Source organism: Bubalus kerabau, chromosome 7, assembly GCF_029407905.1.
Source record: "Bubalus kerabau isolate K-KA32 ecotype Philippines breed swamp buffalo chromosome 7, PCC_UOA_SB_1v2, whole genome shotgun sequence".
Taxonomy (NCBI): domain Eukaryota; kingdom Metazoa; phylum Chordata; class Mammalia; order Artiodactyla; family Bovidae; genus Bubalus; species Bubalus kerabau.
In genome coordinates this window covers 106289488-106433666 of record NC_073630.1, presented here as the reverse complement: position 1 = coordinate 106433666, position 144179 = coordinate 106289488, and the positions used below count along the sequence as shown (strand labels likewise).

The 144179-nt window shown below is 39.3% G+C and overlaps 2 protein-coding genes, 1 long non-coding RNA gene and 2 other non-coding genes across 11 annotated transcripts in view; 4 read left to right on the top strand and 1 right to left on the bottom strand.

Annotated features, from left to right (window-relative positions):
- Window positions 1-4727, top strand: part of HSD17B13 (hydroxysteroid 17-beta dehydrogenase 13) — an 18219-nt gene extending 13492 nt beyond the window's left edge. For both annotated transcript variants that reach the window (XM_055587516.1, XM_055587515.1), the window contains 2 exons: window positions 2829-2945; window positions 4637-4727. In XM_055587516.1, coding sequence (XP_055443491.1) covers window positions 2829-2945; window positions 4637-4727 — 208 coding nt within the window. The remainder of the gene's footprint in view (window positions 1-2828; window positions 2946-4636) is intronic.
- A 28874-nt stretch (window positions 4728-33601) lies between these two features.
- On the top strand, window positions 33602-33708 carry LOC129658244 (U6 spliceosomal RNA). The gene has a single exon (XR_008717337.1). It is a non-coding gene; the product is annotated as a U6 spliceosomal RNA (small nuclear RNA).
- A 4156-nt stretch (window positions 33709-37864) lies between these two features.
- On the top strand, window positions 37865-37968 carry LOC129658253 (U6 spliceosomal RNA). Its single transcript, XR_008717346.1, has one exon. It is a non-coding gene; the product is annotated as a U6 spliceosomal RNA (small nuclear RNA).
- A 30538-nt stretch (window positions 37969-68506) lies between these two features.
- Window positions 68507-69685, bottom strand: LOC129658086 (uncharacterized). Its single transcript, XR_008717260.1, has 2 exons — window positions 68974-69685; window positions 68507-68819 (listed from the first exon to the last, which is right to left on the bottom strand). It is a non-coding gene; the product is annotated as an uncharacterized LOC129658086 (long non-coding RNA).
- A 132-nt stretch (window positions 69686-69817) lies between these two features.
- KLHL8 (kelch like family member 8) lies at window positions 69818-143774 on the top strand. 6 transcript variants are annotated; one of them, XR_008717259.1, is made up of 11 exons: window positions 76940-77079; window positions 110333-110685; window positions 117580-118128; window positions 119292-119478; window positions 125502-125645; window positions 126547-126658; window positions 131902-132070; window positions 132290-132449; window positions 134906-135107; window positions 139013-140997; window positions 141913-143774. XR_008717259.1 is itself a non-coding variant. In XM_055589063.1 (11 exons), the coding sequence occupies exons 2-11, from the start codon at window positions 110479-110481 to the stop codon at window positions 139134-139136; spliced, it is 1773 nt and encodes a 590-aa protein (XP_055445038.1). In that variant the 5' UTR covers window positions 76940-77079; window positions 110333-110478; the 3' UTR covers window positions 139137-143774. The 6 variants fall into 6 exon arrangements, 5 of the variants coding, with proteins under 5 accessions (XP_055445037.1, XP_055445038.1, XP_055445034.1 ...); XM_055589063.1 differs by having other exon boundaries at window positions 117580-117726; window positions 117808-118128; window positions 139013-143774; XM_055589062.1 differs by lacking the exon at window positions 76940-77079 and adding an exon at window positions 69818-69943 and having other exon boundaries at window positions 139013-143774.
- Window positions 143775-144179: the final 405 nt, after the last annotated feature.

The window sequence follows — 144179 nt, the reverse complement described above, 5'->3', positions numbered from 1 at the left end:
TAGAACAGCAATACACTGAGTCTCTAATCCCTTGAAAGTGATAGTGTTATTTGCTCAGTCATGTCTGACTCTTTGTGACCCCATGGACTGTAGCCCACCACACTCTTCTGTCCATGGACTTCTCCAGGCAAGAATGCTGGAGTGGGAAGCCATTTCCTTCTCCAGGGGATCGTGACCCAGGGATCGAACCCACATCTTCTGCATTGCGGGCAGATTCTTCACTGTCTGAGCCATAAGGAAAACCCTCAAAATGATCAAGGTGAATTTCTGCAAATATATACTTTGTCTCTGGTAACGGAGGATCTCAGATCATAAGAGAGGAGAAATTGGCCCTGAAATAAGAGAGAAAAAAGCAGAAAAGTGAAGGATAAGGACCCTAAAATTAATACACCTGCCTCACAAATTTGCCTCAATTCCAGTATACATTCTGCTACAAGTTAACAAAATATACTAAGCTTGCTAATGTGAAGTCAGTTTATTACCGGAAGGGAATTAGTCCTAAATATAGTCATTCAAAAAAGTTAACAGGGCTTCCCACGTGGCTTAGATGGTGAAGAACCCACCTGCCAATGCAGGAGACACAGGTTCAATTCCAAGTCAGGAAGATCCCCTGGAGGAGAAAATGGCAACCCACTCCAGTATTCTTGCCTGGAGAATCCCATGGACAGAGGAGCCTGCTGGGCTACAGTCCATAGGGTCAGAAAGAGTCAAACACAACTGACGTGCCTTAGCGTGCACACTCACAACGGAGTTAAGAAATTCCCTTTTAAGCTCAGCCTCATTAGAGTCGGACACAACTGAGCATACACACGCCACATGCCAGATTTGAAGCTACTGACTCTGAAGCCCTAAACCTGCTGTGTCATCTCTGGAGCTGTAGCCAGTCCCTGGCAGTTGAATCATTAACTGAGTTAGAACACAGGCACTTAACAAGTACGCAGCACTGTATATTAGTAAATACCATGATACAACTGGGACTCTGGGCTCATTTTTCTTAAATAGGAAATTGGGCCCAATAAAAACCCTCTTGGTAAGCATTCAGGCTTAGTGTGTGCCCAGAGGACTGGGTCTTCTGGTGGAGAAGGCAAAATAGATGAGAAGAGTGAGGCTAAAGCAACCTCGGGGACTTTCCTGGTGGTTGAGCGGTTATGACTCCAAGCTCCCGATGCAGGGAGCATGGGTTCAATCCCTGCTGGGGGAATTAAGACCCTGAATGCTGCATGGTAAAGCCAACAAACAAAAATAATGTGACCTCAGTGTGTGAGTTCCTAGGGTGACCCTAAGGGCTGACCCAGGCAATGCTGAAAATCTGGGACTGGTCCCACCCAGACTCCCTGATTCTTAACCTCCTTGGCAAAGGCTGACATGTCCATATACTAATGTCAGGCTTGGCTTAGAGATGGAGTTGATAGAATCAGGTAGGAGAAATCAGGGAGGAAAGAGGCAGCACTCCATAATTTAGAAAAATATTGATTTGTATTATTCTTGGCTGGCTTGCCACTCAATGCCATGGCAACCTCGATCACACCATCATCTGCAGTAAATCACATGAGATCTCAAGGAAAGAAGTTATAACTGTCACTTCTTACTTAATTCTTCTGCACAACCTTTTTATTTACTAAGCCACTCAGACATCTTAATTATGGTGCAATACTTTCAATCCATTTTAGCCATGAAATTAAAAGACGCTTACTCCTTGGAAGGAACGTTATGACCAACCTAGATAGCATATTCAAAAGCAGAGACATTACTTTGCCAACAAAGGTCCGTCTAGTCAAGGCTATGGTTTTTGCTGTGGTCATGTATGGATGTGAGAGTTGGACTGTGAAGAAAGCTGAGAGCCGAAGAATTAACGCTTTTGAACTGTGCTGTTGGAGAAGACTCTTGAGAGTCCCTTGGACTGCAAGGAGATCCAACCAGTCCATTCTGAAGGAGATCAGCCCTGGGATTTCTTTGGAAGGAATGATGCTAAAGCTGAAACTCCAGTACTTCGGCCACCTCATGCGAAGAGTTGACTCATTGAAAAAGACTCTGATGCTGGGAGGGATTGGGGGCAGGAGGAGAAGGGGACGACAGAGGATGAGATGGCTGGATGGCATCACTGGCTCGATGGACATGAGTCGAGTGAACTCCGGGAGTTGGTGATAGACAGGGAGGCCTGGCGTGCTGCGATTCATGGGGCCGCAAAGAGTTGGACACAATTGAGCGACTGAACTGAACTGACTGATACTTTAATTTCCTGCTAACATCTTGTAGTAATGGGCATTCTACACTGGGCTTGTGGTTATGAATACTTCTCAAGAACTCATGTGTACAGTCTTGAGTACAAGCAAGGTCACACCCCTCCAGTTTTAACATAATACTCCCACACACACCTTGAACTCTCATTAAACTGTAGTACGGGCAAGTCAGTACAAAACAGTCCAGCTTTGTGGGACACCTCCACAAGAAAGCAAGTGTACTTAGTTCTAGATTTCTTTTCCTGTAGCTAATGAGCCCTGAAGAAAGATGTCAGATGTTTTCTTTCTGGCCTATGGTCAGTTCTACCCATCAGGCTTCCTTGCCTCCTCTCCTGCTCTTCTATCTAATTCCTCTCCACCGTTTTGATGTTTGACTGAGTGAGCCATGAAACACAGAGTGGGATGTGAAAGTAGAAGATTATGATAACGAAACATCAACATGGCATGGGGGAGGGGAGGCAGGTGGCATTTGTGCAGTGAATTCTAGAAACTTTTAAATCCTAACTGATGAAAAGATCGTTTTCCTGCCTTCATTAATTATAAAAAATAAAAATAAAAAGAATCCAACTTTTTTTTTTTAAATCACAGAATATGGCCTGTGTTGGAGACAGACGAAGTTGTAAGAAGCTTGATAGATGGAATACTTACTGATAAGAAAATGATTTTTGTTCCATCATATATCAATATCTCCTTAACAATAGAGAGGTAAGTACAGCACAAAGCTCCTAAAATACTAAAACACGGATAGAGCTATCATTATGGAGAGCCTTTCAGTTGTGAAAGTTGCCATGGAAACTCTCCATGCCTGGGGAAAACAGTTAAGTTGCCTCTGTTATTACCTTACCCAGTCTATAAAAAGAGGATGAATCATTTTCTCTACTACATCCACCGTCTCCGCCCAATCTTTGCCAGAGACAAGGAAAGACAGTTCAAAGAGAATGCAATATGGTGAACTAGCTAAAAATAAAGAAGCCTGCTGGGGTTTTGATTAAGACTGCATTGAATCTATAGACCAATTGGGGGAGAATGAACATATTTAACATTATTGAGTCTTCAAACCCAAGAGCACAAAGAACACAATATACCTCTTCTTTTTATTTTTTCATCTTTTTCAATATGTGTACATACTGAAACTACAGCATCATGTAGCTTTCAGTGTACAAGTCTTACGCACTTTTTCTCAGGTTTACCCCAAAGTATTTCAAATCTTTGATGCTATTGCAAATGACATTTTAAAAGATCTCTATTTTCCATTATTTGTTACTTGCATGTGTTTGATTTTTGCATTTTGATCTGTATTTAGCAAACTTGCTGTACTCACTTTTTAGCTTTTTTGTAGATTCTAACAGATATTTTTACATAGATGATCATATTGTCTGTAAATCAAGACACTTTGGCTTCTTCTTTTTTCCAATCTTTATGTTTTCTATTTCTTGCCTTATTACACTGGCTAGAACCTCCTGTTGCAATGTCAGAGAGGACTGATGAAAGCGCATGTCCAAGCGTTGTCTCCGATCTTAGGAGGAAAGTAGTCACAATTTCACAATTCAGAATGATATCAGCTGTAGATTTTTTTCATTTGCTCTTTACCAGGTTGAAGAAGTTCCCTTCTATTATTATTTTGATGAGAGTCTTCATCAAGAGTAGATGTGAATTTTGTCAAAGTTTTACTGAATATATTAAGAGGATTGTTGGTCTTTCCATTTTAGTTTGCTAACATAAGGAATTACACTGAGTCATTCTAAAGATTAAACTAATCCTGCTCTGTAATGTTTTTGACTTTTGGGTCAGCATAATACTTAGCTCATAAACTGATTTGGAAAGTATTCTCTCCTCTTCTCCTTTCAGGAATAGCTTGCGTGGAATGGTATTATTTCTTTTTTAAACATTTTATAGAATTCCCAGTGAAGTCATTTGAGCCGGTTGCTTAACCTCCTAGCTAAACAAGAAGTTCCTCAAAGGCAGTCACTGCTTTTAAAGTACCATATTATAGATATGCAGTAAAAACTCAAGAGGTGGAGAAATTGATTAAATGGATTCTGGTGCTGTTGCTCTGTGAACTCTTAGCATCAGGATTCATTGACATTTACAAAAATAAGCCCAGACCTTCATATTTTTGTCTTTACTCACATAAGAGTTTAAGCAAGAGTTTATTAATATAAGAAGGTGAGAATGGTATATATCAGTGCTTTCTTTATACTTGCATAATATTTTAACTGTGAGTATTAAAAGACACACACACACACAAAGAGCGAGATAGATATAAAGAAAGGAAGAACAGAAAAAAAAATTAAATGCAAACCAGACAACTCTCAGGTTATTTTAACTGACAACAAAAATGAACTCTGATGTCCAAGATTTTAAACTGAAAAACGTTCATCTTTTCTTTCATACAGATTTCTTCCTGAACGTGCCGTGGCAGCCATAAATCATGTACAGGATATTCAATTTGAAGCAGTGATTGGCCACAAAATCAAAATGAAATGAATAAATGAGCTCCAGGCCGAGATGTATGCACCTTAATGATGTGGAACTGAATTTAGAGTCAATGCTTCAAAGCTCTATATCACATTTTTCAAAGCTGTTAATATTAAAAAACATTTGTTTGGCATTAGCAGTGGTCGAATGAACAAGACTAATCACCTGTCTTTCTATTTCTCAAGATTATGCATGCAGTTTCAATAGATCCATTTTTAATTCTATGCCTCTTAAAAACTTGTATGCTTATGTAAACATACTTAAGAGGTCATTTTTCTTTAACAGATTTCATTTCTTTTCTTTTCATTTAAAGGTGGACAAAGCTACCTCCCTGAGAGTAAATACAAAAAGAACTTATTTACACAGGGACATTTTAAGACTGCTCTTAAAGTAAATCTGCTGGCCACAGAATGTCAGCAAGTACGCAGTGTGAGCTAGCAATTAGAGACCAAGTTTAAGCAGATGGCTGTACTCCAAAAAAAAGACAGATTACACCTATGCAGGTCAACATTTGGAAGCTCTCTCTTGCTTCTCCCTTTTTCGTCAGCCCATAACAGTGCTTTCTTACCTTATTCTGTTCCTGATGTAGATTTTATATCCACCAAGAGTGTGCCCTCCACACTTTCTGCCCTTTTCATGCTGCTGCTGCTAAGTCACTTCAGTCATGTCCACCTCTGTGCGACCCCATAGACAGGAGCCCACCAGGCTTCCGCGTCCCTGGGATTCTCCAGGCAAGAACATCAGAGTGGGTTGCCATTTCCTTCTCCAATGCAGGAAAGTGAAAAGTGAAAGTGAAGTCGCTCAGTCGTGTCCAACCCTCAGTGACCCCATGGACTGCAGCCTACCAGGCTCCTCCATCCATGGGATTTTCCAGGCAAGAGTACTGGAGTGGGGTGCCATTGCCTTCTCCATAGTCACTTAAAATACTGTGACATTACCAAACGTGACTCTCTCTTGAATCTCAGGGTATCCGAAATTTTAACCCCATGGTAACCTCTTTCTTTGTAGTTTACGCTTTCACATATTATTGGTACCAGAGATGTTTAGACAGCTTTGAGATTCAAAAATGAAAGCTAATGCAGAGATGCTAGGCTGGCTACTTAATACTGTACTGTGGATCTGAGAGATGGAAGGGAAAACAGAGTTGTTGTTTTTTTTATATATATATAAAATAGAAAAAAAAATCTGACTTCAAGTACATCAAGGATAATCTAGTTTTCTCTGTTTTTCACTAATGCTATAGACTGCTTTGGCTTAGACTATCCTCCTGTTTTATCCTAAGTGAAAGTTAATGATTAAATGCAAATCATTAATAAAAATGATATTTTAAAAACAAATGATAAATATGTTGCTATGCTTTTAAAAAATAACCTCTTGTAGTTATAAAATTAAGAGTTTTGATCTCTGAGCTCTGAGCCTCTGAGCATCTTTCAGGAAGCAAGGACCTGGGTATTATCAAGCAGACAGAGTTTACAGATGTAGAGAGGGATCAGGGGTTCTCCCAACTCCAGCTTCTTTGAGTGTTGGGAGGTTTACACACTGAAACTTACTGAGTCCTTTGTATGTGAGGCACTGCACAGAGTACTATCGTTTTGAGACTTCTTTCTTATTCACTTCAATTCAGTTCAGTCACTCAGTCGTATCCAACTCTTTGCACTCCCATGGACTGCAGCACGCCAGGCTTCCCCGTCCATCACCAACTCCCGGAGCTTGCTCAAACTCATGTCCTTTGAGTCAGTGATGCCATCCAACTATCTCATCCTCTGTTGTCCCCTTCTCCTCCTGCCTTCAATGTTTCCCAGAATCAGGGTCTTTTCCAATGAGTCAGTTCTTCGCATCAGGTGGCCAAAGTTGTGCAGCTTCAGCTTCAGCATCAGTCCTTTAATATTTGTTCATGATTTTTGTTTCGATTGTTTGCCTTAAAATTAAGAACTTTATGAGTGGAAGCTTAAAATGTATTATTATTATTTTAGTGATTATTTATTTATTTGACTGCACCACATGGCACGTGGGATCCTAGTTCCCTGACCAGAGATCAGACCCTGCATTGGAAGTGCGGAGTCCTAAGCACTGGGCCACTAGGGAAGTCCTCAAAAGGTATTATCTTAAAAGTATGATTACAAAACTTCAAAAGAGAAATATGTAAAGTAAAAAAGTATAAACCTATCCCCCACAGTCCCGTTCCTTAGAGATCAGGCTATTAACGAACATCTTCCCATCTTTTTCTAATGCACATATGAGCACACATATGACAAATACATTCTTTTACTGCATGTGTTACATTAATTGTTTCAAGATGTGTACTATATCCTGTAACTTGTTTTTTTAGCTCACCAAAATATCCCCAAAGCCTTTTCTTTCAGCATATAAAATTTAACCACATCCTTTTTCATGGGCACATAGTACTAAATGGTACTATATTTAACTGTTCCCTTGTAATATAACATTTAGGATGTTTCCAGATTTTCTCAATTTATTTCCTTTTCATTTACTTAACAAACACTTATTGAGGGTTAGCCACAGTTCTAGACTCGGGGAAGCATCAGTGAATAAAGCAAACTCTTTTCCTTAATGTAGCTCTCATGCAGTAGGTAGGACAAACAGACTAAATGAGAGACAGAGGAGGACATACATATACATAGAGCTGATTCACTCTGTTGTACAGCAGAACCTAACCCCACAATGTAAAGCAACTACTCAGTGCACGTGTGCTCAGTAGTGTCCAACTCTTTGCAACCCTATGGACTGTAGCCCACCAGATTCCTCTGTTCATGGAATCTCCCAGGCAAGAATACTGGAGTGGGTTGCCACTTCCTACTGCAGGGGATCTTCCCAACCCAGGGAACCTGTGTCTCCTGCACTGGCAGGCAGATTCTTTACCACAGCGCCACCTGGGAAGCCCAAAAGCAACTGTACTCCAATTAAAAAAATAAAATAGAAGAGTCAAGGAAGAACTCTGAGAACGAACAGCTTGGGGTAGAAATATGTGTGACGTGAAAGCATGGCCCATTCAAATATCTAGGAAAAGGAAAGAGCAAATTCTGACAAAGACACAAACTTTTCTGAAGAACTCTATGAGAGTCACTGAAGCCAGAGTGGATGAACAAGTGGGCAGGATTGTAGGCAACGTGCCGAGAGAGATATCAGATTATTGGACATCACGTAGGCCACCATGATAAGTTGATTTTTCTGAGTGCGAGAGGAAGGAACTGAGGAATTTGAGCTAGGGACTGACCCAGATAAATTAAATCCCAATGTTAGGTGCAAAAAAACCCTTTCCTTTTTAATTCAACTTAATTTTTTGGCTTTCAGCTTTTGTGAGTGAAACTCAGAGAAATACCTGGGAACACAAATATTGAGATCTTTTGCCTGTTTTCCCTACATAGTTTGGCTATTGATACTAACTTATATGCTCCTGCTGTGCTTTTAAATATTTTATTGTGACAAGCTCCATCTCATAAATCTCCTCAAAGGGCCTCACTCCCACCGAAACCCCAGTTCCAAGGCTACGTCCTGGGTGTGCAGGTCCCTGGACATACCCAGGCACACTTGTGGGTTCTTGTCTACATAAAGAAGTTGGTTAACGATGTATTACAGGGACTTCCCTGATGGTCCAGTGGTTAAGACTCTGCACTGACACCGCAGGGGGCACTGGTTCAATCTCTGGTCAGGGAATTAAGACCCCACATGCTGCTTGGCCAAAAAAAAAAAAAATATATATATATATATATATATATATATATATATATATATACACCCCTCATCCAAGGTAAGGAGCAGCGGCTGTGCTTTGCTGGAGCAGCTGTGAAGAGATACCCCACGCCCAAGGTAAGAGAAACCCAAGTAAGACGGTAGGTGTTGCAAGAGGCATCAGAGGGCAAACACACTGAAACCATACTCACAGAAAACTAGTCAATCTAATCACACTAGGACCACAGCCTTGTCTAACTCAATGAAACTAAGCCATGCCCGTGGGGCAACCCATAATGGGCGGGTCATGGTGGAGAGATCTGACAGAATGTGGTCCACTGGAGAAGGGAATGGCAAACCACTTCAGTATTCTTGCCTTGAGAACCCCATGAACAGTATGAAAAGGCAAAATGATAGGATACTGAAAGAGGAACTCCCCAGGTCAGTAGGGGCCCAATATGCTACTGAAGATCAGTGGAGAAATAACTCCAGAAAGAATGAAGGGATGGAGCCAAAGCAAAAACAATACCCAGCTGTGGATGTGACTGGTGATAGAAGCAAGGTCCGATGCTGTAAAGAGCAATATTGCATAGGAACCTGGAATGTCAGGTCCATGAATCAAGGCAAATTGGAAGTGGTCAAACAAGAGATGGCAAGAGTGAATGTCGACATTCTAGGAATCAGCGAACTGAAATGGACTGGAATGGGTGAATTTAACTCCGAAGACCATTACATCTACTACTGCGGGCAGGAATCCCTCAGAAGAAATGGAGTGGCCATCATGGTCAACAAAAGAGTCCGAAATGCAGTACTTGGATGCAATCTCAAAAACAACAGAATGATCTCTTCGTTTCCAAGGCAAAGCATTCAATATCACAGTAATCCAAGTCTATGCCCCAACCAGTAACGCTGAAGAAGCTGAAGTTGAACGGTTCTATGAAGACCTACAAGACCTTTTAGAACTAACACCCCAAAAAGATGTCCTTTGCATTATAGGGGACGGGAATGCAAAAGTAGGAAGTCAAGAAACACCTGAAGTAACAGGCAAATTTGGCCTTGGAATAGAGAATGAAGCAGGGCAAAGACTAATAGTATTTTGCCAAGAAAATGCACTGGTCATAACAAACACCCTCTTGCAACAACACAAGAGAAGACTCTACACATGGACATCCCCAGAAGGTCAACACCGAAATCAGATTGATTATATTCTTTGCAGCCAAAGATGGAGAAGCTCTATACAGTCAGCAAAAACAAGACCAGGAGCTGACTGTGGCTCAGACCATGAACTCCTTATTGCCAAATTCAGACTTAAATTGAAGAAAGTAGGGAAAACCACTAGACCATTCAGGTATGACCTAAATCAAATCCCTTATGATTATACAGTGAAAGTGAGAAATAGATTTAAGGGCCTAGATCTGATAGATAGAGTGCCTGATGAACTATGGAATGAGGTTCGTGACATTGTACAGGAGACAGGGATCAAGACCATCCCCATGGAAAAGAAAAGCAAAAAAGCAAAATGGCTGTCTGGGGAGGCCTTACAAATAGCTGTGAAAAGAAGAGAAGCCAAAAGCAAAGGAGAAAAGGAAAGATATAAATATCTGAATGCAGAGTTCCAAAGAATAGCAAGAAGAGATAAGAAAGCCTTCCTCAGCGATCAATGCAAAGAAATAGAGGAAAACAACAGAATGGGAAAGACTAGGGATCTCTTCAAGAAAATCAGAGATACCAAAGGAACATTTCATGCAAAGATGGGCTCGATAAAGGACAGAAATGGTATGGACCTAACAGAAGCAGAAGATATTAAGAAGAGATGGCAAGAATACACAGAAGAACTGTACAAAAAAGATCTTCATGACCCAGATAATCACGATGGTGTGATCACTGACCTAGAGCCAGACATCCTGGAATGTGAAGTCAAGTGGGCCTTAGAAAGCATCACTACAAGCAAAGCTAGTGGAGGTGATGGAATTCCAGTTGAGCTATTCCAAATCCTGAAAGATGATGCTGTGAAAGTGCTGCACTCAATATGCCAGCAAATTTGGAAAACTCAGCAGTGGCCACAGGACTGGAAAAGGTCAGTTTTCATTCCAATCCCAAAGAAAGGCAATGTCAAAGAATGCTCAAACTACCGCACAATTGCACTCATCTCACATGCTAAGAAAGTAATGCTCAAAATTCTCCAAGCCAGGCTTCAGCAATATGTGAACCATGAGCCTCCTGATGTTCAAGCTGGTTTTAGAAAAGGCAGAGGAACCAGAGATCAAATTGCTAACATCCGCTGAATCATGGAAAAAGCAAGAGAGTTCCAGAAAAGCATCTATTTCTGCTTTCTTGACTATGCCAAAGCCTTTGACTGTGTGGATCACAATAAACTGTGGAAAATTCTTCAAGAGATGGGAATACCAGACCACCTGATCTGCCTCTTGAGAAATTTGTATGCAGGTCAGGAAGCAACAGTTAGAACTGGACATGGAACAACAGACCAGTTCCAAATAGGAAAAGGAGTTCATCAAGGCTGTATATTGTCACCCTGTTTATTTAACTTCTATGCAGAGTACATCATGAGAAACGCTGGACTGGAAGAAGCACAAGCTGGAATCAAGATTGCTGGGAGAAATATCAATAACCTCAGATATGCAGATGATACCACCCTTATGGGAGAAAGTGAAGAGGAACTCAAAAGCCTCTTGATGAAAGTGAAAGTGGAGAGTGAAAAAGTTGGCTTAAAGCTCAACATTCAGAAAACGAAGATCATGGCATCTGTTCCCATCACTTCATGGGAAGTAGATGGGGAAACAGTGGAAACAGTGTCAGACTTTATTTTTCTGGGCTCCAAAATCACTGCAGATGGTGACTGCAGCCGTGAAATTAAAGATGCTTACTCCTTGGAAGGAAAGTTATGACCAACCTAGATAGCATATTCAAAAGCAGAGACATTACTTTGCCAACAGAGGTTCGTCTAGTCAAGGCTCTGGTTTTTCCTGTGGTCATGTATGGATGTGAGAGTTGGACTGTGAAGAAGGCTGAATGCCGAAGAATTGATGCTTTAGAACTGTGGTGTTGGAGAAGACTCTTGAGAGTCCCTTGGACTGCAAGGGGATCCAACCAGTCCATTCTGAAGGAGATCAGCCCTGGGATTTCTTTGGAAGGAATGATGCTAAAGCTGAAACTCCAGTACTTTGGCCATCTCATGCAAAGAGTTGACTCATTGGAAAAGACTCTGATGCTGGGAGGGATTGGGGGCAGGAGGAGAAGGGGACGACAGAGGATGAGATGGCTGGATGGCATCACTGACTCGATGGACGTGAGTCTGAGTGAACTCCGGGAGTTGGTGATGGACAGGGAGGCCTGGTGTGCTGCGATTCATGGGGTCCAAAGAGTAGGACACGACTGAGCGACTGATCTGATCTGATATATATATAATATTATAAATATATATATATTATAAAATTCACAAGTCCATTTAAGTATAGAGATCTATTGATGAAGATTTAGAACAAAAGGGCTTCCCTGATAACTCAGTTGGTAAAGAAACCGCCTGCAATGCAAGAGACCCTACTTCAATTCCTGGGTTGGGAAGATCCCCTGGAGCAGGAAACTGCTACCCACTCCAGTATTCTGGCCTGGAGAATTTCATGGATTTTATAGTCCATGGGGGTCCCAAAAAGTTGGACATAACTGAGCAACTTTCACTTTAGAATAATAAAAATGTTAATTATTGTCCACACAATGCCTGTAAAGATTCTTCCCAATATTTTTTCCTATTTGGTCCAAGAGTCATTTTCTCTTCTTTATTATCAAATGGCCATGTGTGCATGCTCAGTTGCCTCCAACTCTGCAACCTTCTCCATGGAATTTTCCAGGCAAGGATACTGGAATGGGTTACCATTTCTTCCTCCAGGGAATTTTCCCGACCCAGGGATCGAAAGTGTATCTCTTCCATCTCCTGCATTGGCAGGCAGATTCTTTACCACTGTGCCACCTTGGGTGCCCCCACCAAAGGAGCCACTTGTTGCTAATTTCTTATCTTTCGACACAAGAAAGAGGTAGTAATGCTATAATTTCTCATAATACCACGGTGCTTGTAACATGTTTGTATTAAAATAATATGAATCTTCTTGCCTCTAAAATCTCTCCTACCATATATATTTCATGCTAGTTACATTGTTACTCTTGATTTTGCATCATCCATCGTGCTACTTGTAAATACTAGATTCCAATCACTCAAAGACTGTTATGGCACTTCTTAGATAATAACCACAAATTCAGGCCTCACCCAAAGTGTGCAGAAAATGTGAACAATTTGTTTTCTGGTCATGTTAAATGTATCATTTAAGATGTTATAGAATAACACCAAACAGCACATCTTCTAACTACACCTTGCCTTGAACTCTTTGCTGGTGCTGCTAAGTCACTTCAATTGTGTCCAACTCTGTGTGACCTCACAGAGGGCAGCCCACCAGGCTCCCCCATCCCTGGGATTCTCCAGGCAAGAACATTGGAGTGGGTTGCCATTTCCTTCTCCAATGCATGAAAGTGAAAAATGAAAGTGATTTAGGTAATAATTATTGAAAAAAATGAAAATGTAATCTTTTTGAATACTGACTGCACCTTACCTCTCATACACCATCACCAGCAGGAAGGGAATTGTAGACATAACAAAATAAATAACCTCATATATGCAAAAGATATCTGTTCCTCATCTGGGAGGGCTTAACACTAACCAGGGAGAACATGGCATCACCACATCAATCAGAAGTGTCCACTGGTCACCTGGACAGAAGAGGAGTCTGGGGGAGAATGGATACATGTATATGTATGGCTGAGACCCTTTGCTGTCCACCTGAAACTATCACAGCATTGTTGACAGGTCACAAAGAGTCAGACACGATTTAGCAACTGAGAAACAACAACACTCCAATATAAAATAAAAAGCTAAAACATTTTTTTTAATTTGAAAAATTAGAAAAATAAGAGTCTGTTGTGATGAAGAATCTTGAAAGCCTTCAGAAATGATAAGTGTATCCACTCCTAAAGGACTGCTTGATCCATGTGGTATCCATGGTATCCCAAAGGGGATTGGGTAACTGCCCTAAATACCAGTGGCAAGGAGCATAAGGACACCTGAAACCACCTCAAGAGCCCTTGGGTGTTTATACAACAGAAGTGGCAGCATGGTTTGCACATAGACAGTGAAAGTGGATGCCTGAGCCCACATATATGGCCTGAGCAGTGAACCTGACACAGTGCAGACCCTTAAATTAAATCTACGTCCAAAATAAATGAGAATCACCCCCATATTAGCATGTCAGCATCACCCCAACTGCCCAAGTTCAAACAATCTTGCAAAAGAAATACTTTGTCAGCCAGCAGCAGTAGTCTGATCACTAGACACCTCTCCTAGAACTGGAATCTGGAGATGAGCCCCAGGGTGATGCTGTACATACAAGAGCAGCTCAGGACATCTGGTCAACCCCATGTGCAGAGACAGACAGCACCTCAAATGGAGAAACAGGGCCAGCACCAAAGAGGACTTAGAACATTTCAGAGAAGGCACTTCAAAGAGGTACAGGAGTGGGGCAAGGGACATGCATGCCCTGGTCTAAGAGTAATAGTGTCCAGGGACTTTCCTAGTGGTCCAGTGGTTAAGACTCAGCACTTCCAGTGCAGGAGGCATGGGTTCGATTCCTGGTTGGAGAACTAAGATCCCACATACTGCATGGCATGATCAAAAAATAAACATGTGTAATAGTGCCTGGCTCCTCCAGATTTATGCATAGCTTAAAGGGGTGCCAAAGTAGATGTATGACTGAAGAAAAAATTTTCAGCTAGTATCAGATCTAAACCTTATATTATGCATATAAAAATGTTTACAAAGATGAAATAACATCTAACCTTCAAATTCCCACTTATACAGGGTATGATGCCCAAAAGATTCATCCAGGCGAGGCTCAATTCCCTTGCATCACAACAGTCACGTGTGATCATGTTGGAAATGCAAACTCTCAGGCCCCACCCCAGATTTGCATAATTAGAGTCTTTATTTTTTTTTCACGGTACTTTTATAAAGGACCCTTAGTGATTGATGGAGTTTCCTTGGTGGCTCAGACGGTACAGAATCTGCCTGCAGTGAAGAAGACCTGCCTTAAATCCCTGGGTTGGGAAGATACCCTGGAGAAGGGAATGGCAACCCACTCCAGTATTCTTGCCTGGAAAATCCCATGGACAGAGGAACCTGTCGGGCTATAGTCCATGAGGTCACAAAAGAATCGGACATGACTGAGCAACTAACACTCATTTTTTCACTTCAGGTGATTGATATGTACATTAAAGCTTGGAGGGCATGCTTTTTAGGACATCAGCTTTGAATTTAGTGTGGCACCAAGTCAGAATTGCTGCTGCTGCTGCTAAGTTGCTTCAGTCGTGTCCAACTCTGTGCGACCCCAGAGACAGCAGCCTACCAGGTTCCCCCGTCCCTGGGATTCTCCAGGCAAGAACACTGGAGTGGTTTGCCATTTCCTTCTCCAATGCATAAAAGTGAAAAGTGAAAGTGAAGTCGCTCAGTCATGTGTCTGACTCTTAGCGACCCCATGGACTGCAGCCCACCAGGCTCCTCCATCCATGGGATTTTCCAGGCAAGTGTACTGGAGTGGCTATTCTAAATATATGATGATTACAACAAAACCAATATTTACTGCTGGTCTTATTTCTTCACAAACTACGTGAGAAAGCATAGAGAGGGAATTCCAACCCCCACCCTAAGGAACTTTTCATACTTCCTACTTTTTGCTTCCTCTTGTATCTGAAGTTATTAGGTAGCACATCATCTTCAATTTACTTCTTCAAATATGCTAGGTGTTCTATTGAAAATCCCTTCTTCATTTGATTGGGTATGCTGCTGCTGCTAAGTCACTTCAGTCGTGTCCGACTCTGTGCGACCCCAGAGACAGGAGCCCACCAGGATCCTCTGTCCCTGGGATTCTCCAGGCAAGAACACTGGAGTGGGTTGCCATTTCCTTCTCCAATGAATGAAAGTGAAAAGTGAAAGTGAAGTCGCTCAGTCATGTCTGACTCTCAGCGACCCCATAGACTGCAGCCTACCAGGCTCCTCCATCCATGGGATTTTCCAGGCAAGAGTACCGGAGTGGGGTATGCTACACCCGGTCAAATTTGTCTGTCAACTGCTTGCAACAAGATTGGGATTGTAGGAAAATCAAGTGACACAAATTTGATGGATGTTGTCTTGGTCTGTTTAGGCTACTATGATGAAAATACCATAAACTAGGCAGCTTATAAACAACAGAAATTTATTTCTCATCATTCTGGAGTCTGGGAAGTCAAAGATCAGGATGCTGGTGTCAACTAAAAAAAGATGTACAACTTGAGAGTTGCAAGTTAAGTTTTATTTGGGGCAAAATGAGGACTGCAGCCCGGGAGGAGGCATCTCAGATAGCTCTGAGAGACTGCTTCAAAGCAGCAGTGAGGAAAAGTCAATATATAATGTTTTGGTGAAGAGGGAGTTCCATGAAGCACTCACTTTACAAAAGATTTTTTGTTAGTCGTGAGGATCTGATGTCACCATGAAGGGATTTAGTGTTTCTCTAGATATGAGATGCAAGGATTGAGATCATAAAATCTGTTCCTAAGAACATCCAACTGTCTAAAGACCTGTCCCTCCAGATTCTCTGGAGCACAGAGTGCCTCACCCCACCCTGAACTCCCTCAGGAGTTGTTGAAGGTCAACAGCTGCAGCAGCATGGGGTTCAATCTCTGTACAGGCAGATGGCAAATGCCTTTGTTGTTCTGTCGTTGGCAATATTCTTGGTAAGTGCCAATGTGTAGTTGACACTGGCAAATTAAATGTTTGGTGAAGGCTTTTTTGCCTATGTACACAGCAGAAGGGGTGAGAGATTCCTCTAGAATCTCTTTAATACAGGCACTGAAACTAACACAACTATATTGTAAAGCAACTATACTCCAATAAAAAAAAAAATAATAATAATAAAGGCATTAATCCCATTCACAAGGCTTCTGTCTCCCTGAACTAGTCATCTCCCGAAGGCCCCATCTCCAAATACCATTACACTGGGGATTAGCTTTCAATATACACATTTTGGAGGAACACAAAGATTCCTTCTACAGCAGGAATCTTTTATAGGAACAGTAATCACGGGGACCTCTCTGGTGGTCCAGGGGCTAAGACTCCATGTTCCCAAAGCACAGGGTCTGAGTTCAATCCCTGGTCAGGGAACTAGATCCCACATGCCACAACTAAGACTCAGCACAGTCAAATAAAAAAATATATTTTAAAAAAAGCCATAATCACAGTTTGACTTACATAGGATGCAATCATTTCCCATTCAAATTAGCTTTACAAATTCAATGTGCAGGTAAAAAATAGTCATAAATTCACATCAGAAACTTATGAAAAGCAAAATTTTTGTCTATTGCATTCTAATAATAAGCCATTATTTCAATAGAAACTTTGCTACTCTCAAATGTGAAGTTTTTAAAAATAATTTTAAAATATGAAGTTAATTTGTGTAAATTAAGATAACTATTTTAGCACAAAGCTCAACACCTAAATTGCCTATTCTAATATCTATCTAGTTCAAAGAGCTAGAATTTTTCTTTTGGTTGCTCAATATCTTTTTCATTCTAATGGCTCTTTACTCATTGGTTCATACTTTGTTGAATTATTTTGGTGCATTTAGCCCTCACTTTCTCCTCCATTATATTCATTTCATTCTCTTTTCAGCCTCCCTTTTCCAGGCTCCTACCCATGCTCTGATCTGGCCTGAAAACATACCCAATTTTTCAATCATCAAAGTTACACTCTGTGTGGGAGGAAAAGAAGACCACTCAATACTGAATTCAATTGGGAATTATATAAATTAAATACTTTAAACAATATTATAGCTTTAGCCTACCTAGTTATCTAATAATATTGCAAATTTGAGTGCTTCTTTTCATCTTAGTGAATCCAACATACATAATATCCAACATACAAAATAAACAGATGTAAACAATTTACAGACTGTTCTCAAACCAAACAAGTTTTTTTCTATGTAGTTTTTTTCTTGTAGTTTCTACAAGAAAAGATATTCATTCAACATGAATTTTCTTTAAAAACTGATTTCCTTTAAAAAATTGATAGGAAATGGATTATACTAGGCTGTAGAAAAATGAGAGATTAAGGTGTGATTCTTTAAAGAAGATTACAACAGAGTAGGGCACCAAGTACACTATAAATAATTGTTCACAAAAGAAAAATGGAGTTAGTGCCAATGAAAATTACTAACAAAGTGCTTTGTGAATAGAAAGCATGATTAATTTGGGGTGGGAAGGCCAGTCTTTACTGATGAAAGGTAGTTTAAGATATTAAATGTTCTGTGTCAATACCATTAGAGATGAATCCAAAGGCATCTCCTCTTTCTCACCAAGCTCATTGAAATCTGACTCCTCAGTGTAAGACTTCTTTGTGGCCAACAACTTAATTCACAGTAAAAGAGACAGATTGCTGCTGATTTGGGCTGAGATGGACAATTTCTAGACAACATTCTGGCCATTATGCCTCAAGGTCAGGGTGACCTTTGCTGAAAGTGGGTAAAGCACACTTAATAATTTATTAATTTATTTTTAATTGGAATATAAATGTTTTACAATGTTGTATTGAAGCACACTTTTGACAATCCATATGATTTCTAGAGATAAGTAGTCATTTCCTTCCCCCCTATGTCCCCAAGGCCTTCACTTATCATCCCTAAGCCCTGGGAGCTAGTGCTCTCTGGTTCCTTTTCTTCTGGTGTTTGTAGTTGTTCTTGAAGGCAATTGCATGCATGCATAGTCATGTCTAACTCTTTGCAACCCCATGGACTATAGCCTGCCAGGCTCCTCTGTGTATGGGATTCTCCAGACAAAAATACTGGAGTGGTTTGCCAGGCCCTCCTCCTGGGGATCTTCCTGGCCCAGGGATCGAACCCATGTCTCTTATGTCTCCTGCATTGGCAGGTGGGTTCTTTACCACTAGCACCACTTGGGAAGCCTGACTTTTCCAACACAGATTTCAAATTTGTTATTACCTGCTTTTTAATCATTCCAGATTGAATCCAAGGAAAATTCACCTGTCAGTTATAGCTGTAAGTAAGTAAAGCCACTCAGTCGTGTCCGACTCTTTGCGATCCCATGGATTGTAGCCTACCAGGCTCTGAGGAGCTTCTCAGTCCATGGAATTTTCCAAGCAAGAGTACTGGAGTGGGTTGCCATTTCCTTCTCCAAGTTATAGCAGTGGTCCCCAACAATTCTGGCACCAGGGACTGGTTTTGGGGAAGACAATTTTTCATGGCTGGGGTAAGAGAGGCGGGCAGGGGGTTGGGTTCAGGATGATTCAAGCACATTGCATTACTGTGCACTTTATTTCTATTATTATTACATCAGCTCCACCTCACATCATCAGACATGAGATCCTGGAGGTTGGGGACCCCTGAGTTAAAGAATGTCTTGGAGGACAGTTTGTCTTTTTGACATGGACTGAAAATAGATTTGAGGGAAGTAAAATCAAAGATCCCTAGGGCTCCGGGAATCCTGGAAATCTAGGTCTGACTCATTATTCTCATCAGCATGGGAACTGTTAACGTGTTTTATTGACACTTGCGTAACATCGCTCCATGGTGGCTGCATCCTATCAAAGTCTGTATACTCTTCACAGAAGGTGCTGCCCTTTTGTTTCAGAACTTACTAAACAGCAGAAAGTTGAGCGTTATGAACTTTGGCTGGCAAAGTTTAAACAGAAGCAAACACACCTAACATATTTGGGAATGGTGTCAACACAAATGTCAAATCAAATGCTCTCGATCTGCCAAGGCCCCTGCCAAGTGGAGGCCTGATGATTTTGGTATGTTTGTTCAGTCTCAGTTAAAGAAAATTCATTGTTGGAACTGAAACACGACCTTTGTTCACACAGAAGTTTGTCTTAGCTCAGCCAGTTTGAGAGTGGGCTAAATCTAGAGTAGAAACTAGAAAAGATGTCTCAATTCCTACTTTTAGTGGCAGGGGAGGGGGAGCCTGGGGAGTGAGAAAAGCTGTTTCATTATTGCTTGCTTGCTTTTTCTATATAATTTTATTTATTTTTTCATTTATTCATTTATTTTTGGCTGTGCTGGGTCGTCATTGCTGCAGCCTGTGGAATCTTCCCAGACCAGGGACCTAACCCATATCCACTGCATTGGCAAGTGGATTCTTAACCTGAATCCCTGAACCACCAGGGAAGTCTGTTATTGCCTGCCTTCCTGGTTTTTAAGGGACAGTAACTTTTTAGAAACAAAGAAATTGTGGAAGTAGAGACGAAAACACATTTTCATGCATCAGGGACCAAAAAATGTTTTGCCAAGTAGATAAAGGAATATGAGTAGCCTGATAATGTTTGTTGTGGTAAAACAAGATACTGGAGCAAATAACCTCACATTTCCAGTGGTTAATTAATGCAATGAAAGTGTGTTTCTTATTCATATAAAAGACCCAGGCAGGTGTGTCTAGTCAAAGGGCAGCCTTCCTACTTATTCCAGGGTGCACGGCTCTTCCGTTTTGTAGTTCTGTTTTCTAGTATCTCAGAGTTCTCTGAAGCGGATGGTGAAAGAGAGAATGGAGAAGAATAGAGAAGCCTCATCCACTTCTAAGAAATCTGCAGCCTCATTGGATCCACAGATGACTGAAAAAACAAAAATGTGTTACATCCACACTGTGGAATATTATTCAGCCTTTAAAAAGGAAGGAAGTGCTCACATGCTGTAACATGGCTAAACTTTTTGAAGACATCATGTTAAGTGAAACAAGCCAGACACAAGAGGGCAAATACTGTATACTTCCAGTTATATGAGGCATCTAGAATAGTCCAATATAGACAGAGTAGAACAGTGGTTATCAGGAGCTTTGGGGAGGAGCACTGGCCACTGTATCTTTAAAAGGTACAGAGTTTTAGTCTGAGAAGGTGAAAAAGTTCTAGAAATGGAGAGTGGTGATGGTTGTGCAACAAACAATGTGACTGCACTAAATATCATTGAACTGTACACTTAAAATGATCAACTTTACACATTACCATACATAAAATAGATGGCCAGTGGGAATTTACTGTATGACTCAGGGAGCTCAAACCAGTGCTCTGAACTAGAAGGGAAGGGTGGTGTGGGTGGGAGAGAGGTTCAAGAGGGAAGGGACATATGTATACCTGTGGCTGATTCCTGTTGATGTATGGCAGAAACCAGCACAATATTGAAAAGCAATTATCCTCCAATTAAAAATATAAATTTTAAAAAAGATAAATTTCATGTTGAGCACATTTTATCACAATTTTTTTTTTTTTAAAAAAGGCCTCAGTATAGAACTAGTCAAGAGCACCTGGAAAAAAAACAATCTTTGGCTGACCAGTTGCTTTCCAGTGATACCTGTACCTATGAGAGGGAGTGCAGAATTTGCATGGACATCTGCCTTTTTCTGCCACAACTGGGAAGGGAGAGAGGCAAAGCCCTGGAGTATTCCTTATTGAGAGAGTCAGTTCCTAGGCAGGTTGATAAGGAGTCTAGGGGTCCCCAAGGAGAGAGGGGTCTGGAATTCTCAAAGAGGAAGAAAGGACAAACTTTTTTTCTTTCTCCACATTCCTTAGGATTATATAACAATAATGTATCCTGCCTAAGGACAGTCTCTGGATTAAACCTTCTGTTATCTTAAAATGTAAATTATGGGAGTAGACCTGGTCTTTACAAGGATGTATCCTGCCTGAGGACAGTGTTATCTTAAAATGTAAATTATGGTAGTAGGTCTGATGAGGTCTTTATAACCTCCAGACATTCTTTGGATTATATAACTTCATTGTTAACACTAGCAAGCGGGTACTCTTTCTACCCCCTTCTGATGCCTATGTCAGAAGCTTTCTCTATCTCCTTTATACTTTAATAAAACTTTATTACACAAAAGCTCTGAGTGATCAAGCCTCGTCTCTGGCCCCGGATTGAATTCTTCTCTGGGGGCCAAGAATCCCGGTGTCTTCGAGTGATTCAACAACAACCTTTCACTTATGCTCACTCATCCATGTTCAAATAAAATGTCTTCTGGGTCATTATTTTCTTTCAGTGGTAACAGTTTCATTTCACCTTTTTCAAGGTTATCTAGATTTATGTCTATGTAGTCCTTACCGTCTCCTGCACAAAAAAGATCTTCACGACCCAGATAATCACGATGGTGTGATCACTGACCTAGAGCCAGACATCCTGGAATGTGAAGTCAAGTGGGCCTTAGAAAGCATCACTACGAACAAAGCTAGTGGAGGTGATGGAATTCCAGTTGAGCTATTCCAAATCCTGAAAGATGATGTTGTGAAAGTGCTGCACTCAATATGCCAGCAAATTTGGAAAACTCAGCAGTGGCCACAGGACTGGAAAAGGTCCGTTTTCATTCCAATCCCAATGAAAGGCAATACCAAAGAATGCTCAAACTACCGCACAATTGCACTCATCTCACACGCTAGGAAAGTAATGCTCAAAATTCTCCAAGCCAGACTTCAGCAATATGTGAACCGTGAACCTCCTGATGTTCAAGCTGGTTTTAGAAAAGGCAGAGGAACCAGAGATCAAATTGCCAACATCTGCTGGATCATGGAAAAAGCAAGAGAGTTCCAGAAAAGCATCTATTTCTGCTTTATTGACTATGCCAAAGCCTTTGACTGTGTGGATCACAATAAACTGTGGAAAATTCTTCAAGAGATGGGAATACCAGACCACCTGATCTGCCTCTTGAGAAATTTGTATGCAGGTCAGGAAGCAACAGTTAGAACTGGACATGGAACAACAGACCGGTTCCAAATAGGAAAAGGAGTACATCAAGGCTGTATATTGTCACTCTGCTTATTTAACTTATATGCAGAGTACATCATGAGAAATGCTGGACTGGAAGAAGCACAAGCTGGAATCAAGATTGCCGGGAGAAATATCAATAACCTCAGATATGCAGATGACACCACCCTTATGGCAGAAAGTGAAGAGGAACTCAAAAGCCTCTTGATGAAAGTGAAAGAGGAGAGTGAAAAAGTTGGCTTAAAGCTCAACATTCAGAAACAAAGATCATGGCATCTGGTCCCATCACTTCATGGGAAATAGATGGGGAAACAGTGAAAACAGTGTCAGACTTTATTTTTCTGGGCTCCAAAATCACTGCAGATGGTGACTGCAGCCGTGAAATCAAAAGGTGCTTACTCCTTGGAAGGAAAGTTATGACCAACCTAGATAGCATATTAAAAAGCAGAGACATTACTTTGCCAACAAAGGTCCATCTAGTCAAGGCTCTGGTTTTTCCTGTGGTCATGTATGGATGTGAGAGTTGGACTGTGAAGAAGGCTGAGCACTGAAGAATTGATGCTTTAGAACTGTGGTGTTGGAGAAGACTCTTGAGAGTCCCTGGGACTGCAAGGAGATCTAACCAGTCCATTCTAAAGGAGATCAGCCCTGGGATTTCTTTGGAAGGACTGATGCTGAAGCTGAAACTCCAGTACTTTGGCCACCTCATGCAAAGAGTTGACTTATTGGAAAAGACTCTGATGCTGGAAAGGATTGGGGGCAGGCGGAGAAGGGGACGACAGAGGATGAGATGGCTGGATGGCATCACTGACTCGATGGACGTGAGTCTGAGTGAACTCCGGGAGTTAGTGATGGACAGGGAGGCCTGGCATGCTGCGATTCATGGGGTCGTAAAGAGTCGGACACAACTGAACGACTGAACTGAACTGAACTGAACTACCGTCTCCTAGCCTGTGTTATAAATGCTCTTCACATGTTAAATTATTTAACTATCATAAAATCTTTATAACATAGATGATTTTGTTGTCCTTGTGTGCATGCTAAGTCACTTCAGTTGTGTCTGACTCTTTGCGACCCTATGAACGCACCAGGCTCCTCTGTCCATGGGATTCTCCAGGCAAGAACACTGGAGTGTGTTGCATGTCCTCCTTCAGTGAACCTTCCCAACACAGGAATTAAACCTGTGTGTCCTATGTCTCCTGCATTGGCAGGTGGGTTCCTTACCACCAGTGCCAGCTAGGAAGCCCTTTGTGATCCTTATTTTAAGATCAATGACCTGATGCACAGAGAAATTACTAAATAAGGTTAGAATGTACATGCTGGGGACCAGCCTCAGCAGAGTCCAGGGATACTCTCAAGATGAATGGTGTCGGCGAATGAATGACACGGGGAGGCCAAGCTTTGGTGAGCAAGGCCCGTAACTTTATTTTCAAAAGGAGCCTTTATACCCTGACTTGTACATAGAGGGAAATGAAAGATGCAAGGTCATGCAGAGTCAGCCCAAACACTCCAGCAGTTTTGCCCTTATCGAAATCAGGATTTTTTTCTGTATGCCTTTCCATAAACAAGGGTCTTATGCTATGTACATTATCTTCTGCCCTGGAGGCCTGTTGACATTTTATGACCCTTTTTTGATAAAGGTTGATCAACCAGAAAACTTGTTTTCCCTTGAAGTGTTTTTTCTTTATATTTCTAATCTGTGTCAGCCTCAGAAAGTACTAAACAGAGTTACATTCTCATGGAGCAAAGGTGCAGTGGGTCACAACAAAGAAAGAACTTACTAGCTCAAAGGTCTGATGTGGTTAATACCAAGGCTACTACTTGTTTTTCTTGCATTCCAACTACATTAAGTAATGCACTCCCACGTGCGCAGTGGATAAGGGATATGGGAACTTGGCAGCAAGCATTGGCCCAATAGTGAAGCCCTTTACCAGTACTATTCTAATAATTTTTAACCCCTTAAAGGGCTCTATGCCCATTAGGACTTTTAGAATGTTTAGGCTTCCCGTGCCTTTCATGGTTGGGAAGTTGTGAACAATCATGTGCATTAGTTGTAAGAGTAAGGAAAAACCTGTCAAGCAAGCTAGAATGCCAACAGAGGGATTAGAATAGAAATATTCCTTTCATGCCCAGGAGCCTTATCAACTTAGAGCCCTAAGTTGATTTTCTCCAGAGAAAGGTGGTCAGAGATAGCCCTCTGCTAATATCAGAAGAGTGGTTAAAAGGCATAATATAGTAGACAGTAGACAGACAGATTTTGGTTTTGGGGTAGATGCTCGAGCAGGTCCAGGGAATCCCTTGAGTCCTGATCCACCTTTGCCTGTCAGGTCTTCTCTGCACGACCTTTGTCATGGGTGGGATCTCCCGTGGTGGCTCCCAGCATGTACAGCTACTAAGTGACCCACCAAGGACTGGAGCCGTTGTCCAATAGAACTCATATTTATTTATTTATTTATTTGGCTGTACCGGGACTTAGTTGGGATGTATGGGATCTAGTTCCCTAATCAGGGATCAAACCTGCACCCCCCCTGCAGTGGAATCTGGGAGTCTTAACCACTAGACCACCAGGAAGTCCCTAGAATACATCCATTTTTTTTTTAACTACTATACCATACTGCCTCCTGGGAAGCTGTGGTGTATTGAGATTAATACAATATATATGATATATTTTGCTAAGAAAGTGGTTCACCTGCTTTTAATACTAGCTTCAACAAAAGACCTGGTTTATTTCTCTCTCATTTAAAAACTCTAAGCTAGGAACTTCCCTAGTGATCCAATAGCTGAAACTCCAAGCTCCCAATGCAGTGGGTCCAGGTTCAATCCCTGGTCAGGGAACTAGATCCCATATACTGCAATTAAGACTTGGTGCCACCAAATAAATAAACATATTTTTTAAAATACTAATTTTAAAAAGCCTAAACTATTGGGAGGCCCAGGAGAAGAAGCCAGCCTTGCTCTACAGTGTCATTTAGGGACCCGGAACTCTTCTACAAATACTTCTCCATCTGCTCCTACGGTGTGTCTGTCCCCTGTCTTCCAGGACATCGTGGTTCCAGCACAAGGGAAGTGGGAAAGAGGAAGTGAAGGGAAAGCAGTTTTCTTCTGAGTATGACTTGGAAGTCACACACACCATTGCCATTCCTATGAAGAGAAGTGAAAGTAGTTCAGTCATGTCCAGCATTTTGCGATCCCATGGACTATAGCCCTCCAGGTTCCTCTGTCCGTGAAATTATCCAGGCGAGAATACTGGAGTGGGTTGCCATTCCCTTCTCCAGGGGACCTTCCTGACCCAGGTATCGAGCCCTGGTCTCCCACATTGCAGGCAGATTCTTTACCATCTGAAGGCTCCAGGAAAGTCCCCAGTTCAGCCATAACTTCATCATACAGCCTCAACAAGCTGTCTAAGGAACTGAGAATGTAGGGTTCAACAAGCCAGCCATGAGCTCATTGGAAACTCAGAGAAGAGTTGATTCTTTGCAATCTCTACCTTGCTTGGTCATCACATAAACATCACGTTCTTAATCATCAGACCATATGTAGTACCTAGGTTGTAGAGATGGAAAGTTATTTTATTTATTTATTTAAAAATTTTATTTATTTTACTTTACAATATTGTATTGGTTTTGCCATACATTGACTTGAATCTGCCATGGGTGTACATTTGTTCCCCATCCTGAACCCCCGTCCCACCTCCCTCCCCATACCATCCCTCTGGTCATCCCAGTGCACCAGCCCCGAGCACCCTGTATCATGCATTGAACCTGGACTGGTGATTGGTTTCACATATGATAATTTACATGTTTCAATGCCATTCTCCCATATCATCCCACCCTTGCCCTCTCCCACAGAGTCCAAAAGACTGTTCTATACATCTGTGTCTGTTTTGCTGTCTAGCATACAGGGTTATCATTACCATCTTTCTAAATTCCATATATATGCATTAGTATATTGTATTGGTGTTTTTCTTTCTGGCTTACTTCACTCTGTATAATAGGCTCCAGTTTCATCCACCTCATTAGAACTGATTCAAATGTATTCTTTTTAATTGCTGAGTAATACTCCACTGTGTATATGTACCACAACTTTCTTATCCATTCATCTGCTGATGGACATCTAGGTTGCTTCCATGTCCTAGCTATTATAAACAGTGCTGCGATGAACATTGGGGTACACGTGTCTCTTTCCCTTCTGGTTTCCTCAGTGTGTATGACCAGCAGTAGGATTGCTGGGTCATATGGCAGTTCTATTTCCAGTTTTTTAAGGAATCTCCACACTGTGCTCCATAGTGGCTGTACTAGTTTGCATTCCCACCAACAATGTAAGAGGGTTCCCTTTTCTCCACACCCTCTCCAGCATTTATTGCTTGTAGACTTTTGGATCGCAGCCATTCTGACTGACATGAAATGGTACCTCATTGTGGTTTTGATTTGCATTTCTCTGATAATGAGTGATGTTGAGCATCTTTTCATGTGTTTGTTAGCCATCTGTATGTCTTCTTTGGAGAAATGTCTGTTTAGTTCTTTGGCCCACTTTTTGATTGGGTCTTTTATTTTTCTGGAATTGAGCTGTAGGAGTTGCTTGTATATTTTTGAGATTAATTCTTTGTCCATTGCTTTGTTTGCTATTATTTTCTCCCATTCTGAAGGCTGTCTTTTCACCTTCCTTATAGTTTCCTTTGTTGTGCAGAAGCTTTTAATTTTAATTAGGTCCCATTTGTTTATTTTTGCTTTTATATCCAATATTCTGGGAGGTGGATCATAGAGGATCCTGCTGTGGTTTATGTTGGAGAGTGTTTTGCTATGTTTTCCTCTAGGAGTTTAATAGTTTCTGGTCTTACATTTAGATCTTTAATCCATTTTGAGTTTATTTTTGTGTATAGTGTTAGAAAGTGTTCTAGATTCATTCTTTTACAAGTGGTTGACCAGTTTTCCCAGCACCATTTGTTAAAGAGATTGTCTTTTCTCCATTGTATATTCTTGCCTCCTTTGTCAAAGATAAGGCATCCATAGGTGCATGGATTTATCTCTGGGCTTTCTATTTTGTTCCATTGATCTATATTTCTGTCTTTGTGCCAATACCATACTGTCTTGATGACTATGGCAAGTTATTTTTTTAAATGTGTATAGAAAGCAACTCAGAAAAATTCTAGGTGGTAGAGAATAGGTAAAAAATAGTTTGTATAAATAGGTAAGCACAGTTTGGTAGTAGTGGGATGAACCCAATTTTAGATTCTGTAAGACTTGGGGTCTAATTTGCCTCTGACATTTACTAGTGTGTGAAGGTGGGCAATTTATTTAAATTCTCTCAACTTTGGATTCCTCATCTGTAAAATGAAAGTGACAACCAACACTTACTTTCAGAATTATTTTGGCAATTAATTAGATAAAGTATATAATGTCTATAAAACACGTCAAGTTTGACATTTCCAACACCAAACTCTCAATATTCTTTCCCAAACTTGCTTTTCTGATAGTCCTGCCTGTCAGAGTAGATAGGCAACTTCATCCTTCTATCTTCCCAGGCTAAAATCCCTGGAGTTATCATTATCATTTTCCATCTTCATATATAAACCATCAATAAATCCTGTCCACTTGCCACACAAACCACATCCACTATTCAACCACATCTCACCACTTGCCCTGCCACCACCCTGCTTCCAGTCATCATTTTGCTTTGCCTGGATCATTCCAACAGCCTCTTAAGTGTTCTTCTTGCTTCTTCCTGAGCCTCCTACACTATCTCCTAGCAGGCAAAATCATCTTTTTAAACATAAGACTGATTATGTTCAGAGCTATCCTCTGTTGTCTCAGAGTAAATCCTTCACAATCTGGCCACCTGTTGACTCTCTGACCCCATCTCTTATTATTCTATGATTTTAAACTCAACTGGAGTCTGAAGATCATAGATTAATACCTATAAAGCAGCTGGTAAAGTATGGCTGGGATTCATCTATTAATGCTCTCCTCTAGCCAGAGCAATAGGGAAAAGAGATATTCAACATTTCACTGTGTTGAAGACCAATATTTTAAAAAAGCATTGAAAGAAAAGTGAAAGTGAAGTCGCTTAGTCGTCTCCGACTCTTTGCAACCCCTTGGACTGTAGCCCACCAGGCTTCTACATCCATGGAATTTTCCAGGCAAGAGTATTGGAGTGGGTTGCCATTTCCTTCTCCAGGGGATCTTCCCAGCCCAGGGATTGAACCTGGGTCTCACACATTGCAGGCAGATGCTTTACCATCTAAGCCAATTTTATTTTGAAAAATGCTCCTTAAGAATTCCCTGGAAGTCCAGTGGTTTGGACTCTGTGTTTCCATGGCAGAGGGCATGGGTTCAATTCCTGGTTGGGGAACTAAGATCCCGCATGCCATGTGGTGTGCTAAAAAAAAAACAAACTCTTCTTGTCAAAAGAAGCGTTTGGAAAAACAGCCGAGGCATCATTGAGACCTCAACTTGAATGATCATCTCATCTGAATCAGCCTCTTTATCCTGTCATTCATCACTGTATTATATTTCTTCCATAGCACCTCCCAGTTCAGTTCAGTCTCTCAGTCATGTACAACTCTTTGCAACCCCATGAACTACAGCATGCCAGACTTCTCTGTTCATCACCTACTCCCACAGCTTGCTCAAATTCATGCCCATTGAGTCAGTGATGCCATCCAACTGTCTCATCCTTTGTCGTCCCCTTCTCCTCCCACCTTCAATCTTTCCCAGCATCAGGGTCTTTTCCAATAAATCAGTTCTTCATATCAGTGGCCAAAGTATTGGAGCTTCAGCTTCAGCATCAGTCCTTCCAATGAATATTCAGGACTGATTTCCTTTAGGACTGACTGGTTGGATCTCCTTGCAGTCCAAGGGACTCTCAAGAGTCTTCTTCAACACCAGACTTCAAAACCATCAATTCTTTGGCGCTCAGCTTTCTTCACAGTCCAACTCTCACATCTATATGAGAGAGTCAGTTCCTAGGCCGGTTGATAAGGAGTCTAGGGGTCCCCAAGGAGAGAGGGGTCTGGAATTCTCAAAGAGGAAGAAAGGACAAACTTTTTTTCTTTCTCCGCATTCCTTAGGATTATATAACAATAATGTATCCTGCCTAAGGACAGTCTCTGGATTAAACCTTCTGTTATCTTAAAATGTAAATTATGGGAGTAGACCTGGTCTTTACAAGGATGTACCTTGCCTGAGGACAATGTTATCTTAAAATATAAATTATGGGAGTAGGTCTGATGAGGTCTTTACAACCTCCAGACATTCTTTGGATTATATAACTTCATTGTTAACACTAGCAAGCAGGTACTATTTCTGCCCCCTTCTGATGCCTATGTCAGAAGCTTTCTCTATCTCCTTTATACTTTAATAAAAGTTTATTACACAAAAGCTCTGAGTGATCAAGCCTCGTCTCTGGCCCCGGATTGAATTCTTCTCCTCCGGGGGCCAAGAATCCCGGTGCGTTATTCAACAACCTTTCACATACATGACTATTGGAAAAACCATAGCCTTGACTAGACAGACCTTTGTTGGCAAAGTAATGTCTCTGTTTTTTAATATGCTGTCTAGGTTGGTCATAATTTTCCTTTTAAGGAGTAAGCATCTTTTAATTTCATGGCTGCAATCACCATCTGCAGTGATTTTGGAGCCCCCAAAAAATAAAGTCAGCCACTATTTCCACTGTTTCCCCATCTATCTGCCATGAAGTGATGGGACCAGATGCCATAATCTTAGTTTTCTGAAGGTTGAGCTTTAAGCCAACTTTTTCACTCTCCTCTTTCACTTTCATCAAGAGGCTCTTTAGTTCCTCTTCACTTTCTGCCATGAGGGTGGTGTCATCTGCGTATCGGAGGTTATTGACATTTCTCCTGAAATTTTGTTAGTATTAAAACCACTACATTTATTGTCATTTTCTCAGTGTTCCCAAGGACAACGGATATTCAAACATGAAAACCTAAGGTAAATTGTTTATGTAAAACGCATTCATAACAGAATTAGAATAAATTTAAAGGAATTTAAAGGCAAATAAAATTATAAAATTAATTTTTAATACTTATGGAAGCTATCCGATTCACACGTTTTCTTTCCAGTAACCCTCTGGTCATATTTCTGTGGGGTGTCCTTAGTGGCTGTGTGCTTCTCTTTCCAACTCTTCATTCAGTGATATCACACCCGTAGCATGAAACCTGCCATTGACGGAGTATTTACAGAAGAAGGGTATTTACAGTATTTACAGGATAAGGGGAAAATCGAAAAATCAGATTTTAGAACCCTCTCATCCTGGGAGAGCTAGCTGTTAAACATTTACCATCTCATGGCTGAACTTAGCATTTGCTAAGTTTACTATATGGAAATATATAGTAAGAGGTATTTTACAAACCTGTTAGGAATTGTGGGAAACTTGAGCCATAAGTTCAAGAACAACTAAGCAAGTAAGAAAAAATGAAGCAGTTATTATCTCTGCTGCTGTTTAGTCTCTAAGTCATGTCCGACTCTTTGGCAATCCCATGGACTGTAGCCCACCAGGCTCCTTCTGTCCATGGGATTTCCCAGGCAAGAATACTAGAGTGGGTTGCCACTTCCTTCTCCAGGGGATATTCCTGACCCAGGGATCAAACCCAAGTCTCCTGCATTGGCAGGTGGATTCTTTACCACTGAGCCATGAGGGAGGCCTAATTATTATCTCTAGGAAAAGCAAGACATAATAAATATACTATAACTATAATGCATTATCTGACTCAGCTAGGGGCAAAATCTTACATAATCATTATAATGAAAGCACTGAGGACTTCCCTGCTGGTCCAGTGACTAGACTCTGTGCTCCCAATGCAGGGGGCCTGCATTCCATCCCTGGTCAGGGAGCTAGGTCCCACATGACATAACTAAAGGTTCAAATGCCGCTACTAAAGATCCCTCATGCCACAGTAAAGGCCCAGTGCAGCCAAATAAATAAATAAAGATTTGTTTAAAAATGAAGCACTGTGTGCATGCTAAGTCGCTTCAGTCATGTCCAACTCTGTGCACCCTATGAACTGCAGCCTACCAGGTTCCTCTGTCTATGGGATTTCCCAGGCAAGAATACTGAAGTGGGTTGCCCTGCCCTCCTCCAGGGGATCTGCCCATCCCAGGGATGGAACCCCCATCTGCCTGAGTCTCTTGCATTGAATTATTTATGACTAGCACCACCTGGGAAGCTCCAGGTCTCCACATTGCAGACAGATTCTTTACCATCTGAGGCACCAGGGAAGCTGCAAGCACTGAATATGGATTTAACCAAAACTGGAATATAAATTTTTTGGAGGGAAGAAAAGAGGGAAGGAGCTCTGTGTAAGGGAACTAAGATCTTCACCTGTTGCATTGGAAGTGGTTGACAGGCAAGGGAATGTCCCCCTCTCGGACCTCTAGATGCAGGGAGCACGTCTACCCAGTGGGTCTAGTCGCTGCACTTTGAAATTGACCACTATAGCTATGTGGAGGTCACTCTTCCCATGGGCTGCTCCCAGTCAATGACTGGGAGATAGGGCATCCCTCCAAAGGGTGACTGTGACTCGAGGACTCCTCATTGGCTTTGCTGGCCTTTCCTTAGGGCTGCTCTGTGATCTAAGGTGACTCTACCCCATCTTCTGCCCTTCCCTGTCTCTTGACTTAGTAAGATCTGCAGGCAGTCTAACAGCATCTCCCAAGCTTCTCCCAGGTCCCTTTCCATTTTTCCTCACAGGCATGTCCTGGAATAAAGTTTTCTCTTTTGTGTCTGCCTCTTTGATGGTCTGGACTAACACAGAAGTCAATTAATAATACCTAAAATGAATGAACCTAATGATTATAGATATATATATTTCTTGAAATATACATGTAAATATCAGAAGAAGTAGCTAAGAACAGTAAAAGTGCTGAAGGGCATATATTTTTAACTCTTTAGCACTACTTGACTTTTTAATATGTGCTTATATTAACTATTTTTTAACTTTATTTTATATTATAGTTGATTAACAATGTGATAGTTTCAGGTGTATAGCAAAGTGATTCACTCATGTGTATACATGTATCTATTCTTTTTTCAAATTCTTTTCCCATTTAGGTTTATATTAACTATTTTGGGGCTCCCGTAGTGGCTCACATGATAAAGAATCTATCTGCAATGCAGGAGACCCAGATTCAATCCCTGGGTCGGGAAGATCCCCTGGAGAAGGAAATGGCAACCCACTTCAGTATTCTTGCCTGGAGAATTCCATGGACAGAGGAGCCTGGCAGGCTGCAGTCCATGGGCTTCCAAAGTGTCGGACACAACTGGGTAACTAAGCACATATAACTATTTTTAAGTAAGTTGTCTAAAAGTTAAAGGCCACTGCTCTAGATATTGGTTGCTGTTGATTTTTAAGGGGAAACAAAACATCATATACACTTTATCATCTGTTTTTCTAGCAATGATTCCTTTCACTTTCTTTTTGAATTCAACAAACTCCTAGCAAACAGCTCCTCCCAGAGGGAGCAAAATGATCTGCCATCTAAGTGCCCACTCTGGGATGAAAGTGCTAGTGACCATGCCTTTGAGTTATTTTTTCCACATTTAATATATATGAAAGAATAATTTTCAGAAATGTCATTTTTCTTTTCTTGTCTTCTCCTCACTTCAGGTAGAAAAGCCCTCATTATGAGTTTGGCTTGGGCATTTTTGCAAATGCCATCAAATTTGTATAAACCTACTAGAACTAGAACACCTTTTCAGATAAAAAGGACAGTTTACTGAGACACTGTATTTTATTATCCAAACACAGCAATAAGACCATTCACCATCTTCATGATTGGTTCAGTTATGTCTGACTCTTTTTGACCCCATGGACTGTAGCACACCAGGCTGTCCATCACCAACTCCTGGAGTTTGCTCAAACTCATGTCCATTGAGTCAGTGATGCCATCCAACCATCTCATCCTGTCATCCCCTTCTCCTGCTGTATAGCAAAGTGAATCTGCCACATGTATACATATCATCTTCATGATCATTAGGGAGGATTTTCCCATGTTGTGCTCATCTTTATGAAAATGTCACCTAATCCTAAATCCTTCATTTTTCACTTAAAAATGTAGTGGGAAATTCTAGTTAAACTGATAGATTAAAACATAAATTTACCACCATTCCCTCTCATAACTCCTCTAGAATGGCAATGAAGGAAACTTTAAAAGATGTAAAGTCACAGGGTAAAAAAAATTGCAACAGGGAAGAGAATACACAAAGCAGATGGATGAGTGTAAAGTAACAGCAGAACAGAGAATCCTGAAACCTAGCCCTCAGAGGGCTAAACCTGAAAGAAACAAACTGACATTTGCTTTTGAGGAAATTAAAGTAAAACAAGCAAGCACAGGGCTCGCTTCACTAGCACATATACTAAAATTGGAATGATACAGAAAAAATTTGTATGGCCCCTGCACAAGGATGACACTCAAATTCGTGAAGCATTTCATATTTTTTGGATTGGAAGATTGGGACTGACCTATATACACTCAGTTCAGTTCAGTTGCTCGGTCGTGTCCAACTCTTTGCAACCCCACAAACCGCAGCTACTGTGTAAAAAGCAGATAACCTATAAGAACCGACTGTATAGCACAGGGAACTCTACTCAGTGCTCTGGGTGGCCTTCCTTCCTAATGGGAAGGCAATCAAGGAAGAGGGGATGTATGTACACATGTGGCTGATTCACTATGCTATACAGCAGAAACTAACACAACATTGTAAGACAATTTTACTCCAATTAAAAAAATTTTTTAAATAAATCCTGTTAAATGCCTGATTTGCATTGCCACAAATTCTGTGGAATATTCTGATATGGGTTTGAACTGTCTTCATCAAAGTAATCTTTATGCAATCTGATTAAACCATTTTTAAGACCCCCTGGTGGCTCAGAGGGTAAAGCATCTGCCTGCAGTGCGGGAGACCCAGGTTCAGTCCCTGGGTTGGGAAGATCCTCTGGAGAAGGAAATGGCAATCCACTCCAGTACTCTTGCCTGGAAAATTCCATGGACTGAGGAGCCTGGTAGGCTACAGTCCATGGGGTCAGAAAGAATCTAACACAACTTAGTGACTAAACCACTGCTCATGAGCACTTAAAAAAAATGCAAATATAATGATATCCTCAAAGATTTAAGACATTGTATAAGATTTAAGATATCCTTAGAACAATAAAAATGTGCTAATGAACTTTTAGAAAACAAAAAGAGAAATCTTGGAAGTTAAGTGTAATATTACAGATATTAGAAATGCAATAAAAGGTTTAGAAGATAAAGCCAAGGAAATTACACAGAAATTAGAACAAAGAGTGAAAGTGAAGTGGCTCAGTTGTGTCTGACTCTTTGCGACCCCGTGGACTGTAGCCTACCAGGCTCCTCCATCAGTCCATGGGATTTTCCCTGCAAGAGTACCGGAGTGGGTTGCCATTTCCTTCTCCAGGGGGATCTTCCTGACCCAGGGATGGAACTCTGGTCTCCCGAATTGTAGGCAGACGCTTTTACTGTCTGAGACACCAGGGAAGTCCAGAACAAAGAGACAAAGAGTTAACATAGAAGGAGAGAAAAATTAGAAAACAGGAGAACGAGAGGAGTTCCAGAAGACAGAGCAGAAACAAGAAGTGTAACTTAAAAATCCCCTATTTATTAGTCATGAGTTCATTTGTTCTCTTTTTAGTGAGTGTCTTCTCTACACCAGACATTGTGACAGGTGTGAGAACATGGCAGTGAGCAAGAAAGCAGTAGAAATCCTTATCTCGTGGAGCTTACTCAGAAATGAAGGTTGTGACTTCTTAGGTGGAAAGAGCCCAGTGAATATCGTGAAATAAATGAAAAATGTTGACAGTAAGACACACCATCATGAAATTTCAGAACACTAGAGATGATTTAAAAAAAAAAAAATTCCTAAAATCTCCCAGAAAATCTTTTATATACAAAAGATTATGAATGAAAAAAAAAAAAAATAGGCTTCTCAACATTGACTCTAGAAGCTAGAAGACAATAAAACAATGTCTTTAGGATCCCAGGGGAAATTTCCTACCTAGAATTAAATTCCCAACCTGACTATTAATCAATGTGAGGGTGGAATATAGTTATTTTCAGATACCCCCAACTTTCAAGGTGGCTCAGTGGTTAAAAAAAAAAAAAACCACCTGCTAATGCAGGAGACTCAGATGTGGGTTCAATTTCTGGGTCAGAAACATCCCCTGGGGTAGGAAATGGCAACCGCCTCCAGTATTCTTAACTGGAAAATTCCATAGACAGAGGAGCCAGGCTACAGTCCATGGGGTTGCAAAGAGTTGGACATGACTGAGCACACACACGCAAACTTTCAAAACCTTTACCAATCATATGTCCTTTCTTGGAAAGCTACTAGAAGAGGTTCTTCACACAATGGAAGGTGAACCGAAAGAGACGTACCATCTAGAAAATAGAAACTCCAACACAGGAAGGCAAAGAAAATTCCAGGACAGGAGCTGTGTGTTAGACCCGATGATGGTGATACATGCATGCTCAGTCATATCTGACTCTGTGTGACTGACCCCATGGACTCTAGCCCACTAGGCTCCTCTGACCATGGAATTTTCTAGGCAAGAACACTAAAGCAGTTTGCCATTTCCTACTCCAAGGGATCTTCCTGGATCAAACCTGCATCTCCTGTGTCTCCTGCATTGGCAGGCAGATTCTTTACCACTGTGCCACCTGGGAAGTCCCTAGACAGCAAGCAATCTCCATTAGAACAGAAGGTCAGAAAGCTCCAGGGGACAGCTGTTCGCAGAAAGATGAAGGGGTGGGGATGGGGGTGGGGGATGGGTAAGCAGAAAGAAAAGCAAATTACTTAACTGATATATATGTATAACTTAAGAGGAGATTTACCCTGCTCTCGAGTTACGAATGAATAAAGGGTGAATGGATAAATAAAGAATATCAATTATACTTCATTTTTTTTTTTTTTTAAGAATTCACTTTCTTTAAAAGGCAATTATTAACTCTTGTGGGGGGGTGACTGTACAGAAAAGGAAACGTACCACAGGCTCATTTGTGAATAATGCTTACACGCTCATAATAATGCAAACTCTGAATATTAATTTGACTAAAAGGATCAAGAAACCAACACAATATTGTAAAGCAATTACCCTCCAATTAAAAATAAATTTAAATTAAAACAAGAATCATATAACTATATTGGGAGATGTTAGAAGATTGCTCAAGTTTAGAGAAGCTGTTGGAGGTGTAAGATAGTGACTTTGTAGAAAGCAATTGGGAATATGTAAAATGAGAAGAAAACCTCAAGAAATAGTAGTGTGAGCATATTATTTAGAAATGGAAATAAATTCCATGAATAGCTTATTGAAACAAATGTTTCTTCTGATGAAAAGAATGGTGGTGGGGATGAATGTGGCTGTGGACACTCAAGCCATGTTAAAATCTGAGAATATGTATTTCTCTGAAAAAAAATTTAAATTATAAAAAGGGAAATGGTTAAAAATTGATGCTGCTTCTTGCCTGGAAAATCCCATGGACGGAGGAGCCTGGTGGGCTGCAGTGCATGGGGTCGTGCAGAGTTGGATAGGAGTAAGCGACTTCACTTTCACTTTTCCCTTTCATACATTGGAGAAGGAAATGGCAGCCCACTCCAGTGTTCTTGCCTGGAGAATCCCAGGGACGGGGGAGCCTGGTGGGCTGCCGTCTCTGGGGTCGCACAGAGTCGGACACGACTGAAGCGACTCAGCAGCAGCAGCAGCAGAGCAGTTGTCAAAAAGTATGCAGTGAAATATAAAAATAATTGCTCAATAAAGCTATTTTGCTTAACAGTAAAAAAAGCAGACTTTCCCAGTTAGTTCTGTCGAGGAGTGTGTAATTTCCTCGGTTCTGTCTCACCGCAGCAAGAATTTGAAGCAGTGGACGGACTACTGTTATAGCTTGGTTTTATTTAGAAAGTAAAGGAAAATACATCCTCCAGGTGTGAGGGCCGCTGCTGCTGCTGCTAAGTCGCTTCAGTCGTGTCCGACTCTGTGCGACCCCATAGACGGCAGCCCACCAGGCTCCCCCGTCCCTGGGATTCTCCAGGCAAGAACACTGGAGTGGGTTGCCATTTCCTTCTCCAATGCATGAAAGGGAAAAGTGAAAGTGAAGTCGCTCAGTCATCTCTGACTCTTAGCGACCGCATGGACTGCAGCCCACCAGGCTCCTCCGTCCATGGGGTTTTCCAGGCAAGAGTACTGGAGAGGGGTGCCATTGCCTTCTCTGAAGTGTGAGGGCAGGCCGAACCAAAAGGCGCAAAAAGAAGAGAAGCCTCTGCCTCATTTTTGGCTTCTCTTTTTGTATGTTTTTTTCTCCTCCCGCTGAGCCTGACCTATGTAAATTGGGCTAACCAGGAGGGCGGTTTGTTTTACCTAAGGTCCTCATTCCGGTCCTCGGACCTTCCTTGGTCCTATTTTCTAGGGCTTTTCCCTTCTTTGTCTTTTAGCCACCGCCATTTTGGACTCCTTTTTCCTATTCTAATTACCTAACAGTTCAAACACTCATCTTTTGAATCTGAAGGCAGAGCAAAGGAGTAAGTCATCTAAGAAAATAAGTACTGGTCCATGACTGTGGAATAAAAACAAATCAGGAAGGATCCTCGTTTTTGGCAGCTCATAAATTAAAATTGGAATGACACGGAGAAGATTAGCATGGCTCCTACACAAGGCTGACACAAAAATTTGTGAAGCATTTCATATTTGGGGGGAGTTTGGGATTAGCAAACTATTACATATAGGATGGATACACAACAAGGTTCTACTGTACAGCATGTGTATCTGAGACACTGCTGTACAGAAGAAATTAGCACGACATTGTAAATCAACTATACTGCAGTAAAAAAATTTTTTTTAAAGAAAGAATGAAATCAGAAAGGGCTTCAAGCAATTTGGGCAGTGGATCTACAGTATATCATTAAATAGGCATGAGCTTCTGATCTGCCTTCTGTTCACCATTTCTCACTACCATGGAAGTCTTGTTTGCAAGGGAACTCAGAGTCATCTGGCAGAACTCGTCATCTCTTCCTTCCTAAAAAGGAAGTGGTGTAAACTTGGTGGTGTCCAAAAAAGGGAGCAGAAACAATGTTAAATATCTGTAGAGCATTAAAAACAGAGAGAGATAGGAGTCAGAGAGAGAAAGAGACAGAGCGAGAGAGAAAACATGTGCTTTAAACAGAATCTTCTGACTTAGCAATTTTTGTTTCATTATTATATAAACCTTGAGCAAAAAAAAAAAAAACAAAAAAACTCTTTGAAGCTCCATCTGGAATGAATCTACTACTGGGCCAGAAAAATGACTCAGTAAATTCTCAAAGTATTTGAAGTAAAAGAGTATTATCCTTTAAATTCCTTCATCTAAATTTTGACAAAATAAGTAAAACACAAAGATTCTCCAAGAAAGAGAGATAATGGAATAAACAAAAAGAATAAAACCTCCTTTCCTCCCACCAGGGATTAATGACGGGAAAAACTGGATTTCCTTACAATCCATTCTTAGCCACATATCTCATTAATAGTTTGTCCTCCCTTTCACTTACTGAGTAGCGTTGTGTTAGTCGCTCAGTTATGTCCTACTCTTTGCAACCCCATGGACTGTAACCTACCAGGCTCCTCTGTCCATGGGATTCTCCAGGCAAGAATACTGGAGTGGGTTTCCTTCTCCAAGAGGAGAAGCCATTTCCTTCTCCAGGGGGATCTTCCCAGTCTGGAGATTGAACCCAGGTCACCTGCATTGCAGGCAGATTCTTTACTGTCTGAGCTAAAGGGAACTCAAACTTAATCAGATCAGATCAGATCAGATTAGTCGCTCAGTCGTGTCGGACTCTTTGCGACCCCATGAATTGCAGCACACCAGGCCTCCCTGTCCATCACCAACTCCCGGAGTTCACTCAGACTCACGTCCATTGAGTCAGTGATGCCATCCAGCCATCTCATCCTCTGTCGTCCCCTTCTCCTCTTGCCCCCAATCCCTCCCAGCATCAGAGTCTTTTCCAATGAGTCAACTCTTCGCATGAGGTGGCCAAAGTACTGGAGTTTCAGCTTTAGCATCAGTCCTTCCAAAGAAATCCCAGGGCTGATTTCCTTCAGAATGGACTGGTTGGATCTCCTTGCAGTCCAAGGGACTCTCAAGAGTCTTCTCCAACACCACAGTTCAAAAGCATCAATTCTTCGGTGCTCAGCCTTCTTCACAGTCCAACTCTCACATCCATACATGACCACAGGAAAAACCAGAGCCTTGACTAGACGAACCTTTGTTGGCAAAGTAATGTCTCTGCTTTTGAATATGCTATCTAGGTTGGTCATAACTTTCCTTCCAAGGAGTAAGCATCTTTTAATTTCATGGCTGCAGTCACCATCTGTAGTGATTTTGGAGCCCAGAAAAATCAAGTCTGACACTGTTTCCACTGTTTCCCCATCTATTTCCCATGAAGTGATGGCACCAGATGCCATGATCTTCATTTTCTGAATGTTGAGCTTTAAGCCAACTTTTTCACTCTCCACTTTCACTTTCATCAAGAGGCTTTTGAGTTCCTCTTCACTTTCTGCCGTAAGGCTGGTGTCATCTGCATATCTGAGGTTATTGATATTTCTCCCGGCAATCTTGATTCCCGCTTGTGCTTCTTCCAGTCCAGCGTTTCTCATGATGTACTCTGCATAGAAGTTAAATAAACAGGGTGACAATATACAGCCTTGATGTACTCCTTTTCCTATTTGGAACCAGTCTGTTGTTCTATGTCCAGTTCTAACTGTTGCTTCTTGACCTGCATACAAATTTCTCAAGAGGCAGATCAGGTGGTCTGGTATTCCCATCTCTTTCAGAATTTTCCACAGTTTATTGTGATCCACACAGTCAAAGGCTTTGGCATAGTCAAGAAAGCAGAAATAGATGCTTTTCTGGAACTCTCTTGCTTTTTCCATGATCCAGCAGATGTTGGCAATTTGATCTCTGGTTCCTCTGCCTTTTCTAAAACCAGCTTGAACATCAGGAAGTTCATGGTTCAAACTTAATAATGTGCATCAAATGGAGATTTTCTTTCAGAGCCTATATAACATCCTCTCCCAGAAGAGAAGAGCCTCAGGGCTTCAAATGGCCTTTTTAGCAAGAAGGAAATAGCAACAATGATTAAGTAACCCTTCTTCTGTTCCTCTTCTCTCTTCTTGTATTGAAGTATAATTGCTTTACAATGTTGTGTTAGTTTCTGCAGTACAGTGACCAAGTGAATCAGCTATATCTATTCATATATCCCCTCCCTCCTGGGCCTCCCTCCCCCTCACCCCCATCCCACCTCTCAAGGTCATCACAGAGCACTGAGCTGAGCTCCTGCAGGTTCCCACTAGCTATCTGTTTTACACATGATAGGGTACATCCCTATCTAATCTAATCCTAATCTCCCAACTGGTCCTACCCTCCCCTTACCCCACTGTGTTCACAAGTCTGTTCTGCACATCTGCATCTATATTCCTGCCCTGTAAATATTTTCATCTGTACCATTTTTCTAGATTCCACCTCGCTATCTGAAGCCAGTAGCATGTTTTCACATCCTGATCTCCCTATGCTCGGGGCTCACCTTAGGGAATGGCTGAAGTCTGATGGCTGTTAAATGGCAGCTTTCTTTCGTTCCTGAGTTCCTGGGGTGCTGCAGTTCATGGGGTCACAAAGAGTCAGACATGACTGAGCAACTGAACAACAACAAATGGCCTTAGAGGCTCAAACAGCAACATTAAATAAACATAAGCAAGATGTGAGGTAAAACAAGCCCTTCTCCAAGGATAAAAATCCACCTAAAACAAGAATTCCAATACTTTGGCCACCTGATGCAAACTGACTCATTGGAAAAGACCCTGATGCTGGGAAAGATTGAAGGCAGGAAGAGAAGGGGACGACAGAGGATGAGATGGTTGGATGGCATCACTGACTTGATGGACTTGAGTTTGAGCAAGCTCCAGGAGTTGGTGATGGACAGGGAAGCCTGGCATGCTGCAGTCCATGGGGTCACAAAGAGTCGGACATGACTGAGCTGAACTAAAAACAAGAACTCTGGATAAAAACAATTCTAGAATAGTCTCAATTTGTGCCTAACAAATGTAATTATTCATACTTGAACTCTAGCCTTTTCTAGTCCTGTGGCCACTGCTGAGTTTCCCAAATTTGCTGACTGATGCTGAAGCTGAAGCTCAAATACTTTGGCCACCTGATGTGAAGAGCCAACTCATTGGAAAAGACCCTGATGCTGGGAAAGATTGAATGCAAAAGAAGAAGAGGGTGGCCAAGGATGAGATGGGTAGACAGCATCACCGACTCAATGGACATGAATTTGAGCAAACTCTGGGAGATAGTATGTGCGTCCTAAGTCACTTCAGTCATGTCTGACTCTTTGAGACCTCATGGACTATAGCCTGCCAGGCTCTGTCCATGGGATTCTCTAAGCAAGAACACTGGAGTGGGTTGCTGTGCCCTCTTCCTAGAAATCTTCCCAACTCAGGGACTGAACCTGTGTATCTTATGTCTACCTGCATTGGCATGCGGGTTCTTTACCACTAGCACCACCTGGGAAGCAGGACAGGTGTCCACGGGGTTGCAAAGAGTCGGACATGACTTGGCAACTGAACAAAAGCTACCTCTTATAACTTTTTTCTGTCCTCAAAACAGTTTCAGGATTATTTCTAGAGTCTCTGCTCTCATAGATGAGATGGAGAAAAAGGAAGGACGCTGCTTTCATAGTACAGTTTATAAAATTGCTGTACTTGAATCAGCTGAAAAGCAGTGATCCAAAAATTTTCAGACTTTGCTCAACAGTAGCATCATTAAGGAAGTGACTAGGGGAATTGCTACTCTGAAACAAACTCTAACCAACGGGGAGGAATAACTTGGTGAAATGGAAAAGACAAGAATCTTGGGAGAAAATTACATGTCAGTATTAGAAATAGAATGAAGAGGCAAGGACTCATGAGGCACACAATTGCTATCTTTACATATTTGAAAAGCATCCATGTGGAAGAGAGATTTAGACTGTTTTATTTATCCCTAAGAAGCAAAATTTGGTCCAGTGAATAGAAACTGCAGGGTAATAGATTTCAGTTATTGTAAAGAAATAACTTTCAAAAACAGTGCTATTCAGTAAGGTGTACCTACAATAAGTTGTATAGAACGACCACATAAATTACATTATCAGTAGTATAGACTGTCATAATTAGACCAGGAACATTATTTTGAATATGATTAGGTTGATTTTTATAGTTTAATCAAAGAACCATCTCAAAGTCAGGCCACAGCTCTGTGTAGTGAAAATGTCTTGAATGTATTTTTAAATCACATTAACCCTAATATTAATATGAGGATTATATAACCCACCTAAAATATGGCAAGAAAATGTTAATATAAATTAAATAATGGAGTATACATTTTCTGCTTGAGCAAGTCTTATTTGAATATAAGACTGAGTTGCTTGTTTTACAAATTTTTCTCTTGTTTCTTTTGTTCACAAAGCTTAAGTTAAGGAAAGTTGTTTTAAAAAAAATACTCAGTGCTATTCAAAGATTTGATAACTATAATTATCTGTGCCAAGTTTTTTTTTTTTGTTTTGTTTTGATTTTCATCTCATATTACACAAAAGTAGAGAAAGTTACTGTTACAGGTGGGAAATTCTGTTTGCTAGGGGTGTCCAAGTCATGACTGGGAGGCCTTGGAGTTAGAGGTGATCCTATAAGCAAAGGGATATTTAGCTCTGTATCGGTATGTAACGAACTACTCCAAAGCTTAAGGACTTTAAAAAGAAATATAGCAAGTCCCCTATATACAAACCTTCAAGCTGCAAACTTTCCAAGATGTGAATCATGTGGGTTAGTTCACATGTCTGGCATACATTGGCACAGGTGTGCATCCCCTACAAGTGGCTTTGCTTTTGTGTACTTTACCGCACAGTACTATATAGAGCACAGTAGTACAGTATCTTTATTTCAAGCCCAGGATGTCCGGAAGCAAGCGTCAGTGATGTAGCTGGTACTGCTAAGGAGTGCCAAGAGGTGACCAGAGAAACAAAAGTGAAAGTATTTGAGGCTGGAGCTTGCCCTCCATCTCTTATTGCTGATGATCCTTCAGCTCTGCCATCTCCCACCTCCTCTCCCTCCTCCAGTCAGTAACGCTTCTTGCCTGTTCATTTGATGCCAGTTCTTGTATGCCAGCTGTTGTTCTGCACTACTGTAATTTTCAAAGTACTGTACTGTAAGATTAAAACATGTTCTTTATTTTTATTCACTTGTTATGTATTATTTATGTGAAAAGTATTATAAACCTATTACAATGTAGTACTATATAGCCGATTGTGCTACTTGGGTACCTAAGCTAATTTTGTTAGACTTACACACAAATTGGACTAACTAATGAATGTGCTCTCAGAACAGAACTTATTCATACATAGGGTACTTAATGTGTTTACTTAGCTCATAATTCTATGTATGAGCACTTTGATGTAAATTTAGTTGGACAATCCTTTCCTGATTATGCTTGCCCCTGTGTTTACACAGTAGAGAGGAGGATCTCAAGAGAGTGAGAGGAAATGTACAAATTACTAGCAGAACATTGCTGCATCTTATTGGCCGAAGCAAGTCACAAGGTCACCCAAGATTCAAGGAGAGGGGAAACAGATTTCACATTTTAATGGGAGGAATTGAAAAGTGATACTGTAAAGGGCCTGGCTACAAGGAAGATGAAGGATTGTGGTCATTTTCATAATCTTGTACAAAAATGTCCCAGATGGCACTAGTGGTAAATAACTCACCTACCAAAGCAGGAAATGCAGGTTCAGTCCCTGGATTGGGAAGATCCCTGGGGAAGGAAGTGGCAACCCACTCCAGTATTCTTATCTGGGAAATCCCATGGACAGAGAAGCTTGGCAGGCTAAAGTCCATAGGGTCACAAAGAGTCAGACATGACTGAAGCAACTTAGCATGCACGCATGTACAAAAAAGTCACTCAAGGATCTTCAGCAGTGGAATGTTGCAGTCAAATAAGTGTTCTAGAATTATCACTCGGGCAATATGTTGAGAGCCATTTCTTTGATATCCCTCAACTTACACTACAGAAAACACACAAGTTATACACAAGACAAGTTAGTCTTGTCTTTGCATGGTTCTGATACTCACAAAATTCAGTTACCACAGGATAGCTAAATAACACCATCACCCAACAACATGGGTTCAAACTCTGTTATACCGGTACAGTTTGTTGTTGTTGTTCAGTCACAAGTTGTGTCCAACTCTTTGTGATCCCATGGATGGTAGCATGCTCTTCTGTCCTCCTCTATGTCCCAGAGTTTGCTCAAATTCATGTCCATTGAGTCAGTGATGGCTATCTTACAATCTCATCCTCTGCCACCCTTCTTCTCCTTTTGCCTTCAATCTTTCCCAGAATCAGGATCCATTCCAATGAGTTGGCTTTTTGCATCAGGTGGCCAAAGTATTGGAGCTTTGGCTTCAGCAACAGTCCTTTCAATGAATATTCAGTGTTGATTTCCTTTAGGACTGACTGCTTTAATCTCCTTGCAGTCCAAGGGAGCCTCAAGAGTCTTCTCCAGCACCCTGGTACAATAATTGAGTATAATTACATAGAGTACCAACTTTACTGCTTGCTTTTTAACCCACAAATCACTGTGTAAGTAATTGATGTACACATGATCAGTGGCCAATCACGTCACTTCTTTTGAAGGTTGTCAGTGATTGGTCATTGCATACCTGCAATTTAGTTCACATTTATACAGCAAAAATGCAGCTGTGTGGTCCTCTCTTGTCTCCTAGTAATAAACCCCTGTGACATCTTTCAAAAATGCATCTTTGAAAGAGGAAATTGGCTAAGAAAGATGGTGGTGGTTTAGTCACTAAGTCGTGTCCAACTCTTGTGATCCCATGGATGGTAGTCTGCCAGGCTCCTCTGTCCATGGGATTCTCCAGGCAAGAATACTGGAATGGGTAGCCATTTCCTTCTCCAAAGGATCTTCCCGACCCAGGAATCGAACCTGGGTCTCCTGCATTGCAGGCATATTCTTTACTGACTGAGCTTTGAGGGAAGAAGAAAGATGAAAGTACAACAAATAAACAAAAAGTAATATTGCTAGATATAAAATTAAAATCGAACATAAATGGAGTTATAAAGAAAGCGCGGTCCATGGGAATGTTGACATTATATATGCAGACAGAAAGGAAACTTAGCGAAGGCAAACTTATTGACATAAATGAAGAAAGCAGTTGTAATAAAAGGATAGAGATGTTCCAAGGGAAAAGACTATAGCAAAACAAACTTTACATTAACGCAATTCTCAAAGATATCTGACAACACTGAAAGCATAAAGAATAAAATTTTGGAAGCTGATCCAAACTTACAAAAAAATATGAGAATAAGCCAAAGCGTAAAAAAGTTGGTCATTCCATATTGTAAGTTCTGCAATAAGAAAGCAAGCACTATTCAAATGATTTGTGATGTTTTTTACAAACATTTAAATTTTCAATATGTTTAATGTTTTAAATCGCAATACACTAAATAAATATTAGTTTTACTATTTTTCAATTTTCTTATACATTCATAACCAACAGTTAAACTTTTTAATGTTTTGACAGAAAGTCACAGAATGCTTGCAGTTCTTCCTATTGAAGATTGCTGTGCATGGTTTCAGCCAACTTACTTGTTTTATGGTCCCATAGTACTGGGCAGAGAAGATTCCCTGGTACAAGAAAGTTCCTTCTAAGTTCATGAGATTGTTCTTCATTTATAATTACCAGATTTGAAATTGTTTTGATCAGTAAACAAAAAATTAGATATTAGGAAAAACAAATTGAGTTTTAGTAAATAAAAGTATTTTTAATTAGAATTTATCCCATTGTTGCTGTTCAGTTGCTCAGTCGTGTCCAACTCTTTGCAACCCCAGGGACTGCAGCATGCCAAGCTCCTCTGTCCTCCACTATCTCTAGAGTTTTCTCAAACTCATGCCCATTGATTCGGTGATGCCATCCAACCAGCTCATCCTCTGTCGTCCCCCTATCCTCTTGCCCCCAATCTTTTCCAGCATCAGGGTCTTTTCCATACTAGTCCCACAGCTTAAAAAAAAAAAAGAAAGATCAAACTACTATCCAATAAAATGTTCCCAGAAAGAGAACTGCTTTTCCCCAAACATGACTTCAGAGCCTATGATAATGATGCATAATGAGCAACAAGCAGATCTTTATCAAGAATCAAAGCTTCCTGCTATAAAGTAGAAATCAGTTACAGCCTCATCTAAAATGAAATGCTTCCAAGCTTAAAAACACGCCAGCTTTTGGTGGTAGAGGCTCGCTGCCAATCTTGGTCCCAGCATACTCTGTTTGTATTGGTCTCTCTGGTCATCTGAGCTGGAGGAATAAATAAAAGCCCCTCAAAGACCACTTCTTCAGTAACTTTTCCATGCCCTTATTGTTCAGTCCAAAAGTACTGGTGAAAGCATTAAGGCTGAAGAGCAAATTATGTGTCCAGCAAAACAAGTTCACACACCAAAAAAAAGAAGTTTGGAAAATATAAATGACTTAGCTTTCCTCTCCCACAACTAAATGGATCAAAATAAATATCCATTTTTTTAAAAAAAGAAGAAGAAAATAGGAGAAGTAGTGAAAATGCAAAAGGGAGCCTTGTTAATATTAAAGGTATCTTCTGAGATTCTCTTCATACTGAAACTGAAGTCACTCAGTTGTATCCAATTCTTTGCGACCCCATGGACTGTAGCCTGCCAGGCTCCTCCACCCATGGGATTTCCCAGGCAAGAGTACTGGAGTGAGTTGCCATTTCCTCCTCCAGAGGATCTTCCCAACCCAGGGATCGAACCCGGGTCTCCTGTATTGCAGGCAGACGCTTTACCATCTGAACCACCAGAGAAGCTATGAAGATATGAAGTTACCCTTATAATCTAAATATGGAGTTGGGTTTTTCTCAGTTTGTTTCTTTTTTCTCCCTCTGGGTCGTTGTTGCTTTCTCTAGTTGCGGTGCATGGGTTTCGCATTGCGGTGGCTTCTCTTGTTGCAGACCGCAGGCTCTAGGCCCAAGTTCTTCAGTCGTTGCAGCATGCAGGCCTCAGTCCTCATGGCATGCAGGCTCCAGAGGGTAGGCTCAGTACTTGTGGCACACAGGTTCTAGTTGCTCCAAAGTATGTGGAATCTTCCCAGACTAGAGATCAAACTCATGTCCCCTCTATTGGCGGGCAGATTCCTATGGACTGTACCACTGGGGAAGTCCGTGGAGTTGTTTTAATGTAATAAGAAAACTATCACATTTATGTATTGAACAAATATCTACATAGATTTTACTATATGCCAGGCACTGTGCTGAGCACTTAATGAATATTCACTCTGGGAGTCATCTCAACAGCTCTTTCAGGTATTTTTATGTATCTCATTTTAGAAGAAACTGAGGCACGGAGAGGTTAAGAAACTTGCCCCATATCGCATTACTAATGCAGTAAAGCTGGAATTTGAACCCAAGTAGACTGGCAACAGAGGCTGTGCTCTTTTTTCAGTGTGCTGCGAACTGTTATTTTTTCCATCCAGTAGTCTAGTTTGGTATGTTTTTGTGTCTCTTTTCACATCCCTCCCACTGATCTCTGTTTGTTCTGCTGAAACTTGGAAAGCATTATCTTCTTTACCCATCTATAAGATCTTGGATCTGATTCCTAATCTATGATTTTCACTCAGCATAATGGTCTATGAACTTTCAATGAGATCACATTGTATATAAGAAAGAGATGTGGTTTTGTTTCCTAAAGAGACAGAGGTCTATCCTTATAAAGTGACAGTCTTTGAAAAAATAGTCATCCAATTCTAGTACCACCATGTACCAGGCAGTGTGCTAAGCACTTTTATGCGCAGTTTTTCCTGCGTCCCGCACAACAACCCTAAGATGTAGGTATTATTATAATTCCCATTTTATAGATTGGAAAATTGAGATTAAAAGAGGTTAAGTAACTTGTTCAAAACAAGACAGCCAGTAGGTTATGGAGCCTAAATTCAAGGCTTAGGTTTATCTGGCTCTGAAGATCATTTGTTTTTGTCCATATTTCTATGCCATTTGACATGGTTTTATTTCCTTACAAGGATATTCAAAGGAGTTTGAGGGACTATTGAGTGACAGAAACTGCTGTCACTTTCTAGATAAAATTCTTCCTCTATAAGATGATAAGCCACACAGATACCCAATGGCTTCCCTGGTGGCTCAGTAGTAAAGAATCTGCATGCCAAAGCAGGATACTTGCAGGAGACGCAGGTTTGATCCCTGGGTAGGGAATATCCTCTGAGTAGGAAATGGCAACCCACTCCAGTATTCTTACCTGGAAAAGTCCCACAAACTGTAGCCCAGCAGCCTCCTCTGTCCATGGGTCACAAGAGTTGTGCACTCCTGAGGGACTAAACAACAGCAACCTTATATAGTCAACAAGTCATCGATCTATAACCAACCGTAATAAATACTGCATAATAAAATTAAAGGGAAGTTAAACTATAATGAAAACATACCTTCTAAGAAAGTGTCATTATTATTTCTTACCTATTCTAGACCATGTCTCATAAAAATAAAAAATTCGATGCAGTACAAACACCTTACATAAGTCATCCACAAAACACTTAACACTATGACATTTCCAAAATAGCTACACTTTTCAGAACCTAGACGTCCTTCAACGTGCTCAACAGTCCTAGTCACAGCTTTCAAAACCACACATTTCTCATTATCAGTGAAGGAACACTTCAAAAAATGTGACATGTACCCTTTCAAGCATCACTTTATTAGAAAAACAAATAAAAAGAGAATGCAAAAAGAAGCCGTTTGTTAAATCAATTTCAGATACTGTGTCTAATGTTTTTTCATAACAGAACTTGGAGTCTATACTACGTGCTTATTTATAATTTGACTATTTTATATTAAATGATTTAAGTAATAACTCTTCATATTCAGATATTTTTTTCCTAAAGAATGTATTTATTTAAGGGTCCCAGTGGTTGTCAAGGATCTGCCATGGTCTCATGGTTGGGAAAGGAGGATAAGATTGCCATTGCATTTTACGGCCTACTCGTCAGTTACAAATGGATTCCCTCAGAAGAGTAGTCATTTTAAATATTATTTATATGTTTGGCTGCTTTGGATCTTAGTTGTGGCCTGCAGGATCTTTAATTGCAGCATGTTAACTCTTAGTTGCAGCATGTGGAATCTAGTTTCCCGACCAGGGATGGAACCCAGGCCACCTTTGTTGGGAGCACAGAGTCTTAGCCACTAGGCCTCCAGGGAAATCCCATGAGTAATAGTTTTTGCAAAGTAAAAATTCCATTAATTTTGGAAGAACTTTGGTTATGGTTTTTTTGCATGAATTTACCTATCCCACTAGGAATTTAACAAAGAAGGCTGAGTGCCAAAGCATTGATGTGTGGGAATTGTGATGCTGGAGAAGACACTTGAGAGTCCCTTGGACTGCAAGGAGATCAAGCCAGTCAGTGCTAAAGGAAATCAACTCTGAATATTCATTGGAAGGACTGATGATGAATCTGAATTTGCCCACCTGATGCAAAGAGCTGACTCATCAGAAAAGACTCTAATAGTAGGAAAGATTGAAGGCAGAAGTGGGTGGCAGAAGATGAGATGGTTAGATATGAATAGCATCATTGACTCAATGGACATGAATTTGAGCAAACCCTGGGAGCTAGTGAAGGACAGAGGAGCCTGGAGTGCTGCAGTCCATGTGGTTACAGAGTAGGACACAACTTAGGAACTGAACAACAAGAATATTTAAGAAAACATCAAAGAAACCTGTTTTTAAATGGGATGTTTCATTAACACTGCTGAATTAATCACTACGTCATCACGTCTTAATTCTCAAAATTTCCTGGCAAGAACTCCTTAGCATTTCTGTCCCACACCAAGCCCCATATTTTATTTTTAAGTTTGAATTTTCAAGCACAAATATTTTTTGTGTTGAAATTTTTTTCCCGAACTTTAAACTTTTTATTTTGTATTAGAGTATAGCCAATTAACAATGTTGTGGTGGTTTCAGGTGAACAGCGAAGGGACTCAGACATACATATACACGTATCCATTCTCCCCCAAACCCCACTTCCAAATATTTTTAATAAAAAATTTCTTCCATTTTATAGGTGTTGGACAGAGGGGTGCAAGAGCTGGCCTTGTCATTTTCCCTGCAAAGCCATGAATCCAGCCTGCCCTGGGAGAAAGAAAGGAGATTCATGTAGAATTTGAGAATGAGGCATGAAATTAAGATGGGTCTGATGAGAATGAGATACAGTAACAGAAGGAGAATCTTTGCCCTCAAACAGTGGTGAGAAGATTAGCAGTTCATTCTCAACATGTTGAGGCAACTCTCAACATTCAATTACACAAATTTGCAAATAACATTCAATTACACAAACATTCTGGGCCGATGTTTTCCCTCAGTCTCTTCCCCAATGCAGGATGTCTAAATCAAGTGCTTTTTATTTGCATCATCTAAAGCTTGAATAAAAGATTGATGAATTTTTCTACACTCCCCTGAAAAGCGCATACAATGTGGCAACGACTCTCTCAGAGCTCATTCTTGTAGTTAAATACTTAGGTGCCTAGAGTAACCGTAGCTGCTGCACCGCCACGATCCGTCTTTCCACATCACTCCCCCAAGCTCTAGCATTACAGAGAGTTACTAAGGCTAGATTGAAGGGTTTAATGAGCGGAAAGATTAAACAAAACAAAAACAGAAGAGCCATCACAAACTGCAAATTAAGGGATCAGCAAACCCCCTGCTGGTTTAAAAATCCCATTCTATCTTGCCAAGGCACTAATTAATATAATAAAAAGCACAAAGATTTTTTGCTTAAAATTAAACGAGCAGGCTGCCCACGCAGGGCTCGCTGCCCACTCTCTGAGCAAGCATCTGCTTAGAATGTCACCAATTGTCTCCTTGGGAGGTTAAAGGAAGGGAGGAAAAATTGCTTTGGCAGAGAGTCTAACAGTTAACTATGCCCCCTTTGAAAAGAGAATTCTTATCCTGTTTTTAATGCCAAGCACATACAATGTCAAGTAACTTGGTCTTAATACCAAACATGACAGAACTGCAGCAAAGGGATAAAACTGCTACTATTTATATTAACAAAAATAATAGATGTATGCATATCATTTATTGCAGTGTTAACCAGGAATTGAAATTTTTCTTCTTCCCAACTTGCACTCCTCTCTTGTACCTAGCACGGCACTTGGCACATATTGGGCACTCAATAAATATGTGTTTAATAATTATTCTAATTTAAAAGGGCTTCCTTAGTGGCTCAGTTGGCAATGCAGGAGACCCAGGTTCGATCCCTGGGTAGGGAAGACTCCCTGGAGAACGAAATGACAAACCACTCCAGCAGTCTTGCCTGGAGAATTCCATGGACAGAGGAGCCAGGCAGACTACAGTCCCTGGAATCGCAAAGAGTTGGACACAACCGTGCGGCTAACCTTCACTTTCGCTAATTTTAAAACTGTATATTTGTTGATGTGCCACAGACACTGTTAATGTTAGCGGTTCAATATTAGTTCTTTTTTTAAAATTTTATTTTATTGAAGTATAGTTGACTTAATACAATGTTGTGTTAATTTCTGCTGTACAGCAAGGTGATTCAGCTATACATACATATATGTTTTCATATTTTTTCATTATGATTTATCACAGGATATTGAACATAGTTCAGTGTGCTATACAGCAGGACCTTGTTGTGATAAATTCTAATGCCCAAACTCAGAGGCCAAACATCTTGTTTTGCTTTATTCAATGAATAATGCATTTATTATGTCCATCTCTGTTTTAGGCACAATAAATCACACAAAAAAATTAAAGCTTTGTTGGGGGCCAGCGTGAGGCTCTTCGCCCGTGGCAAAGGTCATGAGGAAGGAGGCTCGGCATACGCAAAGGCGGGATCGAGCCTCAGGAGTCCCCCTGGAAATCCTCGAGCATCTACCCCCATAAGCAGAGCCTGCCTACTTTACTACTCCCACCTACACCTCTGACTTTACGAGGGGCTGTCCCCCACCACCTCTTTCGGAGAAAGAGTTAACCAAGAGCTCCAGTTAATAAAAACTCCTGGGTGTGACAGGAGTGTTTTAACCTACAAACTCCTCTGAAGGTTCTCTAGCCTGCCTGACAAGCTTGTCCGGCCACATGTGATTGCTCACAGCCTCCCAACCGTGAGAGGCACGAGATGCTTTAAACCTTCTAAAAATAGGTTCTTTAGAAAAGTTAGAAAACTATTAGTATAAGTATAATGGGCTGATTAGAAATTGTATTGGTGAAGGGTTTTTCATTTGTTGAGCCAATGTTTGTTGCTAAGTCTCCATATCCCCTGCCCTTACACACATTAATGAATATATAGAAGAAATAAGTATTAACCTTTGATATTAATCACGTTAGACCTTAGGCTAAGTAAATTCTTTCCTTAACTAAAACCCACTACACCCTCACCCTATAGGAATGTAACTTTATTTGGGTGGCGTCTGTTTTAAGAATAATCACCCCTGGAGAAATAAGTGTCCTGGTTGACTGACCACTGTCACAAGGAGAGGGTCATAAATTGTCAGCAGGCCCCCTGGCCAGAAGATGATGTAACACCCCTAAGACCTCTGTATACATTTGTATGAAGCACCTGACTTTGATAAAAATCAGGACTGCTGACCCCGTGTGACTTTTGCATAACATCTCTGTGTATAAAAGTAGACCATGGAAAATAAAGAATTGGGATCAGTTCCTCGAAAGACTGATCTCCCCATGTCGCTCTCTCTCTCACTCTGGCTGAGTCTCCATCTGGAGCGCGGAACCCGCCATGCTTACTAATTATGCCTGGGCTTCTAAGATCTGACCGGGGAGGCCTCAGTGTCTCCTCTCCTTCAGGAGAATGGAAGGACGCCTGCAGCCTACGTAAGTGGTGCAAACTTCTTGTCTTGAAGTTTTATTGGTCTCCCACATAAACCAAGCTACTCAGCCTCTTTTCTCCACTGAATTTTCCTACTGAGCTATCCTTATTCTATTACTCTTTATATCTCTAATTAATATCTAATTGAAGTTATTGTATCCTGATCCTCGCCGACGCCGTCCCCACTTCAAATACCTTGGATCAGCCGGGGCTGGACCCTGGCAAAGCTTCCTTGAGCAGCAGGCCTCAAGAGAAAAAAAAATGCCCAGATAGGAAAATACTACACAGAAACAAGAACTGAGTGACTCATAGCAGGAGTAAACTGCTATCTTTCTATCACCGTTTCTTCAGTCAGTTCAATTCAGTCGCTCAGTCGTGTCCGACTCTTTGCGACCCCATGAATCGCAGCATGCCAGGCCTCCCTGTCCATCACCAACTCCCGGAGTTCACCCAGACTCACGTCCATCGAGTCGGTGATGGCATCCAGCCATCTCATCCTCTGTCGTCCCCTTCTCCTCCTGCCCCCAATCCCTCCCAGCATCAGAGTCTTTTCCAATGAGTCAACTCTTCGCATGAGGTGGCCAAAGTACTGGAGTTTCAGCTTTAGCATCATTCCTTCCAAAGAACACCCAGGACTGGTATTCCATTACATTTACGAGTGTGTGTGCTATGTGCAAAGTCATTGTATGTACCGTTACTCATTTAACTAACTTTATCTTGAGAGTTGCTGAATCTGTTTTGAATTTTTCCTACTACCACAAATAATGCTGCAATGAACATCTTTTTATGTGTATCTGTGTATTTATGGAATTATAATATTTGGGACTGTTCATAAACTAGTTATTGATTTAAAGGGATTCAACCACATTAAAGACTAACAGGAAGAGATATATTTGCTTTTTATTTTATCTCTTCTTGCCACCTCTGGCAACTCTTTCACCCCTGACTTAAGTCTTAGATATGGTTAAGCATCCTGATCTCCTCTCTAGGTCTCAGGTTCATCCTGAGAACAGGAATATGATCATGTGAAATCAGAATTGGGGTACACAGAAGTAAGGACGGTGCCTAAGTACTGGAGACAGCAAGAACGCTGACTGTTTCCACTCTTGTCCACTTACAACCCACGGTCTGCACAGTGGTAAGAATAAGAGTAAGGCTAGAAAAAAAAAAATCAGACCATAATATTTTGCTTTTCTCATGGCTCTCCATTGCTCTTCAGACATAAAGTCCTTACAATGACCTATAAAGCCTCACAAGATTTGACCTCTGGTTACATATCTGACCCCCTCCCACCCCCCACCCCACAACTTCTCTCCCACAGTGTTGCCACATTCCAGCCAAACTTCCTTGTTTCTGTTTCCCAGAACACCAAGTTTCTTCATACCTTCATATATGCATTTCCCTCCAGCTCCAGCTCTGAGTTGGTTAGATAGCATCGCCAACTCAACAGAGCAAACTCTGGGAGACAGTGGAGAACAGAGGTGCCAGGTGAGCTGCAGTCCATGACTTATTGACTGAAAAACAACAACCAGCTCTTTCCCTGGGTGATCATGTGATAAGATCTTTCATAGCACATGGGAGGCTATTGATAAATATTAGTTAAATGAATAAAGAGAGGAGGTAAATATTCAAGCTGATCATATATTAATTAATTGAGCTAATACATTTTGATCATCTACTATGTGCTAAGCATTGGTGATACAAAGATGAACGTAAGAGAAGTTACAACCTTACTTTCTTTTCAGGAGGAAAAGGATTGTTGTTTTAGATGCTTAGAGAAATCGTAAAGTACCAACTCGAAAACACCAACCTTGAACCATGATTTCTTTTTAACAAAAGTATTTATTTATTGCCCTCTCTGCATAGTATGTGGGCCTTAGTTCCCCAACCAGCAATTGAAATCCCACCTCCTGCATTGGAAGTGTGGCGTCTCAACCACAGAACCACCAGGGAAGTCCTGAAACATGATTTCTAAATCAAGAGGTATATTAATATTGGAACTATATTAACAACAAAGCTTAAATTCAAAGATCCTTCCTCATTGTGCAAACTGGTTTTGTTCTCTTATTGACTTTTTCCAGATGCAATAACCCAAAGGTATTCACCTTTTGGGATTGTCTTGTGACTATCTCCATGTTTGCTATAGAGGAGAAAGTTTTAAGACCTTTGATAAAAGTTTGCATATATAAATATGAAGAGAGATCTTTGTAATGATATGCACTTTCTATCGTTGAATTCTGGATTTTGATCCCATCTGAATTATGTTTGAAATGGACAAATATTACACATAGTAGAAGACCAGTCAAATAATAACGATCCAGCATAAAATTTATCCAGGAATGAAGCATGGTAAATATCAAGAAAATTCAGTGAAAGAAAGGATTTCAGAAGGCAAAGAGGAAGCGAGAGATCTCATGCTGGGTGGCCTCGGTCTTCAAAGGTGAAATGGAAGACAGGTCTTCAGTTAGAGTAGAGAAGTCACAATATCTAAGGGCCTGAGAATGTCACCCACATAAATTTTGGAGAACTTCATGGAAAAAGTTGAAGGATCAGGTAGAAATTTGCAGCAATCTCAATCAACAGGTTTGGGTTTGTTTTTTTTTTAATATTTATTTATTTACTTATTTGGCCACATTGGTCTTAGCCACAGCACATGGAATCTTTCATTGCAGCTGCATGGACTCTCTAGTCGTGGCTCTCAGGCTCAGTAGTTGAGGTGCAAGGGTTTAGTTACTCTACAGCATATGGGATCTTAGTTCAAACCCAAGTCCCCTGCATTGCAAGGCAGATTCTTAACCGCCGGACCACCAGGGAAGTCCCAACAGGGTTTCTTTAGTTTCAGAATCAGTAAAGAGAATAATGATAGTGTCCTGGGTTTGGAGATGACTAATAGAAATGGCAAGTGGAGGGGCCTCTGCACTTTCATTGCAGGGAGCATGAAGCAAGGGTTCCATCCCTGGTCAGAGAACTAAGATCCTACAAGCCACATGGCCAAAAACAAAAAAAGGCAAGTGGACCAGAAAATCAAGGACTGTAGGAAAAGTAGAAAGAATAGCTTAAAAATCCCATGTACTCAACATCCAACTTCAGCAATTATCTCCTCATAGGTAATCTTGTTTTATTTTTACTGCCACACTCCTCCTCAACTCATTAGATTATTTTGAAGACAATCACAGATATAGTAATATTTCACCTGGATTTTAATATCTTTAAAAGTAAGAGCTCTTTAAAAAAAAAACCCATAATCACAATACCATTATTACAGTTGAAAAATGAACAATTCTTGATGCAAATATCCTATCCATGTTCAAGTCACTCCAACAGCCTCATAATTTGTTATAGTTTTAGTCAATTCAGAGTCCAACCAGAATGCACACTTTGCATGCACTTTATAGGTTTCTTAAGTTTCTTCAAACTTAAAAGTTCTCCCTCCCACTCTTTCTTTGCAATTTATTGTTGAAGAATCTAGAAGTAGGAGATGGACTCAGATTTGCATCTAAGGCTAGACTTTGTAGGAATTTACAGGCCATTGTGAAAACCATTAAGAAAGTAAAATATTGTTGATCTCAATTTTAGAAAGAAATTTATTTATTTGGCTGTGCTGAGTCTTAGTTGCAGCACGTGGGGTCTAGTTCCCAACCAGGGATCGAACCCAGGCACCGGGAGCATGGAGTCTTAGCCACTGGACCACCAGGAACTCCCTGATGTCAATTTTTTTCTAGCCTCATTCTCATTCTGGCTACCGTGTGGGCAATGGATAACAGTGGGCAAGAGTGGAAACAGTCACTCCATCTCCAGCACTTATGCACTGTCCTGACTCTGGGTCCCTCTGTTACGGCTTCACATGACGATTTTCCTGTTTTCAAGATAAACAATGACTACACTGGGTATTTGTGAATGCTTTCAATCAAATAGCTCTCTTGAGGACAAAAGACAACCTTCTTTTCAAGATTCTTGATCATGAACATGAGCGAATACACAGCAGATTAATCTTGGCATGGCAGAGAATAAGCCCTCACTTGCTCTGAAGTGCTCCCCTCTGTGCAGAGACAAAATGGACCTTGGCCAGACTCGCCAGTATGAGCTGAATCCCACTGTTAACAGCAGCTTGCAGCACAAGCCTCACTGAGTCTGCTTGAGTTGGCAGCATTAAAAGAAACTTGGCCCTTGTTAACTATCAGAGGCAAATGCCCCATCCTGTTTCTTTCTTTTTTTTTTTTTTTCCCAGCTGCCACTTCAAAATAAAGTGAATATTTCAAAGTCTATTGAGTGCTACAAATAGAACTCAAAGATTTAATAAAAACACACATTTCAAAGAGAATTCATATGGAAGCTTTTGAGTGTGCCTGCTACCAATAACATCTGAAGTCTAAGTTCCAGGAAAGGGCTTTTCCTAACCCAGGATACTTAATAATCAAGAAAAATTGTTGTATTCTTCTGTATAAAAAGATTAAAATTTCCAATAACCTCTAGAAGGTACGATGATATTTGTCACCATGAATTATTTTTTATGAAAGTATTTCCTGTTTACCAGTTCCTTTGGAACTTTGTTGCATAGTGACAATGACAAGGCAAATAATGTAAGCTGAGTGGATTCCACGTCTACTGCTTGGGTTTGAACCCTAGCTCTGTCCCTTTCTTAACTGTAAAACCTTAGGCAAGTTACTTAACCTAAGTTCAGGTTTCCTCCTAGTAACAGGACTGTCATAGGCTTGTAATAAGGACTGGATGAGTTAATAGCTACAGTGAATTTTGAACACTAACAATAGTATTAGAAAGTGTTAGGTATTATTAGCTACCTTCAAAGTTTTAAAATGTTGTTGAGGCTATGATTCTTATTTTAAATTTTTTAAATGAACAATTTAGTAGGTTTTAGTATTTTCACTTAGTTGTGCAATCATCACAAATATATACTGCCCAGTCATTTTCCACTTCCTGACAATCACTAACCTACTTATGGGCTCCATAGATTTGCCTGTTCTGGCCACCACATTTAAATAGAATCATAGGTTCATTCAGTCGCTCAGTCACGTCTGATTCTTTGCAACCCCATGGACTGCAGCATGCCAGGCTTCCCTGTCCATCACCAACTCCCAAAGCTTGCTTAAACTCATGTCCATTGCATCGGTGATGCCATCCAACCATCTCATCCTCTGTTTGTCCCCTTCTTCTCCTACCTTCAATCTTTCCCAGCATCAGGGTCTTTTCCAATGAGTCAGTTCTTCGCATCAGGTGGTTAAAGTAAAGTGAAAGCATTAGATGCTCAGTCGTGTCCAACCCTTTGTGACCACATGGTCTGTTCATGGGATTCTCCAAGCAAGAATACTGGAGTGGGTTGTCATTCCCTTCTCCAGGGAATCTTCCCTACCCAGGGATCGAACCTGGGTAGATTGCTGGCAGATTCTTTACTGTCTGAGCTACCCGGGAAAGCTACATTTCTTTTTATGGCTGAATAATATCACTTGTATGGACATATTATATTGTGTTTGTCTACTGATCAGTTGATGGACATTTGGGTTGTTGCCAGTTTGAGGCTGTTACAAATAATCCTTCTATGAATATTCATATCCAAGCTTTTGTATGGACATACATTTTCAATTCTCTTCGGTAAACACCTGGAGAGGAATTCCTGTGTTATGTGATGAAGTGAAAGTCACTCAGTCGTGACCAACTCTTTGAGACCCCATGAATTATACAGTCCTGGGAATTCTCCAGGCCAGAATACTGGAGTAGGTATAACCTTTTTCTTCTCCAGGGGATCTTCCCAACCCAGGGATCAAACTCAGGTCTCCCACATTGCAGGCAGATTCTTTACCAGCTGAGCCACCAGGGAAGCCCGTGTTATGTGATAATCCTACTTGTAAATTTTTGAAGAAATGTCAAACTGTTTTCCAAGGTGGTTGCAGCATTTTAATATTCTCACTAGCAATGTATGAGGATTCCAGTTTCTCTCCATTCTCCTCGACACTTATTATTCCTTGTTTGTTTTTATTATAGCCATTCTAGTGAGTGTGAAGTGGTATCTCACTGTGGTTTTGATTTGCAATTTTGCTAATGACTAATAATAGTAAGCATTTTTTCATATGCTTATTAGTCACATATATCTTTGTTAGAGAAATGTTTATTCAAGTCCTTTGCTCATTTTAAAATGAGATTGCCTTTTTAATTGTTGCATATACATATTTTTAATACATTCTGGATACAGATTCCTAATCAAATATATTATTAGGATAACTCCCATTCTGTGAGTTATCTTTTCACTTTCTTGATAGTGTCCTCCTTGAAGTACAAAGGTTTTTAGAGTTGAGGAAATCCAATTAAAAATTTTTTGTCTTTTATTACTTGTGTTTTTGGTGGTGTATGTTGCATCTAAAAACCATTGCTTAATCAAAAGCCACAAAGATTTATGCCTAAGTTTTCCTCTAAAAAAATCTTTACTTTTTACATTTAGATCTTATATCCATTTTGAGTTAATTTCTGTGTGTAGTACAATATAGGTATCCAAATTCATTCTTCTACATGCGAATACCCAATATGGCTCTTCTTCCACAGTACCACATACCTTGATTACTGTAGCTTTGTAGTAAGTTTTAAAATTGGGAAATGTGAATTCTCCAACTTTGCTCTTTTTTAAAAGATTCTTTTAGCTATTCTGTGTGCCCTGCATTTCCATATGAATTTTAGAATCAGCTTGTCACTTTTACAAAAATGTAGCTGGGATTATGTTGAATTTCTAAATCAATTTGGGAAGTATTATCATCTTAATGATATGAAATCTTCCAACATGACATGTTTTTCCATTCATTTAGGTCTTCTTTCATTTCTTTCCACAAGGTTTTACAGTTTTCAATGACAAGTCTTGTATTTCTTTTGATGCCATTGTAAATGGAATTTTCTTAATTTCATTTTTGGATTGTCTATTCTAGTGTATAGAAATAACAACTGATTATTGTATATTGGTCTTGTATCCTGCAAACTTGCTGAACTCGTTTATTAGTGTAATAGTTTGTGTGTGCATGTGTACCCCTTAGATTTTTCTATATAGAAGATCATGTCATCTGTGCACAACATTTTACTTTTTTCTTTCCAGTTTGGATGTTGTTTATTTCTCTTTCTCAGCTAATTGTCCTAGGTAAACCTCCAGTACAATGTTGAACAAAAGTGACAAGAGGGAACATCCCTGTTCCTGACATTAGGGGAAACCTTTTTCTCTCACCATTAAGTATGATCTAAGCTGTGATTTTTCATACTCTTTAGGATGAGGGAATTCTCTTCTGCTTCTAGTTGGCTGTGCATTGTATCATGAAATGGTGCTGGCTCTTGTCAAGTACTTTTTCTGCAACCACTGAGGTGATCATGTAGCTTTTTTTCCCCTTCATTCTTTAATATGATATATAAAAATGATTTACATTCATATATTGAATTATCCCTGCATTTCTGAGATAAAATCCCATTCGGTCAAGGTGTACAATCTTTTAAATATATTATTGGCTTTGGTTCACTAGTATTTTGTTGAGGATTTTTGCATCTATATCCATAAGGGACATTGGTCTAAAGGCTGTTATTTCTTATAATGTCTTTGTTGGTATTAGAGTAATATGAGCTTTATAGAATGAGTTGGGAAGTTGGGGCAAATCTAGAAATCTGCCCATTACACATAGGTTATCTAGAACTATAATTGGCATACAATTTTCATGATATTCCCTCATAATCTTTTTTAAAATTTCTGTAAGGTTCATAGTAATGTCTATACTTTCATTTGTGATTTTAGAAATTTGAGTCTTCTTTTCTTGATCAGCCTTGCTAAAGTTTTGTCATTTTGTTTATTCTTTTCAAAAAGACAACTTAATTTTACTTTTATTCATTAATTTTTCTTTTTGTTGTACCACATGGCTTGTGAGATCTTAGTTCCTCAACCAAGGATTGAACCTCTGTCCCTTGTAGTAGAAGCATGGAGTCTTAACCACTGGACCACCAGGGAAACCCAATCAAAAAGACAACTTTAGATTTCTTTGATTTTTTTCCCCTTCATTCTTATATTCCCTATTTTATATAATTCTAATCAGTTATTATTTCCTTCCCTCTGCTTGTTTCCAGTTTAATTTTCTCTTCATTTTCTAGTTCCTTAATGTATACAAGTAGCATATTGATTTAAGATCTTTCTTCTTTTCTAATGTAGGCAGTTTAGTTCAGTCGCTCAGTCGTGTCCAACTCTTTGTACCCCCATGGACTGCAGCACGCCAGGCTTCCCTGTCCATCACCAACTCCCAGAGCTTACTCATGTCCATCGAGTCAGTGATGCCATTCAACCATCTCATCCTCTGTCATCCCCTTCTCCACCCACCTTCAATCTTTCCCAGCATCAGGGTCTTTCCAAATGACTCAGTTCTTCACATCAGGTGGTCAAAGTATTGGAGATTCAGCTTCAGCATCAGTCCTTCCAAAGAATATTCAGGACTGATTTCCTTTAGGATGGACCGGTTGGATCTTCTTGCAGTCTGAGGGACTCTCAAAAGTCTTCTCCAACACCACAGTACAAAAGCATCAATTCTTCAGGGCTCATTTTTCTTTACGGTCCAACTCTTACATCCATACATGACTACTGGAAAAACCATAGCCTTGACTAGACAGACCTTTGTTAGCAAAGTAATGTCTCTGCTTTTTAATATGCTGTCTAGGTTGGTCATAACTTTTCTTCCAAGGAGTAAGCATCTTTTAATTTCATGGCTTCAGTCACCATCTGCAGTGATTTTACAGCCCCCAAAAATAAAGTCAGCCACTGTTTCCACTGTTTCCCCATCTATTTGCCATGAAGTGATGGGACTGGATGCCATGATCTTAAGTTTTCTGAATGTTGAACTTTAAGCCAACTTTTTCACTCTCCACTTTCACTTTCATCAAGAGGCTCTTTAGTTCTTTCTGCCATAAGGGTTATTGATATTTCTACCGTCAATCTTGATTCCAGCTTGTGCTTCATCCAGTCTGGCATTTCGCAAATGCAGTTATAAAACTTTTGTTCCTGCTCTAAGACTGTGCCTATCAAGAAATCATAAAGGCTAAATGTATGAAATATAAGACATAATGCTTAGCATCCAAGGACCTAAATGCATTAACAGTACACAAAATTTTTTTTTGAAGGAAGAGCAAAAAGAGAATTTATCATTACTAATGTTAAATTTGTATTATTATATTTAAAATATGAACTGAAAGCTATCAAATCTAACATTATTTTCAGAAGTAGGATATAAATGAAAAATATATGACTTACCATCTATCATTCTATTAATTTCTCCCTCTACGTCAGCCAATATTTTCCTTATTCCCATGCTATTATATTTATCTCAGTCTAGTGATTTATTTATTTAATCAATGATTGCATCAGTATGTTGTTTATTAAGCCTTCCAATGAAATTAACTAGAACTAGGCTAACTTTGTATTTCCCTAATTATGTTTTTAAACAGAATTTTTGGATGAGAGCTCCTACTGAGAACAGCTAAATAAACAAAAATTTTAAGAAAAAAAAATATGTACTGGCAAGTACCTCATACATCAAGTCCCAACTCAAATATAACTTTTCTTTGAAGTTTTTTTCTGATTCTCTAAAAAACTATGTGTCCCTACAAACTTCTAATACATTCTTCTTTTATAGGATTTGCCATGTTTTGTTGTTACTGCTTGTGTTATTATAGTGTTTTCTTCATTAGGCTGTTAAATTGTGAATTCTAGGATGATGAGGAGAATGCTTTAGTCATCACCATGTCACCAGGCCTTTACGCAGTCCCAGGGACTCAATGCTACTCATCCGGGAGTATGGCTACCAACCAGTCATGGGATTTTAGCCACAGGAATATGTGACACCTTAGAAGTTTGTGTCACATCTCTTGGCTTCTCATTTACTCTCCATTGTCAAAGAGTTTGGGGTTGTTATCGTCATCTTCACTTTAAAATTAGAGAGACACAGTACAGAGATAAGTGACTTTCCAAAAGTTACATGATGAGTAAAAGTCTACTATATGAATATATTTTCAGTCATCAATGTTCTAAAATGATATTATGCTGTTCCCTGAGGCTGTTCCCCTAACGTGTCAGTTAACAAATCAAGTTGGGCTTCCCTGGGGACTCAGTGGCTTTCCTGGTGGCTCAGACGGTAAAGTCTCTGTCTGCAATGCGGGAGACCTGGGGGGGTGGGGGGCGGTGAGGCTCAGTGGTAAAGAATCTGCCTGTAGTGCAGGAGATGCAGGTTCAATCCCTGGTTCAGGAAGATCCCCTGGAGAAGGAAATGGCAACCCACTCCAGTATTCTTGCCTGGAGAATCCCATGGACAAAGAAGCCTGGTGGGCTGCAGTCCATGGGGTCACAAAGAGTTGGACACAACTGGGCGACTAAACATCAACAACAATGAATCGAGTTAACGCTTTTTGTACCATAAGGCCAATATTCCTAACATATAAGGAAAAAGTGACAAATTTTACAAAATCAAAACCTTAGAAGAAAGTCTACTACTGTTATTTTTAACTTTCCTTTTAACCTGGTGTCAATGCTAACTTTGAGATTGTTTCCTTTGTTTCCATGTCTTCCACCTTGGAGGTAGAGCTCTTCCTTCACTATTGCTCCTTAACCAATATATTCCAGCAGAGGGAGCTCCAAGTGTTTCACAACTACTATTACGGTTTCTCACTTCTCCCTCCGTGCCTATCCCAAAGACAGTGAAGTGAAGTCGCTCAGTGGTGTCTGACTCTTTGCGACCCCACGGACTGTAGCCTACCAGGCTCCTCTGTCCATGGGATTTTCCAGGCAATAGTACTGGAGTTGATTGCCATTTCCTTCTCCAGGGGATCTTCCCAACCCAGGGATCAAACCCAGGTCTCTCTCATTATAGACAGACGTTTTACCGTCTGAACCACCAGTTTTAGCTTAATTTTGGTGCCAACTTGTTGAATGGGTCTGGCTTTCCCCTGAGGATGCATTACAAGTTGGTACGGTTTGAAAAACCTGAAGAGAGACTGTGTTTTACAATATATCTCCATATTCCATGAAGGAGGTCATATTTAAATACAATATGAAGTATAGAGCATAATTTTTAATGCTTGATTTGCTATAGTATAGAATCCATCTGCAATACCAGAGACCTGGGTTTGATCCCTGGGTCAGGAAGATCCCCTGGAGAAGGGAATGGCTACCCACTCCAGTAACTTCTCTAGGGAATCCCATGGAGAGACAAGCCTGATGGGCTATGGTCTGTGGGGTTGCAAAAGAGTTGGACACGACTGAGCAACTAAGACTTTCACTTTCATTTAGCAGATCAAATACTTTAAAATACTTCTATATCTACAATGTGGACCCAGAACTCATTCTACTCTAAATCTAGTGGTACATCCAAGAATCAAATGCTGATTGTGGTAAATTGCTGGCTTGCCTGTATTTTAGTAGTTTATGCAATATCTAAACAATAACAAAGAGTACTTTGTGGGGTACTTCTAAAAGATTCGTGTAGCTTGAAATAAACACTCTAAAAAATTTTATTTAAAATAATAAACTAAAGAATAAAAAAAGAAGTGGAAAAATACTGAGTATTTGGTAAGCTGTCCATAATGTAGGCATAAGTGGTAAATTAAAATTTAACTTACCAAAATCCATTCAAGAAGTCTAATGAATTAAATTTAACCTGTAAAACTCAAACATTGTAAAAGAAAATTTTGTGTGTGTCAGGAACAGAAACAAGAAAATTTTTATGTGTCAGAAATTTTCATGTTTCTTAAATATAAAAAACTCAAGCCATTAGGGTAAATAAAGATCGATGAATTTACTTACATTCTAATTAAAAACTGGTTATCAAAAAATACCATTAAAAAGTAAGAAGCCAAGCCACAAAGTAGAAGGAGATGTTTAATACTCAGATAATAAACAGAAGATTAGTATTAGTATTTAGAATATTAAAGGTTACTTCTAAAAACTAATCAGTAAAAAGAACAAAAATCCACAAGAAAAGGAAAAATTTGAGCAAGAATTTTACAGAAAAGAAAATCTGAATTGGTAATAAACATACGTTCATTAAAATCTCATTCATAGATTCATAGCTATATTAATTCTAATTAAAATCAGGAGGGACTACCCTGGTGGTCCAGTGGTTAAGACTTCACCTTCCAAAGCAGAGGGTGAAGGTTCCATCCCTGGTGGGGTAGCTAAGATCCCACATGCCTCAAGGCCAAAAAACCAAAACATAAAACAGAAGCAATATTGTAACAAATTCAGTAAAGATTTTTCAAATGGTCCACATCAAAAACAAAAGTCCAAAAAATAAAAAAACAACAAATTAAAACCAGGAGACACTATTTTATATTTAACAGACTGGCAGAAGTTAAGAAATCTGGCAAAACTAAATGTGGACCAGAATGTGGGACAACTGAAATCCTCAGGAACTTTTCTTAAAAGTGTAAATTTATATAATTGTATTGGAATACAATTTGGCATTACCTAGAAACATCAAGCGGAGAAGGCAATGGCACCCCACTCCAGTACTTTTGCCTGGAAAATCCCATGGACGGAGGAGCCTGGTAGGCTGCAGTCCATGGGGTTGCTAGAGTCGGACACGGCTGAAGCGACTTAGCGGCAGCAGCAGCAGAAACATCAAGGGGCTTCCCAGGTGGCTCAGTGGTAATGAATCCACCTGCCAATGCAGAACACACAGGAGACTCGAGTTCAGTCCCTGGGTTGGGACCTCTGGAGGAGGAAATGGCAACCACTCCAGTGTTCTTGCTTGGGAAATCCCATGAACAGAGGAAGCTGGCAGGCTACAGTCCATAGGGTTGCAAGGAGTCAGAAAGCACTTAGTGACTGAGTATGTATGCACAGTGACATCAAAGTCATGAACACTGTGAAATCAGCAATTCCACCTAATTCTTGCCTTTGCTATGTAAGCTTGTACATACCACAAGTGTCAGAGTCTGTAATAGGGAAAAAAAACCCAGAAATAACTCAAAAGATATCAACAGAGAAGCCAAGTAAATTATGGTACTCATAATTATGGTACACATCCAATGCAGTATTACACAGTAGTAAAAAATGAATAAACCATCAACAAGAATAAATCTTACATACAATGTTGAGCAAGAAAAGCAAGTTGCCAAAAAAAATATGTATAATATGATATTGCATATTTAAAGGTCAAAAGCATGCAAGCTAAATGCCAGAGTAAAACTGCAAAGCAATATATGGAAATGAAAAACATACATTCAAGACAGTATTTACCTCTGGACAGAGAGAAGGGAATGTGTTTGGAAAGGATCCCTCAGAGTAAGACTTTAATTATTCTTTATATCTCATGTATACACATATACTGTTATGTATAAGATAAATTTAATTATTTTAAAATTATGAAAATTGTGTGTGTAAAGCTCTTTTAGCCCTAAAGGGACAAGTCCTCCTGACAGAACGCTGCTGCTGCTGCTAAGTTGCTTCAGTTATTTCCGACTCTTTGTGACCCCATGGTCCATAGGATTCTCCAGGCAAGAATAGTGGAGTGGGTTGCCATTTCCTTCTCCACTTGACAGAATGTGGTGGGTCTAAATTAGAGTCACGATTGTAGAAATAAAGATTTAGGAGAAAACCTGTGAAATATTGTGAACAAAGAAACTGCATAGTCATGTTTGATTGCGTCTGAATACAAAAAAGATTAAAAAGAAGTTCTGCTATTTCAAATTTTGGAGTCCAAGAGAGTTTAGATAGAACTGAAAAAGTTGGTGATGGTAACAGACTGGAAGTCAGGACTCAACATGCTGAAAGTGAATAGTGATAGGAAAGCCAATGGAGAGATGCAGAAAGACTGATGTGGAAAGTCACTGATACAGGGGCCAAGGTTAAACTTAAGTGTAAATTAGATACCTGAAGCAAGGAGCGGTCAGAGGCCGTTCTTAGACAGGTCTGTTCTTGAAGGTAGAATAACCAACCAATTAACAAAAAGCAATGAGATCATAATCTCAGCTAGTATCACAGCAGCACGGTCTTCCTATGATTGTCTTTGTATACAGAAACAAGCCAGATCATTAAAAAAAAGAATGGCCAATGGCAATATTAAAAAGTTCATCCTTGATATTAGGGTAGAAATAAAATTAATTATTGGCAAAGGGTTAAAGAAGAAAACAGAGATGATAGAACTGTCAGGAAGTAGTCTCATACTTTGCGGGTAGCAGCCACTTATGTAAGATGTCAGAAACCTTTTGAATCTATGTGATCTCTGATGTAGCAGTTCCACTTTGGGGAAGTATCTTAATGATTTAGTTACATGTTATACAACCTATAAACAATTTTTTTTGAAAGCTGGAACACTCTAAATAATTAAAACTGAAAGCTTGCTTAAAGGAATAGTAGTAGTAAGTCCCACTCCAGTGTTCTTCCCTGGAGAATTCCAGGGACGGGGGAGCCTGGTGAGCTGCCGTCTCTGGAGTCGCACAGAGTCGGACACGACTGAAGCGACTTAGCAGCAGCAGCAGCAGCAGTAGTAAGTCCATACAGTGAAACATCCTGAAATCATTCTTATTGTTTTGCAGAAAATTAGTTCCCTGACCAGGGATTGAACCTGTGCCGCTTGTAGTGGAAGGGGGAAGTCTTAACCACTGTACTGCCAGGAAGCCCTGGCAGTCATTTTGAATGCTATTAAACATGAGTTTTTTTTTTTTTTGACTTGTCGAGTTATTCAACATACATTCTTCAGTGGGAAAAAAAGCAATTAAAAAGATCCATATTAATTCATGTAAAGAAAATGTTCCAAAAGGGCACACAGCAAGATATTAACAGTCGCTATTTTAGAACAGTGCTATTATTTTCAATAATAAAGATATGCTGCTGTTATAAAAAGATAAGACAACACTAACTTTATTTTTAGTATTTTAAAAAATCTGTAATTTTCCTCAGGCGGATCAATAATAATATGTTTAGATACCATGAAAGCCAAGAAAGAGGAAAATATCAGGACAGAGAAGCTATATCAAGAAAAGTACATCCTTGCATACTCCTACCACAAGTGGGTTGAATATCATTGGTGATATCACATCATTCTATCTTAGAAGTAAACTTAAATAATTTAAGTAAGTGTTTCATATGGGAGGTGTTTCTAGGAAGCATTGGCAGCAGCAGAAAGAAGAAGAAAGGGAAGGAAGCTAATTAAGGGTGAATTGTTACGCAGATCATCCTTGTGTGTCTGAGGGGACTCTGGGAAACCTCTTAGGAGCTACTTCAGAGTTGCCCCCATCTCCATCATTTCGGTGAGGTTGCTTGATTTTTCACTCACCAGCTCCCTTCAATCACTATTTGAGACCCCTTGGGAGGAGACGAGGAGAAGGCAATGGCGACCCACTCCAGTACTCTTGCCTGGAAAATCCCATGGACGGAGGAGACTGATAGGCTGCAGTCCATGGGGTCACGAAGAGTCGGATACGACTGAGCAATTTCACTTTCACTTTTCACTTTCATGCATTGGAGAAGGAAATGGCAACCCACTCCAGTGTTCTTGCCTGGAGAATCCCAGGGACGGGGGAGCCTGGTGGGCTGCCGTCTATGGGGTCGCACAGAGTCAGACATAACTGACGTGACATAGCATCGGCAGCAGCACTCCCTGGGAAGCCCCTCTGGGGCAGGTAGAGGGTGGGGATAAAAAAAGGGAGAGAATTAAGAAAATTACAATTAGTTTCAACTGGTCTGTGCTGAACACTGTGTTAGGTGCTATGGAGATTGAAAAGAAGCAAAACATAAATTGAGCTTACAATTTAATGGGATACTTACATATCTTTGAAACATTTAGTGGCAATAAAGGCTGTATATAGTTAAGTGTCAGTGGGAAAGATACAGCTGAAAATGCTAACCAGGAGAGAGGGATGTCTGTATTTAAAAGTAAGTCATATACTTGAATCCTAGACCATAGCAGAGGATTATATGACAATTGAAAATGAGAGTGTTCTAGGTGATAAGCCCAGCCTGAGCAAAAAATGTCAGAGCAGGTGGCTGAATATCTTCCAGTTGTCCCTCTAGATCTCTCTTCGTTCTTCTCTATCCAGCTTTGTGCCAGAAAAGCTGACGCTGATGAACAAAATTAACAGATTTCCTTGTCCTCTGGCTTCCAGAAGCTGCCTTTGGCAGGCAGTGTCACTAGTAAATCAAAGAGAAGGAGAATGGGACTTCTTTGGTGGCCCAGTGGTTAAGACTCTGTATTTCCAGTGCAGGAGATGCGGGTCTGATTCCTGGTTGGGGAACTGAGAGGGACCAAAAAGAAGAGGGAAATTAGGGTATTTCTATCCTAGCACCCTTCCTGCAGGGACTCATCAAGGCTTTATTATAGTCAGCAGGTCTCTATACACAGCTTTCTCTCCTCTCTGGGTTCTGGTAGTTTCTTTCTTATTAGCTCAGGAATACTGCATGGGTCCTTTTAGCTTTACTTAGAACCTGTTCACCAGAGAAGGCAATGACACCCCACTCCAGTACTCTTGTCTGGAAAATCCCAGGGACGGAGGAGCCTGGTAGGCTGCAGTCCATGGGGTCGCACAGAGTCGGACACGACTAAAGCGAATTAGCAGCAGCAGCAGCAGAACCTGTTCACACCTTTATTAAATTTGCCTCAAATGGCTCCTTCAATGTAATGGGAGTTCTCTGCCAGCAGCCTTCCTGAGAGGGTGAAAGCGGGCTGCTTGGGAGGAGAGAAGAGCTAAACTTTTGGCAGAACTTGAGGGTGATGGTTCATGTTGAGAAGTAGAGGCAGGTAAGCTGGACATTTCTTTTAAAAATTTTCTAAAGAAAAATGGTAGTCCAGATTTAAGGGTAATAATCTGGGTGAAGTCTTAAAATTCTTGACTAACATGTAAATGACTGCTTGCCATTGCAGCGCACATCAAAGGTGATCACATATCTTCTGTCCTGAGCTCTCTTTGGCCTCATTTGTTTTCTTCTCAACAGTTGTGAGCATATAAAAGCAACAGTCTTTTTTGTGGTACCTCCCTCCAGCCAGGTAGGCACAAATCCAGTGACCCTCTGTGCTTCTGCCTCAGGGCTCAGCTGAAGATCAAGCAGCAACTGAAACTTCCCAGAGAGGCTGAACAGCAGACTATTCAATTCTAATAATCCACTTTTGCCTCTGAGGAAATTGGCTGAAAGGTTTTCTTTTGGTTCTGCTTCCTTGAAAAAGAAGTGCCATTATAACAATTTCCCTCTTTCAACTTTGGCTGATAAACTCCCAAAGAGACGCACTTAACAAAGAGGGTCTAAAAATGTGATTTTCATCTGAGCAAGAATTATGAGCGCATGAATGTGGTAACAGGAGAGCCAGCAACCATTTAGGGGAAAGAATTACATCATTGTTACAAGATTGCAACATGAGAACCTCCATGTTGTCTTAAGGGTTCTATGTAAAATGGTCAAGGCCTAGCAAAGGAAGTAAATTCACATACTCTGCTGGGTTACTCAATCCTAGTTTTCCTCTTATTGATTTTCATCTGCTCATCTCTTCCTGGCTCTCGACAGATGTACTTCCTTCTCCACTGGCCCAGTGAAAGAGCAGTCCTAAATTGCTAATTCATATAGAAATAAAGCCTGTAAGCCTGGGCAGGCTGCGGTGCCAGTTCTAACATTTAGAAGGAGCCATATTTTGTTTATAATATACAAATATTACCTTTTTCACAACTGGAACTTCCAACCCCAAAAGGCTTGGGGGAGGACTGGTTTGGTGGCTCACTGGTCATTGAAGACCTAGGCTCTTTCTGTCATTTTCCACCATCTTATACATGATTACTACCCTCAAATAACCTCATAGTCTAAAGTGGCTGCTAAAACTCCAGCCATTACTTCCAGTAAGAAGGAAAGAAGCATAAGAGAGGTATCTTCCATTCCTTTAAGCAGCCATCCCCCTCAAAGTCCCAAGCAACACTTGTACTTATACTTTAAGAATAGAACTTAGTCTGTCAGGGAGCCTGACAAATAATCTATTAGCTAGGTACCTCAGTTCAGTTCACTCACTCAGTCATGTCCGACTCTTTGCGACCCCATGAATCGCAGCACGCCAGGCCTCCCTGTCCATCACAAACTCCCAGAGTTCACTCAGACTCACGTCCATCGAGTCAATGATGCCATCCAGCCATCTCATCCTCTGTCATCCCCTTCTCCTCCTGCCCTCAATCCCTCCCAGAATCAGAGTCTTTTCCAATGAGTCAACTCCTCGCATGAGGTGGCCAAAGTACTGGAGTTTCAGCTTTAGCATCATTCCTTCCAAAGAAATCCCAGGGCTGATCTCCTTCAGAATGGACTGGTTGGATCTCCTTGCAGTCCAAGGGACTCTCAAGAGTCCTCTGCAACACCACAGTTCAAAAGCAGCAATTCTTCGGTGCTCAGCTTTCTTCATAGTCCAACTCTCACATCCATACATGACCACTGTCATTCCTTAAAAAAAAAAAAAACAACAAACTGGCCTTTATTAATGAAGAAGGCAACAAGATACTGTTTAAGCAGCTAGCAGGATCTGTCATTCTGCAACGTAATTTTTTTTTTAATAATAAAAAGAAAACCTTCCATAGATTTCTGTGAGAATGTGAAGATATCAGAAAGCTAATGCAATATAGATCTACAGCAGTTTTCATAGAGATCAGGCACTTGGAATAGTATTGGAACTGAAACACAATTATTACATTTGTATCACTGTGCCACTTTCTACAATACATATGGATAAAACTTGGCCCAGAACTGTGTAAGTTTCTCTAAATGTGTTTTTCTGATAAAGTTAGGAGGCTTTTGGAGTGTGGCAGTGTGTGTGCCCTTAGTTGCTCAGCCATGTCCCACTCTTTGTGACCCTTTGGGCTGTAGCCCACCAGCCTTCTCTGTCCATGAGATTTTACAGGCAAGAATACTGGAGTGGGTTGCCATTTCCTTCTCCAGGGAAACTTCCTGACTCAGGGATTGAACCCACATCTCCTATGTCTCCTGTATTGCAGGCTGATTCTTTACATGCTGAGCCATCGGGGAAGCTGGAGTGTGATAGGATGGAGGCGAACTGCTCTCATCCCTTCATATTAAAGAAGATTCCACAGCTCCCCCCAAAGGCAGCTTGAAAGCTTGACCATGTCTAGGTAGGCTCACGGGAAATGGAAAGCGATCTGACTTCGGCAGAAGGGAACAGCTAGAGTGAAATGTTAAAAGTGTGTGTGTGGTGGGGGCAGGAGGCAAACCGGAGTTTAAAAACTCACCAACACAGATAAATTTTCAAAAGAAATTATTTCGTGCGCAAACTAAACTGGCAGTGGCTTAGCAACAAAATGATGCTTTTTGTTTTAGCTCCATCTGTTGACCCACCTGCAAAGGACCCCAAAATAATCATTCTAAACAAGAACAAAATAGCTGCTATGTAAACATATCCTCAGTGATGCCCTCTAGCCGAAGCTGCACCCACTCCCCCACCCCAAGTCCTTCCATTCAAGTCATTCAAGGAACTCAGATTCCTTATTACATAGATATTATGGAACCACCAATGAGGATTAGCCATCATGCTTTAAGAAGCAGAGTTGAGTAGTTACAATGGAGACCTTAAGGTCTACAAGCTAAAATACATGCTTTACAGAAAATACTTTCAGGATCCTTCTTTTAGCTCACTTGGTAAAGAATCTGCCTATAATGCAGGAGACCCCGGTTTGATTCTTGGGTCAGGAAGATCCTCTGGAGAAGGGATAGGCTACCCAACTCCAGTATTCTTGGGCTTCCCTGGTGGCTTCAGACGGTAAAGAATCTGCCTGCAATGCGGGATATCTGGGTTTGATTCCTGGATTGGGAAGATCCCCTGGAGGAGCGGATGGCAACCCACTGCACTATTCTGGCCTTGAGAATTCCATGGACAGAGGAGCCTGGTTAGGCTACAGTCCATGGGGTTGCAAAGAGACGGACCCAACTGAGCGAGTTTCACTTCCACACTTTTCTTTACTGCCCAAAGTTGATATGTATCTGTTTATTTCCTAAGTATTTGTTAATCAGCCATCTTATACTCAGTACCATGTTCCTAATTTCTATTTAGGAAGCTATCAGACAAATGAAAGGATACCTAATTAAAATGCTCACTGAAAAGACAGCTATTTGAGAAGCAAAAATAGGTTGTAATGTGAGCATACACAGAAAGCATTAACACAAAACAAAGAGGAGGGGAACTGTAACCAGGATATGCTTCCTGATGAAAACAATATCTGGGTTGATACTGAAAGGCAAGCAGGAGTTTACCAGGCAAAGAGGGAGACAGAAGGCACAGCAATTTCAAAGGCCCAGAGAGAAATTAGGGAAACTTAAATATCTCAGAGATGAGGGTGGAAAAGATCAGCAAAGGCTTAGAGATACCTATGTCAGATTAATGGCAAGGGTAATGGATGAAAGGACTGTCATAAAGTAGTTAAAATAGGTTAAGTTAGGCCATTGTGGGGCAGAATGCAGGATGTGATTGTTGTTAAGTAGAGCTGAAACCCCGGTCAAGATTGGATGAGGAAAGGGTGATAAAATATTAATACAAGTGGAAGAGTAGGAAGAAAGGTCACTGCAAGCCAGTGACTCTGACCTGGACATGAAGGTGTGTCTTGCTTGTTCAGGATATTCAAGAAGTTTTCATAGTCAGACAGTTGTCCAGGGAACTGCCCAGTGACTGAAAGCTTTGCCTCCACTGCAAATGAAAATTAAATGGTCCCCTTCATTAATCTTTCCAAATCGCTTGGCAGGCCACATCTGAAATTCTTTTGGATATTATAAAGCCTTTCATTCCAGATTAAAGACTTAACATGCAAATGTCAATTGAGATCAAAACATTGTAATTTATTTGGACCAAAGTACAACAGACAGTGAACCAACAGAGGTGAGATCTTTTCCAGTTTTAATTCATGGAATTTTAGAAAAGGAAGGAGTCTCTAATGAATAAGTCTCTTATTAATTAGGTTATTATGTAGTTCTGTTAATTCTGAAATGGAGCTAGGGAGGAATGAATAAAAGCTTAAGAAGATATCTTGGTCATATTCAGGAAATGTGTGATCTTTTCATTGAGATTGTAGCAGAGGAAAAAGTTTTTCTTGACTCTCCTAGGGTCTCTGAAAATTAAGCAAATGAAGACAGATTAACAGGATAAAAGCATACAAATTTTATAGAATTTTTACATGTTATATTGGAGGGCTTCCCTGTGACTCAGAGGTAAAGAATCTGCCTGTCAATGCAGGAGATGCAGGTTCCATCTTTGGATCTAGAAGATCCCCTGGAGAAGGAATTGGCAACCCACTCCAATAATTTTGCCTGGGAAATCCCATGGACAGAGGAACCTGGAGGGCTACAGTTCATGAAGCCTCAAAGAGTCAGACATGATTGAAGGACTAATACTTTCACTTTTCAGACAAAGAAATGATAAATTTGTGAAGAATTGACAAGACAGTGGGGTTTGGCCTAGGGTTAGTAAATGGTGAAGGAATTACTAGGAAGAAAAGAATTAGCTTAAGTATGTTTATACAGATTTCTCAGCCCTAAATTCAATCTCTGGCAATATGAATGCCTATAATTTTCTCCTGGTATAGGGAGGGTACCTTTTATATGGGAGTTTGATGACCAGTTTCGGGGAAGAAGGTTGGGGGTTGGAGAGACGTTCCTGCTTTTGCTATTTTCTCAGATTCCTTCAGTTGAAGATATTCAGTATGTCAAGGTGCTATGTTTTGGGGGTACCATGTTCTGAATCTCATCAAGATGTACCTTGTTTAGTAAGACATTATTTTTAAAAATAATTATTTGAGAGCAGTGTTGTGGCTATATCACGTTTAAGGGGAGGACTTTCCCCCCCAGTTTATTGTTATTTGATTTGAAAATTTCATTGAATTTTTGCCTGATCTCCCCTCTCCCAACAAAAAGTTCTAGATTACTATACCTTATATGCTCCCCACTTCCCTTGCCACCTTCTGCATGTGCATGCATGTGTGCTAAGTTGCTTTAGTTGTGTCTGAGTCTTTGTGACCCTGTGGACCATAGCCCTCCAGGCTCCTCTGTCCATGGGATTCTCCAGGCAAGAATACTGGAGTAGGTTGTCATGCCCTCCTCCAGGGGATCTTCCCTACCCAGGGAGCCAATCCGGGCCTCTTAAATGTCTCCTGCATTGGCAGGCTGGTTCTTTACCATTAGTCCACTTGGGAAGCCCAACCCTGTGCATACCTTTTTTTTTTTTTTTTAATATTTGTTTGGCTGTGTGGGGGTTTTAGTTGTAGCATGCAGATCTTTCAGTTGCAAGATGTGGGATCTAGTTTACTGACCAGGAATTGAACCTGGATGCTCTGCATTGTGAATGCAGAGTCTTAGCCACTGGACCACCAGGAAGTCCTTGTATACCTTTTTAGTTCTCATTATGTGTTTAGTTCTGTCTCTTCCACTAGCTCTTAAGTCTCCACAAGGGTAGGAACTATTCAGTTTCGTTCACTATTTCCCAGTTCTTAACTCAGTGCATGCCATATACTAAGTGCTCACTAAATATTCTTGAAAAAATAAATGGAAACCATATTGAAATACTGTGTAGATTTCTATGATGTAGTTAGTAAGTACAAGCAGTTTTTTATATGTCTATTAGCAGAGAAAAAAGAGCAGTTCTATAAGCATTTTTTAGGGGACACTGAACATGCAATTAAAAAGTTCATATTATAAAAAAATTCTATTAGAATATGACCTTATTAAATACACAGTATTACATCATACTTCCAAACAAATTTTACAATTTTTGTGTGTGCACACTAAAACTGGTCTTGCTCCACTTTTGTTTGTTCGTATTAAAATTTCAAACATAAGGTCCTGAAGAGAAATATTCTGAAGTACTAAGATTTATTTCTATTTCTGCTATTTTAAAATGGAAAAGTGATTTTTTCGCCCCTAGAATTGAAATTTCAAATAGTTACCTTGGGGTTTTTACATAAGATGCAATTTTTTTTTCTAAAGGTTCTTTTCTAGCTAAATCAATCGAAACCTATGTATTAATATTTATAAATGTATCAGGATTGAATTTATTCTGAAATAGATTCCTAGGGTTGTGAAAGCTAGAGCTTGCTCTAACAAAAGATTTTAGCCTTCAAATTTTTTTTTTCTTTGCTCGCTCGTCTATCCCCTCCAACATTTCATTGAGTTTATAGAAAAATTAGTTGATTTCAACATCATTTTCACTTGCAATGGTTTTTAGCAGTGAGTGCTCAGGTCGATCAACTGCTTCCTTGGTCTTACAAACTATGCTGCTATGCTATGCTAAGTCACTTCAGTCGTGTCCGACTCTGTGCGACCCCACAGACGGCAGCCCACCAGGCTCCCCCGTCCCTGGGATTCTCCAGGCAAGAACACTGGAGTGGGCTGCCATTTCCTTCTCCAACGCATGAAAGTGAAAGGTGAAAGTGAAGTCGCTCAGTCGTGTCCAACTCTTAGCGACCCCATGGATTGCAGCCTAACAGGCTCCTCCGCCCATGGGATTTTCCAAGCAAGAGTACTGGAGTGGGGTGCCTACAAACTATGGGTAAGTAGTTATATAAACACCAGGTGTTTTGTATCAATGTATCTCTTTTGCAGAGCCTGTGGAGAAATTGCCAGGAACAAAAGTAGACCCTTTTTTCCTTCTTTAAACGACAGAAACCCAGGAACCTTCACCATGAGCGAGACGGGACTTATGGTACATACAGCCACAAAAGAGAAGAAACGGATAACTTCGGAGGTTAATCATGCGGTGGCCTATCTGAACCTGTGTTTTGAGGACGCCAGTCAGGCCCCGCCGGCTGTCCCCAGCATCAGGAAGGACAACACTCCCCAGCTGGGTGAAAACTCCCGCCGCCCGCGCCCGAGCCGGGCTCGGAGAGCACGCGGGGCGGGGGCGGTCCCCTGCTGGAGGTAATTGGAAACCACACTACCCAGAGTGCTGTGCGCAGGCGCGGGCGAGAGGACGCCGGGCGCCGGCTAGGCTCGGCGAGGCCGCGCACAGGGGCGCGCGTCCGTCGGGTGCTCGCGCGGGGCCGGTGCGGCGCCGTCCGGGGCTGCAGGAACCTGGCAGCGCGGCTGCATCCTTGGCGAGGCCCGGGACAGGGGCGGGGGTGGGGAACCGAGCGGAGGGAACCAGCCGAGGACTGAGGTAACCGGGCTTTCGTCCCCCGCCCCCCCAACTCCCTCTTTTCTTTGTGCGGTGCTGTCCGCTCGTGCGAAGTCCTCCGTCACCTCAGCCCCGAGCTCAAATCGTAGCGCCGCCCGGGCTCGCGCCTGTGGCGGAGAAACTCCCCGAGTCCTGCACGCCGGAACCCAAACTCCCCTGCCGGGAGGGTTTCGGCCCCTTCAGCCGCTGCGCGGTTTCTGTCGCCCCCTCCCCCGTTTGTGGCGAGAGGCAAGGCGCGGGGTGGGGGGTAGTCGCGTTCCTCGAAGGGAACCCCGGTTTCCGGCTCCTCAGCCTGGCTCGTTCCTCAGGGTCTTTAGAAGAAAAGAGAGGCGGGCAGGTGCTTCTCGGGGTCCAGGCGAGGGCGGCATGTGGGGGCGGGGCGGGCCCGCGGGGCTGGGGCCCTGCGGTGAGGGACGCGCCGCCCGCGAGGGTCGGGGAGGCGGGCGCGGGTATCGGGGTCAGCCGCCGTCCGGGATGCTGGCCCTGGGGCGTGCTGGCCGTCCGTCTGGAGGGTAACCCTCCGGGACTGGCCTGCCGGCGAGACTCATGACCCCGGGGGTCTGGCTGGCGTGTGCTGGGGGCTTGCAGCTCGCCTTAGGTGGAGACCCTGCGGGGAGCGGGGGGGTGTCGAAGAGTGCCTTGGAGTTTGAGAGCAGAAACTGCAGCCTCTTTCAAAACACGCCTCTGCTCAGTGGAGTTGTTTTACAGCCCGGGATACCTGCTCTTGCCTCCTTTTCACGCACTTCTGGGCTTCGTTAGCCTGCTGGTTTCCCTGAGAGAGGCGGTTTATCTACATCCTTCGCGCTTTCTAGCCTGGGGCTGGTCCTTGACTGGATTTGACAGTCCTAGCGTTTGGATTGCCTGAGTTTGAAAAGGGTTTTTGTTTTGTTTTGTTTTGTTTTTGGTATGTTTTCCCACCTGGCAATGTTGGATCGGGTGACTTTAAGTAGGCTATTGAACTTTTTTTGTCAGGATTCTTTTCCATCTGTATTAATAGCGTAACTATGCTTGGCCATTTTAGCTTATGCTTATGTTATACTGCTTCGGGAGGATTCTTTGGGAAAATGTTCTTGCAAGAAGCTAGGTTGACACAGGTGTTTTATCTGCTGGTTGCACTTTTTCTTTCTTTGCATTCCCCCTCTCCCCCCCTCCACCCCGGTGAGGTTAGTTGTTGGACTGTTGGTGTTCTTCATTCTCGTAGACCGAGGAAATTCTTTTCCTCCGTCTCCCTCCAGTGTTGATCCTGCCAGAGAGTAGTCTTGGGTAAGCAGAGGACCTCAGCTAAGCGGTGGGTTATTTCATTGGCTGCAGCTTTTCCTCCTCCTCCCTACGATCACCCATTCTTTTGTCACTCATCCCGTGACCTACTTCAGACTTTAGTCGCTGTATATATCGCCTTTAAGATACAGAGAGTATGAACATAAATAAATATCAAAAGAAATTTTAGGATACCATACTCAGCTATTGCTTAACTTCATATTAACATTTCAAGCTGCCAATACTTTTAAAATCTTTTTAAAAACGTTTATTTTTAATTGGAGTACAATTGCTTTGGGGCCTTCCTCGTGTCTCATCGGTAAAAAAAAAAATCTGCCTGCAATGCAGGAGGCGTGGGTTCCATCCCTGGGTGGGGAAGATCCCTAGAGAAGGAAGTGGCAACCCACTTCAGTATTCTTCCCTGGGAAATCCCATGCACAAAGGAGCCTGGTGGGCTTCCTGGGGTCACATAAGAGTCTGACACGACTTACTGACTAAAAAACAAAAATAATTTCTTGACAATGTTATGCTGGTTTCTGCTGTACAACAGTGTGAAATCAGCTGTAGTATATCGCCTGCCTCCTACTCCTCTAGGTCATCACAGAGCATTTAGCTGAGTTTCCTGTGCTATAAAGCAGCTTCCCACTATAGTGTGTATTTGTCAGTGCTGTTCTTAATTCATCCCCCTCTTCTTCCCCACCTCTGTCCACAAGTCTTTTCTCTGTATCTCTATTCCTGCCCTATAAATAGGATCATCAGTATCATTTTTCTAGATTCTTTATAAAGCTGTTAATTCTTTTAACATTTGATAAGATTATTATTATTTTCTAAGATGGTAATATATTCTGTAATAATTGCACATTCTGTCTCCTGGCAGGAAATTTAATTCACAGCCACTGAGGATAATTTTTAAAAACACTGTTTCCTCACTTGTTAAGAAAGTGAGGTAGATATATTAGACTCCGTATCCTTTATCAAAGTAGTTTATATTTAGAGCAATTTTAGATTCATAGCAAATTTAAGTGGGAGGAACAGAGATTTCTCATATACTCTCTGCCGTCATATGCTCCTGCCTTGCCCCATGTAAGCAGTCTCCCCCTCTATCAAAATCCCTACAGCAAAAAGGTAAATTTGTTACAGTCAGTAACCTACATTGATATACCATTACCCAAAGTCCAGAGTTTACATTAAGGTTCACTCTTGCTGTCTATTGAATATTCTGTGGATTTAGACAAACGACCTTTTTTCAAAAAATCAAGAACTCTTAAGAATTGTAGAGAACTGAAAATGGGTTTGTCATTTTGAAAAGATTAAAGGGACTATTTTGAATGTCCTAAAAATTAATTTCAAGAATTTTATGTTTTAAAACATTGGATATCTAAACTGGTTTTTTATATTTGAATTTTCAACAAAGGTTAATTATTTTTATATATTAAGAACTATAGCGATAAGGAATAAGAAATACTTCATAGAAGTAACAAAATGTCATGTCTTTCAGTCCTAAAACTCATTAGCTTGACCATTTCTTCACTATTCTGAAAAACATGTTTTATGTTAACCAATGAAGGAAGAAGAGATGGAACATTTAGAATAGACATTTGGGGATTTCCCTGGTAGTCCAATGGCTAGGACTCTGCACTCCCAAGGCAGGGAGCCCAGGGTTGATCCCTGGTCAGGGAATTAGATCCCACATGCTGCAACTGAGAGTTCCAATGTTGCCTCTAAAGATACCACATACTGCAGTTGAGACCCAGCATAGTTAAAGTATACTTTTTTTTAAACTGATGTCAGTATTCGGAATATAACTACACTAAAATGTGACCCATTAGGCTTTTTTTTGATCTGTTTTCTTTGTCTGAAAGCCTTTTGTGGAAGCATCAAAATGTAATAATGAGCTGGAACTAGACAGTTCTGGGTTAGAATACCAGCTCTTAATTTGTTGGCTGTGTGCCCACGGCAGGTTATTTTCTGAACCTATTTCCTTAAATGTAAAAGGGGGTAAAATACTAATTTTTATAATAGGTGAAGTCATTTTAGAAACTGTAAGGCACTATCGTTTATTGATATCATTAGTCACATGCTATATTTCAGAATGCTGTCAGTTTATTTTTTTGTTGAAAACTGCTTATGTAAGTACTATGAAACTTTTTTTAAAAGGCTATACAAGAGAATTCATTGTCTGTGAATAGTTTAGTTGATTCTTGTGAGTTAGAGGTAAAATTATGGAAGAGGGTCAAAGGGAAGAGAAAATTTCTACTTTGTCTCTGGTTCTTAACCTGGGTCTATGGATGTATCCATAAATGGTCTTCCAAGATTCTGTGAATTCTGTGTATATTTCTGTTTTTCTGGAGAGAAGACCCACAGCTTTCAATGTATGTTTAAAAGGAGTTCACTACCCCTTTAAAAAAAAAAATGGGAGTGTAATAGCTTTACAATGTTGTGTTAGTTTCTGTTGTACAACGAAGTGAATCAGGTATGTGTATACATATATCTCCTCTCTCTTAGACCTCCCATCCATCTAGATCATTGCTGAGCTTTCTGTGCTCTATAATAGCTTCCCACTAGCTATTGATACATGTAGTGTGTATATATATATATACACACACACACACTATATATATAGTTATATATATGCTACTCTCTCTGTATATACATATATATATATAATGCTACTCTCTCAATTCATCCCACCCTCCTCTTCCCCTCTGTGTGTCCACATGTCAGTTTCCTATGTTCTGTGTCTCTATTCCTGCCCAGCTAATAAGTTCATCTGTATTGTTTTTCTAGATTCCACATACATGTGTTAATATACAATAATTGTTCTGAGTTATCAGAATGAGAACACTGTACGACAGACTCTAGATTCATCTACATCTTTACAGATGACCCAACTGTGATCCTTTTTATGACTGAGTAATATTCTATTGTATATATGTATCTTCTTTATCCATTCATATGTCGATGGACATTTAGGTTGCTTCCATGTCCTGGCTGTTGTAAATAGTGCTGCAGTGAGCATTGGGGTACATGTGTCTTTTTGAATGATGGTTTTGTAATCTATTCTGTAATAATTGCACATTCTGTATCCTGGCAGGAAATTTAATTCACAGCCACTGAGGGTAATTTTTAAAAACACTATTTCCTCATTTCTTAAGAAGAGAGTAAAGAAGATATATTATACTCCACACCCTTTATCAAAATACTTTACATTTAGAGCAATTTTAGGTTTATAGCAAATTAAGTAGGGGAACAGAGATTTCATATACCCTCTGCCCTCATATGCCCCCTGCTTTGCCCCATATATGCACAGTCTCCCCACTATCAAAATCCCCACACCAAAAGGTACATTTGTTACAGTCAGTGAACCTACAATGATATACCATTACCCAAAGTCGAGAGTTTTACATTAAGGTTCACTCTTGGTGTCTGTTGTATATTGTGTGGATTTAGACAAATGACCCTTTTTCAAAAAAAAAGAACTCTTAAAGAGTTAGAAAGAACTGAAAATAGGTTTGTCATTTTGAAAAGATTAAAGGGACTATTTTGAATGTTGGGATTCTCCAGGCAAGAATACTGGCGTGGGTTGCCATTTCCTTCTCCAGAGGATCTTCCCAACCCAGGGATCGAACCTGAGTCTCCCGCATTGCAGGCAGACTCTTTACCATCTGAGTCACTGTGGAAGCCCCAAAATTAATTTCAAATGGCTTTTGTGTATTAAAACATCGGATATTTAAACTGGTTTCTTATATTTGAATTTTCAACCAAGGTTAATTATTTTTATATATTGAGAACTAGAGAGATGAAGGAGAATAAATGCCTCTTAGAATACCAAAATGCCCTATTTTTCAGTCCTAAAACTCCTTAGCTTGACCATTTCTTCACTTTTCTGAGAAATATGTTTTGTGTTAACCAGTGAAGGAAGAATAAATGGAACATTTAAAATATACATTTTTTTTACACTAATGTCAATATTCAAGATATAACCATATAAAATGTGACCCATTAGGCTTTTTTTTTTTTAAATTATTTGTCTGAAGGGCTTTTGTGGAAGCATCAGGATATAATAATGTATTGAACTCAGTTCTGAAACTAGACAACTCTGGTTTAGACTATCAGCTTTTCACTTTTGGCTGTGTGAACCAAAAATGGTCTTCCAAGAATCTGAATTCTGTGTGTACTTGTGTTTTTTCCTGGAGAGAAGAACCAAAGCTTTCAACATACGTTTAAAAGGAGTTCACAACCTTTTTTAACTGAACCATTTAGATAACAACCATTAGCTTCAGTTATCTAGGTTTCTGTACTAGATTTTTTGCATATTATTTTCAAAATTAGTGTTTTTGAGAAAAAGTGAACAGAATTGTGTGTGTGTGTATGCAGGTAATTTTTGAAGCACCGCGAATGCCTGTTTTTCTTCTAGAACTGGAGGTTGATATTTTTGATATAGTATGTTGATAGCAGTAAAAGTACTGCTGCTTACACCTGGAGTACATACCACTGATTGATCCGTTACCACGCCTCCCTCCACCCCTCTAGTGTTGATGGGCAGCAGACTGCGTGGCAAAGCATGCACCCTAGTACCATCCAGCACACTGGAATAGTATTTTGAAATGTTAAAAGATAGCTTGGTTTGTTTATCCTAAAATCTGGATTTTTTTTTCTTTTCTCAACAAAATACTAAAATGCTAATGAAAATTAAGTATTTTTTCTTCCAAGCTAGGTGATGATATTTATATTGTATATTTCTGGTGTGATATTTCATCTTACATAACACAGAGTATGAAGTTCTATTGAATCCTAATTGATGATCATTTTAAGGTTCAGCACTGCTAGTTTGGAAAGAATATGAAATTTATAATCAGCTTATGTAGATTAGATGGTGATTTGTGATTTTAATTATGACATTTAAAATTGATCTTATTTGCATTTTGTGAATTTCAGAAGTATGTTAGAGTTCTAAGATTGAGTTCATTCTTGTAGTAGAGTTTGGAAGTAAGCTACATAAAACTGCCCTATTTTCTTTGTTAGTGATAGGTTGCTGAACTTTCGGGCTTTACAGTGTGAAGCCAACTTCTGTTTCTGGGTCAATTACCGGTAGCAGTCACAAGGTCTAAAGACTATGAGATGGATCAAGTGATGGTATACCAACTTATGAATGAATCTATTCAGTAATGTGTTTCTGTCTTTTTGAGTTTTCTTTTTTCTTTGATATTGGTATTTTCATTTGATATCTGAATGCTTTTCACAGTTCAAGGTTTTAAATAAATAGTTGGGGATTTATAGACTAATCTACAAATTAGTAGCAGAATTGTGTTCAGCTCTCTAGACTTGCACTTTTTATAAAATCTGAGAGGTCTATATAGATCTCAAAGATCAGTTAGAGGTGAATGTCAGCATTTGCATAGCACCACATATATATATTTGTCACTATGCTGCATCTTTTGTTATTTTATTGCAGAGGATTGCTTATTTCTTTAATAATGAAAGAGTGAGTTTAATTAGAAATGGAAAACAGAAGAATCATTTTAGCAAAAATTTTACCTGTGGAAGTACTGTCACATTAAAAAGATCAGTGTTTTTATAAGGGAAAAGAATCTGAAAATGAAAAACGTGTGAGTCACTTTGCGCTTCACCTGAAACTAACACAACATTGTAAATTCACTAAAGGTCAGTGATTTTATGTGTATTTTCTTACTCTTAAACTTTAAAAATATTAAAAAACATTTTCTGTCTGGGGAGAATATTATATCCATATTGTGGTTCCATAATCTAAACATACCATGCAAGATGTATAAAGACAGAATTAATGCTGTCTTCAGCCTCCTATTAAGAGTTTTGGCCGCACAGTCATGCATGCCTGTGTTGAGACCTAGGCATTGCCACTTAATAGCTGTGTGACCTCGGGTAGGTTTCTTAACGTCTCTGAGCCTTATTAGCAACAGCTATAAATATAGTAATAATATTGCTTTGAATTATCCTGAGGATTGAATAACTGTGAAATATCTTAACTCAAATAATAGCACTTGCTTATATAGCTTATGTGCCAGACAGTTTATTAACTCATTTAGTCCTTGTAACAATCTTAAGAAGTTTGTATTGCTGCTTTCCTCATTTTTACAGGTGAAGAAACTGAGGCTAATAAAAGATTATGTAACTTACCCAGAGTCATAGTCATACATGCAAAGTAGATAGTAATGCTGACTATTGTATCCAGGGGTCCCCAACCTCCAGGCCTCAGACCAGTACCTCCTGTCAGATCAGTGCCGGAATTAAATTAGAAATAAAGTGTACAATAAATGTAATGCACTTGAGTCATCCTGAAACCACCCTGTTTCCAGTTCATGGAAAAATTGTCTTCCATGAAACTGGTTCCTGGTGCCAAAAATGGTTGGGGACTACTGGTTGTATCAATAGTTTTTTTTTGTTTGTTTGTTTTTTTAAAGAAAGGCTTAGAGCAATATAACCAGTTCTCATCTTTTGCTGTAGTGCAAAATGCATCTGAATGTAGATCTAATAGCATATTGTATTTCTTTGCTGGGAAAAATGTTGATTGGAGGATTGTGTTCCTCACCGAGGACTGAGGATCACATAATTTATAAAAGTAATAGTGTCAGTTTATTGAATGCTTACTGTGAACTAGATACAGGGCTAAGTATTAATACATTACATATATTACTTCATTTATTCTTCACAGTAGTCTTAACAGTATGCTCAAGAGTGGTTTTAAGTAACTTGCCTAAGGTTATACAGCTAATGGGACTCTCAAAACTGGCTCTTAAGTCTGCTATTAACTGCTAGTTTTTGTGCCTTGTGTTAAATACGACTATAGTTTTCTCTGTATAGTCTAAATACGACTATAGTTTTCTCTAAAAAGAAGGGCAACAAGTTAGTTTTAAATTGAAAAAAAGTACTCTCTTAGTTTAGAACTAGAAGTACACAGGCTCTCTGTATCCACAGATTCCATATATGTAAATTCGAGGAAACTCGGATGAAAACATTCAGGGAAAAAAAAATTCCAGAAAATTCCGAAAAGCAAAACTTGAATTAGCTGCACACTGGTGACTTATTTACATAGCATTTACATGGTATTGTTGTTTATTGTTCAGTTGCTAAGATGCGTTTGACTGTTTGCAACCCCAGAGAGGATTTAAAGTAAATGAGAGGAGGTTGTACAAGGTTATATGCAAATACCATGCATGCCATTTATGTAAGGGACTTAAGCATCCTTGGATTTTGGTATGAAGGGCTGTGTCCTGGAACTAATGCCCCAGGATACTAGGGGACGGCTGTAAACAGTGATTACCCAAATCTGTGGTCTCTTAGGCCAAGCCTAGCTTGCTGCTGGTTTTGTAAAGTTTTATTGGAACCCAGCTACTCTCATTACTTTATGTATTTATCTATGGGTGCTTTCCTACTGCAGTGGCATGGTTGAGTAGTTGTGACAGAGTCTGGATGGTGCAAAAAGCCTGAAATATTTACTGTCTGGCCCTTTATAGGAAAAGACGCTGACCCCTGACCTAGACCAACACTGTTCTTTTATAAATGAAGACACTGAGACGTGAGAGATTAGGTAACTTCCCAATAATGCAGCTAGTTAAAATCCAGTTCCCCTAATACCTACCTCACTGTTTTTTCCCCTATACCATGCTACTTCTTAAGCCTTATAAAATCAACAAGTGTATCATATGATCATTATGTGAGGGACTGTAAAGTATTCTGAAATATTATTATATATAAAAATATTTAACCTAGTTAAAACAGACATGCTAGCTATAGTAAGAGGAAATATTTGGTCATTTTTCTTAGAATTTGAAGAGCTTTGGGAATATGCTTAGTATGGCCCATGCCTTAAAGGTCTGTGGCTAGTTTTAAACTTACATTTTCTTATTTTCCTCCATAAATTTCTCTGTAACCAAAAAAAAGAGGCTGTAGAATTTATTCATTAATTGGTTTGAAAACAGCAGTTCAAGTTAGAAGCATATCACATATACATTTTTAAAAAAACCATATAATTTGTACCTAGTTTTTTCTGCTTACTAGTACTTTATCCTTGGGCATTTTTAAGCACTGAGGTGATGTGATCAGATTTGAATTTGGGGATGATAACTTGCAGCAGTAACAAGGATGTGAGAGAAGAGGCTATGGGGAGGCTGTGAGATGATGGGGCCTGTGAGTAAAGTGCTGTGGCTGGAGAAGCAAGGCCAACAGTATGAGGAAAAGTTAGGGAGTGGAGTGTATGAAACTAGGTCATAGTTGGATAAGTGGAATGGGAGCTTTGAGTACATATAAGCTATTGCATTTTTAATGGGGAGCCCTCTTGATCACCAAGGCTAGTTTAGATTCTCCCATGTTACCCAGTGTATCTCCCTACTATTGCCTTAACCACAGTATTATGACCACTTGTTTGTGTCCCAAAGGGATGACTCAAGCTCCTTAATAGTAGGAATTACGTCTTATTCATCTTTTTTGGGGGGGTGGGGGACTTACTTTAGATAACTTAAAAAATTAGATTATGCTTGTGCATAAATTTTTTTTTCCTTCTGGAGGAGGGCATGGCAACCCACTCCAGTATTCTTGCCTGGAGAATCCCATGGACAGAGGAGCCCAGGGGGCTACAGTCCACAGGGTTGCAAAGAGTCAGACACAACTGAAGTGACTTAACAGGCATACTTTTTTTTTTTTTTTTTTTTAGGAAAATATAAGAGATAGACCAGATAAGGTATTCCTGAATTTCGAGATAGACCAGATAAGGTATTCCTGAATTTCTTCACATTTAGGGTCTGGCTCTTGCAGCATTTTAAGAAGTCTTTTGTTTTTTTCCATACATTATAGCCTCCTAGTCCATCTACAACATAGATGGTGCAACCTTCCGTTAGTGTGCTCTATCATCTGCTGAGGGGTTTTCTTTTAGGCCACTAGCACCATCCTTCTAATTTTGGAGCAAGTACTTCTTGGTGTGTAATGCATGTTATTTTTGCATGTATCTTGGTAGCAAAATGTAATTCAACCTCACCTACTCTGACTGCTTTTCTTGAGCCCCTTGAAGTAATTTTCTTCAGACACTACAGTAAAAAACTAGTTTGTGAATCAGTGCCTTGGTAAAGACAACAGAAATGAATGACCAGAAAAATGAAATTTAAAAAGATACACAAAATGCAAACTTCAATTTTTATGAAATTCAACATACAATTATTGTCAAATACAACTTTGTTCTAAGAGTTTCTAGGCACTTGATTTTTGTACCTACCTCGTTGCAGTGTGTTTAAAAAAAATGTGGACCAGACCCACTTTGAATAGCACTGCTTTAACGCCCTTTGTTGTTGCTTTGCCTATTCACCTGTGAATTTCCAGAACCTGCAATATAATGTCTGATGACTGACTGAATGATTAAATATAAGGCAAATGGTATTTATCCTTAACACTGACAGTATTAGTTTTTTTTTGTGAAATGTTATAAAACCACATGACCAGTATATATCATATCCTTTAGTATATATATGTGTGTGTGTTGGCTTATGTGTTTATCTTGTTAAGGCAAATGGAGTTCCCAAACTCCTAAGAGAAGACTGATTCTCATATAGCCATGGTAACAATTAGTCATCAGAACCAGTTTGAAATTGGCTTACTTAATAAATGACAGTTCTTTAGCGTTGGTTTTAAGTCTGTTTAATGAATCAGTAACAACGTAGTGAATAAGATTTTGTAAGCCTCTGAAAGTTCACCAGCCACTAAGCACCACACTCCCTTCCAAACTGAGATTAGCGGTGTGCTCTACTCAGAGTGTGCTTGACCAGCAGGGCTCTCACTGGAGTATATAATAATTCTTACTTAGCTTTGGGTTTTGTTTCATATATTGAATGGGAAGTATCCCAATTTTGGACACTTGGAAACAAATTATTGGTGAATTAATTTTTTAGTAAACTTTATGTTTTTATTCAGATAATTATCATTTGTTATTTGAGTACAACCCTGTGACATTCTTAAGTAAAAATAATAATAGAGACTCTTTAAGAGTTCACAAATGTAGTTCGCGAATTAGATAAAATTCAAGTCCTTTTTAAAGCAAGTTATTTTATACTAGACTTTTAAACTATTATGATTGTAATAAATTCAGTGGTCTAATTCAAACAGGCAATGATTATGGGTAGTGGAACCGGAGTAGAATGCCTTTTTAATAAAACAGACCCTAAAATAGAAACATCTTACAAAATATTCAGTATAGTGAAAATGTTGTTTAGGGATCCTGGAAATGACAGTAGTATTTAACAAGCAGACTGATAACAAATAACAATTGTATCTAATATATGCTAAGAAAAATGTTTTTTTGTAAGTCATAGTAGTAAATTCTTGGAAGTTATTTGTATCTTTAATGAGTAGGAACTACTGAAGCTTGTCAATTCAGTTTGTCAAAGAAGCAGATTCTCCTTTAATTATTGGCACAATATATTTCTTATGGATCATCTGATTCAAAATTTAAAATCTCGGTGCACAGCAACTAGAGAGTAGCTCCTGCTTCTTGCAGCTAGAGAAAGCCCATGCACAGCAACAAAGACCCAGGGCACCCATAAATGAATAAAATAAAAAATTTTTAAATCTCTGCTATTTGCTTTTGTTAAAAAAAAAAAAAAAGAGGAAATAATGAGTGTAGCTTAATTTTTTCTGACTTAAAAGTTAAAAAATGAATTTAAGCAACATATTAATCTTTGTAATGAAATAATTGAAAAATGTCTTTGCTAAATGACATCCTTTGTGATTATGGTTAAAATAATACATCCAGAATTCAGGGTTAAAGTAATTTAATTATATGTTGATTTAGATAATAGAAAAAGAGTCTCTAGGGTTCAGAACTATTCTGTTTGGAAAGTATTTTTAGTACCTCTGCTAACTGTATGCTGTGCTCAACGTGGGCCTAGTAGAAGTGAGTAGAAATTGCCTATGTTTTGGGGACTCAGTGTTACTGGAAATACTAATAGTAATCAGGCAATTATTACAAGTATTATAAATTTGAATAAGGGTTGAGTATGGTAGAACAACAGATTGGTTCCAAATAGGAAAAGGAGTTCGCCAAGGCTGTATATTGTCACCCTGCTTATTTAACTTATATGCAGAGTACATCATGAGAAACTCTGGACTGGAAGAAACACAAGCTGGAATCAAGATTGCCGGGAGAAATATCAATAACCTCAGATATGCAGATGACACCACCCTTATGGCAGAAAGTTAAGAGGAACTCAAAAGCCTCTTGATGAAAGTGAAAGAGGAGAGTGAAAAAGTTGGCTTAAAGCTCAATATTCAGAAAACGAAGATCATGGCATCCGGTCCCATCACTTCATGGCAAATAGATGGGGAAACAGTGGAAACAGTGTCAGACTTTTTTGAGGGGGGGCTCCAAAATCACTGCAGATGGTGACTGCAGCCATGAAATTAAAAGACCTTACTCCTTGGAAGGAAAGTTATGACCAACCTAGATAGCATATTCAAAAGCAGAGACATTACTTTGCCACCAAAGGTCCATCTAGTCAAGGCTATGGTTTTTCCTGTGGTCATGTATGGATGTGAGAGTTGGACTGTGAAGAAGGCTGAGTGCCGAAGAATTGATGCTTTAGAACTGTGGTGTTGGAGAAGACTCTTGAGAGTCCCTTGGATTGCAAGGAGATCCAACCAGTCCATTCTGAAGGAGATCGGCCCTGGGATTTCTTTGGAAGGAATGATGCTAAAGCTGAAACTCCAGTACTTTGGCCACCTCATGCAAAGAGTTGACTCATTGGAAAAGACTCTGATGCTGGGAGGGATTGGGGGCAAGAGGAGAAGGGGACGACAGAGGATGAGATGGCTGGATGGTATCACTGACTCAGTGGACGTGAGTTTGAGTGAACTCTGGGAGTTGGTGATGGACAGGGAGGCCTGGCGTGCTGCGATTCATGGGGTCGCAAAGAGTCGGACACGACTGAGCAACTGATCTGATCTGATCTGATGGTATAATCTGCTTTATAAGTACAATGAAAAAGATATTCAGTTGTTACAGGAGCACAGAGGAAGTACACCCAATCCAGGCTAAGAATAAGGGAGATTTTTTTAGGGCCTTTTTGAGCAAATAAACCTGAGTTGAGTCTTATAAAAATGAGTTAAGAGTCAGCTGGTAAGGATGGATGTTGCTTTAAGGGCATTTCAAAATGAGAAGATAGCCTGAACAAAGGCAGAAAGATAGCATGAAGTGTGTAGAGAATTACATGCAGTCAGGTTTTTCTCTGCACAACATAAGGTGGGGTTTACCATCTTATTTCACAAATATACACAAATTAATTTTGATAAATACACATTCTCTGTCAACTTTAAGATGTGGCTCTGAAATTAATCAGAAACCACTGTAAAATAAAATGCTTTCTATCATTTAAAGTCTTCATCTAACTGAATTGTAAAGAGTACAAACCAAACTTATTTTAAGGAAGCTTGAGTCTCCTAGCACTGTTGCTGCCCGTAGTAGGTACTGCATCAGTAACTGTATAGCTCTGAGTTGTCTTTAGAGGTGCTTTCAGTCGAAGTGCTGCTCTTGTCATGGAGCACAGGCTCTAGAGTGCACAGGCTCAGTCGTTGATACGCGGGCTTAGTAGCCCTGTGGCATGTGGGATCTTAGTTCCCAGACAGGGGTCAAACCTGTGTACCCTGCATTGGAAGGCAGATTCTTAACCACTGGACTACCAGAGAAGTCCTCAAAGTGCCATTTAGAATTCTTTCTACTAGTATAAATGCAAAGAAGTTTGAAAAACAGTATAAAGTGGACTGACTTATCACAGTTGTACCTTTATGCTTTTGCTGTAAGTCCTCTTTTCTCTGATTATCGCAAGTTGTTGTGTTTACATGTAAAAAAAAAAATACATTTTTGTTAGGTATTTTCTGCAGTGAATCAGTAAAACCTATGTTCTTCTTTTTGAAGTACTTTAGTCTTCAGCTGTTGGTTGATACGACTTTATTGGCACTTAGAGGAACAAAAAAATGATCTTAACTTCCTACCTGTTTTAGTGCCATAATGTACCAGTGCTAAGTCACTTCAGTCATATCTGACTCTTTGCCACCCTATGAACCGTAGCCCGCCAGTCTCCTCTGTCCATGGGATTCTCCAGACAAGAATACTGGAGTGGGTTGCCATGCCCTCCTCCAGGGGATCTTCCCAGCCCAGGAGATTGAACCCAAGTCTCTTATGTCTCCTGCATTGGCAGGCGGGTTCTTTACCACTAGTGCTACCTGGGAAGCCCCATAATGTACCAGAGTGTGATAGAAATAAACTCTGTGGACCATCCCTCTTGTTTTCTGTTGTGTTTATAAACTCTTACATCACTGACTCAGTGGACATGAATTTGAGTATACTCTCGGAGATAGTGAAGGACACTGAAGCCTTGGGTGCTACAGTCCATGGGGTCAGAGAGTCGGACACGACTTAGCGACTGAACAACAAATATTTGGGGAAGGAGTATCTTTTTTTTCTTTCTAAGAGAATCTTAGGTACATTAAAAATAATTCTGGGTTAGAGTTTAGGTGGAGTTACACTTTAACTCATTACAAATTTGTGTTCTTTAAAGAACTTAGCTGACTGATGAGACTTATAGAGTGAAGTGTTTTACAGTAAATATTCTTTTCCTCTTCCTGGCTTCCTGTTCTGTTGTATATAACAAAATTTTTTAAAAATTGAAGACATTGAATTCTTTAAATACACCATTAAAAATTTTTTTTTTTTGGCTACACCAGAGGTCTTGTGGGATCTTGGTTCTTCAACCAGGGTTCGAACCCTCACCCCCTGCATTGGGAGCACGGAGTCTTAACCATTGGACCTCCAAGGAAGTCCCTAAAAAGACCATTTTAAAATAATTTGGTGTGAAAGTTTTTGAGCTCGTGTCTCATGCCCAAATCTAACATCAAATATAAAAGCAATTTTATAAAAATGAGTATTTGCTAATACCCTCTTGATAGAGCAGTCCTCTGACAAAGGAAATTATTTTATGACCATAATAAAACTTTCTGCTAGACAGAGCTAGAGTAGTTTGATATAAGGGGGAAAATGTGTGATAGTTTTAAATTGAGTATATTTAAACCTAGTGAAGTTTAAATGAGATATTAATGATACCTACAGTCACATTACCCATTTAGGACATGAAATACAGTATGACAAAAGTTCTAGATGAAAGAAGACTCATTAGGCTAACCAGTAATGGAGAACTGACTCGGTTTTTTTAAATTTGGGGGGAAAAACACCCAGCCCACAAGAATCAGGTTAATTCAGTTACATATGATGCAAGCTCATGTGGGTAAGATACATGGGTGTCTTTGAGACATAATCTCAGTTCACACTGTGTTAGGTAGATAAGTCTAAAACACAAGAGGAAGACAGTGAACAAACTAGAGAAGTACAGAGTACTGTCTATGTTCATAGAAGGGGGATCACGTCTTATTGGGAGAATTAGAGACGTCGTGGAAGAAACATTACTTAATAAACTAGGCCTTCACATCCTTCTGCATGCGGAAAAGCTTTGAGGGCTTGTGCGTATACTTGAGGAAAGTGGAATAGTGACATCTGTGAAATAGTAGAAGAATGAACTGAATCAGAACTGAACTGAAACCCTAGCTTCCACAATTTTCTATCTGTGTGACAGGGCAAGTCAGGGATGTTTAGGCCATCTGTAATGTCGTGGATGTGCGTGCTAAGTCGCTTCAGTTTGTGTCCAACTCTGCGATGCTATGGACTGCCACCCGCCAGGCTCCTCTGTCCATGGAATTCTCCATGGCAAGAATACTGGAGTGGGTTGCCATGCCCTTCTCCAGGAGATCCTCCCAACCCAGGGGTCAAGCTCAGTGTCTCCTGCATTGGTAGGTTGGTTCTTTACCACTAGTGCCACTTTGTGATGCTTAAATGAGAGTATAGTCAGCCCTCTGTGTCTGTGGATTCTGTGTAAACGGAGGGCCAACTGTATTCTACCATTTTGTATAAGACACTTGAGCATCATCTGGTTTTAGTATCTGAGGGAGGTCCTTGAACTAATCCTCTGTGGATACTGAAGGACAGCTGTATCTATAAGATTTCTGGGAAAATATGTGACAGTGGTTTAGTAAGTAGTGTTTCCCCTTCTTTTTCCTATTTTATGTCAAAAATTAGTGGAGGAAAAAATTGGAAGGTAGGCTGGAGTCAGAGCAAGAAGAGCCTTGAACGCCTGGATAAGCTGCTGAAATGCATAACATTAAGCAGCTTGGAAGTGACACAGCCACATAAGTCTGGCGGTCCTACATAGATGTTTTGGGATGGGATGGAGAGGCATGGTGACTGGTTAATGAAAGATGCAGGAGTCTGAATTAGGGTGCAGTGAAAGAGAGGAGAGTTTAGGGAGAGTAGGAAGAAAGACAAATGGGAGAGAGATTTTTTCCCAAGTAGAAATCAGGGGAATTGAAATTAATGGGTTATATAAGTCAGAAAAGCAGTCAGATACGGCTCAGGTTTTTGAATGAGGGCAGCTGAAAAAATGGCATTGCCACTTGCAAAAGCAGAGGAATTAGAAAAAATAGCTGATTTTAGAGGGGAGAGGGTACAGAATTTGACTTTTCATGTATTTTTTTGTTCTGTGATTCTCTTTCACTTGCGGTATGCTCCAAATCATAATGCAGGGGTTAACAGCACAGACATTTGTAAAGTGTCCTGCTGGCTAGGTTTGAGTCCTGACTCTACCACTTAAAATTATATCCTTAGGGAATTGACCCTTTTGTCAGTATGTAGTGACACAACATAAAACTGCCCATCTAAACCATTTTTAAGTGTACAGTACATTAGTCTGTGTGGATCACAATAAAATGTGGAAAATTCTTCAAGAGATGGGAATACCAGATCACCTGACTTGCCTCTTGAGAAACCTATAAGCGGGTCATAAAGCAACAGTTAGAACTGGACATGGAACAGCAGACTGGTTCCAAATAGGAAAAGGAGTACGTCAAAGTTGTATATTGTACCCTGCATAACTTCTATGCAGAGTACATCATGAGAAACGCTGGGCTGGAAGAAGTACAAGCCGGAATCAAGATTGCCGGGAGAAATATCAATAACCTCAGGTATGGAGATGACACCACCCTTATGGCAGAAAGTGAAGAGGAACTAAAGAGCCTCTTGATGAAAGTGAAAGAGGAAAGTGAAAAAGTTGGCTTAAAGCTCAAAATTCAGAAAACGAAGATCGTGGCATCTGGTCCCATCACTTCATGGCAAATAGATGGGGAAACAATGGCTGACTTTATTTTTCTGGGCTCCAAAATCACTGCAAATGGTGATTGCAGCCATGAAATTAAAAGATGCTTACTCCTTGGAAGGAAAGTTATGACCAACCTAGACAGCGTATTAAAAACCAGAGACATTACTTTGCCAACAAAGGTCCATCTAGTCAAGGCTATGGTTTTTCCTGTGGTCATGAATGGATGTGAGAGTTGGACTGTGAAGAAAGCTGAGCACCGAAGAATTGATGCTTTTGAACTGTGGTGTTGGAGAAGACTCTTGAGAGTCCCTTGTACTGTAGATGGAGATCCAACCAGTCCATCCTAAAGGAGCTCAGTCTTGGGTGTTCATTGGACGGACTGATGTTGAAGCTGAAACGCCAATACTTTGGCCACCTGATGTGAAGAGCTGACTCATTTGAAAAGACCCTGATGCTGGGAAAGACTGAGGGCAGGAGGAGAAGGGAACGACACAGGATGAGATGGCTGGATGGCATCACCGACTCGATGGACATGAGTTTGGGTGAACTCCGGGAGTTGGTGATGGAAGGGAGGCCTGGCGTTCATGGGGTCACAAAGAGTTGGACACAACTGAGCGACTGAACTGACTGACTGACTAACATTAGTCTTAAAACACTATGTACACATTGTTGTGCAACACATTTCTGGAACTTTCCATCTTGCAAAACGGAAATATGTATATCTATTGAACAATAACTCTTCTTTTTCCCCACCCCCCGCCTCTGACAAACACATTTTATTTTTTTCATGAGCATATGAATACTTTAGATACCAAGGGGGAAGGTGGAAGAGGGTGGGATGAATTGGGAGATTGGGATCGACATATATACACTACTATGTATGAAACAGATAACTAAGGGGAACCTGCCGTATAGCACAGAGAACTACTCAGTGCTCTATGGTGACCTAAATGGGAAAGAAATCCAAAAAGGGGGGATCTATTTGTATATTTATAGCTGTTTCATTTTGCTTTATAACAGAAACTAACACAACATTGTAAAGCAACTATACTGCAGTAAAAATTACGTTAACTGTTATCTTATGGTTTCTGGGAGTGAGGAATCGGGACACAACTCATCTGGGTCCTCTGCTTAGGATTTCACAAGGCTGCAGTGAGGGTGCTGACCTGTGTTATCATGTGGAGGCTTAACTGTGAAACAGTCTACTTCCAAATTCATTTAGAAAGTTGGGATAATTTCTTTGCAGTAGTGTGACTGAGGACCCTAACGTTTTACTGACAGGTGGAGAACTCCCTCCGATCCTGGGGATTGCCTGTAGTTTCTTGCTGCAGGGCTCTCTGTCCATGGCACTTGGCTCCTTAAAGGCTTGCAGATGACCCTCTCACTTCAGTCTGTTCAATCTTATATAATGCAACATAATCAAGCGAGTGACACTTCATCACCTTTCCATGTTCTGTTGGTTAGAAGCAAGTCACAGGTGGGTCTTATCTTCAGGATTATATGAAAGCATGACTCATGGGAGGGTCACTGTTCTGTGTCTACCACAGTAGCTCTAAGAAGATATTAATAACTATAATCTGTAATCTTACATTGAACATTTTGGTCCCTGTCAAAAGCTAGAAACAGTTGTTGATGCAATTAATAATAAAGAGGCTAATATAGGAAAAGACTAGTTAAGGTATTTATTTTCAGAAATGACATAAGTGAAGCTTCCATGCTAATAATACCAGTATTTGCAACATGGTTTATAATTTCATAAGTGCTTATAAATCCATTATTGCATTTGATTTAATTTTTGGAATAGTCTTATGAAGTAGATAGATATACCTGTTTACAGATGAATAAGGTTAGCAGGGCCCTCAAAAAAAAAACCTCACACATAGCCAGTAAGTGCATAATTACGTATTTTAACTTAAAATCTCTTTGTTACTGTCACTAAAGTAGAATGTAGCATAGAACTGTTCATGGTGTGAATACTCATCAAATGTGCTTTGATAATGAGTAAATTTGACTTTATATAAATATAGTAAATTTGATATGAAAATAAATGAGATTTTATAATGCAAGTGTCTGTTTAGCAGCACTGTATTTCTAATCCTCAGAATATTTCTTTAAGATAAGTGGCTTCTCTGTTTCACAGATGAGATAACTAAAGTTTTAGCGGGTTGTCATTTGCCCAAGGTTATTCATTTGGTAAATGGTGGAACCGTGAGCTGACTTCAAAATGTAGCATAAGCCTGTTTCAGTCAAAATACCCTCTATTTTTGCTTTGCATCACTGGATAAAGTCTTTAAATTTTCCAGTTTATAGCTTCTCTTTTTGGAGGTAGTGCATTCCATGTCTTAAAAGTAATGTGCTCTTGAATTGTTCTCAAATTAGATATTTTAAATCATTTTATTTATTTATTTATTTATGGCTGTGCTGGTTTTTGTTGCTGTGCTGGCTTTTCTCCAGTGTGGCGAGCAGTGGCCACTCTCTAGTTGTGATGTGTGGGCTTCTCATTGAGGAGGCTTCCCTGTTGGCTTCAGGCGTGTGGTCTCAGTAGTTGCCGCTCCCAGGCTTGAGAGCACGGCTCAGTGGTCGCGGTGCACAGACCTAGTTGCTCCGTGGCATGTGGGATCTTCGTGGATCAGGGATCCAACCCACGTCTGCATCATTGGCCGGTGGATACTTTACCACTGAGCCACCAGGGAAACCCCTAGATTTTTTTTATTGTGGTAAAATACACATAGCATAAAACTGTTTTTAAGCGTATGTTTCAGTGGTATTAAATACATTCACATTGTTAGGCCATCGCCACTATCATCCATCCCTGTAACTCTTTTCATCTTATAAAACTGAAACTCTGTACCCGCTAAATGTCCCCCTCCTCTCCCCACAGCCCTTGGCAATAGTCATTATACTTTCTGTGTTTATGATTTCACTATTTGTATCTCATATAAATTGGATCATACAGTCTGTCTTTTATTTGACTTATCTCACTTATCTTTAATGTTCTTAAACGTTCATCCACATTGTAGCAGAATAATATATTTATACCACATTTTGCTTATCCATTTATTTGTTTATGGACACTTGGACTGCTATAGTGAATAGTGCTGCTCTGAACATGGGATTGTAAATATCTCTTTAAGACCTTGCTTTCAGACTTACAAAAGGGGAAGGAGTAGGGAGGGATAAATTAGCAGGCTGGGATTACATATAGACACTGCCATATATAAAATAGATAACCAACAAGACATACTGTATAGCACAGGGACCTATGCCCAGAATTTTGAGTTCCTTTGGATGTATGTCCAGAAGTGGAATTGCTGCATGATACAGTAATTCTATTTTAAATTTTTTGAGGAACTACCACACTGTTTTCCACAGTGGCGGTACCATTTTACACTTCCACCAACTGTACACAAGGGTTTCGGTTTTCTGTTGATCTTTGCCAACACTTGTGGGCTTTGGTTTCAGGGTAATGCTGGCCTCGTAGAACAAATGGGGAAGTGTTTCTTCCTTGTCAATTTTTTGGAAAAGTTTGAAAAGGAAGGTATTAGTTCTTCTTTAAATGTTTGGTAAAATGTACTGGTGAAGTCATAAGGTCCAGGGCTTTTATTTGTTGGGAGATTTTGATTACTGATCAGCCTCCTTACTAGTTATGCTGCTGCTGCTGCTGCTAAGTCGCTTCAGTCGTGTCCGACTCTGTGCAACCCCATAGACGGCAGCCCACCAGGCTCCCCCGTCCCTGGGATTCTCCAGGCAAGAACACTGGAGTGGGTTGCCATTTCCTTCTCCAATGCGTGAAAGTGAAATCGCTCAGTCGTGTCCGACCCTCATCGACCCCATGGACTGCAGCCTTCCAGGCTCCTCCGTCCATGGGATTTTCCAGGCAAGAGTACTGGAGTGGGGTGCCATTATAGGCCATAGTTATAGAAATAGAAAACAGATTTTCTATTTCTTTGTGATTTAGTGTTGATAGGTTTTGTGTTTTGAGGTACTTGTCCTTTTCATCTAGGTTATCCAAGTTGTACAGTTCATAATTTTCTCTTACAGTGTTTTTTGATTCTTTAGAATCAGTAGTAATGTCCCCATTTTAATTTCTGGATATAGTGATTTGAGCCTTCTCTTTTTTCTTAGTCTATCTAGCTGAAGTTTTGTCAATTTTGTTTATCTTTTCAGAGAGCCAGCTTTTAGTTTGATCAGTTTTCCTCTGTTGTTTTTCTGTTCTCTATTTCATTTCTCTTGGCTCTATTCTTCATTATTTCCTTCCTTCTGCTAGGTTTGGGTTTAGTTTATTACTGTCATTCTAGTTCCTGAAGTTTTAAAATTAGGTTGTTGATTTGAGATGTCTTTTTTTCCCCGCAAGTGTTTTAAAACTGTAAATTTCCCCTTGAGTGCTACTTTTGCTGCATCTCATGAGTTTAGCATGTTGTTTTCGTTTTCATTTGTCTCTAAGTATTTTCTAATTTCCCTGTGATTTCATCTTTGATTCATCAGTTTACAATTATGTTAATTTCCACAATTTCATACATTTTTCATTTTTCTGTTACTGATTTCTAAATTCATTGTGAAGTGATTAGAGAAGATACTTGGTGTGATACCTATCTTTTAAAATCTGTTGAGTCTCAATTTATGGCCTAACATGTGGTCTCTTCTGGAAAATGTTCCATGTGCTTGCACTCAAGAAAAATGTGTATTCTGCTGTTGTTGAGTAGAGTGTATGTTGAGTTCTGTATATGTCTGTTAGATCTAGTTGGTTTATTATGTTAAGTCTACTGAAATCTTCAACTATTAACTGTAGGACTATTTCTCTATTTCTTAGCTTTTGTTCCATATATCGTCATGACTTGTCATTAATACGTGTTTATAGTTGTTATATCTTCTTGCTGTATTGAACCTTTTATTAATATATAATTTCCTTTTTTGTTTCTTGTAACATTTTTTATTCAGTCTTATTTTTTTTTTTTAATTTTATTTTATTTTTAAACTTTACATAACTGTATTAGATTTGCCAAATATCAAAATGAATCCGCCACAGGTATACATGTGTTCCCCATCCTGAACCCTCCTCCCTCCTCCCTCCCCATTCCATCCCTCTGGGTCGTCCCAGTGCACCAGCCCCAAGCATCCAGTATCGTGCATCGAACCTGGACTGGCATCTCATTTCATACATGATATTTTACATGTTTCAATGCCATTCTCCCAAATCTTCCCACCCTCTCCCTCTCCCACAGAGTCCATAAGACTGTTCTATACATCAGTGTCTCTTTTGCTGTCTCGTACACAGGGTTATTGTTACCATCTTTCTAAATTCCATATATATGCGTTAGTATACTGTATTGGTGTTTTTCTTTCTGGCTTACTTCACTCTGTATAATAGGCTCCAGTTTCATCCACCTCATTAGAACTGATTCAAATGTATTCTTTTTAATGGCTGAATAATACTCCATTGTGTATATGTACCACAGCTTGCTTATCCATTCATCTGCTGATGGACATCTAGGTTGCTTCCATGTCCTGGCTATTATAAACAGTGCTGCGATGAACATTGGGGTACTCGTGTCTCTTTCCCTTCTGGTTTTCTCAGTGTGTATGCCCAGCAGTGGGATTGCTGGATCATAAGGCATGTCTATTTCCAGTTTTTTAAGGAATCTCCACACTGTTCTCCATAGTGGCTGTACTAGTTTGCATTCCCACCAACAGTGTAAGAGGGTTCCCTTTTCTCCACACCCTCTCCAGCATTTATTACTTGTAGACTTTTGGATCGCAGCCATTCTGACTGGTGTGAAATGGTACCTCATAGTGGTTTTGATTTGCATTTCTCTGATAATGAGTGATGTTGAGCATCTTTTCATGTGTTTGTTAGCCATCTGTATGTCTTCTTTGGAGAAATGTCTATTTAGTTCTTTGGCCCATTTTTTGATTGGGTCATTTATTTTTCTGGAGTTGAGCTGTAGGAGTTGCTTGTATATTCTCGAGATTAGTTGTTTGTCAGTTGCTTCATTTGCTATTATCTTCTCCCATTCTGAAGGCTGTCTTTTCACCTTGTTAATAGTTTCCTTTGATGTGCAGAAGCTTTTAAGGTTAATTAGGTCCCATTTGTTTATTTTTGCTTTTATTTCCAATATTCTGGGCGGTGGGTCATAGAGGATCCTGCTGTGATGTATGTCAGAGAGTGTTTTGCCTATGTTCTCCTCTAGGAGTTTTATAGTTTCTGGTCTTACGTTTAGATCTTTAATCCATTTTGAGTTTATTTTTGTGTATGGTGTTAGAAAGTGTTCTAGTTTCATTCTTTTACAAGTGGTTGACCAGAGTTCCCAGCACCACTTGTTAAAGAGATTGTCTTTAATCCATTGTATATTCTTGCCTCCTTTGTCGAAGATAAGGTGTCCATATGTGCGTGGATTTATCTCTGGGCTTTCTATTTTGTTCCATTGATCTATATTTCTGTCTTTGTGCCAGTACCATACTGTCTTGATAACTGTGGCTTTGTAGTAGAGCCTGAAGTCAGGTAGGTTGATTCCTCCAGTTCCATTCTTCTTTCTCAAGATCGCTTTGGCTATTCGAGGTTTTTTGTATTTCCATACAAATTGTGAAATTATTTGTTCTAGCTCTGTGAAGAATGCTGTTGGTAGCTTGATAGGGATTGCATTGAATCTATAGATTGCTTTGGGTAGTATACTCATTTTCACTATATTGATTCTTCCAATCCATGAACATGGTATATTTCTCCATCTGTTAGTGTCCTCTTTGATTTCTTTCACCAGTGTTTTATAGTTTTCTATATATAGGTCTTTAGATTCTTTAGGTAGATATATTCCTAAGTATTTTATTCTTTCCGTTGCAATGGTGAATGGAATTGTTTCCTTAATTTCTCTTTCTGTTTTCTCATTATTAGTGTATAGGAATGCAAGGGATTTCTGTGTGTTGATTTTATATCCTGCAACTTTACTATAGTCATTGATTAGTTCTAGTAATTTTCTGGTGGAGTCTTTAGGGTTTTCTATGTAGAGGATCATGTCATCTGCAAACAGTGAGAGCTTTACTTCTTCTTTTCCAATTTGGATTCCTTTTATTTCTTTTTCTGCTCTGATTGCTGTGGCCAAAACTTCCAAAACTATGTTGAATAGTAATGGTGAAAGTGGGCACCCTTGTCTTGTTCCTGACTTTAGAGGAAATGCTTTCAATTTTTCACCATTGAGGATAATGTTTGCTGTGGGTTTGTCATATATAGCTTTGATTATGTTGAGGTATGTTCCTTCTATTCCTGCTTTCTGGAGAGTTTTGATCATAAATGGATGTTGAATTTTGTCAAAGGCTTTCTCTGCATCTATTGAGATAATTATATGGTTTTTATTTTTCAATTTGTTAATGTGGTGTATTACATTGATTGATTTGCGGATATTGAAGAATCCTTGCATCCCTGGGATAAAGCCCACTTGGTCATGGTGTATGATCTTTTTAATGTGTTGTTGGATTCTGATTGCTAGAATTTTGTTAAGGATTTTTGCATCTATGTTCATCAGTGATATTGGCCTGTAGTTTTCTTTTTTTGTGGGATCTTTGTCAGGTTTTGGTATTAGGGTGATGGTGGCCTCATAGAATGAGTTTGGAAGTTTACCATCCTCTGCAATTTTCTGGAAGAGTTTGAGCAGGATAGGTGTTAGCTCTTCTCTAAATTTTTGGTAGAATTCAGCTGTGAAGCCGTCTGGACCTGGGCTTTTGTTTGCTGGAAGATTTTTGATTACAGTTTCAATTTCTGTGCTTGTGATGGGTCTGTTAAGATTTTCTATTTCTTCCTGATCGAGTTTTGGAAAGTTGTACTTTTCTAAGAATTTGTCCATTTCTTCCTCGTTGTCCATTTTATTGGCATATAATTGTTGATAGTAGTCTCTTATGATCCTTTGTATTTCTGTGTTGTCTGTTGTGATCTCTCCATTTTCATTTCTAATTTTATTGATTTGATTTTTCTCCCTTTGTTTCTTGATGAGTCTGGCTAATGGTTTGTCAATTTTATTTATCCTTTCAAAGAACCAGCTTTTGGTTTTGTTGATTTTTGCTATGGTCTCTTTTGTTTCTTTTGCATTTATTTCTGCTCTAATTTTTAAGATTTCTTTCCTTCTACTAACCCTGGGGTTCTTCATTTCTTCCTTTTCTAGTTGCTTTAGGTGTAGAGTTAGGTTATTTATTTGACTTTTTTCTTGTTTCTTGAGGTGTGCCTGTATTGCTATGAACTTTCCCCTTAGGACTGCTTTTACCGTGTCCCACAGGTTTTGGGTTGTTGTGTTTTCATTTTCATTCGTTTCTATGCAAATTTTGATTTCTTTTTTGATTTCTTCTGTGATTTGTTGGTTATTCAGCAGTGTGTTGTTCAGCCTCCATATGTTGGATTTTTTAATAGTTTTTCTCCTGTAATTGAGATCTAATCTTACTGCATTGTGGTCAGAAAAGATGCTTGGAATGATTTCTATTTTTTTGAATTTACCAAGGCTAGCTTTATGGCCCAGGATGTGATCTATCCTGGAGAAGGTTCCATGTGCACTTGAGAAGAAGGTGAAATTCATTGTTTTGGGATGAAATGTCCTATAGATATCAATTAGGTCTAACTGGTCTATTGTATCATTTAAAGTTTGTGTTTCCTTGTTAATTTTCTGTTTAGTTGATCTATCCATAGGTGTGAGTGGGGTATTAAAGTCTCCCACTATTATTGTGTTATTGTTAATTTCTTCTTTCATACTTGTTAGCATTTGTCTTACATACTGCGGTGCTCCCGTGTTGGGTGCATATATATTTATAATTGTTATATCTTCTTCTTGGATTGATCCTTTGATCATTATGTAGTGACCATCTTTGTCTCTTTTCACAGTCTTTGTTTTAAAGTCTATTTTATCTGATATGAGTATTGCTACTCCTGCTTTCTTTTGGTCCCTATTCGCATGGAAAATCTTTTTCAAGCCCTTCACTTTCAGTCTGTATGTGTCCCCTGTTTTGAGGTGGGTCTCTTGTAGACAACATATGCAGGAGTCTTGTTTTTGTATCCATTCAGCCAGTCTTTGTCTTTTGGTTGGGGCATTCAACCCATTTACGTTTAAGGTAATTACTGATAAGTATGACCCCGTTGCCATTTACTTTATTGTTTTGGGTTCGAATTTATACACAATTTTTGTGTTTCCTGTCTAGAGAATATTCTTTAGTATTTGTTGGAGAGCTGGTTTGGTGGTGCAGAATTCTCTCAGCTTTTGCTTGTCTGAAAAGCTTTTGATTTCTCCTTCATACTTGAATGAGATCCTTGCTGGGTACAATAATCTGGGCTGTAGGTTATTTTCTTTCATCATTTTAAGTATGTCTTGCCATTCCCTCCTGGCTTGAAGAGTTTCTATTGAAAGATCAGCTGTTATCCTTATGGGAATTCCCTTGTGTGTTATTTGTTGTTTTTCCCTTGCTGCTTTTAATATTTGTTCTTTGTGTTTGATCTTTGTTAATTTGATTAATATGTGTCTTGGGGTGTTTCGCCTTGGGTTTATCCTGTTTGGGACTCTCTGGGTTTCTTGGACTTGGGTGATTATTTCCTTCCCCATTTTAGGGAAGTTTTCAACTATTATCTCCTCAAGTATTTTCTCATGGTCTTTCTTTTTGTCTTCTTCTCCTGGGATCCCTATGATTCGAATGTTGTAGCGTTTAATATTGTCCTGGAGGTCTCTGAGATTGTCCTCATTTCTTTTGATTCGTTTTTCTTTTATCCTCTCTGATTCATTTATTTCTACCATTCTATCTTCTAATTCACTAATCCTGTCTTCTGCCTCTGTTATTCTACTATTTGTTGCCTCCAGAGTGTTTTTAATTTCACTTATTGCATTATTCATTATATATTGACTCTTTTTTATTTCTTCTAAGTCCTTGTTAAACCTTTCTTGCATCTTCTCAATCCTTGCCTCCAGGCTATTTATCTGTGATTCCATTTTAATTTCAAGATTTTGGATCAATTTCACTATCATTATTCGGAATTCTTTATCAGGTAGATTCCCTATCTCTTCCTCTTTTGTTTGGTTTGGTGGGCATTTATCCTGTTCCTTTATCTGCTGGCTATTCCTCTGTCTCTTCATCTTGTTTAAATTGCTGAGTTTGGGGTGTCCTTTCTGTATTCTGGCAGTTTGTGGAGTTCTCTTTATTGTGGCGTTTCCTCACTGTGTGTGGGTTTGTACAGGTGGCTTGTCAAGGTTTCCTGGTTAGGGAAGCTTGTGTCGATATTCTGGTGGATGGAACTGTATTTCTTCTCTCTGGAGTGTAATGAAATGTCCAGTAATGAGTTATGAGATGTCTATGGTTTTGGGGTGACTTTGGGCAGCCTGTATCTTGAAGCTCAGGGCTGTGTTCCTTTGTTGCTGGAGAATTTGCTTGTTATGTCTTTCCCTGGAACTTGTTGGCCCTTGTGTGGTGCTTGGTTTCAGTGTCGGTATGGAGGCGTTTGATGAGCTCCTGTCAATTAATGTTCCTTGGAGTCAGGAGTTCCCTGGAGTCAGGGTTTGGACTTAAGCCTCCTACTTCCAGTTATCGGTCTTAATTTTACAGTAGTTTCAAAACTTCTCCTTCTATACAGCACCACTGATAAAACATCTACGTTAAAGATGAAAAGTTTCTCTACTGTGAGGGTCACTCAGAGAGGTTCACAGCGTTACATGGAGAAGAGAAGTGGGAGGAGGGAGTTAGAGGTGACCCAAATGAGATGAGGTGGAATCAATAGTGGAGAGAGTGGGCTATCCAGTAGTCCCTTCCTTATGTACACTCCACAACTGGACCACTCAGAGATGTTCACGGAGTTATACAGGGAAGAGAAGAAGGAGGCAGGAGACAGAGGTGGCCAGAAGGATAAAAGGGGGAAATGAAAAGGAGGGAGACAGATCCAGCCAGTAATCAGTTCCCTAAGTGTTCTCCACCGTCTGGAACACACAGAAATTCACAGAGTTGGGTAGAGTAGAGAGGGGTTAGGGAGGAGATACAGGTGACCTGGTGGAGAAAATGGAGAGTCCAAAGGGAGAGAGAGCAGTCAAGCCAGTAATCTCGTACACTAGTGAAAAATGGGTCCTGAAGATTGGGTTCTTAAAGGTACAAAATTGGTAACAAATACATAAAAACAAAAATTAGAAATCTAGAGTAGAGTTTGGAATTTCAAAAATGCGATGTTAATGAAAAGAAGAAGGAAAAGAAAGAGAGAAAAAACGAACAAAGAAAAACAAACAAGGTCGTGAAAGTAATAAAGAAACTACAGGTACAAAATTGATAACTAATACCAAAAAGCAAAAATTAAAAATCTAGAGTAGAGTTTGGAATTTCAAAAATACAACGTTAAAAAAAAAAAAAAAGAAGAAGAAAAATAAAGAGAGAAAACAAACAAACCAACAAAAACAATGTCGCAAAAATTATAAAGAAAATACAGGTACAAAATTGATATCAAATACCAAAAAGCATAAATTAAAAATCTTGAGTAGAGTTTGGAATTGCAGATATATGATGTTATATAAAAGAAGAAGAGAAAGAAACAGAGAAAAAAAAAGTCACAGAAATTATGAAAAAAACTATAGGTACAAAATTGATAGCATATATCAAAAGACTAAAATTAAAAATCTAGAGTACAGTTTGGAATTTCAAAAATACAATGTTAAAGAAAAGAAGAAAAAGAAAAAAGAAAAAAAAAAACAAAAAAAAACCACGGTCAAAAAATTATAAAATATATATATGAAGTTTGCTGAAGAAGAAAAAAAAAAATAGGGTCTTTTTTTTTTTTTTTTTTGCAAAGTAATAGTTATAAAAGTGAAAATTAAAGGACAATAGAGGACTTAAAAATTTTTTTCCTTTTTTAATTAAAAAAAAAAAAAGAAAGATTGATCGTAAAAATAGTAAAAATATATCTAGGTCTTTCTCTGGTTTTGTTGTGAGTATTGTGGGTTCAGTTCATTTTTGGCAGTTCCTTAGTCCGACTTATATTTCTCAAGATCTATAGGCCCCTTCCTATGTAATCCGTAGTAACCACAGGGTTTTAATCTATGGCCTGTAGCTTCCAAGGCGTTTCCCTCTGTTACAGCTTCTTCTGTTTGCTGGTCTCTTCAGTGTCTGGTTCCCGCCCTGACACAAAGGGGATGGTTGAGGACACTATTTTTTTTTTTTTTTTTTTAAATTTAGGCTCACTTGTTCAGCCGCGCTGTGGGGAGGGAGGGAGGGATGCTGCAGACAGATAACCCTGGCGTGCGCTCGCAGTGCCTCAGCCACACTGGGTCTGCCCCCGCTCACGGCGCGTGTAGCCTCCCTGCCCTCACTGCTCGGGCTCTAGGTTGTTCCACCGGGAACAATCAGAGGCCGGCCCTGGGCTGAGCTCCCAGGTCCAAGCCGCTCAGGTTCAGGCACTCGGGTAGTCCTCAGAGGCGCAGACTCGGTTGGGCCTGCGTTTTGTGCTCTTCCCAGATCCGAGCAGCTCAGGTGATGTGTTTGGCGGGCGCCAATGCTGCGACTTATCGCCTCCCCGCCACTCGGTTATCTGGGTGTAAAACCGGCGCACCTTCTCAGGCAGATGTTGACCGTCCAGACCCCCAAGAAGTTTTAGTTAGCAAAGAAGCCTGCTTACAGTTTTATAGATAGTGTCTCTCTGGGGCTGCGATTGCCCCCTTCCAGCTCTGGCTGCCTGTCACCGGAGGGGGAAGGTCTGCAGCCGGCTATCTCTGCTCAGTCCTTTGTTCCGTGCGCGAGCCTGGCGGTGTCTTAGGTTAGGGCTGGCTTTTCGCGTGGTAGATATCCCACAGTCTGGTTTGCTAGCCCAAATTATTTCGCTCAGATAGCGCTCAGGACATTCGGGCGGATTCTTACTCTAAGGGACACAGCCCGCGCCGCGCTTCCCTGCCCAGCCCCCGCTTGCTAATGCCGTGTGCTGGCGTTTGTGCTGCTTCTCCGCTGGGGGAGTTACCGTAGGGCTCACAATCCGCGATTTTTAATTGTTTATTTTTTTTTTTTCCCCTCCCTTTTATGTTGCCCTCTGTGCTTCCAAAGCTCGGCACAGATTCGGCAGTGAGAGGGTTTCCTGGTGTTTGGAAACTTCTCTCTTTTTAAGACTCCCTTCCCGGGACGGAACTCCGTCCCTCCCTCTTTTGTCTCTTTTTTTGTTTTTTATATTTTTTCCTACCTCCTTTCGAAGAGTTGGGCTGCTTTTCTGGGTGCCTGATGTCCTCTGCCGGCATTCAGAAGTTGTTTTGTGGAATTTACTCGACGTTTAAATGCTCTTTTGATGAATTTGTGGGGGAGAAAGTGTTCTCCCCGTCCTACTCCTCCGCCATCTTGGCTCCTCCTCCTTCAGTCTTATTTTTGTCTAAAACTAGTGTAGCCATTTTTGCTGTCTTTTGGTTACTATTTGCATGAAATCTTTTTTCAGTCTTTTCTATTTAAACTATTTTGTGCCTTTGGATTGCAAACGAGGCTTGTGTAGACAGCATGTAATTGGATCATGTGTTTTTATTTATTTTGCCAAAATTGGAGCGTTTAATCCATTGACATTTGGTGTTACAAACCAAAATTACAGTAATGGTAGCTTTTTACATTAATAACTTGTTAAAAATTCATCTCTCAGATACAAAAAAGTAGTTACAAACTGCTGTTACAGTAATACTAGCTTTTGTCATTATCCATGTATATTACTTTCATATTCATGTGGCTTTTAGTTACTGTCTAGTATTCCTTCATTTCTTTCATCTATAGGACTTCCTTGAATTGCAGGCCAGGTCTAGTGATCTTGAACTCCATCAGCTTTTGCTTATCTGGGAATATCTTCTCTCTCACTTTTGAAGGACAGTTTTGCTAAATATAGATTCTTGGTTGACAGATTTTGTCTTTTAGTACTTTGAACATATCTGCCCATTATCTTTTGGCCTCCAGAGTTTCTGATGTGAAATCCACTGATAAATTTACTGAGGATCACTTGTATGTGATGATTCACTTCTCTTGTTTCCAAAATTCTTTCTTTATCTTTTTGGAAGTTTGACTGTAATATGTCTCTTTGAGTTCATCTTTTTTGAAGCTCATTAGATGTTTATGTCTTTCATAAAATTTGGGAAGTTTTCAGCCATTATTTCTATGCACTTTTCTTTGTCTCTTACTCATCCAGGACTCCCATGATATGAATGTTGGCCTGTTTGATGTCCCACAGGTCCCTTAAGTGCTGTTTATGTATCTTCAATCTTTCTGTTCCTCAGGCCTGATAATTTTCTTTAATTTCAAGTTTGCTGAGTCTTTTTTCTACCTGTCCAGGTCTGCCTTCAAACCTCTCTAATGAATTCTCAATTTCAGTTATTATACTTTTCAGTTCCAGAATCTCTTTATGATTGCTTCTTAGGTTTTCTGTTGCTCTACTGATAGTTCCATTTTGTTAACATGAATGACTGTACACATCTTCCTTTAGTTCTTTGAGTATCTTTAAGACAATTGTTTTAAAATCTTTGAAAGAGAGCTAATGGAATTTATCCCAAACAGACAGTTTCTGATGATTTATTTTTCCCCTTGAATAGCCCATACTTTCCTATTTCTTTGTATGCCTTGTGATTTTTTTGGTTATTGAATACTAGACATTTGAATCTAGTAATGTGATAACCCTAGAAACCAGATCTTCCCTATTCCTTAAGATTTGTTGTTTTTTGTTATTACTTGGCCTTTTGTTGTTGTAGGCTGTCTCTACACTGAAGGTCACCCTGAGGTATAAACCTAAGGTCTCAAGTTTTTTTCTGAGCCTTTTCCTGGGCATGCATGGTCACTTTATAATTTTCTGTGCATATGCAGTTGTTTTTTAGTGCCTTAGTCTTTAGTATTTTGCTTGTAAAGGGGGATAAAGAAAATGAAGGGGTGAAGGGCACCAGCCTTGAAAATCTGGAATTGACTTCAGATGAGAGGGAGGGACTTGAAACAACGGGAGAAGGTGGAATAGCAATGGAGGCCAACCCCTTGTCTGCAGTTCTGTGATCAGAAGTAGCAGACAGCAATCAGAGGGGAGATCCCTCATTTCTGAGGACAGAGTCCTTTTTGCCTGCTGTGGCTCCTGGAAACTCTGCAAGCTGCTTTGGGACAGCTGCTTACCGCTTGGCTGAGGGTGGGCAGCTGCTACTGTACAAAGAGCTGAAGTTGACCAAAATTAATCGTAACTTACTGACTTAGTCCTCTTCTGGAAGTTGTAAGCCTTCAGCAGACTTCACAGAGTTCCACAGTAGTTACATCAGGCGGATTCTGCTGGTGCAGTTGTTGTCCATGTGGGAGACAGATTCCTTGTGCTTCTGCTCTACCATCATACCATAATTTTCCAATTAGATTTTAAAAGAGTTCCTTCACTGATATAAAATAATTTGCTGAGATGGTTAACATAACATTTAGTGTAAAAATACAAAGTCACTTGCTGTTTTTTCAGCAGTGATTTATATGGTCATATTACATATATAGGTAAACTATAATTTCTAGTAATTTTTGAGAGGTTGTTTTTTAATGTGTGTTCTGTTATTTCTTTCAATCTCAGCAAACTGGACAGTGGCATTTGAGTAGTTTTTGAAAAATGTGTGAAGTTTAGTGGACTGTATCTACCTTCTGCCTTCTCCCCGTCCTTTACAAAAGAATAAATGGGATGTTTCAGAAGAGAGCTGTATTAAACGAAGAGTGTCGCAAATGGCTTCAGAAGCTGTGAATGCAAAACAGGCTAGGAATCGCTTCACAAAGGGGAAAAGACAACAGCAAATAAAGAACAGATCTTCACTTGGTGATGGTGATGGAGAAGACTCCTTTCTCTTTGAAGCAAATGAAGCTTGGAAAGATTTTCATGGTTCTCTTCTTCAGTTTTATGAAAATGGAGAACTCTGTGATGTCACACTGAAGGTCAGACTGCCTTTTTTTCTTTATTTTTTTCAATCTCTTCAGTGTATTGTGTAAAATCATGGTTTCTGTAACCACACAAGGCAAATTTTTGGTGCTGTACTTAAAATCAGAATGGTTTTATTTTCAATCCTTTATTCTGTTGAAGGGGAAGGGTAAGTAAAGGGAACTTAACATAAGAAAAGTTACTGTACTAGTTAAATGTTGATATTCACTGTTGCTTAGTTTCACTTCTGAAAGTTCTGGAGCCCTAAAACAAATAGTTATTATTTGTGAAATGAATAAATTACTGCTGACCTGATAAGCTTTTAACTTAAAAATCTTGATGTATTCACTTACTCTTGATGTTGTTTAGAAGTTGGGATTTTTATTGTGTATGTAGCTGCACTAGTGTTTTATTGTATGTTCCTATTCTGGTGCAAGCATACCTCTCTTTTTTTGCATTTTGCTTTATTGCATTTTACAGATAATGCATTTTTGTTTGGATTTTTGTTTTGTTTTTTACACATTTGTTTTTTACACATTGAAGGTTTGTGGCAGATGATAGCATTTTTGAGTCTTTTAAACATAATTTCTCTATGCAGTGGCAAACAAAAAAAAATCATTTGATATGCTTTATTTTGGTGGTCTAGAACTGAACCTGCAATATCTCCGAGATATGCCTATAATTTAATCTCTGTTTCAATATTATGAAACAGAGATTAAAGTTTTAAGTTTTTAAGTGAGATTGTTTTTTAAATGAGATTGTTTATTTATACCTGATAGTGAACTAGATTTGGATGAAAAAGACTTCAGTAAACTGTGTCAAAGGTTATGTTGCTCTGCCACCAAAGACAGTTTTAGTAAAATTGGAAAATTGATAGAGCAGTGTGAAAGAGCCTGTAGTCTGATTGTTTCTCATTGCTCATTTAAAGTACTTACTTACTACTATTCTTATCTCTCATCGTGATATTAAGCTTTTTTGAGGATTTGTGTGCATCCATGCAGAATTTTTTAACGTGAGATTTGCCACTTTGGGATCTCTTAGATTCTGCTTTCTGCTCCTAATCAGTCAGGTCTTAGAGCTCAGAGTTATGGGGATTGAGGACATCCTTGGAGAATCGGATCAGGGGACATTCAGCAAAAGTCTGTAAACTGAATGCATAAATTCTGAGTTTCAGGTTCAGAATGTCCAGGAGTATAGAGTTATACTGTAAATAAATGACCTATATTCTCTTTAATTCTTAAACTTTTGGTGTCTTTACATATTTCTAGGTCCTAAGATATTGAGAAGAAGACCATTAAATAATTTTACTGACTGTATATGAAATTTAGCCTTGTATACATTTTAATGAAGGAACACCTAAACTCTTTGATTTGTACAGTATATTATGTTCAGTCTAATTTCTATTGTTCTAATTTTCAACCATACTGTGAAATTCAGTGACCCACACTAGCTTGGGCAAAAATAAAAATGTAAAATAGATTATTTGAATTTAATAAATTATCAGTTCAGTGTATCAGTATAAGCTGGAAAATAAATATTATTGACTGTATCAGTATATAATTTTTAATAACTACTGCATATAAACTTTCTTAAGTGAGAAGTATGGATACAGCCATTTTAGGGCAAGCGATAACTAACCTCATAACTTTTCTTTGTTTTACTGCTTGACTTCAGCAATAGGTTGAAAGGAAAACTTGAGAAGAATCTATAGGGGAAGTTCTAAAATGCTACATTTGAAGCAGTGACAGAGGTCATTTAGGAATGAGAAACTTCATAATTTTATGATTTTAATTTTTCAACTGTAAAATTACGATTAGATTTTTGTGAGGAATAAGTGAGTTAACATGTGAAGCCCTTAGAACAGTGCTTAATACATTAAATAATAAGTAATCAATTCTTAGGATCATTATGTATACTACTGTTATTGTTCCAAAGAGATCAGATAATGCTGCTATGGTATATTCTGTTCCTGTCATTAGGAGGAATTACAGTCTTTTAGTATATCTGTTATTGGATTTATTTCTTAATTCTAATTCAATATTTCTTAAACTTTCAGAATTTAACTATCATATAATAAAACAGCTAAACCCAGTAGGATTATGGGTAGTTTATAATGCTTTGTTCAATATAAACTTCACTTTTTACATTCATATAACCTTGAGGATTATGCTTTGATATATTCATCTCCTTTTTTCTATTCGCATGCTTCCTTGATCATTATTGCTTTTAGGACAAACATTTCAGAAAGGCAGTTATCAACATTTGTTTTATTATTCATATGTAAGGCCATTAGTGTGTTTTTAAATTCCAAAGTGAGCACCTAAATTGGAAACAAGTAAGTTCATTTAACAGATTATGTACTAAGGTCTTACCACAGTACACAGAGAGTATAAATAAATCTGAATAATATGCTATACTTGTATTGAGGGAGTTTAAGGTTTAGCTGGAGATAGACACATATACAGCTAACTAAAATACAATTTAGTACCTGTCATTTTATGACATTTTTATGGAAGCAAAAGACAGGATCTATTAATTATATCTGAGAGGTGATTGGAAAGGCTTCACATAGGAGATTATATATTATCTTAAGGTCATACCAGGTTTACCAGAAAGGTAAAATTTATTTATATATTATGTTTATTAGTGAAAATATTTTTAAACAACATATCTCTTGGTAACACTAAAATTATAAATGAGGGAAGATTCTTAAGGGCAACAGTTTGGTTGGGGAACAGACAAAGGGAAATTGTCTCAAAAGGGGTATTGCATAGCACTCATAATACTTAGATTATGTGTTACAAATCAACAAGAATAGCATCTGCAAAGATGCTTTTTTTTATGCTTTATTTAGTCTGAGGAATGTCATTGTCCTTTTAATTTTTTTTCATTGTCCTTTTTAAAGATCGTAGTTAATTTACCTGAAGAGATTAATAGAGATTATTAAAGGAGGACAACCCGTTCCATCATCTCTTGATGCCACCACTGAGATATGTTTCATTCATATTATTTAGCTTCTTATTTTGAAACTGCATGTTTCTGTGATGATTAAAAATTTTTTTTAAATATTTATTTATTTGGCTTCACTGGGTCCTAGTTGTGGCATGGGAGATCCAGTTCCCCAACCAGGGACTGAACCCAGATCCTTGCATTGGGAACACCAAGTCTTAGCCACTGGACCACCAGGGAAGTTCCTATGATTTTTTTTTTTAATAAGTATTTATAGGATTCTAATGAACATGTTCAAGACTCTTAAGTGTTATAATTATTTGCCATCAAACTTTCAGCTGATCAGGTAAGAATAGTGCTCTGAAAGATTGCAGAGAAACAAAATATTTGAGCTCCATTAGAGTAGTGATGGAGAAGGCAATGGCACCCCACTCCAGTACTCTTGCCTGAATCCCATGGATGGAGGAGCCTGGAAGGCTGCAGTCCATGGGGTCGCTGAGGGTTGGACACGACTGAGCGACTTCACTTTCCCTTTTCACTTTCATGCATTGGAGAAGGAAATGGCAACCCCCTCCAGTGTTCTTGCCTGGAGAATCCCAGGGACGGGGGAGCCTGGTGGGCTGCCATCTATGGGGTCGCACAGAGTCGGACACGACTTAAGTGACTTAGAAGTAGAGTAGTGTACTTCCAAGAGGTAAAAATGATAAAAGTTATTATCCTTATAAATGTAACAGTTCCTGACTGGAGAGAAGACATAACCTAATAAAATAAATGATAAAGGAGAAAGTGATTTTATATTTAACACTTAAGTATTCTATGTTAACTCTAATAAAATGATGATCACTTCTACTTTTGTCCGTTCAACTAATAAGTCAATATTTTTATTTTTTTTATGTTGCTCAGAAGAAGGGATATTTGAGTATTTATATCCATAGATCTTTGTTTATTTGATCACCAAAATGCTACCTAAATTTTATTATTTTCATTGTGCAAGTTTTTTAAGTAAATGTGAGATAACACTTGGAGAAGGAAATGGTAACCCACTCCAGTGTTCTTGCCTGGAGAATCCCAGGGACGGGGGAGCCTGGTGGGCTGCCGTCTATGGGGTCGCACAGAGTCGGACACGACTGAAGTGACTTAGCAGCAGCAGCAGCAGAGATAACACTGTAGAACAGTCTATGTAGCTGGACATTGTGATACGGTAATTCACTGCAAGTCAAAACATTTTCTTGAGTCTTAAACATTTAACCCCTTCTTGACTTTGACAGTTAAACATATTTTTGGCTACTCAGGCTGATTAAAATTGGTGGATTATTGAAAAAACTGGGTAATTGAGCTAAAAAGGCAAAATTACTACATGGGATTAAACTGAAAAATTAAAATACAGCTTATAAATGGATGTAAAAGGAGACTTGGGTATATATGCTTTTTCTCTCCTGCTTTGTGTCTTAGGGACTTTTATTTCAATGTCTTCAGACATTTAGTTTGAGTTACTGTTAAGTGGCATAACTGTAAACATTTCAACTTAATGTATACTTTAGTTTTTGTTTTAATGGTTTTTTAAAAATTTAGTATGTTTTCAACAATTCATGTTAATGGAATTATACAATTAATACTTAGAAATGAAGTAAATACGTAAGAACAACAGTTTGTAAAAGAATAGTTCACAGGATATCCAAGTTTTTTAAAAGTACTACAAATGTAAAAATTAAATGAATTGAAAAATTATTCAGTTATTGGGGCTTCCTGCATGGCTCGGTGGTAAAGAACATGCCTGCCAGTGCAAGAGACACAGATTAGATCCTGATCAGGAAGATACTCTGAAGGAGGAAATGGCAACCCACTCCAGTACTCTTGCCTGGAGAATCTCATGGACAGAGGAGCCTGGCGGACTACAGTCCATGGGGTCACAAAGAGTCAGATGTGGCTGAGCAACTCAAAGGGCATTTATAAGCAAAACCATTTTATATCTTGTAACATTCCTTAGGCCTTTTCTTTTGAAGTTCTTATTTTAAAATCAGTTCTCAGATAATGAAACACAACTATATTACATAATCACAATGTTACATGGAAACAGGATAATTGCTAAAACACCACCATCTTATTACTTATTGATTAATATACAGTGCTGGCAAAACTGAGTACCTACTATGTTAAAAAGAAGATAAAAGTAAGAGGTGCAAACTTATGTATGGAATAAGTACAAGGAAATGTTGTACAACATGGGGAATATAGCCAATATTTTATAATAACTGTAAGTAGAATATTACAGAGGATGAGATGGTTGGATGGTGTCACCAACTCGGTGGACATGAGTTTGTGCAAGCTCTGGGAGTTGATGATGGACAGGAAAGCGTGGCATGCTGCAGTCCATGGGGTCACAAAGAGTCGGACACAATTGAGTGACTTAACTGAAGTAGAATATAACCTTTAAAAATTGTGAATCATAATATTGCACACCTGTAACGTACAGCAACTATACTTTAGTAAAAAAGATATGTCCTCTCGGTATCAAGAACTTCCAGATGGAAATACATTTGTGAAAACATAAAGCTGTTGAGTACTAAAAGGAATACCTGGAGTATGTATGGAATATTAGAATGATTCCCACTTAAGCATATCACCTAATGCAGAAGTCATAAAGAGAAAGGCTGGTTGATAATAAAAATCCATGGGGGATGAATTTAAAACACACTTAGAAAAGAAGTTTTGAAATATATATATGACAGATGACTAACATTCCGAAAGTCTGAGGCATTCTTACAAATAAAAAAATTCATAGAAAAGAGTTCATAGAAGACATAAAAGTAGTCCAAAATTTATGAATGAATTAATCATATTAGTAAAAGATAAAACTAAAACAGTGAGAGACTTCATTCATTGAATTGGCAAATATTTAACAAGTTAACACTTAGAATATGGCACAAGTATTGCAAGATCAGAAATGGACAATTTAGCAATATGTATCCAAACTGTACTTATCCTTTGAAGCAGCATTACTGTTTTATGTAGGAAATTATTAATAGAGAGTGGATACAAAGATCTCTTACAACAAAGTCCACTACTGTGTTTATAATGGCAATTACAGGAAGCAGTCTAATTTTTCAGCAATTAAAGCAGTGATGTTTCAATGTTTTTTATTACATTTCTATAAAATATCATTTCAAAATGATTTAAATAGGAAATGAAAAAACTTCAATTAAGCTCATAATAAATACTACTACATATTGATTTGTTTACTCTGCTTCAGGTTTCTCAGTGATAAATTGTGGATAATGATAGTATCTACTCATAGGACCTGGGACAATTAAGTGAATTAATATATGAAAAACAATGAGTAGTGCCTGACACAATAACTGTAGTTAGCAATACTGTGTTGTATATTTGAAAATAGATACGAGAGTAGATCTTAAAAGCTCTCATCAGAAAGAAAAAAAAAATGTATAATTAGGTGATAGTTACTAAAACTGTGGTAATAATTTCACTCTGTGTGTGTGTGTGTGTGTGTGTGTGTGTGTATATCTCAAATCATAATGTTGGCTACCTTAAACTTATACCGTCTTAGATGTCAGTAAAATTGGAAAAAAAGTTTTAAAATAAGAAGGGACTCATAGACCCTAAGGAAAACATAGTGCCTGATACATAGTAAGTTCTGGGTGATGTTTGCTGTTATTCATTAATTCACAAAATGCTTCTGAAATGTGAGATAATATAGAAAAATCTAGTTTTATGATATGCACATTATAGATACATATATAAAAGATTTGATTCTAATTTGGAAGAAGAAAATTGACTGACTTTTAAAAATTAGCCTAGGTTGACAGTAAGTGACCAAAAGATTACATTGTTAAATGCACTAAAATTGTCTGGAGGTTTTGTCCCTTCTACAGCATATCCTCTGTGCCGATCTCAGGTTTATCTTGATATTAAACTAAGTCTGCTTTTGTTTTTCTTTTGAACAGGTTGGCTCAAAGCTAATCTCCTGTCACAAACTGGCATTGGCTTGTGTTATTCCCTACTTCAAAGCCATGTTTCTCTCTGAAATGGCTGAAGCCAAGCAAACACTGATTGAAATAAGAGATTTTGATGGTGATGCAATAGAAGACTTGGTAAAGTTTGTCTATTCTTCACGGCTCACTTTGACGGTTGACAATGTCCAGCCTCTCTTATATGCAGCCTGTATTCTACAGGTTGAACTGGTGGCTAGAGCTTGTTGTGAATACATGAAGTTACATTTTCATCCGTCCAACTGTCTGGCGGTAAGAGCCTTTGCAGAAAGTCACAATCGAATAGACCTAATGGACATGGCGGATCAGTATGCCTGTGAGCATTTTACTGAAGTGGTGGAGTGTGAAGACTTCGTAAGCGTGTCACCTCAGCATCTCCATAAGCTTTTGTCCTCCAGTGACCTAAACATTGAGAATGAAAAGCAGGTCTATAGTGCTGCCATCAAGTGGCTTCTTGCCAATCCTCAACATCATCCCCAGTGGCTGGATGAAACACTTGCACAGGTGAGGACAAATAAGATTGTATATAGAAAGGAAATGATAGGGAAACAAATCAGCATGTTCCATTTGCCATAAAAGGTGGGGATTATCGATTGATGTAATATAATGTGAAAGTAGCTTTTGACTCTCCTGTACCATTTAAGGATAAGTCTGAATGTGTGATATTTGAATTAGAAATGTCACTACCTGCTTTTTAACCTGAATATTTACAAAGCCCCTTTGAGATAGTAGTAATGAATATTTTATTTATGCTGAAGTGTTCTGAGGAAACAGCTCTAAATTAATTTTTAACTATTGTTTTATAATATAAAGTTTCTAAACCTACTAAACTGCTTTGCTAATGAAAGTTTGTTTGTTCCTAGTGCATATAGGTTTGTTCTCAAAAGAATTATAAGGCATCACTTTGTTTTCTTCCCTCACCATTTTGTAGCTTCAAAAATATCTTTTTGTTTACTTTTCCTATCAATAGGAGTTTCTTAGGGAGATGACAAATAGGCCTTAGAATTACCTTGACAATAAGTTGGTCTACAAAACCAAAAAGTTTTATTATCTTGTACCTGTATCATATATTTGTGTGTGTGCCTTTAACTCAAAATCACATTATGGGGTTTGATCATCCCTTTAATATACTAGGCAGTCAACGCATCTTTAAGAGAAGAATGGTGAGTGCCTCTACTGAAAGAAGGGGATTATCCCTGAGTATAACCTTCCAAGTTGAAGGAAACAACACCCGTTTGCTTCAGATATGAGCGTGTGTGTGTGTGTAAGAAATCACATTCCCGTATGTTTGGTCTTAGTATTAAAAGGCAAACAAACATAGCAGCACAATTGTGTTTTGATTGTACCTTTTCTTCAACAGCAAGGGGCCTTACGATTATGACAGTACCGTTTTTGGAAGTGAGTAAGGAGCTTGAATTAAGACAATTGAATTATTTTATCCAGTCTACTTAAATCTGTATTTAAAAGGGGAGAATGTAGTTAACATATAATCTGATTTCATTAGTGCAGACCAGTACTGGGAATTGCTTTAGAACTTGGCACAGTGAACTTCATTCACATGTTAGAAAGTAAATGAGATTTGAATAGAACGTTGCTACAGTGAAAGTAGAAAATGAGCTATCCACTTTCAACTTATATTTATATCTGCAACTATTCATGATCCTTAGGTTCGTTTGCCGCTGTTGCCAGTTGACTTTCTCATGGGTGTTGTGGCAAAAGAACAGATTGTGAAGCAAAATCTAAAATGTAGAGATTTATTAGATGAAGCAAGAAATTACCACCTTCACTTGAGTAGCAGAGCAGTACCTGACTTCGAGTACTCTATTCGGACTACCCCAAGGAAACATACTGCTGGTAATTAGATTACTCATTTTATCAACTCTGCTGGAAGGAGTTTTGTTCTTTTTGAGGGTTGTTCTATGAATGTCTAAACCTAATTGTAAGATTATTTAGTATCAATTGTCTTAAAGTAGTAATTGGCAAATAAGGTTATGTATGAATTTTTACTGTATATGACTTCAGATAGTTTTATTAATAAGCCAATTTTTTAAAAAGCCATAACAAGACATATACACTATGAGGAGTCTGCTGAAATATCTCTTTCTTGAACAGAGTCTTTTTTATTTCTTCTAAGCAGAATTAGTTCCTCTGTCGTTTTTGCTTAAATGACACTTGCTTTGCGCTTTTTTTCACTGTGTTGCACTGAAATTTATTTGACATGTTTTGAGCCTTTCAAAGACAGGTAAGTATCTTAATAGGTTTGTATCACAGGTACCAGGCATGGAGCTTGATACATGTTATATAGTTAAGTATTTGTTTTTTCATTTCACCACAGCAAAAAAGGTACTAAATACATCTAATGTTAGTATAACAGACTGTATTAGACTCTTAGAATATAAAGCTCTTATACTTGAGAGGCAAGTAGTTTTGCCTTTATTTGCCATAGTTTTCAGACTTTATGTTTTCCTGAGAAAGTAAGTCTGTGTTCACTTATGTTACTCTTCATGAAGAATATGTTTGTGGGACAAGGGGAAATAAATGTGGTCTATGAATTTAGGAATCAGTAGTCTGAACAGAGACTTCCTGTACATCTGCTGTGACCTAATGGGGTTATTAAATAAAGAGATTTGTGAAGTAACCTAAAAAAAAAAAGCAATACATATCATGAATAGTGGGATTTTATCTGAATAGTATGAAGAAAGTTTGAATGTGGTAGATCTGCCTATGAAGAAGTTGTTGTTCAGTCACTCAGTCGTGTCCGACTCTTTGTGACCCCATGGACTGCAGCACACCAGGCTTCCCTGTCCTTCACCATCTCTTGGAGCTTGCTCAAACTCATGTCCTTTGAGTCGGTAATGACATGCAACCATCTGATTCCAGCTTGTGCTCCATCCAGCCCAGCATTTCACATGATGTACTCTGCATATAAGTTTAATAAGCAGGGTGACAGTATACAGCCTTGACTTACTCCTTTTCCTATTTGGAACCAGTCTATAGTTCTCCTAAATAATTAGTATAACATAAAAAGGATGGCTTATTTATTTTCCCTCTTTATAGGTTGATATCAAGTATTAAATTTTTGAAGTGTAATTTTTTTTAGCTGTGAATCCTGTTTCAAGAGTTAAGGTGTTTAATTGTTCAGATTCAGATGTGAATTCAAAGACCTTGGCAGTCTATGTTATATGCCAAACGTATATTAGACCCTCATATCCATGATCTCTTACGTGATTGCAAGAACTTGGTGAAGGATATGATCCTTATTATGAGAAAGATGGTGTTACTTCGTCTTATGGATAAGGAAAAAAAAATTCAGGGTGAACAAATGCACAGGGCCACATGGAACAATGGAGAAAGAATTTGTGTCCTGATCTTACTTCATTTTAATTTTTTCCATTCCATGTCATATTCCTGGATGACCTATATAGCTGAAATATTAGGGTCCACTTAAACAAAATCTAATTGGTAGTTGGGATTATGTTCATGGATTGTAATTCCAACTGTGCCATTAAGCATCTGTAATTTGGGGCAGATTTCTTAATCTCTGAAGGCGTCAGTTTATAAATAATTTTGATTACATGATCTTTTAAAGTATCTTTCAACTTTAAATTTCTCCAACTTTAAAAATATTGAATTAGTTGAAAAGATGGCACAAGAAGTTCTGGTCACTCATTTTATGCAGTCATTTCAGCAAACATTTATTCAGTGTCTACTGTGTGCCAGGTTCTTGGTTAGACATTAGAAATGCAGACATAGGACTAACCTGGTACTGTCCAGGGGTTGAGAGTCTGCCAGCCAATGCAAAGGACACTGGCTCCATCTTCGGGCTGGGAAGATCCACATGCTGCAGGGCAGCTATGCCGAAGTACCACAACTTCTGAGGCCAAGCTCTAGAGCCCTTAAGCCACAACTGCTGAAGCTTACACGCCCTCAGTTCAGTTCAGTTCAGTCACTCAGTTGTGTCCGACTCTTTGCAACCCCATGAATCACAGCACACCAGGCCTCCCTGTCCATCACCAACTCCTGGAGTTCACTCAAACTCATGTCCATCAAGTCAGTGATGCCATCCAGCCATCTCATCCTCTGATGCCATCCAGCCACCTCATCCTCTGTTGTCCCCTTTTCCTCCTTCCCCCAATCCCTCCCAGCATCAGAGTCTTTTCCAGTGAGTCAACTCTTTGCATGAGGTGGCGAAAGTACTGGAGTTTCAGCTTTAGCATCATTCCTTCCAAAGAACACTCAGGGCTGATCTTCAGAATGTACTGGTTGGATCTCCTTGCAGTCCAAGGGACTCTCAAGAGTCTTCTCCAACACCACAGTTCAAAAGCATCAATTCTCTGGCGCTCAGCTTTCTTCACAGTCCAACTCTCACATCCATCCATGACCACTGGAAAAACCATAGCCTTGACTAGACAGACCTTTGTTGGCAAAGTAACGTCTCTGTTTTTGAATATGCTATCTAGGTTGGTCATAACTTTCCTTCCAAGGAGTAAGCATCTTTTAATTTCATGGCTGCAATCACCATCTGCAGTGATTTTGGAGCCCCCCTCAAAAAAGTCTGACACTGTTTCCACTGTTTCCCCATCTATTTGCCATGAAGTGATGGGACCAGATGCCATGATCTTCGTTTTCTGAATGTTGAGCTTTAAGCCAACTTTCTCACTCTCCTCTTTCACTTTCATCAAGAGGCTTTTGAGTTCCTCTTCACTTTCTGCCATAAGGGTGGTGTCATCTGCATATCTGAGGTTATTGATATTTCTGCCAGCTGTCTTGATTCCAGCTTGTGCTTCTTCCAGCCCAGCATTTCTCATGATGTACTCTGCATATAAGTTGAATAAGCAGGGTGACAGTATACAGCCTTGATGTACTCCTTTTCCTATTTGGAACCAGTCTCTTGTTCCATGTCCAGTTCTAACTGTTGCTTCCTGACCTGCATATAGGTTTCTCAAGAGGCAGGTCAGGTGGTCTGGTATTCCCATCTCTTTCAGAATTTTCCACAGTTTATTGTGATCCACACCATCAAACGCTTTGGCATAGTCCATAAAGCAGAAATAGATGTTTTTCTGGAACTCTCTTACTTTTTCCATGATCCAGTGGATGTTGGCAATTTGATCTCTGGTTCCTTTGCCTTTTCTAAAACCAGCTTGAACATCTGGAAGTTCACGGTTCATGTATTGCTGAAGCCTGGCTTGGAAAATTTTGAGCATTACTTTACTACCGTGTGAGATGAGTGCAATTTTGTGGTAGTTTGAGCATTCTTTGGCATTGCCTTTCTTTGGGATTGGAATGAAAACTGACCTTTTCCAGTCCTGTGGCCACTGCTGAGTTTTCCAAATTTGCTGGCATATTGAGTGCAGCACTTTCACAACATCATCTTTCAGGATTTGGAATAGCTCCACTGGAATTCCATCACCTCCACTAGCTTTGTTCATAGTGATGCTTTCTAAGGCCCACTTGACTTCACATTCCAGGATATCTGGCTCTAGGTGAGTGATCACACCATCGTGATTATCTTGGTCGTGAAGATCTTTTTTGTACAGTTCTCTGTACTCTTGCCACCTCTTCTTAATATCTTCTGCTTCTGTTAGGTCCATACCATTTCTGTCCTTTATCGAGCCCATCTTTGCATGAAATATTCCCTTGGTATCTCTAATTTTCTTGAAGAGATCTCTAGTCTTTCCCTATATACACGCCCTGAGCTTCAGGACAAGACAAGCCACCCCAACGAGAAGCCCAGGCACTGCAAATGACAAAAGCCTACGTGCACAGCAGCGAAGACCCAGTGCAGCCAAAAATAAATAAATAGAAGTTATTTTTTAAATAGTATTAAGAAGAAAAGAAATGCAAACACAAATAGAACATAGCCATTCCTATTTTGAGAGAACTTTCAATCTGATCTAGAGAAATAGACATATGAATAAGTAAATGCAATAAAGTGTTACAGGTGCTTTGATATAATCACAAAGTAGGGAAGCAAAAAGAGTGGTTATTTTTATTTTAGAAGGGCCAGAAAAGGTTTTATAGAGAAAGTAATCCCCAGTCTTCGTTTTCAGTAATAAATAGTTGTTTTTCTGGGTGCCAGTTAGAGACAAGGATATTCAGCTCACATTACATTTACTGAATGTTCAGTACATGCCAGGCACTGTGCTTGTCTTTACTAGTGCATAGATCCTTAACACACTGTCTTAATCCAGCTTAGACTCTGATAGATGCCAGCATAATAGATCATTTCAACACTGTGTATTACATGAATGGTAGTTACCAAAAGTTTCTGTCAGGGCATTGAGGATGATCACTCTATGGGTTGATGCAGGAGCTTGAACATTAAAGTAAGAAAGAGAGAGAATCGGGTTATAGACCCTGCAGGGCCTTTATGCTATACTAAGGCTTTATCTTGTAGAGCAGAGGTTCTCATAGAATGGGGCAAGTGGTGGCCTCTTGACCAACAGCATCAGCATTCACTTAGGAACTTTTTAGAAATTCAGAACTTTAGACCTACCCAAACCCACTGAATCAAACTCTTGGGAGTGGGGAAGGGTCAGGCCCAGCCATCTGTGTTTTATAAAGTTCTGGTGATTCTGAATGAGAATAAGGTGTTGATTTTTTTTTCTTTTTAAACAATGTGGTAAAATGCAGATAAAAATTGCCATTTTAACCTTCTAAAATTAATTTTTACTAAAGTATAGTTGTTTTACAATGCTGTGTTTGTTTCTGCTGTACAGTTCACCATTTAAAAACAGTTAAATAGTGGCATTCAATAAAATTTTTAATGACTACTGATACAGGTGTGACAAGCTGTTGAAAGAGCCTTTGAATTATTCTGTTGACAATCTGAAAGCAAAAAGAGTACTGAGTGGTAAAAGAGAACAGGATTTTGCAGTAAAATAGCTGATGAGGCTCTGAACTGAGGTGTGAATAACAGGGAGGTGAAAGAAAGTCTCAGGGAAGGAAGAGGATGTTTACATGGGTGAGGAGGGAAGATCCTTCTGTGTCGGGTATGAGATGCCTCTGGGACACCAAGTGGAAACGTGACTTAGAAATGTAGTTTGGAAAGCATTACGATACGATGGAAATTTTAGTCAAAGGATTGAACTTTTCCCACTGTGAGTATGAAATATGTGAGAAGTAGGCTGAGAATGAAGCATAGAAAACATAGGAAAGAGAAATGGTTGGAGACAAAAGGAGACTTCTTGACATTATGGAAATCAAGAGAGTTAAGGAGTTTCCAAAAAACAGGGTGATGAGTATATCAAATGTTGTATTCAATCATAAATTACGAGCTTGTTGAATTTTGTCACGACTTTATTAGCAAGAGCAGTTTTTCAGGGTGGGTGAGGGTCTCAACTGTATTGTAGAGGGGCGTTAGCAAGCAGAGAAAACTGACATTAGTCCTTTTGTTGTTCATTCACTCAGTCATGTTTGACTCTGTGACCCCATGGACTTCAGCACACCAGGCTTCCCTGACGTTCACTATCTCCCAGAGTTTGCTCAAACTCAGGTCCATTGAGTCAGTGATCCTGTTCTTTGAGAATTTCAAATCAAGGGAAAAATTAAAATTAGATTTTTAGTAGTATAGTGATATTAAATGCTATGCAAATAACTTTTTTTTTTTTCTGTTAATCAAATTTTGACTTCCTAAGTGTCTTTCTATACCTTAACATTTTTTTTTATTTTTTTTTTAACATTTTTTTTTAATTAGGGGGAATTCCCTGGTGATCCAAGGCTGTCACTTCCAAGGGCCTGGGTTCAGTCCCTGGTTGGGGAACTAACATCCCACAAGTTGTGTGGCGAGGTGAAATAAAAGAAAATAAAATTAACTGTAAGAAAAAACAAATTAGGGAGCTGTGATTTTAACCTCTACCTTGTGGTTTTACCTTTAGGGGTGCTGTTTTGTGTAGGTGGTCGAGGTGGATCAGGTGACCCCTTCCGCAGTATTGAATGCTATTCTATCAACAAAAACAGTTGGTTCTTTGGACCAGAAATGAACAGTCGAAGGCGACATGTGGGTGTAATCTCAGTGGAAGGTGGGTCTGTTCTTCTGTGAAATCACATCACGTCATCACAGTGCTCCTGTTAAATATTTGAACTTTGAGAATTTCTTTCTGAAGAAAATTCCTGCATTGTAAAATACGTTTCAGTATATCAGTAAATTATTTGGGTGGTGAATATTTACTTTACCCAAAGATGCTCTGTGTACAGTCTCTTGCATGTAGATGCTTAACTGGAGTTAGTATTAAGGAAAAGGGAGTTAAACTATTCTGTGTTTTCACAAAATAACCAAACTAAACAAAAATATTTATTGAACCCCAATAGTAAGTATATATCAGCTTTTTTTCTGTACCCATCTATACCCACCCTATTATTATTGAAATACTTTTTTTTTAATTAATAAAAGTGGATTAATTGCAGAATCATGGATGAATTATTAGGAGACTTTAAAAAAATCAGTTTTTTCTTATAAGAGGTATAAATACTTGGGGGAAAATATGAAAACATTGTAATAAAAAATAAAAATCATCTGTAACACCTAGTTGTGGCTAACATTTTGGTATGTAATAGTTCCAATTTTTGTTTCATTTAGAAAAGGTTTGATGTATTAAGGGTTTATATTTTATGTATATAAAAACATTTCATTTTATTGAATGTTTTTTGCAAGGATGATTAGTGATTTTGTCTAATAATAAAAAGTTGAGAAACCTGGGGGTGGGATACTGTTTGAGCATTTAAATAATTTCTTGTAAAACAGCATTTTTCAAACATTTTATTAGTAGAATCTTACATTTACTTTCATTTGACTACTGAAGTGACATTTATCATAATGTTGAATAGAAGAATATTAAAAGTTAATTTATCATGCCATTTTAATTATGTGTTCAATATATAAATTTATTTGGAATCACATGAAAATACTTCTTTACTTGACAGGTAAAGTGTATGCAGTGGGTGGACATGATGGCAATGAACATTTAGGTAGCATGGAGATGTTTGATCCCCTCACTAATAAATGGATGATGAAGGCATCGATGAACACAAAGAGGTAGATCAGTATGGACATTTATTGTTATTTGCTGGTGGAAAATAAAGCTTCCTGTAATTGAAAGAGCTAATTTTTTACTCTTTACATTTTTAGAAACTTTAAATACCTTCTTAAATACATTTTGTTAAAGCATCCAATATGACTCTAATTTAAGAAATTTTCCTGAGAATCAAGAATAGAATCATGTCTTTGAGTGTGATAGTGGTTGTCATCGTTTTGACTTATACCTGAGCATTTGTTGCTTTAAGTTTTTATTTTGAAATAATTTTAGATTTTCAGGAAAGATTAAAAAACAGTTGAGTTCCTATGTAGTAGAGGTTCTAAACTGAAATGATTTTGTACATGGGGAATCCACTGCCATTTAATTTTCTCTTCTTGATTAATTTAATATAGTGTTCTTAACTGAGTTTTCTTATATGGTAAAAATATGAAAAATTAGGGAAGGACAAATTGAAAGACTAACAATGAAACATAGACATTATTGTATGTAAAATAGATAGCCAGTAGGAATTTGCTGTTTGATGCACGGAGCTCAGAACTTGTGCTCTGTGGTAACCTAGAGGGGTGGGAGGGAGGTTAGAGGGAAGGGACAATGTATACCTGTGACTGATTCATGTTGATGTATGGCAGAAGCTAAGACAATACTATAAAGCAAGTATCCTCCAATTAAAAATAAATTTTAAAAATATGAAAAATTAAATGGAAAGTAAAAAGATTTTGGCCGCCTTTTCCCACTCATGAGGAGAAGGAATCTTACTAGGTGCCGGGAGCCGGCATATTGCATATTGAGTGAGGATCTGTAATAGCTCAACTGAAATTCTATCACTGCCAGGAGCCAGCGTGAGGCACTCCGCCCATGACAAAGGTCATGAGGAAGGAGGCTCGGCATACGCAAAGGCGTGATCGAGCCTCAGGAGTCCCCCTGGAAATTCTCGAGCATCTACCCCAAAACCAGAGTCTGCCTACTTTCTGCTTTGTGCTTTCACCTACACCTCTGACTTTACAGGGGGCTGTCCCCCACTACCTCTCTCTGAAAAAAAGAGTTAGCTTACAGCTCCAGTTAATAATTCCTGGGTGTGACAGTGTTTCAACCTACAAACTCCTTTGGAAATCCTCTAGCCTGCCTGAATGGGTTTTTCCGGCCACATGTGATTGTTCAGAGCCTCCCAACTGTGAGAGGCAGGAGATGTTCTAAACTGCCTAAACACAGATTCCTTTGAGTAGTTAAAAGATTGATTAGAAATTGTATTGGTGAAGGGTTTTTCACTTGTTGGGCCAATGTTTGCTGCTAAGTCTCCATACTCCTTACCTACTGTGTCCTTGGCAGTGTATTGATTGATATTATGGGTGTATAGAAATGTAAAATGCAGCTTTGTCCAATGCTTTTTGGAAGGCTGGTGCCTGACTTTGGAATAATCACCTTTAGAGAAAAATAAGTTTCTTAAAATGTTAACAGGCCTCCGGGCAAGAAGATGATGTCAATCACCTGAACTTTTGCATATGATAAGTTTGAAAGCCTGGCTTCGATTAGGACCAGGAACTGCTGTCCTTGCATGACTCCACCCCTTCCCCCATTATCCTCTATGCACAACTTTAGGTATAAAAACTACTTTGGAAAATAAAGTGCGGGCCTTGTTCACTGAAACTTGGTCTCCCCATGTCACTCTCTCTCCCAAATTCCAGCTGAGTGTCCATCTGGAGCGCGGATGTCCTCTGCGACCATTTATTTGCCTGGGCTTCTAAGACCCACTCGAGAAGGTGTCTAAGGTGGGGCACCTTCCGCTATTCGAGAGGGCGCCTGCGGCCTCCGTGGTCAGAGCTAACCTGGTGTCACGGGTTATATTGATTTTCCGCGTAAACCAAGCCACTCAGCTTCTTTTCTCCACTGAATTTTCCTACTGAGCTATCCTTATTTCAGCCGCTTTTCTCCACTGAATTTCCTCACTGAGCTATCCTCATTCTATTACTCTTTATATCTTTGATGAATAAATGATTAAATAGGTCGCCGACGCCGTCCCCGCTTCGAATACCCTGGATCAGCCGGGGCTGGACCCCGGCAACTAGGAAAACCCCTATTCTTAACATATACTACTTATCTATAAATGACATTTTAATACTTTAGTAGGGCTTGATTTATGCTACATGGCAACTACAAATCAATAGTTTAAATTCCAACATGTGAATTAAAATGGGGGAGAAAATCCTAAAGTACATTTTTAATTTTTATATCCTTGCCTGTTTATCATGCTAAGCTTATTTTTAGCTGAGAATTGAGTGAAACTTATCTAACAAAATAGCAGTTGAATTTCTTTAGTCTTATAATATATGCCCTGAATGTTGCCATAGCTTTCCAGCTGTATACAGAATAATAGAACTGCAAATATTTCCTCATGTTATTTGCTTTTATAATTTGTATCCCCACAAATGATTGTTTCAGTGTGCATTCCAAGATCATACGTGTTAAATACTTGGTTTTCTGTATTTTTCTCCCCTTTTTTATCTTTTCAGTAGAATTGATACTGGTGTTTGTTCAAGTTATGGTTTTATTGAAACCCATCATCCTAACAGAGCATCTCTAAGGGTTGATTTACTTTTCAGTAAATACTTAAGTGCCTTTTGCAAGATATGTCAAGTGCTGAAGATACAGCAGTAAATAAGATAGCCAAGGTCTCTACCTCCATAGAGCTTACATTCTAAAAGGCGAGATACAAATAGACATAATTACACGGGTAATAATGTTAGCACCACATAAGTAAAGGATGCTTGAGAGTAAAGATCATAATGTCAGTTCCATAGGTGAGAAGTCCAGCAATTTTAACCGACTTTTCCACCTAGAGTCTCAGAAATCAAAATCAAGGTGTAGGCTGTAGACTCTAATGGGGGCTCTGGGGAAGAAACTATTTCCAGGTCATTTAGGCTGTGGATGGAATTCAGCTCTTGGCGATTGAAGGACAGAGTTTGTGTTTACTGGCTGAAGGCCAGGGGTCACTCAGCTCCTAGAAGCCACTCTTACTTAGGTCTTTTCCAGGTGTTCCCCTCCATCTTCAAACAAGCAAACAACTTGCGGGATCCACCCCATTCTTTGAGTTTCTGACCAGTCTTCTGCTACCAGCTGAAGAAACTTCTCTGCTTTTACAGGGCTTATGTGTTTAGATCAGGCCCATTCATGTAATCTCCATTTTGCCACATAATGTAGCATAATCAGGAGTAAAACTAGAGAGTGAATATTGTGGAGAGAGGCATCTTAAAATCTGCCTAGCATAGGGAGGTGGACAGTAAGTATCACTTTAGAATATAGTTAAGTTTGAAGATCCAGACAGATTTGAAGTACAAGTTGAATGTATGTCTGGAAAAATATATTAGCGTTGTCATAAATCCATGGAAAGAATCAGATTGTCTCTAGAGAGAGTGTGGGGTGATAAGAGGCCTTAGAGAACTTCACAGTTCAGTGAAGCTGGAATAGAGAAGAAGAGACTGATGCAGGAAGCTGTAGGGACCAATTAGTAATGTCTTATGCCCTTGTGGGTTAAGGGGTGAAGGGTCAGGGGAATTACACTCACTTATGACGCCTGTATGTTCTAGAGTGTACACACGTGTTCACCCACACCTGGAAGTTTTTATAACAGTGTTTTGTAAGTCACTGTTTTATACTCAAGGGAAAAGAGGTGAAGGAGATGAAATGAAGGATAATGTTATCCTTAAGAATTCTTTCCAGGGTACTATTTTGATAAACTGAGTTAGACTCTCAGTAGAGCAGCAGCTCTCTGCAGTAATAATGACAGCTAATACATAGCACTGATTATGGGATAGTCACTGTTCTTAGTGCATTACTATATTGACTCCTTATATCAGCTGCGTCTACTCCTTTCTCAAATGGACAGATGAAGAAACAAGGTAGTTACAGGTTTAAACAATATACCTTAGCCAAAGTGCACACCAAGTCAGTGACAGATAAGTTTTAGAAAAGTTCAACTTTTGATTGATGTAATTTTTTAAAAAATTGATATAATTTTTTTTTCCAATCACCATTCTGATGAATTAGCTTTTCACATAGGCTAAGTCTTGGAGAAGGCAATGGCACCCCACTCCAGTACTCTTGCCTGGAAAATCCCATGGGCGGAGGAGCCTGGTGGGCTGCAGTCCATGGGGTCGCTGAGGATTGGACACGACTGAGCAACTTCACTTTCACTTTTCACTTTCATGCATTGGAGAAGGAAATGGCAATCCACTCTAGTGTTCTTGCCTGGAGAATCCCAGGGACGGCGGAGCCTGGTGGGCTGCCATCTATGGGGTTGCACAGAGTCGGACATGACTGAAGCAACTTAGTAGTAGTAGTAGTAGTAATAGTAGTAGGCTAAGTCTCTTCTGTTCCAAGATAAATAGATGCCCTTCAGAAGTAAAGCAATGTGATATAAAGCTTATAATATAAAATTGATAACGCAGGAGACCTCGGTTCGATTCCTGGGTTGGGAACATCCCCTGGAGAAGGGATAGGCTACCCACTCCAGTGTCTGGCCTGGAGAATTCCATGGACTGTTCAGTCCATGGGGTTGCAAAGAGTTGGACACGACTGAGCGACTGTCACTCACTCACTCTATGTGATGTAATGAAATACTGGAACAAAATGTGCTCTGCAGTTACATGAATTTAGTAATGAGATTAACTTTTGACCTCTCTAGCAAACCGTTTTTGTCAGTTCATCAACCTCTCACTTCTACAGCTGACTGCTGTACTAACTCAATCTTTCTGACTCCATTTATAGTGTTTTGTTGGATTTTCCTTTATTCTTTAAGTTTAACCTGTATTTGTTGTTTAGTTGCTAAGTTGTGTCCAACTCTTTTTGCAAACCTATGGACTGTAGCCCACCAGGCTTCTCTTTCCATGGGATTTTCCAGGCAAGAATGCTGGAGTGGGTTGCCATTTCCTTTTCCAGGGGATCTTCCTGACCCACAGATCAAACCTGTGTCTCCTGCACTGCAGGATTCTTTTACCACTGAGCCACCAAGGAAGCCCTTAATCGGTGTAGGCTATACAGTATAAAACTCCAGAGGGCACTGTCCACATAGACTTGCACAGTTTGACAACTCTAGAGCCATCTGTTCAGAAGCTTTGATAAATCTAAAAATAATGGGAGAAAAAGCCACATTGACGTTTAACATGATAAATGAGTGCATTAGCACACTTTTTTTGCTGCCTTTTTTCTGGAAACAGAATGCAAAAATGTGTTCTATTGTTTTTTGCAGGCGAGGAATTGCCTTGGCTTCCTTGGGAGGCCCAATTTATGCCATTGGAGGGTTAGATGACAACACTTGCTTCAATGATGTGGAGAGATACGACATAGAATCTGATCAGTGGAGTACAGTGGCACCTATGAATACTCCCCGTGGAGGTGTTGGCTCCGTGGCTCTCGTGGTGGGTTACATCACAGTTCAGTCACTGGATTGCATTGTATTACATCCTTAACCTAATAAGGAAGGGTCTGGTACATTCATATCTCCAGTATGCAGATTACACACCAGATTATTTCATGAAATACTGCTCTCTTGCACATTTTGGTCTACCTTTAGGACAGCATATAAATCATTTCAAAATCTAATGTCATATGTTTTTATATTTTTTGTCTTTGTTTAGAACCATGTTTATGCAGTAGGTGGCAATGATGGAGTAGCTTCTCTGTCTAGTGTGGAGAGGTATGATCCACATCTCGATAAGTGGATAGAAGTTAAAGAGATGGGTCAGCGAAGAGCAGGCAATGGAGTTAGTGAGCTCCATGGTTGCTTATACGTTGTTGGTGAGTGGATGGTTTTCTCTAATTTTTTACAGGACATATAATAGTGTCACAAAACAACACAGTAAGATAACTTACATTGCATTTAGGCTCAAGTGGAATCAGTCCTGAGATCTGCTTTTCCATTCTTCAGGTTCATGGACTTGCTTCTCTATTTACATCTTCATCTTTCATGTTTAAAACTCTGCCTCCATGTTTTTACTTAGGAGTGGCAAGTATGTCTAAAGTAGGAGATTACATTGAAATAAGACATATGTTTTTTTAATATAAGGACAGGTTGAATGTGCTTTGCGACAGTAAATCTGTAAAGATCTAAGACATGTTTTTCTCATCTTCAAGGGAACTGCATTGACTATTTTAAGCAAATAAATAGGTATTTCATATTCATGATGGTGGTTAGCATCTCTGTATTGCTTTTTGACTTTTTACTATATAGCAGAGTTGGAGGGAACCATAGCGTGGGCAGTACTTGTTCAGACTTTAACATGCATATGAATAATAATGAGATATTGTTAAATTGCAAGGGAGGAGGCCCAGATTCTGTAACAGCTCCTAAGTGATAGTCAGTGTTATTTCTGGTGGTCTACTCAACACATTTCCAGTGGCAGGGCTTTTAAAGGGCTATGACATGGGAATAATAATGTCTGTTTTTAAGAATTAAGAATCTGAGATTATGTTAAGCATCTCAGCTGTGTCTAGTACCTTACCAGTAAGTGGGTAGCTATATTGTAATTAGTAATCCCTTCCTTTATAGGAGGAGTTGTGTTTAGAGAGGTGGTCACAAGCGTATGTCATACTCTCTCATGTTAATATGAACTGGTGTTAACAAAACTCAGAGTGCTTGATAAGAGAGTAGGATATTGTTAGCACTTAAACATCTGCAAGTCATAGAAGTCATACTGGATATCTCAGTGCTTACATGTATTAAAGAGGGAAAATAACATAATTTACCCTTTTAGTCTCGCCTGATCATCACAGCAGCTCTTTTAGGAGGTTGGAAACTGAGAGAGTGAATATTTACTCATAGTCACATGCCTAAGTAAGCTGACAAAGCTGGAATTTGAAGAAGGGTCTGAGAACCCAGAGCTGTTACAGTATGCCAGTGCTCCTCTCAGCTCCCTATCTAGCATAGGTCTTGGCATGTGTATATCTCAGTAGGAGCATCAGTGTTTCTGTTACTTGTTAAATTTTTTGAGCCCTTGTAGGTAGAACAGACATGGTAAAAATAAGACTGACTCAGGTTGAACCTTTCAAAAAAAAACAAAAAAACAAAACAAAACCCTCTTGTTCATCCAAGTCCTACTTAAAACATGTATAACTGATTTGAATAAGAAAACTTTGAAGGTAAACTGTATGTCCAGGAAGCTAATTGCATTCTGCCTTTTCTATTCCTCTGCTTTGAGCTTTTTGTTCAAGATTTATATGCATTACCTAGGAAGAGTATAGGAGCCAAAGAAAAAGAGTGCCATCAAAAATAGAACTACCCTGTATTAAAAACCTAATCTCCTCCATTAACATTAGCAATAATTAAAGCTAAAGCCTTTGTTGTAGTGGAAGAACGTTTTATATCATAGTTGTGGTGGGGATGGCACTACTACATTTGTTCAGTGAATTTTTTATCTCAGTTGATATAATGAAATTAAACCCATTAGAGAAGCTGACTTTGTTGATTTATTTTTTAACCTGACCTACCTTGTTTCTAAAAGGACTGGTCATAATATCAACACTTCCTGTCCCAGGAAAATGGGCTTAGTCACCCAGGAGACCTGTTACTTACATAGACTGAGATGGAGCCTAAAAAGAGACACATTTATTTTTTAAAGGAAAGAGCACTGTTGAAATAGTAGTCTCTGTGTTTAACACTCAGGAACATGATAAGTAACATTGTTTAGATAATCTATAGAGAGGACTGTCAGTGTTGAGAAATATAGCATGAAGATACAGTTTTGGCAAAAATTGTTAAGAATTCAATCATAGTCCACCATCTCTGCAATTATGATTGCAATTATAGTACTAAGGGAAACAGTTGGAAAATTTTGACTTATCTAAATGAGTCAAGTGATTTAGAATGATTTTTTCTAGTCTCAAGCCTTACTTTTTAAAAATCTGATATATACACAGAAGGAATATATGCACAGAAGGAATCTCAGTATTTTTTGCTTGCCTCTAGGATGCTAAGGAAAAATTATATTAAATGTCTGTGGGTTTTTTCTTCCTATATCATCTACTTAAATATAGGGACTCCAGTTTTTCTCACTTTTTAATCCTAACACTGAGGAAAGTAATACTTAAATTATCTACAATTGTAGAAAATGTGTAATAGGAGTTGGTAGTAGTGATAGATGTTTGGGTTTTCTAAAATGTTTTTAAAAGATTGGCTTTCAAAAGCTTTTGAATTGAGATTTAATGGTTACTTTCTATGAAACATAATACTGTTTTAAAATTTTTCCTTTACACAGGTGGTTTTGATGATAATTCTCCTCTGAGTTCTGTTGAGCGGTATGACCCTCGAAGCAATAAATGGGATTACGTAGCAGCCCTTACCACTCCCAGGGGTGGAGTGGGGATCGCAACAGTGATGGGCAAAATCTTTGCAGTTGGTGGTCATAATGGCAATGCATATCTAAATACAGTGGAAGCATTTGATCCAGTGCTGAATAGGTAACTTTTATGTTTGCTTTATGTTTTGATGGGATCTTCCAGTAACAGATTATTTTAGAGTGCTAAGATGTTGCGTTTTGTTTGTTCAGTCACTGAGTTGTGTCTGACTCTCTGCGACCCCATGAACTACAGCACACCAGTCTCCCCTGACCTTCACTATCTACCAGAGTTTGCTCAAACTCATGTCCATTGAGTTTGTGATACTATCTAATCATCTCGTCCTCTGCTGCCCCTTTCTCCTTGGCCTTCAATCTTTCCCAGCATCAGAGTCTTTTCGAATGAGTTGGCTCTTTGCATCAAGTGGCCAAAGTTTTGAAGCTTCAGCGTCAGTCCTTCCAATGAATATCAGGACTGATTTCGTTTAGGATGGACTGGCTGGACCTTGCAGTCCAAGGGACTCTCGAGAGTCTTCTTCAACACCGCAGAACAAAAGCATCAGTTCTTCAGTGCTCAGTCTTGTTATGGTCCAACCCTCACATCCATACATGACTACTGGGAAAAACCATAGCTTTGACTAGATGGACCTTTGACTAGATGGCAAAGTGATGTCTCTGCTTTTTAATATGCTCCCTAGGTTTGTCATAGTTTTCCTTCCAAGGAGCAAGTATCGTTTAATTTCATGGTTGCAGTCACTGTCTGCAGTGATTTTGGAGCCCAAGAAAATAAAATCTGTCACTGCGTCCACTTTTCCTTCTTCTGTTTGTCATGAAGTAATGACATGATCTTAGTTTTTTGAATGTTGAGTTTCAAGCAAGCTTTTTCACTATGAGCTTTCACAAAACCTCATCAGGAGTCTCTCTATTTCCTCCTCACTTTCTGCCATTACAGTGGTATCATCTCCATATCTGAGGTTGTTGATCCATCTCCCCGAAATCTTGGCTCCAGCTTGTGCTTCATCCAGCCAAGCATTTCACATGATGTACTCTGCATAGAAGTTGAATAAGTGGGGTCAGTATACAGCCTTGTTGTACTCCTTTCCTAATTTTGAACCAGTCAGTTGCTTCATGTCCATTTCTAATTGCTGCTTCTTGACCTGCATGCAGCTTTCTTGGGAGACAGGTAAAGTGGTCTGGTATTCCCATTTTTTTGAGAATTTTCCAGTTTGTTGTGATCCACACAGTCAAAAACTTTAAGTCAATGAAGCATAAGTAGATATTTTTCTGGACTTGCCTGCTTTCTCCATGATCCAACGAATGTTGACAATTTGATCTCTGGTTCCTCTGCCTTTTCTAAACCAGCTTGTACCTCTGGAAGTTCTCAGTTTACTTACTGCTGAAGCTTAGCTTGAAGGATTTTGAGCATTAGTTTGCTAGCATTGAAATGAGCACAGTTGTGCAGTAGTTTGAAAATTTTTGGCATTGCCTTTCTTTGGGATTGGAATGAAAACTGACCTTTTCCAGTCCTGTGGCCACTGCCGAGTTTTCCAAATTTACTGGCATATTGAGTGCAGCACTTTCACAGCATCTCTTTTAGGTTTTGAAATAGCTCAACAGGAATTCCATTACCTCCACTAGCTTTGTTTGTAGTAATGCTTCCTAAGGCCCACTTGACTTCACACTCCAGGACATCTGACTCTAGCTGAGTGATCACAGCATCATGGTTATCCAAGTCATTAAGACCTTTTTGGTACAGTTTTTCTGTGCAGTTTCTTTTTTGTACAGTTTCTCTTCTGCTTCTGCTGGGTCCATACCGTTTCTGTCCTTTATTGTGCCCATCTTTGCATGAAATATTCCCTTGGAATCTCTAATTTTCTTTAACAGATCTCTTAGTCTTTTCCATTCTTTTGTTCTCTGTTTCTTTGCATTGTTCATGGAGGAAAGCTTTCTTATCTCTCCTTGCTATTCTTTGGAACTCTGCAGTCAGATTGGTATATATCTTTCCTTTTCTCCTTTGCCTTTTGCTTCTCTTCTTTCCTCAGCTATTTGTAAGGCCTCCTCAGACAGTCATTTTGCCTTTTTGCATTTCTTTGTCTTGGAATGGTTTTGGTCACTGCCTCCTATCCAGTGTTACAAACCTCTTCAAGCACTCTGTCTACTGTTCTTCAAGCACTCTGTCTACTGGATGTAGTCCCTTGAATACTTTCACTGTATAATCATAAGGGATTTGATTTAGGTCATACCTGAATGGCCTAGTGATTTTCCCTACTTTCTTCAGTTTAAGTCTGAGTTTTGCAATAAGGAGTTCATGACCTTAGCCACAGTCAGCTCCTGGTTTTGTTTTTGCTGACTATATAGAGTTTCTTCATCTTCAGCTGCAAAGAATTTAATCAGTCTGATTTTGGTATTGACCATCTGGTAACGTCCATGTGTAGAGTCGTCTCTCGTGTTGTTGGAAGATAGTGTTTGCCATGACCAGTGTGTTCTCTTGGCAAAACTGTCAGCCTTTGCCCTGCTTCATTTTGTACTCCAAGGCCAAACTTGCCTGTTGCTCCAGGTATATCTTGACTTCCTGCTTTTGCATGCCAGTCCCATATAATGAAAAGGACATCTTTTTTGGGGTGTTCTAGAAAATCTTATAGGTCTTCATAGAACCGTTCAACTTCATCTTCTTTGGCATTAGTGGTTGGGGCATAGACATGGATTTCTGTGATATTGAATGTTTTGCCTTCTAAACGAACTGAGATCATTCCGTCATTTTGAGATTGGACCCAAGGACTGCATTTTGGACTGTTTTGTTGACTATGAGGGCTACCCTTTTTCTTCTGAGGGATTCTTGTCCACAGTAGTAGATATAATGGTCATCTGAATTAAATTTGCCCATTCCAGTCCATTTTAGTTCACTGATTGCTAAAATGTCGATATTCACTCTTGCCATCTCCTGTTTGACCACTTCCAGTTTACCTTGATTCATGGACCTAACATTCTAGGTTCCTATGCAGTATTGTTCTTTACCACATCAGACTTTACTTCCATCGCCAGTCGCATCCATAGCTGGGCATCATTTCTGCTTTGGCTCAGCCTCTTCATTCCTTCTGGAGCTATTTGCCTGCTCTTCTCCAGTAGCATTTTGGATGCCTGCTGACTTGGTGGGTTTGTCTTTCAGTATCATATCTTTCTTCCTTTTCATACTGTTCTGTTGGTCTCAATTGGTTCATTCAAATTCTGATGGCCAGCCACTATGCCCCTCATCTTCAAGGCTCTCATCATCTTCGCAAAACTTCTTAAACCACCCTCACTGTATGTTTATTAGCAGTTCCTGGGCCAAATGCATTGTTGAAGTTGCAAGTTGTCTGTGCTGCTTTACAAACCATTTTGAACTCAAATTAAAAAATTGCTTGAATTGGCGTTTTGTCTAACATCATTTCTATAATCTAAAATAAATATAAAATAAATAGCAAGTAATAAGTCATTAGCAAAAAAACATAAAGCAAGAAATGCACATTAAAATGATGTATAACATAAAGCATTTATTTAAGAATGTATTCCAGTGTCAAACAGCAGAGTTCCACAGTGAGAAGCCACAGTTACTTTTGCACCAACCTAATACTTCCCTCCACCCTTCCCCAATAGCATATTGGACACCTCTGACCTGGGGGGCTCAACTTCTGGTATCATATCTTTTTGTATTTTCATCTGTTCATGGGATTCTTGCAGCAGGAATACTGGAGTGGATTGCCAATTCCTCCTCCAGTGGACCATGTTTTGTCCGAACTCTTCACTATGACCCATCCATCTTGAGTGCCCTGCGTAGCATGGCTCATAGCTTCATTGAATCACACAAGCCCCTTTGCCATGACAAGGCTGTGATCCATAAAAAAGGAAAATGCTGCTAGATGTAGTTAATAGAAATGTTTGGGGATAGTTTACTGTCTTTCAAAACCAGTCTCTATAGGGAGGTTTTGTTTTGTCTTATGAGTGAAGCGAATCATGATTTAAGATAACATTCTTTGTTCTCTGTCTTTTCAGGTGGGAGCTTGTTGGATCTGTGTCTCACTGCAGAGCTGGAGCAGGTGTAGCTGTGTGTGCCTGTTTAACTAGCCAAATCCGAGATGTAGGTCATGGATCCAGCAATGTGGTTGACTGTATGTGACTTGAGTTCCAGTCACCAACAGTTTAGTCATATCTGATAGGCAGAAAGACAAGCAGGATTTTGTAATGGCCACCTTTGAGCAGTTTTAACTATTTACTAGAGTGTCATGTAAATGTAAACTGTTCTGTGTGACTGAGTGCAACTTTTGGAATGGTAGCTGAGGAATTACAAGTAATAAAGTTGATATTTCCCACTTTAACAAATAATTAAGTAGGGAAAGAAGACAGTCTAAGCTGAAACCTCCTCCTCCAAAAAAAAAAAGAAAGAAAGAAATGTTTAGCGGAGTGGAGTGCCAGAATTTTGAAATTAACTTTTTTTTTTAAAGTGTGGATGAATGAACATGCAGAAGGAAGTCGTTTGCTGAGCTTTACCTTTTGCCTAAAGGCGTTAAACTTAGGCATTGGATTTGTCCTCTGGGGAGATTAGAACCTGTTCATCAACACAGAGATATCAGGACTCCTAACAGACCTGCTGCATTTGAAGATCATTTCTCCTTGGTGCTGATGAATTTATGCCTTGCTTTTTTCTAGGTGTTGATTTGTCAATTCCTTGGATATTTACAGAAGTAGGAAAAATGTTTCATCTTTCTGAGTGTTAGCCTATAGGATCATAGGCTTCATTTCAGTTTGAATTGTTAGGACACCAAAAGATCTAAATGAACGATTCCATCTGAATGAATCTACACTTATTTTTTCACATGAAAGGGGTTTTGTTTCACAGTAATAAAAAATGGAACCAGATGAGATTATTAGAGGAGAAGGCTTTAGAGTCAGCATTATTCTAGTGCCCATTTGAGAGACCTTGAATGGGAGTGGTGTCCATTACATGACTCCCTAATGAGGCAACTCCAAAAATACGTTTAACACTCTGATTAATTATTTCATTCTGAATCTGAGATTTATTATCCTTCTATTTTGCTGTTTGCCACCATCATAGTTTTTCTAACTGTACAGAATCTGGATTTATTTATTATGAGAAATTGAATTCATTTCTACAAAAACCCTTTACAGACTTTAGTTGAACTGTTGATTAGTTCATATCCATCTTTACCAATAAAAGATATTGTAAAAGCAAAGGAAGATGAAACTAGTTTTTTTTTCTCCTGTTATATTTCTCTCCAGTGTACTTAATGAATTTTAATTGAAAATATTTCTTTCCATTGCTTTGAAGGCAGGCTATTTATACACCTGTTGATCTAACAGCTCTTCGTGGTTTTACCAGCATTATAAAGTGGCTTATTCATTATATGTATATATTTTTATAAATATTTATGAAGAATATTAAATTATTCTATTTTGTATTTGCAGTGCAGTTTGGTACTTCTCTTCCAGACGTTCTTGAATTCTCCTTTAGTTATTATGCCTTAGAATTTGGTGTAGTTCACTGCTGTCAGTCATCTTGTTCATGAGGAAGCTGGGGCAGTGCAGAACCTGAAGTTAACTGCCTAGTAGCTGTGATGGGCCTTGTTAAATGACAGCCTAGGCTTTTTCAGTACAGAGAGGCAAAAAGCCACATTATAAAAGCTAGTGCTTTGTGTATATTCAATCAAAAAAATAAGGTAAAGAAAATTTAAGAGAACTCAGCTAGCAGAAAAAGGTCTTTCATGAAGCCAACTCATATGTTCCCAAATTATGGCAATTTTTGCTGTCAGCCTGTGGGCAAGTCCATAAGTCATTGCTGGATCTGAACTGATGTTCTCTTCTACAACTGTAACTGTATTTCAGTCAAACCCCAACGCAGTTCACTCTGTAGCACTTACTGGACTGGCTATAACTGGCTGCATATGGAGAATAAGGCTCAAAACCTGGCTTCAGCTCCTTCCCAGGTCTAATGGACTTCCTGTATTATAATACTTGTCTAGGTATGGTTGCCTAATGTTATATTTATTTTGAGGGGGAGTGGATCTTTTATTCTTTCTAAGGTTATTAAAAAATTTTATTTCTGCCTTTGTCATGAGTATAGCACTTGGGAGCATGAAGGTGTTATGTTTTCATTACTAGTTTTATCAATACAGGAGTCATCTAACATTACTAAGTTGCTACTCTCGCTACCCATAAAATATGAACTCCTGCTAAGGGAAGTAATGTGAAGTAAACAACACGTGGCTAACTGTTGCATTATGTGCGGGCCATCAGAAGTATAGCCTTGAAGGACCTGACAATGGTATGAAAAGATTAAAGTGTTTTATGTAGAGTGACAAGTAGCAAAAGAACTTCTCTATAATATTTTCTCAAAACCATATATAAATTTGTGTAGTAATATTCCAGCAAATCAAAATACTGAAACTCTCATATATTACCAGGTACAGAGATCAGAAAGTTGGATTCACATCAGTGCTATTTATTGATTCAAAATACATTGTGTATATCTATTATGAATAGGAATATGAGTATTATGTATCTATTCTTTCTGTATAGTGTATGTAACTTTTTGATTGCTTTCATAGAATCTTTTCAAAATGATTTAATTGTTTATTCTCCATCCTTCAAATACAAAATTGATTTAGTAGGTTGGCTGAAATATTTTTTTCTCCAAAGAAAGGATCTTTGTGTTTAACAGAAAATACGAAGATTTTTGTTAACCCTTAAAGAGGTTAAAGGCAACTGACTGAGCAATTGTCTCTTCAGCAGTTGTAGACTTATACTATTTAGAAATAAGATTCTTTACGCATTAAGATGTTGTCCTTCCAATTAGTAACCTCGTGAATCTTTGTTTTCTGCCTGTCTTGCCATTGCTAAAAACTCTTCTGAAACTCTTCCTTGGAAACCACCTAAAGATCCATTTGTAAGTCATCCAAGAGAATTAGTCTCATCACAGTCATACAAGAACAAACGTGGTTGCCAGAGGAGGTGGATGGGGAAAGGAGAGAAACAGGTGGGGAGATGAAGAAGTACAAGGTAACCTGGTTGCAAAATAAATGTGTCACGGGTATGAAAACAGTAGGATAGTTTCTTTGAAGGGAACTCTGGGAATTCTATTGTGGTGCAAAAATTCTGGTGGTTTTTGTTGTTTTAACAAGTCATTTTTCCATTATTTTATTGGTTGAGGCTAAATTCAGCCTACTTGAGCTATATAAGGGATTTCTTAAATTTGGGTAGTACTCATGGGGCGTACTGATAACTGCAATTTGTTTATTAATAACTATAGTTTGTTTAATATAATGCCTGCATCAGTCACTTTATAATAACATTTTAATCTTTACAGTAATTTTGCAATTGAGAGTTACTCAGATACAGGAAGTAACTTGTCCAAGATTTACAACTAGTCACTGGTTAACCAATATTTCTCTGACTGAAAAATTCTACTGTTCCACCTAAAAGTATGTACATTTAAGGAAGGATTTTCTTTTTCATAGCTGCTGCTTAGCAGTATAAAAGTACTTCTGGTCACTACTTCTCATTTTTCGGTCACTTATTTCCATTTATTATATTGGTTTAAGTTTTATGTGTACAATATAATGATTCAGTATATGTATACATTGTGAAATGGTCACCACAAGAATCCATCATCATAGTTTTTTTCCTTGAAATGAGAAGTTTTAAGATCTGTTCTCTCAGCTCCTTTCAGATATGCCACACAGCACTATTAACTATAGTCACCATGCCATACGTTACATCCCCAGGCTTATTTTTTAAATCTGGAATTTGTATTGATACCTTTTGACCCCCTTTACCTATTTCTCACACCCGCTACACTGCCTCTGGTAACCACTGATGACTGTATTTCTGTATTTAATATTTGATACATAAGTGGAATATATGTGTGACATGTACGTTTTTGAGCATAGTAATGAAATGCTTGTGCATTCAGTCCCTAATTATTAACAACATTCGTGGTAGTCCTGACTGTGCCTTTTGTTCCTTCTCAATTCCAATTCCCAGCCAACTGTTCTCACTAGAGCTAAGTACTATCCTGAGTCATTCATTTCTTTGCTCTTTTTTGTTTTCATACAAATAAGAAAGCTACATGTTGTGTACTCTTGCGTTGACGAGCTTTATAAAGAATAGTATCATTATGTAGTCTTAGTAATTTGATCTTTTCATTCAGCAGGTTCGCTTTTCAAATTTGTTGGGTATTTTCCATATTTTTGCTTTACAGTGCTGAAGTGAATATTTGAATACAGTTTCTTGGTATGCATGCGTGTGCAAGTTTTTTTAGAGTACATATCCAGAAGTAGCGTTTGCTTGATCAGCTTTATAAAATAGTGAAATTATTTCCTAAAATGGTTGTGCCAGTTTACACAACCATTTTGGAAAATGATTTATTATTTACTTGCTGTTGTAAGACATGATTCATTTGCCAATCTGTTAAGTGTAAGATGATATTTTATTATGGCTTTAGTTTGCATTTTCTTGATTGTTGAGTTGAACATGTTTCCATGATTATTAGTCGACTGGTTTCTTCTGTGAAATGCTCCTTTTTTCCATTTTTTCCTTGTTTACCTTAGAGTTCTTCATAATAGGATACTAATTTTTCCATTTATTTTTATTGCACATTATCTTCTCTCTGTTTGTGGCTTATCTCTTCACTTTGTATTTTGGTACAGAAAACTTAACTTTAATGTATTTACATGTTCTTTTTTGTGTCTTAAGAAATCTATCATTTATTCTAATAAAGTTTCTCATATGTAGTCTTTAATCCACCTGGAATTGATTTGTGTATGTGTGAGAGAAATTTTATTTATTTTTACTATTGGGTATTTTTTATTATGCGATGACCAGTTTTCTTCATACTGTTTAGTAACATCCTTTCTTTGGGGACCTTTCCTACATGGCCAGTTTCCGTGTAAGTAAATGTGTGGGACTTTCTATTCTACTCCAGTGGTCAGTTTGTCTTAACCAGGAGCTAAGTGACACACAGGGTGAAGTATTCTTTCTCTTCTATTCTCTGAATTATTTAACACTGAAACAATCCATTTATTCAACATGTAATAGAACTTACATATAAAACCACCTTGACCTCTTTTTCTTTTTTTTTTTTGAGGAAAAATTAATTATCCATTCAGTATCTTAGTGGTTATACAACCAAGTATTTAGGATGTGT

Bases quoted from the DNA above. Each gene is read 5' to 3' on its own strand.
- KLHL8 (XM_055589062.1), top strand. From the start codon at position 110,479: ATGGCTTCAGAAGCTGTGAATGCAAAACAGGCTAGGAATCGCTTCACA. The intron at 110,686-117,579 runs GTCAGACTGCCT...TCTTTTGAACAG, and splicing joins TCTGTGATGTCACACTGAAG to GTTGGCTCAAAGCTAATCTC. The intron at 126,659-131,901 runs GTAGATCAGTAT...TGTTTTTTGCAG, and splicing joins GCATCGATGAACACAAAGAG to GCGAGGAATTGCCTTGGCTT.